Source organism: Dama dama, chromosome 9 (genome assembly GCF_033118175.1).
Source record: "Dama dama isolate Ldn47 chromosome 9, ASM3311817v1, whole genome shotgun sequence".
In the NCBI taxonomy this organism is placed as follows: domain Eukaryota; kingdom Metazoa; phylum Chordata; class Mammalia; order Artiodactyla; family Cervidae; genus Dama; species Dama dama.
This window is the reverse complement of record NC_083689.1, coordinates 37,454,308-37,598,486: the sequence shown is the minus strand read 5'-3', so window position 1 is coordinate 37,598,486 and position 144,179 is coordinate 37,454,308. Positions and strand designations below refer to the sequence as shown.

Here is a 144,179-nt window from a genome sequence, read left to right as displayed (position 1 = left end):
GGGGCATTTGATCTGAAGGAATAAAATTATCAAGTGAAGAGGAAGAGACACCAGACAGGGGAAATAGTATACACCAAAGTCCTATGGCAGGAGAAAGAAGAACTCACTCAAGGAATGAGGACAGTGTGAGAGCACATGAAGATCAAAGGGGAGAACACTGCTAGACGAAGTTGGAAAGTTGGAGTATCCATGGGGGTTCTTTGGTTGTGAGCCACAGAAATGAACTCTGCCTTTTTCATCAAAATCAGGAGGAAGTTTTCTGGAATCACTAAAGAATTCACAAAGTTAAAAGATATTCATAAGATTTCGTGCCATCAAGGACACTGGTGACCTTACTGGTGACCTTACGCCATTTTGGTGGATCCAGCGTGAAATGGCTTAATGGTTATCAGGAAGGAAGCAAGGAGCACAGACTGGGTTTTGGGAAGTTTGGCTATAAATGAGGGGGTCAGAGAGAATGAGTTGGTCCCAGATGTGGATGAAGGGTCAAAGAGGGTGTTTTCTAAGATTAAGGAGTCCAGACCATATTTCAATGACAAAGAGGTTAAGTACGCAAGAGGAAGGGATTATATTTAGCACATATTTTCAAGAAAGAAAAGAATCGATATAATAAGTGAAAGAATTGTTCTTGGCAAGAAGGAACAGCTCCACTATTGCAAGCCAAGAGAAGAGGAAGAAGTACAGATGTAGAGAGATTCCTTTGTGGTGGTAAACAGACCCAGTTCCCTGATAGCTTCCATTTCATTTTTGAAGTAGGTCACCTTCTGAGACAGGGAAAGGTGAGAGGTGAGTAAAGAGGATTAGGAATTCTGAAGAAAGTAGAGAAGGTTTAGAAAGTCACTGCAGGAGAATAAGGAACAGAGAGATGCCAGCTAGGGTTGAGGGCCCAGCTGAGAGGCATATTCATATTCCTAAATGTTGGATGCAAATGTGACACTGCACCCTAAAATCTTTTTGGCAAAGAACCACTTTTGTATTCTCTGTGAACACAAAGTGTGTTCTTACACATTTTCTACATATTCTCATTTGTCTATTTTCAGGCCTTAGTACCAAGAAAAACTATTCCTCTCTTTTTACTTTGTTCTTGTTACAGGAACTCAATAACATATAAATCAATTGTTAGAAATGAGTTGCTAAATTTTCAGCCCACTTAAGACAAAGTATGGGTACTTTGGTACTTAGGGCATTACCCTGATTTCATCTTCTTAATGTATTTGTGTTTTCTCTTTTCCTCCAGCTTCCTCCTTTATTATTATATATTACTAAGTAAATATATTTTATCCACCTCAAGTTCCCTTTGTGGAATGAGGGAAGATAAAGTAATAATAGTATAACCAAAATTTTAAAATATGATAATTAGTATAAATTTACATGTGGAAGTGCATATATAAAAATAGATATGTAGATACATAGATAAAGACATAGCAAGGTTTGCTGACAATTCCTATGGAAACAAGAAATATAAAACCTAGCTAAGGGGCTTCCCTGGTGGCTTAGGGGTAAAGAATCTGCCTGCCACTCCAGGAGACACAGGTTTGATCCCACATGGCACAGAGCAGCTAAGCCTGTGTGCCACAACTACCAAGTCTGTGCTCTAGAGCCGGGGAGCCACTACTGCTGAAGTCCGTGCACCCTAGAGCCTGTGCTGTGCAGCAAGAGAAGCGATCGCAATGGGAAGTCCCAGCACCAAAACGAAGAACCCCTACTCACTGCAAGTAGAGAAAAGCCCGTGCAGGAAGACCCAGCACAGCCTAAACAAATCAAATATAAAAAATAAGACCTAGCTAAGTTTCTACTCAGAGATAGATAGTAAATCTAACATTTTTCAGAAAAGGAAAACATATTTACCTACTTATTGGTTTAACATTTTCCATAAAACTAAAATATCTTTACTAATATCCTTTAAACATTGAGCAAGAAAAACCCTAATCCAAAGTAAATTTATAAAATGATAAATTTAGGTAAGATGAAATGGATCTTTGTCTCTTAAGAATAGTTCATTGTTCCTGTTACCAAAAAGCAAGTCTGTGTGCCCAAGGCACAGTGAGGCCAAACAATATCAAAACGTCGGAGTGTGAAACAGAGACAGGTTTATTGAGAGCCCTGCAAGGAGACGGGTGGCTCATGCCTTAAAAACCCTCAAATTCCCGAAAGCTGTCAACAAAGCCCTTTTCTAAGAAAAGTGAGGGAGGGGCATGGTTGTTGCAAACTTCTTGGTGTTGGATCCTTTGCTCACGGGGTTGGGATCAAGGTCAGGTAACGATGTTCCTGTAAATCTCTACCAAACCAACGTTATTGTCTGTGCTGACAAGAAGGATGAGGCCCCGAGGTACAACTTTCTCCCTCCGAGGTCCTGGTTCTGGCTAGGAGGAGGCAGATCTCAGTTGGAAGCTCCGTCAGGGCCAAGTCCCCAAAATCTTCCCAGCTGTCATTGCTGAGGGAGCCAGGCACCCAGGACCCAGCTGGCCCTCAGGCGCCTCAGGCTGCCAGTACAGCAGGGACCAGGTCCCGTAGGCTGCAACCCAGGCAGACGGCCACCGCCATTAGATCGCAGAGACAGGGATGAGGGGGGATTCACCACCAATTCAAGGTCTGAGCCTAGTCAGTAGGAGGCCATGGCGAGAGCTCTGGAGCCCTGCAGGACACAGCCCCCAGCCTGTTCACCAGTGAGTCTGAGGAGGAGTGAGCTGGAAGTCCCTAAGGAGAAGGGTGGGATCCGCCTCTTTCACTCTCCGCCTTAAGACTACCACTCCAGGGACCGTTCGTTGAATGGAACCACTTCAGTTCAGTTCAGTTCAGTCACTCAGTCATGTCCGACTCTCTGTGACCCCATGAATCGCAGCACGCCAGGCCTCCCTGTCCATCACAAACTCCCAGAGTTTACTCAAACTCATGCCCATCGAGTCGGTGATGCCATCCAGCCATCTCATCCTATGTCGTCCCCTTCTCCTCCTGCCCCCAATCCCTCCCAGTATCAGGGTCTTTTCCAAAGAGTCAACTCTTCGCATGAGGTAGCCAAAGTATTGGAGTTTCATCTTCAGCATCAGTCCTTCCAATGAACACCCAGGACTTATCTCCTTCAGGATGGACTGTTTGGATCTCCTTGCAGTCCAAGGGACTCTCAAGAGTCTTCTCCAACACCACAGTTCAAAAGCATCAATTTTTCGGCACTCAGCTTTCTTCACAGTCCAACTCTCACATCCATACATGACCACTGGAAAAACCATAGCCTTGACCAGACGGACTTTGTTGGCAAAGTAACGTCTCTGCTTTTTAATATGCTATCTAGGTTGGTCATAACTTTCCTTCCAAGGAGTAAGCATCTTTTAATTTCATGGCTGCAGTCACCATCTGCAGTGATTTGGGAGCCCAAAAAAATAAAGCCTGACACTGTTTCCACCGTCTCCCCATCTATTTCCCATGAGGTGATAGGACCAGATGCCATGATCTTAGTTTTCTGAATGTTAAGCTTTAAGCCAACTTTTTCAGTCTCTTCTTTCACTTTCATCAAGAGGCTTTTTCGTTCCTCTTCACTTTCTGCCATAAGGGTGGTGTCATCTGCATATCTGAGGTTATTGATATTTCTCCCAGCAATCTTGATTCCAGCTTGTGCTTCTTCCAGCCCAGCGTTTCTCATGATGTACTCTGCATATAAGTTAAATAAGCACGGTGACAATATACAGCCTTGACGTACGCCTTTTCCTATTTGGAACCAGTCTGTTGTTCCATGTCCAGTTCTAACTGTTGCTTCCTGACCTGCATACAGGTTTCTCAAGAGGCGGGTCAGGTGGTCTGGTATTCCCGTCTCCTTCAGAATTTTCTATAGTTTATTGTGATCCACACAGTTGAAGGCTTTGACATAGTCAATAAAGCAGAAATAGATGTTTTTCTGGAACTCCCTTGCTTTTTTGATGATCCAGTGGATATTGGCAATTTGATCTCTGGTTCCTCTGGCTTTTCTAAAACCAGCTTGAACATCTCCATGTTCAAGGTCAGAAGGCGCAGCTGTGAGAAGATACCCCTCATCCAAGGTAAGGAGCAGCAGCTGCTCTTTGCTGGAGCAGCCGTGAAGAGATACCCCACATCCAAAGTAAGGAAACCCAAGTAAGATGGTAGGTGTTGTGAGAGGGCATCAGAGGGCAGACACACTAAAACCATAATCACAGAAAACTAGCCAATCTGCTTACAGGACCACAGTCTTGTCTAACTCAATGAACTCAATGAAACGAAGCCATGCCATGTGGGGCCACCCAAGATGGTTGGGTCATGGTGGAGAGGTCTGACAGAATGTGGTCCACTGGAGAAGGGAATGGCAAACCACTTCAGTATTCTTGCCTTAAGAACCCCATGAACAGTATGAGAAGGCAAAATGATAGGATACTGAAAGAGGAACTCCCCAGGTTGGTAGGTGCCCAATATGCTGCTGGAGATCAATGGAGAAATAACTCCAGAAAGAATGAAGGGATGGAGCCAAAGCTAAAAAAATACCCAGTTGTGGATGTGACTGGTGATAGAAGCAAGGTCCGATGCTGTAAAGAGCAATATTGCATAGGAACCTGGAATGTTAGGTCCATGAATCAAGGCAAATTGGAAGTGGTCAAACAGGAGACGGCAAGAGTGAATATCGACATTCTAGGAATGGAACCACTAACGGTCACTTATGAACAGTTTTTTGTGGGCGAAGCTCACTGTAGCATCCTCCAATGGCTGAGCAGGATCAGCCTGACGGTGGCTCGTTGACAGTGGCTGATGATGGCTCGTTGACAGTTGACTGTTTGGGGGAGGGGCCCAGACTGAAGGCTGAGCAGGACCACTAACTGTCTGGGGTGACTGTTGCCTGGTAACAAGGTTGGGAGATAGCACACAGCTTCAGTCAAGTGTTAAGGGGGGCAGGGTTATATTACAATTACATTTAGGGAAATTAAAATGGATCTTTGTCTCTTTGTGTGTGCGTGCTAAGTCGCTTCAGTCATGTCTGACTCTTTGTGACCCCATGGACTGTAGCCTGCCAGGCTCCTCTGTCCATGGGGATTCTCCAGGCAAGAATACTGGAGTGGGTTCCTATGCCCTCCTCCAGGGGATCTTCCCCACCCAGGGATCGAACCCCAGTCTCCTGCATCTCCTACTGTTGGCAGGCAGGTTCTTTATTACTAGCACCACCTGGGAAGCCCTCTTTGTCTCTTAAAAATAGCTTATTGTTACTATTATAAAAGTTAGGTGAAATATTTAAAATCATAGTCTCAACATACTACAACCACTTTTAGGAAGACAAGTACTTTAAACTTCAGCTTCTTATACGGCAAAAGTTACTTTCAGTGTACTTCACACAGTAAACATCAGTGCTTTCTTTGACTTTGATTTTAAAATATCTAAAAGAGAATCAAGATTGCATAACTTAAGACTGTAGACTCAAATCTCCATTTGACCTTTCTCTGCCTGTGTGACCTCATAAAACCCCTAATTACGCTTTACCTCCAGATTGTTAAGAGGGTTAAATGAGTTCATACAAGAAATGCTTAGAATAGTGCCTGACATGTAGTAAGCATTTTACAAACATTAACTGTTGCTATTGTTTTTTGTCATTGTCTCCATCATCTAAACTATGTAAAGACTGTCTTTGCTGGTATTTCTCCCAAGCATCGCCAGCAGTTTAACACACTGCAGGTGTGTTTAAGTGATATTGACCTTGGTGATGAGGGTCATTTGATTTGAAGAACATCGTATTTGAATTATCATAATGAGATAAAGCATAACTTCCTTTTTATTCAAGAGGCAGTACCAGAGAACTAAACATCCCAAGTTTATGTGAAAGCAAGTTAGACTGGCCTACAAGCAGGGTGACCTTAAAAGCATCTGAGCAGGGGTGAGAAAATCCCATTCTCTAACCTGTTTCACACTCTCACTACCAGTGATACAAAAGGAAAAGCTAGGCTAGGCCTTCTGCACCTACAGTTCAGGTCTCTGAATACTTAGGTGGTTTTCAGAAAATTTTAAACCAACTTCTGGGTGCCAAAATGTTCCCCCAACAAAACTCTTTCCAGTCCTTCAGAAATAATCCACCAGGGTCTTTTCTCCTTCCAGGCCTGTTGGCAATTGAAAAGCAGACAACAAACAAAAATTGGCATCAAACTGAAGTCCTCTGCTCTTCAGTTCTGCCACTCAATAACCAATGAATTTTGCAAGTTCCTATACTTTCAGAGCCCTAGTTTCCTTAGCTGTAAAGTGGAGGTAAGGGAACACTTGTTAATATCTGTCCAGTGATAAAGCACCTGGGTGACCTTGTTCTGATGGTCTTCAGTAGAAACCACTCACTTCACACTGTCTTCTAGTACAGGATCCATCCTCCAAATCCTGACTCAGTCACATGTACCCATAAATGAACTCCCTGTATATCATACAGAATCATACAGAATATAAACATCACAGCAGTACCTATTCCCTGTATTATCTACCAACAGTCAAATGTTTCTGATACTAATTCTTTTGCTATTTCTTGCAGGAGTCTGAATTCCTAAAATCCAGCTAATAGCAGAGGGTTTTATAGGAATATAAGGATTGAGAGCAGGAGGAGAAGGGGATGACAGAGGATGAGATGGTTGGATGGCATCACCGACTCAATGGACATGGGTTTAGGTGAACTCCAGGAGTTGGTGACAGACGGGGAGGCCTGGTGTGCTGTGGTTCATGGGGTCGCAAAGATTTGGACATGACTGAGCAACTGAACTGAACTGAACTGAAGGAAGAAGGAGAGATATATGTGGGTGATAAGACTAAATGGTTCTGGTCACTTTATTATACTAATTAAAAACAAAAGCATGGAGGAGAATGGAATCTTTTACTGAGGCAAACTACAAAATTAATTGTTAAGGATTTGACCAGTTATTACTCTAGGAACAAGAGCGTATCATAAATAGTGAGGACAATGATAAACTCCAGGGCCTTTTCATTTTTACAATAAAGTACATTATGATTGTTTACAATTTACAAAGCCCGTGAAACCTACAAACACATCAATTTATAGAGAGGTGTCTTTCTAGTCTCTGTTCTTAAACATAAGTACTTTTTCACCTTGAATATACACCAGCATCAAAATGCACACTGACATATTTTACTTACACAGTTGATCCTTGAACAGCATGGCATGTAGCTCAAACTACACAGGTCCACTTATGTGCAGATTTCCTTCACTAAATACTTACCATGATATTACACCACCCATGGACATACCACAGATGTATGACCATAGGTACAGAAGCAGAACTGTAAAGTTACATGCAAATTTTCAACTGTGCATAAAGGTCAGCACTACAATCCCTGCTTTGTTCAAAGTTCAACTGTATACATTTAACTTAGGAACTTAAGAAACGTAAATTTGTCAGCTTTTTTTCCCAGAAGTTTGGTAAATAAAAAACTATCATAGTAGTTTTGGGTTAATTAAAATTTAGGGAATGCCAGACAAATTTATATTATCCTTTACTTTATAAGAAATGATAAAAAGAAAGATCCCATCTGTGTTATCTAATGGCAATTTAGACAAACAGTCCTGTTCTCCTTAAAGTTTTTCTCCTTCCACTGGGTTCATGCAAAGGACTTTGAGACCCTAGGAAATGGAAGAGCTACAAGATGGTAGGAGTCTGGCTCCCCAAATGACCACAAAGAGGAAAATCACTTGCCCATGGACCAGGAAAACTCAGTGTCATCCAAATGAAATGCTATGGCATATTTTTTTGTAGCAGCTGTTACTCCAACCAACACAAAAATTAAATGCCTCTTGTAAATAAATACATAAACATAATCACAAATCTTTTCCTAACAGAGCTACAATTTAAAACAAGATATGAGAGAATAGTGCTCAAGGGCGGATGTTAAGACATTCCTGAACAAACAGCACCATATACGATTATCACTATCTGATAACTCCAAACAAAGGCATTGTTATAGAAAAATGGTTCTCTGTTTTTCCCCCACACATCTAAGAACTAGAAAATACCCCCAGATATAATTGTGGGTCTCAAAAAATGTGACCAACAGGTAACAATGACTCCTCTTAAGAAGAGAAACACAGCCTGCTCCCGACAACAGTCAAATTGAGACTCCTATCCTAGGCCCAACTGTATTTTTCCTCATCTTTTCTAATATCCCAAAACTCGTCCAGGAAATTACATTAGAGCAATTTTGTTTCAACATACTATAGGCAGCTTTATTTTTACCTATATCTACCTGCTTAAATTTATCAGAAAGGGGTAATTTTTTGGATATACATCCATTCAGCAATCACAACTTTCCTCCCTTTACCTGCCTGCTTTGCATTTCTTCTCTTTTCATTTCAAACTATTTATCTTAAGTCAAGACTATTTCCCCCCCCTTGGCCATACCCAGTGGCATGTGTGATCTTAGTTCCCTAACCCCCTTCATCAGAAGCATGGAGTCTTAACCAATGGACCACCAGTGAAGTCCCACTGTAAGAACCCTTTAACTCTCTTCCTCTCAATAGAAAATAACTTCAGCATCTGGTCTTACTAATTTACTGGACTTTCCTCCAGCCTCTGAACTTCAAGGAATCATAAAAATATCTACTGAATTCTTGAAGCGACACTCTAAGTAGAGGACACTGATTAGACCAAGTCTTTCTTCCCTAAACTTGTATTTTAGACACATTTGACCAGTTTTCAAACAGATAAAAAATGGTTTCCTCACATTAAGCCATAAAATCTTTAGGTCAAATGGAATTCTCATTCATTTGAAAAAGGATTGGACCAATGTAAGAATTCAGGATGAGATGCAAATACAGGCTTGCTTGCTAATTATTCCCTGTACTGTTTGTTTGCTTTTTTTTCCTTCATGTAAAGATTTAAGACACAGCTTCATACATTTAGGGACATATTATCCATTTACAGGAAATTCCTGGATGTTCTATAATTAAAAGCTAGCAGGACATCATAAAGGACTTAACAGCTCATATACGAAATAATCTATTCACATTATTTCCTGGGAAGGAAAAGGGTGGCACCGATATGAGAGGCAAACACTGCTAACTGTTCTTAGGTGTCCTTTCATTTCCATGGTAGAGTGACAGTAGCTCTCCCATAAGTTTCCCTCTGCCGAATGTCAGTGCAGCTCAGTAATCATATTGAGTATCTACTACGTGAAAGGCCATGGAAATTCAAGCATGAGTAAGTCATGTTTGCAGCCTCCAAGGCGCTTGTGGTCCAGGGTAACAGGTGCAATAAAAGGAATGAGATGTGGGATGATGAAAAAGTTCCGGAAATGGATAGTGGTGGTGTCTTCATGACAGCTTGAATATAATTCTTGCCACTGAGCTGTGCACTTAAAAATAGTTAAGATGCTGAATTTCATGTCGTATATGAGCCACCAGTTCAGTTCAGTTCAGTCACTCAGTCGTGTCCGACCCTTTGCGACCCCATGAATCGCAGTACACCAGGCCTCCCTGTCCATCACCAACTCCCGGAGTTTACTCAAACTCATGCCCATCGAGTCAGTGATGCCATTCATCCATCTCATCCTCTGTCGTCCCCTTCTCCTCCTGCCCCAACCCCTCCCAGCATCAGGGTCTTTTCCAATGAGTCAACTCTTCGCATGAGGTAGCCAAAGTATTGGAGTTTCAGCTTCAACATCAGTCCTTCCAATGAACACCCAGGACTTATCTCCTTCAGGATGGACTGGCTGGATCTCCTTGCAGTCCAAGGGACTCTCAAGAGTCTTCTTCAACACCACAGTTCAAAAGCATCAATTTTTCGGCACTCAGCTTTCTTCACAGTCCAACTCTCACATCCATACATGACCACTGGAAAAACCATAGCCTTGACCAGACGGACCTTTGTTGGCAAAGTAACGTCTCTGCTTTTTAATATGCTATCTAGGTTGGTCATAACTTTCCTTCCAAGGAGTAAGCATCTTTTAATTTCATGGCTGCAGTCACCATCTGCAGTGATTTGGGAGCCCAAAAAAATAACGTCCAACACTATTTCCACTGTCTCCCCATCTATTTCCCATGAGGTGATGGGACCAGATGCCATGATCTTAGTTTTCTGAATGTTAAGCTTTAAGCCAACTTTTTCAGTCTCCTCTTTCACTTTCATCAAGAGGCTTTTTCGTTCCTCTTCACTTTCTGCCATAAGGGTGGTGTCATCTGCATATCTGAGGTTATTGATATTTCTCCCAGCAATCTGGATTCCAGCTTGTGCTTCTTCCAGCCCAGCGTTTCTCATGATGTACTCTGCATATAAGTTAAATAAGCACGGTGACAATATACAGCCTTGATGTACTCCTTTTCCTATTTGGAACCAGTCTGTTGTTCCATGTCCAGTTCTAACTGTTGCTTCCTGACCTGCATACAGGTTTCTCAAGAGGCGGGTCAGGTGGTCTGGTATTCCCATCTCCTTCAGAATTTTCCACAGTTTATTGTGGTCCCACAGTCGAAGGCTTTGGTGTAGTCAATAAAGCAGAAATAGATGTTTTTCTGGAACTCTCTTGCTTTTTCGATGATCCAGCAGATATTGGCAATTTGATCTCTGGTTCCTCTGCCTTTTCTAAAACCAGCTTGAACATCTGGAAGTTCTCGGTTCACTACTGCTGAAGCCTGGCTTGGTGAATTTTGAGCATTCCTTTACTAGCGTGTGAGATGAGTGCAATTGTGCGGTAGTTTGAGCATTCTTTGGGCTTGCCTTTCTTAGGGATTGGAATGAAAACTGACCCTTTTCTAGTCCATTAATCTACTACTGTGGGCAGGAATCCCTTAGAAGAAATGGAGTAGCCATCATAGTCAACAAAAGAGTCTGAAATGCAGTACTTGGATGCAATCTCAAAAACAATAGAAAGATCTCTGTTTGTTTCCAAGGCAAACCATTCAATATCACAGTAATCCAAGCCTATGCCCCAACCAGTAACGCTGAAGAAGCCAAAGTTGTACGGTTCTATGAAGACCTACAAGACCTTTTAGAACTAACACCCAAAAAATATGTCCTTTTCATTATAGGGGACTAGAATGCAAAAGTAGGAAGTCAAGAAACACCTGGAGTAACAGGCAAATTTGGCCTTGGACTACGGAATGAAGCAGGGCAAAGGCTAATAGAGTTTTGCCAAGAGAACGCACTGGTCATAGCAAACACCCTCTTCCAACAACACAAGAGAAGACTCTACATATGGACATCACCAGATGGTCAACACCGAAATCAGATTGATTATATTCTTTGCAGCCAAAGATAGAGAAGCTCTATACAGTCAGCAAAAACAAGGCCGGGAGCTTACTATGGCTCAGATCATGAACTCCTTATTGCCAAATTCAGACTTAAACTGAAGAGAGTAAGGATAACCACTAGACCATTAAGGTATGACCTAAATCAAATCCCTTATGACTATACAGTGGAAGTGAGAAATAGATTTAAGGGACTAGATATGACAGACAGACAGCGTGATGAGCCATCAGGGAAGCCCATATTTCACCACAAAAAAAGAAGGAATAGACATTCCCTCTTTCCCTTTTCTTCAGAGGAAGAATCAATCAGGAGAAACCAACTGGTAACACCACCTTCTTTGACCAAGAGAGGGGCAGGGAAACCAGTGTGTGTGCCCTTCCCTCTGGGTTGTTCTCAGGCCCCAGCAGATGCACTGCAGCACCATCTTGGGTCACATATTTTTCCTGGATGGCAAAGCAGAGGTCAGGACACCTGGGAAATCTGTTTCCAGGAGGTATACACAACTATGTTGTCCCTGAGGAAAATGAATTCATGGTTTTGAAAGGTGAGCTCCCCTTCAGAGGGTGACCCAGTAAAGGCAGCCGCTGGGCTCCTGCCCTCACAGCGGGCGGGGCCCAGTCCCAGGGGGCCCCGTGCTTGGGAGAGGGCCCCTGTGTTTGGCTTAGTGCTTTGTCATCACCATTTTTAAATTCTTAAGAATTTTTTTCAACCAAAGTTCCCATATTATCCTTTTACACTAGTCCTACAAAGATGGGAGGACACAGCCCCTTTTCCTTTCCTCAAGAGCCTGTGTGAAGTGCAGAGAAGAGCAAAGCTCAAGAGAAAACAGTCAGACATTTTTCACGTTGTGAGAAGCCAAGAGGAACAAAGAGAAATCCACCTGGGAGAGGAGTAAAGCTGTCCTCAGAGACCAGAAAATAGGGTTGCGTAAGAACATGCATGCATGTTTGTGTTCATCTTTCTGTGTTCACACACATGTGCAGTGGACTATGGAGCCAGTTAGAGGTGCACACAGGTACACAGGTCATAAGTTTGAAATTCCTTCCTTTGGGGAGTACATGGCAACTTCTGAGTTCAGTAGAAATTATACCTCTATAAAGTCTTAGAATATTCAACCCTTCAAAAAAGAGCTCGTATACTGACATTAGAGTGGGCCACATGGGGCTGGTGGAGACTGATGGGACAAGGGCTGAGATAGGCAAGGTGGCTGTGTTCCTTCCCTTCTGAGCACAAATGCACAATGGCATTGGTGCCGACTTCTTGGTCACCTCACACCCCAGGCTTGCCGGAGGTTTTCTGAAATGACAGCGTCTCCCACCATGCAGAAATCACCCAAGAAATTCCAAACTTCATGACACACATTTGTAGTGAAAAATGCCCTTTAAGAAGAATGAAGGACCTTTAATGTTGTGTTGAAAAATAAATTATGTCATTATTACATAATCATTATCTCTTTCTGTACTGCTTGACATTTTTATCATGGATATATATAGCTTATTGAGGAATGTCAACTCATGAGGATGTAAACCTGATTTTCTTTTTGCCAGTAACTATTCCTAAATGTCTTAAATAAGTAACGCCTTCATTTTTAATATCATTTTGACCCAATTCTGTAAGTTTTCCGACATTCTGACTTACAAAAACAGTGTCCTTTCGTTTCCCAAGACTCAGTTTGACTTATTTAAAATTTCAGTGTTACATTGATTTTAATTTTGTCTCTCTTTCCCACCCCAACACCAAGCACAGGTCACAGCTCTGACTTGACTGACCTGAAGTGGACAGGCAGGCTGGATGGTCTGACTTTCCCATCTCTCCTCTCCCCTTCTTCCACCCACCGCTGCTTCCTTCCCTGTGAGAGTGGGGCTGAGATAAGAGGAAGAGAACACGAATACCTCCCTGACTGGACCAGGTCGCGGTGCTGCCTGATGGTGGTGGTAGCTGCTGTTCTGCTCATTGTATGTGCTCACCAGGAGTACGGTGTGGACAGACGGTGGCTCCAACACGTTCCCCCAGTAAAAGCTCACCCCCCACCTCATTGTCCCTAATTCTCTGCCAAAGCAGACATCCAGAAAAGGAATAAGAAGGGCAGTCACTCTTTTCATAGGTTTCGTGCATGCATGCATGCTAAATCGCTTCCGTCATGTCCAGCTCTTTGTGGTCCCATGAACTGTTGTCCACCAGGCTCCTCTTCCACGGGATTCTCCAGGCAAGAATACTGGAGTGGGTTGCCATGCCCTCCTTATTGGCTTTCTTTAAAAGAAAAAGGCAAACAGGAATTCTTTTGGTACTTCCACTTGACCTTTGGAAAAGAAGCATGTCCTCCACAGAAATGTGAGTTGGGGGGGGGGGGGGTAACCTGTCTTCTCCTTCTGTTGGCTGTGTGGAGGAAGGGTGGGTGCTGCTGAGCTGGTTTCTGAATTTGTTTCTATCTTAACGCTGAGAGGAGGTGGCTGAGCCACCTATCAGCTTTGTTCTGAATCAAGAAAGTGAGATTTAGCCATCATTCTGGGAAGACCTGGAGTTTGTTTGTTGCAACTGTATTAGCTTTATTAAAAATGAAATAAAAACACAGTAATATATGATATGTGCAGTGACATTGCAGGAATACACAAAGAACAATTTCATAACACAGTGGAGGGGCTTCGCTGAGACTCTGAGAGGAAGGATCAAGGACAATTTTCTAGTGGAGAGAATGTCCAATTTATCCTGCTGGAAATGTAGAGGAAAAGCAAGGCTTCTCAACCCTGGCACTACTGACATTGAGGCCAGATAATTCTTCACTGTGGGAGGCTTGTATGCATCCCTGATCACTTCCCACTAGATGATAGAAGAATCCCTCCCCAAGTTATGACAACCAAAAATGTCTCCAGATGTTGCCAACTATCTCCCAGCAGAGCAAAACTGCCTCTGACTGAAAACCACTGGGGTAGATTACTACAGGCAGATGGGAAATCATGATCAAAGGCCTGAAGTGTGACACAGCATGATATTTCTGAATCCTACACATAGTTCCAGATTACTAAAGTATTAAGAGCAATGCTGGGAGTGCCTGGAGGTGGGAATGGAGGAGCATGGGAGACTGATAATAGAGGGTCTGAGAGCACTTGCAAAGGTAAAGGAATGTCATCCTTTTGGGTAAGTCTCAGAAAAGAAAATGACATATAGGCTTTGAGTTTCAGTTCGATGGTAAGAGGACATGGAGAGAATAAGACTTCAGGCAGCTGGATCACTCAGGAGCTGTGTAAAAAGTCAAGACACAAAATGAGGCAAAGCACCTGAAAAGGAGGAGTAGGGGGTTGATATGTGTGCAGGAGATGGGTGGATGGCCCTGAAGCTGATGACAAGAGCATAAAGAAGGATAAGTGATTACACTCTGTGTCTGAGAAGGAGAAAAAAGTGTGCACGTACTGACTTGTAGGTGCCTTCTTTTTCCTCTTGTTGGTAAATTTAAGACCTTAGCCTACAGAAATGTATTTCATCTTGACTGTTTTCTGGATTTTTCAAGGATGAAGTATTTTGATTTCAACCAACAAAGATGTTATATTTTGATCCCTACCACTTTACATAATTTGTTCCAACACTCGAAGCATCACAAACAACAGAGTTGTGTTTTGTCAATAGTTTAGAATCCCATATTTCAAATGCCATTGTGACATTACTCCAATATTAGCCAAACTATCAGCGAAAAGTTATCATTTTTAAATTTTTGTTTATTTATTTTATTTTTAGCTGTGCTGGGTCTTTTTTGCTGCACAAGCTTTTCTCTAGTTACAGCAAGTGAGGACTACTTTTTAGTGGCAGTGCATGGGCAGTGCATGGGCAGTAACTTCTCTTGTTGCAGAGCACAGACTCTAGGGAACGTGGGCTTCAAGAGTTGTAGCCCGTGAGCTCTAGAGCACAGGCGCAATTGTTTTGGCACACAGGACTAGTTGCTCCATGGCATTTGGGATCTTCCTGGATTAGGGACCAAACCAGTGTCTCCTGAATTGACAGGCAGATTCTTTATCACTGAGCCACCAGGGAAGACCAAGTTATCATAGTTTTGATTTTACATCTGGCAAACTTTAGAGAGGTCAAGATACTGTAAGGAGAAGAAGAGAGAGCCTAACCAAGAATTTGGTACAAATGACTTTGTCCCAGGTTGGCACTTTGTTTTAAAAGAGAACATGGATACCACTTAGCTTTAATGCAGTATGAATTAACTCCAATGGTAACATTTCTGAAAAATGATGCAGCAACAGTATATATACAAACACAAAGCAGTGTTTGTCATAGAATTGATAAGCAAACATCATCAGCATTTTTAATGTACTATACAGAGTGACTCTTTCAAAAGGAGATTCAGCTCCTAAATAAACTTTTCATGGTAAGCAACCCAGAAAGTAAATTTTATTAACCTCTTTTGCTGTCCTTATCAGTGGTCCAGATCATTTAAACTGATAAGCAGCAGCTGAACTATACAAAAAGTTCTTGATAAACAGCAGCTAAGGGAGGACAGGAATGGGGCAAAATTCAACTCTGGTGACATCAATCTTGATGCAAATCCAAAGACTGGTATATGTGGTAGCAAAAGTGCTCCCAAATGACACAGAAATGCTTTTGTCCAATCTCTTAAGTACATTTTTTGAACATTAATGTTACAAGAATGTGAAAAGGATTCCATTTCCTGCTTGATACATTCTTTCCCAGTTTCTTGCAGGTTCAAATGAAGATTTAGAGACTCTTCATATAACACATAATAATGGGAAGGGAAGAAGGAAACTAAGGAAGCGAGGTAAGGAGGGTAAAGGGAGGTTAAGAGCAATTTGCATTTCTCTTATGTTCTATGCATATGTAACAACTATAATCAATATCACTACTGATCTGGTTTCAAACAAGCCTTTGACTGTGTGTATCACACTGTGGAAAATACTGAAAGAGATGGGAATACCAGACCACCCGACCTGCCTCTTAAGAAATGGGTATGCAGGTCAGGAAGCAACAGGTAGAACTGGACATGGAACAACAGACTGGTTCCAAATAGGAAAAGGAGTACATCAAGGTTGTATATTGTCACCCTGCTTATTTAACTTCTATGCAGAGAACATCATGAGAAACACTGGGCTGGATGAAGCACAAGCTGGAATCAAGGTTGCCAGAAGAAATATCAATAACCTCAGATATGCAGATGACACCACCCTTATGGCAGAAAGTAAAGAACTAAAGACCTCTTGATGAAAGTGAAAGAGGAGACTGAAAAAGTTGGCTTAAAGCTCAACATTCACAAAACAAAGATTATGGCATCCAGTCCCATCACTCCATGGCAAATAGATGGGGAAACAGTGGAAACAGTGGCTGACTTTATTTTTTTGGGCTCCCAAATCACTGCAGATGGTGACTGCAGCCATGAAATTAAAAGATGCTTACTCCTTGGAAGGAAAGTTATGACCAACCTAAACAGCACATTAAAAAGCAGAGACGTTACCTTGTCAACAAAGGTCTGTCAAGTCAAGGCTATGGTTTTTCCAGTAGTCATATATGGGTGTGAGAGGTGGACTATAAAGAAAGCTGAGCACCAAAGAATTGGTGCTTTCGAACTGTGGTGTTGGAGAAGACTCTTGAGAGTCCCTTCGACAGCAAGGAGATCAAACCAGTCCATCCTAAAGGAAATCAGTCCTAAATATTCATTGGAAGGACTGATGTTGAAGCTGAAATTCCAATACTTTGGCCACCTGATGTGAACAGCTGACTCATTTAAAAAGACCCTGATGCTGGGAAAGATTGAGGGCAGGAGGAGAAGGGGAAGACAGAGGATGAGATGGTTGGATGGCATCACTGACTCAATGGACATCAGTTTGAGTAAACTCTGAGAGTTGGTGATAGACAGGGAGGCCTGGTGTGCTGCAGTCCATGGGGTTGCAAAGAGTCAGATATGACTGAGCGACTGAACTGAACTGAAGGCTGGTGTCAGCACTAAGAAGCTGGTTTCAAGGTTAAAATATATATGGGGTAGGATGAAGGTGTCCACATTTCTTAGGCATCCCTTGGTCAATGGCAACTGCATTTCATTCTTGGAAGTCAATACAAATTGTTTCACTCCTCTACAAAACATAGTCTTTATCAGCCAAACGGAATCAGCACCAATCTGTGAGAAGAGGCTATACTGATGTCTGATTTGACTGCTTTGGAAATACTGCTAGAGCAGAGTCACTCAAAGAATAGCCCATGAACAGCAGCATCAATATCATCCAGAAGTTTGTTAGAAATTCTGAGTAACAAGCTCTATCCTAGATTTACTGAATGAATCGGAATCTGCATTTTAATAAGATATTTAAGTGAAGTTAATGGTTGATGCACTGCCCTTAAAAACCAACCTGCTGATCTCTAAGCTGCCTGTGCCTTGTCCACTACTAGATAAGTACAGAAACTGGGTGTAAGCATTTAAAGCTTGCGTAGTCATTTGACACTAACATGTGTCCACATCCAAGGAGCAGTGGACTTGTGTCCTTCAAAATGAATGAGCCACTGTGGGGTTTCAGCACTTGTGTGGTGGGTTGCAGGTGGTGCAAGCTGCTACCAGTCATGGACAGCAGATGCCAACATCATCATCATGAATTTTAAAAAATAAAAACTAGTTCTTCATCACAAAATCTGAAAAATGCTACTCCAGAGCAAAGGTCAACAAGCTTTTTCTATAGAGGGCCATATAGTTAATACCTTAAGCCCTGTAGATTACAAAGTCTCTGTAGCAAGTACTTAACTCATTTTAAAGCAAAAACAGCAACAGAGGATGAGAAAGGAAATGAGCATGGCTGTGTTCCAATAAAACTTTAGTGGAGGGCAGATTCGGCCAACAGGCTATCCTATGCCAACTCCTGTCCTAAAGGATGACTGTCAGCCAAGTATGATGCTACCAGATGATTATGCTGAATCCACTTGGTGTAATACAACCATCATTTTTAAGAACCAAGACGATGAAACAAATGGCCATGGCCCACTACTTTTAACAGTGGTTTAGCCTACTTGCAGTAGCCACAGAAACAACCTGCTTTCTGCCTTTTGTTCTATTAGTAGTGGGAAATCCATGAGGACAAAAACAAACACATCTGGATAACCCTCAGTTGCTACCACAGCAAAACAAAAGGATCAAAAAAGAAACATTCAGGGGACAGTCCCAAGATGGTGGAGGAACAGGACAGGAGACCACTTTCTCCCCCACAAATTCATCAAAAAATCATTTGAATGCTGAGCAACTTCCACAAAACAACTTCCAAATGCTGGCAGAGGACATCAGGCACCCTGAAAGGCAGCCCATTCTCTTCAAAAGGAGGTAGGACAAAATATAGAAGACAAAAAGAGAGACAAAAGAGTTAGGGATGGGGACCTGTGCTGGGGAGGACATCACAAAGGAGAAGTTTCCAAACAGTAGGAAACCCTCTCACAGGCAGGTCTGTGGGGAGTTTTGGAATCTCATAGGGTAACATAACAAGGAGGAAAAAAACACACCACCACCACCACCTAAATGCAACTGCCAGTGGAGAAGTAGCCCAGATGCTTGCATCCGCCACCAGCGAGGGGGTCTGGACAGGGAGGCACAGGCGGCATCACTGGTCCTTAGGGTAAGGACCGGGCCTGAATGCCCTGAGGACAATCTAGCGGGGCTAATTTGAGGTAGCAACCCAAACTGTGGGATCGTCAGAAAGGAAAAAAAAAGAAAGAAAGAGAACTTTCCCATGAAAGGCTTTAACTCACAGACCAAAGGATTGAGCGAACACCAAAGAAGAGCTAGCCGGCTGTGTACCACTCCCTCCCCCAGCTCCCAGAGGCAGAGAGGCAGGCATGCGACAGCCAGATCAGGAAGGCAAGGGGCTACTCCAATCCCGGCTCCAGAGACTGGCATCCTCCAGCAAACTGTGAACAGGCTCCCAGTTGCTAACCACATCTTCCTGGGATCCTGTATGGTTGATATCTGCCAGGAGGGTCGCAGCCTGAGATCAGCTCCCCAGAGGAGACACATGATACACCTGAGACGGTGCTCTTGCAGCGCACCCAGGACTGGGGAGGTGGTTAAGATGCATAGCCCACCTGGGAGAGAGTGCTCACCAAGCACCTGGCCGCCTGAGCTGCTCTGACCTGGGAAGGGCACAAAACGCATGCCCAACTGAGTCTGTGCCCTTGCGGAGTACCCGAGAACATGAACCAGAGAGGCTTAGACCTGGGAAGTGCACGAAACCGCAGGGCCCACTTTGAACAGTGCCCTGCAGAGCACCCTGGAGCCTGAGCAGTGTAGACCTGGAAAGCACATGCCACTGTGAGCTGGGGCAAACCCAGTGTGGTCCATGCACTGCGAGCACTCCCCACACACGCCAGTGGTATTTGTTTGCAGTGTCCCTCCCTCACCACAACACAACTGAACAAGAGAGCCTAAATAGGTGACCACCTTCGCCCCTTTGTCAGGGCAGAAATTAGACACCAGAGAGACTTGCAAACAGAGGAAGCCAAAATAAACAAAGAAGAGGGAAGCGCTCTGGAAGTGACAGGTGCAAGAGATTAAAACCCTTTAGTTAACATTGACTGAGCATTGGAGGGGGCCTATATATATTGAGAACAAGTACAAGCTGGAACAAGGAACTATCTGAAACTGAACTGACCCCATGCTGCCCACAGCAGCTCCAGAGAAATTCCTAGATTTATTTTTACTATTATCACTTTTTAAATTTTTTAAGTTATTACTCCTTTAATTTTCATTTTTATAACCTACTATTACCTTGCAAAAAAAGACCCTATTTTTATTTATTTTTTTTTATTATTATTTTTTTTTTCCAGTGGGTTTTGTCATACATTGATATGAATCAGCCATGGATTTACATGTATTCCCAATTCCGATCCCCCCTCCCACCTCCCTCTCCACCCGATTCCTCTGGGTCTTCCCAGTGCACCAGGCCGGAGCACTTGTCTCGTGCATCCCACCTGGGCTGGTGATCTGTTTCACCATAGATAGTATACATGCTGTTCTTTTGAAATATCCCACCCTCACATTCTCCCACAAAGTTCAAAAGTCTGTTCTGTATTTCTGTGTCTCTTTTTCTGTTCTGCATATAGGGTTATCGTTATCACCTTTCTAAATTCCATATACATGTGTCAGTATGCTGTAATGTTCTTTATCTTTCTGGCTTACTTCACTCTGTATAAGGGGCTCCAGCTTCATCCATCTCATTAGGACTGGTTCAAATGAATTCTTTTTAATGGCTGAGTAATATTCCATGGTGTCTATGTACCACAGCTTCCTTATCCATTCATCTGCTGATGGGCATCTAGGTTGCTTCCATGTCCTGGCTATTATAAACAGTGCTGCGATGAACATTGGGGTGCACGTGTCTCTTTCAGATCTGGTTTCCTCAGTGTGTATGCCCAGAAGTGGGATTGCTGGGTCATATGGCAGTTCTATTTCCAGTTTTTTAAGAAATCTCCACACTGTTTTCCATAGCGGCTGTACTAGTTTGCATTCCCACCAACAGTGTAAGAGGGTTCCCTTTTCTCCACACCCTCTCCAGCATTTATTGCTTGTAGACTTTTGGATAGCAGCCACCCTGACTGGTGTGTAATGGTACCTCATTGTGGTTTTGATTTGCATTTCTCTAATAATGAGTGATGTTGAGCATCTTTTCATGTGTTTGTTAGCCATCTGTATGTCTTCTTTGGAGAAATGTCTGTTTAGTTCTTTGGCCCATTTTTTGATTGGGTCATTTATTTTTCTGGAATTGAGCTGCAGGAGTTGCTTGTATATTTTTGAGATTAATCCTTTGTCTGTTTCTTCATTTGCTATTATTTTCTCCCAATCTGAGGGCTGTCTTTTCACCTTACTTATAGTTTCCTTTGTAGTGCAAAAGCTTTTAAGTTTAATTATGTCCCATTTGTTTATTTTTGCTTTTATTTCCAATATTCTGGGAGGTGGGTCATAGAGGATCTTGCTTTGATTTATGTCGGAGAGTGTTTTGCCTATGTTCTCCTCTAGGAGTTTTATAGTTTCTGGTCTTACATTTAGATCTTTAATCCATTTTGAGTTTATTTTTGTGTATGGTGTTAGAAAGTGTTCTAGTTTCATTCTTTTACAAGTGGTTGACCAGTTTTCCCAGCACCACTTGTTAAAGAGGTTGTCTTTTTTCCATTGTATATCCTTGCCTCCTTTGTCAAAGATAAGGTGTCCATAGGTTCGTGGATTTATCTCTGGGCTTTCTATTCTGTTCCATTGATCTATATTTCTGTCTTTCTGCCAGTACCATACTGTCTTGATGACTGTGGCTTTGTAGTAGAGTCTGAAGTCAGGCAGGTTGATTCCTCCAGCTCCATTCTTCTTTCTCAAGATTACTTTGGCTATTCGAGGTTTTTTGTATTTCCATACAAATTGTGAAATTCTTTGGTCTAGTTCTGTGAAAAATACCGTTGGTAGCTTGATAGGGATTGCATTGAATCTATAGACTGCTTTGGGTAGAATAGCCATTTTGACAATATTAATTCTTCCAATCCATGAACACGGTATGTTTCTCCATCTGTTTGTGTCCTCTTTGATTTCTTTCATCAGTGTTTTATAGTTTTCTATGTATAGGTCCTTTGTTTCTTTAGGTAGATATACTCCTAAGTATTTTATTCTTTTTGTTGCAATGGTGAATGGTATTGTTTCCTTAATTTCTCTGTCTGTTTTTTCATTGTTAGTATATAGGAATGCAAGGGATTTCTCTGTGTTAATTTTATATCCTGCAACTTTACTATATTCATTGATTAGCTCTAGTAATTTTCTGGTAGAGTCTTTAGGGTTTTCTATGTAGAGGATCATGTCATCTGCAAACAGTGAGAGTTTTACTTCTTCTTTTCCTATCTGGATTCCTTTTACTTCTTTTTCTGCTCTGATTGCTGTGGCCAGAACTTCCAAAACTATGTTGAATAGTAGTGGTGAGAGTGGGCACCCTTGTCTTGTTCCTGATTTCAGGGGAAATGCCTTCAATTTTTCACCATTGAGGGTGATGCTTGCTGTGGGTTTGTCATATATAGCTTTTATTATGTTGAGGTATGTTCCTTCTATTCCTGCTTTTTGGAGAGTTTTAATCATAAATGAGTGTTGAATTTTGTCAAAGGCTTTCTCTGCATCTATTGAGATAATCATATGGTTTTTATCTTTCAATTTGTTAATGTGGTGTATTACATTGATTAATTTGTGGATATTAAAGAATCCTTGCATTCCTGGGATAAAGCCCACTTGGTCATGGTGTATGATTTTTTTAATATGTTGTTGGATTCTGTTTGCTAGAATTTTGTTAAGGATTTTTGCATCTATGTTCATCAGTGATATTGGCCTGTAGTTTTCTTTTTTTGTGGCATCTTTGTCTGGTTTTGGAATTAGGGTGATGGTGGCCTCATTGAATGAGTTTGGAAGCTTACCTTCTTCTGCAATTTTCTGGAAGAGTTTGAGTAAGATAGGTGTTAGCTCTTCTCTAAATTTTTGGTAGAATTCAGCTGTGAAGCCATCTGGTCCTGGGCTTTTGTTTGCTGGAAGATTTTTGATGACAGTTTCGATTTCCTTGCTTGTGATGGGTCTGTTAAGATCTTCTATTTCTTCCTGGTTCAGTTTTGGAAAGTTATACTTTTCTAAGAATTTGTCCATTTCATCCAAGTTGTCCATTTTATTGGCATAGAGCTGCTGGTAGTAGTCTCTTATGATCCTTTGTATTTCAGTGTTGTCTGTTGTGATCTCTCCATTTTCATTTCTAATTTTGTTAATTTGGTTTTTCTCTCTTTGTTTCTTAATGAGTCTTGCTAATGGTTTGTCAATTTTGTTTATTTTTTCAAAAAACCAGCTTTTAGCTTTGTTGATTTTTGCTATGGTCTCTTTAGTTTCTTTTGCATTTATTTCTGCCCTGATTTTTAAGATTTCTTTCCTTCTGCTAACTCTGGGGTTCTTCATTTCTTCCTTCTCTAATTGCTTTAGGTGTAGAGTTAGGTTATTTAATTGGTTTTTTTCCTGTTTCTTGATGTAAGCCTGTAATGCTATGAACCTTCCCCTTAGCACTGCTTTTACAGTGTCCCATAGGTTTTGGGTTGTTGTGTTTTCATTTTCATTCATTTCTATACATATTTTGATTTCTTCTATGATTTGTTGGTTATTCAGAAGCGTGTTATTTAGCCTCCATATGTTTGAAGTTTTAACAATTTTTTCCCTGTAATTGAGATCTAATCTTACTGCACTGTGGTCAGAAAAGATGACTGGAATGATTTCAATTTTTTTGAATTTTCCAAGACCAGATTTATGGCCCAGGATGTGATCTATTCTGGAGAATGTTCCGTGTGCACTTGAGAAAAAGGTGAAGTTGATTGTTTTGGGGTGAAATGTCCTATAGATATCAATTAGGTCTAGCTGGTCCATTGTGTCATTTAAGGTTTGTGTTTCCTTGTTAATTTTCTGTTTAGTTGATCTATCCATAGTTGTGAGTGGGGTATTAAAGTCTCCCACTATTATTGTGTTACTATTAATTTCCTCTTTCATACTCGTTAGCATTTGCCGTACATATTGCGGTGCTCCTATGTTGGGTGCATATATATTTATAATTGTTATATCTTCTTTTTTGATTGATCCTTTGATCATTATGTAGTGTCCTTCTTTGTCTCTTTTCACTTCCTTTATTTGAAAGTCTATTTTATCTGATATGAGTATTGCGACTCCTGCTTTCTTTTGGTCTCCGTTTGCATGAAATATTTTTTCCAGCCCTTCACTTTTAGTCTGTATGTGTCTCTTGTTTTGAGGTGGGTCTCTTGTAGACAGCATATATAGGGGTCTTGTTTTTGTATCCATTCAGCCAATCTTTGTCTTTTGGTTGGGGCATTCAACCCATTTACATTTAAGGTAATTATTGATAGGTGTGGTCCCGTTGCCATTTACTTTGTTGTTTTGGGTTCACGTTTATACAACCTTTCTGCATTTCCTGTCTAGAGAAGATCCTTTAGCATTTGTTGAAGAGCTGGTTTGGTGGTGCTGAATTCTCTCAGCTTTTGCTTATCTGTAAAGCTTTTGAATTCTCCTTCATATCTGAATGAGATCCTTGCTGGATACAGTAATCTAGGTTGTAGGTTATTCTCTTTCATTACTTTCAGTACGTCCTGCCATTCCCTTCTGGCCTGGAGGGTTTCTATTGATAGATCAGCTGTTATCCTTATGGGAATCCCTTTGTGTGTTATTTGTTGTTTTTCCCTTGCTGCTTTTAATATTTGTTCTTTGTGTTTGATCTTTGTTAATTTGATTAATATGTGTCTTGGGGTGTTTTGCCTTGGGTTTATCCTGTTTGGGACTCTCTGGGTTTCTTGGATTTGGGTGGCTATTTCCTTCCCCATTTTAGGGAAGTTTTCAGCTATTATCTCCTCGAGTATTTTCTCATGGCCTTTCTTTTTGTCTTCTTCTTCTGGAACTCCTATGATTCGAATGTTGGGGCGTTTCACAGTGTCCCAGAGGTCCCTGAGGTTGTCCTCATTTCTTTTGATCCTTTTTTCTTTTTTCCTCTCTGCTTCACTTATTTCCACCATTTTATCTTCTACCTCACTTATCCTATCTTCTGCCTCCGTTATTCTACTCTTGGTTCCCTCCAAAGTGTTTTTGATCTCATTCATTGCATTATTCATTTGTAATTGACTCTTTTTTATTTCTTCTAGGTCTTTATTAAACAGTTCTTGAATCTTTTCAATCTTTGTTTCCAGGCTATTTATCTGTAACTCCATTTTGTTTTCAAGATTTTGGATCATTTTTATTATCATTATTCTAAATTCTTTTTCAGGTAGATTCCCTATCTCCTCCTCTTTTGTTTGACTTGGTGGGCATTTTTCATGTTCCTTTACCTGTTGGGTATTTCTTTGCCTTTTCATCTTGTTTAGATTGCTGTATCTGGAGTGGGCTTTCTGTACTCTGGAGGTCTGTGGTTTCTTTTTGTTGTGGAGGATTAACCCAGTGGGTGAGGTTAGACGATTGGCTTGTCGAGATTTCCTGGTTAGGGAAGCGTGCGTCAGTGTTCTGGTGCGTGGAGCTTGATTTCTTCTCTTTGGAGAGCAATGGAGTGCCCAGTAATGAGTTTTGAGATGGGTCTATGTGTTAGGTGTGACCTTGGGCACCCTGTATGTTGATGTTCAGGGCTATGTTCCTGCGTTGCTGGAGAATTTGCGTGGTATGTCTTGCTCTAAAACTTATTGGCTCTTGTGTGGTGGTTGGTTTCAGTGTAGGTATGGAGGCTTTTGGACAGTCACTTATTACTTAAAGTTCCTTGTAGTCAGGAGTTTTCTGGTGTTCTCAGGTTTTGGGCTTAAGTCTCCTGCCTCTGGATTTCAGTTTTATTCTTCCTGTAGTCTCAGGACTTCTCCAACTGTACAGCCCTGATAAGAAAACTTCTAGGTTAATGGCTAAAAGATTCTCCCCCGTTAGGGACACCCAGAGAGGTTCACAGAGTCACATGAAGAAGAGGAGAGGGAGGAGGGAGATAGAGATGAACAGGAGGAGAAAAAGGGGGACTCAAGAGGAGAGAGACAGATCTACGCAGCTGTCTGTTCCCAGAGTGTTCTCCGTAGCCCAGTCACCTACAAAGATTCACAGAATTGGATTGGGAAGAGAAGGGGAAAGGAGGAAATAGAGGTGTTCTGAGGTAGAAAACAGAGAGTCAAGATTGGGAGAGAATAATCTTTGGTTTAAAAATAGGGCTTCTCTTCTTTTTTTTTTTTTTTTTTTTTGTAAGGTTATAGTGTATTGGAAATGAAAATTAAGGAGTAGTAGAGGAGTACTAGAGGACTTTAAAAGAAATGAAAGAAAAAGAAAAATAGAAAATAGAAGAGAAAAAGGAAAGAAAAAAAAAGAAATAAAAAGAAAAAAGAAAAAAAAAAGAAAGAAAAAAAAATTTTTTCCCCCTAATTAAAAAATCGTAAAAGTCTATGGAAATGAAAGTTAAGGAGTAATGGGGGAGTAATAGGGGATTTTAAAGGAAAATAAAAGAGAAAAAAGAAAAAAAGAAAAAAATTAAAAAAAAAAAAAAAAGAGAGAAAAAAGTAAGATTTTATCTAGGAGTTTCTCTGGAGCTGTTGCGGTCAGTGTGGGTTCGGCTCAGTTTCAGATAGCTCCTCGTTCCAGCTTACACTTCTCGATATCTACAGGCTCCTCCGGTGTAGTCAATGTTTCCTAGAGGGATTTTAATCTGTTGCACCAGTCCCTTCTGAAGCGGTTCCCTTTGTTTATTTGGCTTCTGTTTGCCGGTCTCTTCAGAGCCTCATTTCCGCCCTGACACAGGCGGGCGGAGGTGGACTCTTATTCAGGTAGCTAGTTCCGTCGCTCTGCGGGGAGGGGCTGGCGCTGCCGGGAGGGGCTGACGCTGCTTTCTCCGTCTGCACCGCTCAGGCTCCCGGCTGTTCTGTATGGAGCGCGCCCCGCGCTGCGCGAGGTTCCAGCCCTCGGGTGTTCCACAAAAGCGCGGAAGGAAAAGCTGCGCCTGCTCTCTGTGCCTTCCCCGTCAGAGCAGTCCAGGCAGCGAGGGGCTTGGTGGGCGCACTCTCCCCAGGTGTGGCGCGCCCCCTCCCTTCCGCGGACCCAGTCTCAGTTTCCGCTGGCGCCAGTCGGGTGCGCGCGCCTTCTGCCCTCCGCGTCCCCAGCCCCAGTCCCCGCCCGCGCCGGTCGGGTGCCTGCGCCCTGTGTCTCGCCGCGACCTTCCCCTCCCCCCTGCCTCCTGCCTCCGGCGGAGCTGGGCCGGTCCGCAGCCTGCAAGCTCCTCTCTGGACCCTCTCGGTCTCTTTGTTCTGCGAACGGCCAGCAGTGTGTTCCGGCCGGTTAATTTACTCTCTCTCTTTTGGTCTCCCACAGTTCATGTTGGCAACTCACAGAAGCTCCCTCCGATTGTCCTCAGGGCACTCAGGCCCGGACCCTACCCCAAACAATGCCGCCTAAGAGCTCCCGGGACGGATCTCCGTCCTTAGCTCTTTTGTCTCACTTTTTATCTTTTATATTTTGTCCTACCTCCTTTCGAAGACAATGGGCTGCTTTTCTGGGCGCCTGATACCTCAGCTAGCGATCAGAAGTTGTTTTGCGAAGTTTGCTCTGCGTTCAGTTATTCTTTTGATGAATTTGTAGGAGAGAAAGTGGTCTCCCTGTCCTACTCCTCCGCCATCTTGGCTCCTCCCCCAGACCCTATTTTTAAAGCAAATTTCATATATATATATTTTTTATAATTTTTGTGATTGATTTTGTTTTGTATTTTTAATATTGTATTTTTGAGAGTTTAATCTCTACTCTAGATTTTTAATCTTTGCTTTTTGGTATTTGTTATCAATTTTGTACCTTCAAGAATCTAATCTTCAGTATCCATTTTCACTTAGGGATATCATTACAGTGGCTTGATTGCTCTCTCCCCTTTTGACTCTCCCTTTTCTCTACCAGGTCACCTCTATCTCCTCCCTCCCCCTTCTCTTCTCTACCCAACTCTGTGAATCTCTCTGGGTGTTCCAGGCTGTGGAGAACACTTAGGGAACTGATTACTGGCTAGATTTCTCTCTCCCCTTTTGACTCTCCCTCTTCTCCTCCTGGTCACCTCTATCTCCTTCCTCCCTCTTCTCTTCTCTATGTAATTCCGTGAACCTCTCTGGGAGTTCCAGGCTGTGGAGAGCACATAGGGAATTGATTACTGGCTAGATTTCTCTCTCCCCTTTTGACTCTCCCTCTTCTCCTCCTGGTCACCTCTATCTCCCTCCTCCTCTTCTCTTCTCCATGTAACTCTCTGAAACTCTTTGGGTGTCCCTCACTGTGGAGAACTGTTTCACCATTAACCTAGATGTTTTATCATTGGTGCTGTATGGATGGAGAAGTCTTGAGGCTACTGTAAGAATAAGACTGAAAACCAGAGGCAGGAGGCTTAAGCCCAAATGCTGAGAACACCAGAGAACTCCTGACTCCAGGGAACATTAATCGATAGGAGCTCATCAAACGCCTCCATACCTACACTGAAACCAAGCACCACCCACGGGCCAACAAGTTCCAGAGCAAGACATACCACGCCAATTCTCCAGCAACACAGGAACATAGCCCTGAGATTCAATATACAGGCTGCCCAAAGTCACACCAAACCCACTGACATCTCAAAACTCACTACTGGACACTTTATTGCACTCCAGAGAGAAGAAACCCAGCTCCACCCACCAGAACACCGAAACAAGCTTCCCTAACCAGGAAACCTTGACAAGCCACCCGTCCAACCCCACCCACAGCAAGGAAACTCCACAATAAAGAGGAACCACAAACTGCCAGAATACAGAAAGGCCACCCCAAACACAGCAATATAAACAAGATGAAAAGGCAGAGAAATACTCAGCAGGTAAAGGAACATAATAAATGTCCACCAAACCAAACAAAAGAGGAGGAGATAGGGAGTCTCTCTGATAAAAAATTCCGAATAATGATAGTGAAAACGATCCAAAATCCTGAAAACAAATTGAAGTTACAGATAAATAGCCTGGAGAAGAGGATCGAGAAGATGCAAGAAATGTTTAACAAGGACCTAGAAGAAATAAAGAAGAGTCAATCAATAATGAATAATGCAATAACTGAGATCAAAAGCACTCTGGAGGGAAACAACAATAGAATAACTGAGGCAGAAGATAGGATAAGTGAGGTAGAAGATAAAATGGTGGAAATAAATGAAGTAGAGAGGAAAAAAGAATTAAAAGAAATGAGGACAGCATCAGAGACCTCTGGAACAATGTTAAATGCCCCAACATTCAAATCATAGGAGTCCCAGAAGAAGAAGACAAAAAGAAAGGCCATGAGAAAATACTTGAGGAGATAGTAGTTGAAAACTTCCCAAAAATGGAGAAGGAAAAGGCCACCCAAGTCCAAGAAACCCAGAGAGTCACAAACAGGATAAACCCAAGGTGAAACACCCCAAGATACACATTAATCAAACTATCAAAGATCAAACACAAAGAAGAAATATTAAAAGCAGCAAGGAAAAAATCAACAAATAACACACAAGGGGATCCCCATAAGGATAACAGCTGATCTTTCAATAGAAACTTTTCAGGCCAGAAGGGAATGGCAGGACATACTTAAAGTGATGAAAGAGAAAAACCTACAACCCAGATTACTGTAGCCAGCAAGGATCTCATTCAAATATGAAGGAGAAATCAAAAGATTTACAGACAAGCAAAAGCTGAGAGAATTCAGCACCACCAAACCAGCTCTTCAACAAATGCTAAAGGAGCTTCTCTAGACAGGAAACACAGAAAAGGTTTATAAACTCAAACCCAAAACAACAAAGTAAATGGCAATGGGATCATACTTATCAATAATTACCTTAAATGTAAATGGGTTGTATGCCCCAACCAAAAGACAAACACTGGCTGAATGGATACAAAAAGAAGACCTCTATATATGCTGTCTACAAGAGACCCACCTCAAACCAAGGGACACATACAGACTGAAAGTGAAGGGCTGGAAAAAGGTATTTCATGCAAATGGAGACCAAAAGAAAGCAGGAATGGCAATACTCATATCAGATAAAATAGACTTTGAAATAAAGGCCGTGAAAAGATTAAAGAAGGACACTACATAATGATCAAAGGACCAATCCTTTGGATGTAACAATTACATCCAAAGATGTAACAATTATAAATATATATGCACCCAACATAGGAGCACCACAATATGTAAGGCAAATGCTAACAAGTATGAAAGGGGAAATTAACAGTAACACAATAATAGTGGGAGACTTTTAATACCCCATTCACACCTATTAATAGATCAACCAAACAGCAAGGAAACACAAACTAAATGATACAATGGACCAGCTAGACCTAATTGATATCTATAGGACATTTCACCCCAAAACAATGAATTTCACCTTTTTCTGAAGTGCACACGGAACACTCTCCAGGATAGATCACATCCTGGGCCATAAATCAAGCCTTAGTAAGTTAAAAGACACTGAAATCATTTCAAGCATCTTTTCTGATCACAATGTGGTAAGATTAGATGTCAACTACAGGAAAAAAAACTATTAAAACTACAAACATATAGAGGCTAAATAACACATTTCTGAATAATCAAAAAGTCATGGAATAAATCAAAAAGGAAATCAAAATATGCATAGAAACAAATGAAAATGAAAACACAACAACCCAAAACCAATGGGATTCAGTAAAAGCAGTACTAAGGGGAAGGTTCATAGCATTACAAGCTTACCTAAAGAAACAAGAGAAAAATCAAATAAATAACCTAAGTTTACACCTAAAGCAACTAGAAAAAGAAGAAACGAAGAACCCCAGAGCTACTAGAAGGAAAGAAATCATAAAAATTAAGGCAGAAATAAATGAAAAAGAAAAGATGATAGCAAAAATCAACAAAACTAAAAGATAGTTCTTTGAGAAGATAAATAAAATAGACAAACTATTAGCCAGACTCACCAAGAAAAAAAGGGAGAAGAATCAAATCAACAAAATTAGAGATGAAAATAGAGAAATCACAACAGACAAGACAGAAATACAAAGGATCATAACAGACTATTATCAGCAATTAAATGCCAATAAAATGGACAACTTGGAAGAAATGGAAAAATTCTTAGAAAAGTATAACTTTCCAAAACTGAACCAGGAAGAAATAGAAAATCTTAACAGACCCATCACAAGCATGGAAATAGAAACTGTAATAAAAAATCTTCCAACAAACAAAAGCCCAGGACCAGATGACTTCACAGCTGAATTCTACCAAAAATTTAGAGAAGAGCTAACAACTATCCTACTCAAACTCTTCCAGAAAAATGCCAAGGAAGGCAAACTCTCAAACTCATTCTATGGGGCCACCATCACCCTAATAACAAAATCAGACAAAGACACCACAGGGGGAAAAAAAAAATACAGGCCAATATCACTAATGAACGTAGACACAAAAATCCTCAACAAAATTCTAGCAAACAGAATCCAGCAACATATTAAAAATATTATACATCATGACCAAGTGACCTTTATCCCAGGGATACAAGGATTATTCAATATTTGCAAAACAATCAATGCGATACACCACATTAATAAACTGAATGATAAAACCATATGATTATTTCAATAGATGCAGAGAAAGCCTTTGACAAAATTCAACATCCATTTATGATTTAAAAAAAAAAAACCCTCCAGAAAGCAGGCATAGAAGGAACATACCTCAATATAATAAAACCCATATATGATAAACCCACAGCAAACATTTTCCTCAATGGCGAAAAATTGAAGGCATTTCCCTTAAAGTCAGGAACAAGACAAGGGCGTCCAATCTCACCACTACTATTCAACATACTTTTGGAAGTTTTAGCCACAGAAATCATAGAAGAAAGAAAAATAAAAGGAATCCAGAATGGAAAAGAAGAAGTAAAACTCTCACTGCTTGCAGATGACATGATCCTCTACAGAGAAAACCCTAAAGACTCCACCAGAAAATTACTAAAGCTAGTCAAGGAATATAGTAAAATTGCAGGATATAAAATTAATACACAGAAATCCCTTGCATTCCTACACACTAACCATGAGAAAACAGAAAGAGAAATTAAGGAAACAATCCCATTAACCATTGCAATAGGAATGAATCTACCTAAAGAAACAAAAGACCTATATATAGAAAACTACAAAACACTCATGATAGAAATCAAAAATGACAGAAATAGATGGAGAAATATACCATGTTCATGAATCAGAAGAATCAATATAGTGAAAATGAGTATAATAACCAGGGCAATCTATAGATTCAATGCAATCCCTATCAAGCTACCAATGGAATTTTTCACAGAACTAGAACAAATAATTTCACAATTTTTATGGAAACACAAAAAACCCTAAATAGCCAAAGCAATCTTGAGAAAGAAGAATGGAACTGGAGGAATCAACCTGCCTGACTTCAGACTATATGACAAAGCTAAAGTCATCAAGACAGTATGGTACTGGCACAAAGACAGAAATATAGATCAATGGAACAAAATAGAAGCCCAGAAACACCTATGGACACCTCATCTTTGACAAAGGAGGCAAAAATATACAATGAAGAAAAGACAATCTCTTTAACAACTGGTACTCGGAAAACTGATCAATCACCTGTAAAAAATGAAATTAGGACACTGTCTAACACCATACACACACACAAAAAAAAAAAAAAAAAAAAAAAAAAAAAACCCTCAAAATGGATTAAAGATCTAAATGTAAGACCAGAAACTATAAAACTCCTAGAGGAAAACATAGGCAAAACACTGTCTGACATAAACCACAGCAAGATCCTCTATGACCCATCTCCCAGAGTAATGAAAATAAAAGCAAAAATAAACAAATGGGATCTAGCTAAACTTAAAAGATTTTTCACAACAAAGAAAACTATAAGCAAGGTGAAAAGACAGCCTTCAGAATGGGAGAAAATAGAAAACAAAGTAACTGACAAAAAATTAATCTAAAAAATATACAAATAGTTCATGCAGCTCAATACCAGAAAAATAAACAACCCAATCAAAAAATGGGCCAAAGAACTAAACAGACATTTCTCCAAAGAAGACATACAGATGGCTAACAAACACATGAAAAAATGCTCAACATCACTCATTATCAGAGAAATGCAAATCAAAACCACAATGAGGTACCATCTCACACAGGTCAGAATGGCTGCTATCAAAAAGTCTACAAACAAATGCTGGAGAGGGTGTGGAGAAAAGAGAACCCTCTTACACAGTTGGTGAGAATGCAAACTAATACAGCCACTATGGAGAACAGTGTGGAGATTCCTTAAAAAACTGAAAATAGAACTGCCATATTGCCCAGCAATCCCACTACTGGGCATACACACCAAGGAAACCAGAAATGAAAGAGACACAGGTACCACAATGTTTATTGCAGCACTGTTTACAATAGCTAGGACATGGAAGAAACCTAGATGTCCATAGGCAGATGAATGGGTAAGAAAGCTGTGGTACATATATACAATGGAATATTACTCAGCTAATAAAAAGAACACATTTAAACCAGTTCTAATGAGGTAGATGAAACTGGAGCCTATTATACAGAGTGAAGTAAGTCAGAAAGAAAAACACCAATACAGTATATTAATGCATATATATGAAATTTAGAAAGATGGCAACGATGACCCCATATGCAAGACAGCAAAGAGACACAGATATAAAGAACAGACTTTTGGACTCTGTGGGGGAAGGTGAGAATGGAATGATTTGAGAGAATGGCATTGAAACATGTATATTACCATATGTGAAATAGATCACCAGTCCAAGTTTGATGCATGAAACAGGGCACTCAAAGCCAGTGACCTGGGATGGACCAGAGGGATGGAATGGGGAGGGAAGAGGATGGAGGGTTCTGGATGGGGCACACATGTACACTCTGATTCATGTCATGTATGACTGAATCATGACTGATTCATGTCAATGTATGGCAAAAACCACCACAATATTGTAAAGTAATTAGCCTCCAATTAAAATAAATACTTTTTTTAAAAAAAGGAAACATTCACAACAGAGAAGGAACAATTAAATTTCCATTTCCCTGTTCAGGGGTCTACAAACTATGGCCAGTGATAAATCAGTTCAGTTCAGTTGCTCAGTCATGTCAGATTCTTTGTGACTCCATGGACTATAGCATGCCAGGCTTTCCTGTCCATCGCCAACTCCCGAAGCTTGCTCAAACTCATGTCCATTGAGTCGGTGATGCCATCCAACCATCTCGTTCTCTGCCATACACTTCTCGTCCTGCCCTCAATATTTCCCAGCATCAGGGTCTTTTCAAATGAGTCAGTTCTTCGCATCAGGTGGCCAAAGTAATGGAGCTTCAGCTTCAACATCAGTCCTTCCAATGAATATTCAGGCCTGATTTCCTCTAGGATTGACTGGTTTGATCTCCTTGCTGTCCAAGGGACTCTCAAGAGTCTTCTCCAACACCACAGTTCAAAAGCATTAATTCTTTTGCACTCAGCTTTCTTATAGTCCAACTCTCACACCCATACATGACCACTGGAAAAACCATAGCCTTGACTAGATGGACTTTGTTGGCAAAGTAATGCCTCTGCTTTTTAATATGCTGTCTAGGTTAGTCATAACTTTTCTTCCAAGGAATTAGAGTCATTTAATTTCATTGCTGCAGTCACCATCTGCAGTAATTTTGGAGCCCCCAAAAATAAAGTCTCTCACTGTTTTCAATGTTTCCCCATTTATTTGCCATAAAGTGACAGAACCAGATTGCATGATCTTAGTTTTCTGAATGTTGAGCTTTAAGCCAAATTTTCACCCTCCTCTTTCATTTTCATCAAGAGGCTCTTTAGTTCTTCTTCACTTTCTGCCATAAGGGTGGTGTTATCTGCATATCTGGGGTTATTGATATTTCTCCAGGCAATCTTGATTCCACCTTGTGTTTCATCCAGACAAGCATTTCTCACGATGTACTCTGCATATAAGTTAAATAAGCAGGGTGATGATATACAGCCTTGACATACTCCTTTCCCAATTGGAACCAGTCTGTTGTTCCAAGCCCAGTTTCTTCTCATTTATCATTTTTTATTGGAGTATAGTTGCTTTACAAGGTTGTATTACTTTCTAGTATATAGCAGTCAATTATACATATAAACACATGCCCTCTTTTTGGATTGCCTTCCCATTTAGATCACGACACAGCATTGGATAGAGTTGCCTGTGCTATACAACAGGTTCTCATTAGTTATCTCTGTATACATCATATCAATAGTATATATATATGTCAACCCCAATCTCCCAGTGCCATCTCTTTTTGTAAATAAAGTTTTATTGGGACAAATCCATGCTCACTCCGCTACATACTATCTGTGGCTGCTTTTGAACTACAGTGGCAAAGCAGAGCAGCAACAACTGATTCCTAATGATCTATAAGTCTAAAATATGCACTATTTGGATCCTTACAGGAAAATCTACAATCTCTGCTGTAGTTCCCCTCATGTCCGGCAGCTCCTTGTTTCCCAAATGCTCCAAGCAAATGGATAAGAGGATGGGTTTCTATGTTGCCATAACTAGGATGGCTGCCAACTACTTTCTCTGAAAAACCTTCTTTTGCTAAACAAAGTAGAACAGTCAGGGAGGCTTCTTGCTGAATTTCTCCCAAGTTTCTTGGTGGCTTTCAAGTTCCTTTTAAGTAAGTACTTTTCCTATTAAAAATATATAGACAGAGTTACTTATTCATGAGGCAGTCTATCAGTCATGTAAAAGCAGCATTAACTCGGTGCCTTTTTACATTAAACTCACACAAAGAATATTAAAAGCCTTGACAGCAAAGAGCTTGACAGGACAGACAATAACAACCTTGCATCTAGACCTCTGGAACACTTCCAAAGTGGGCAAACAGTTGCTAAACAAACGAGTTCTCTCATTTCCCAGAGAACTGGGGGCTGTTTTTGTCAAAGCTTCAAAGAATAGAAAGCATCATAAATACATAAAGCAAATTTCAACAAACAAAACCTTCCGGTCTTTGAATTCATTGTAAGTAACACTCCTCACACAGCAGGAAAGTAGGATGCAACGGCTTGGGTAAAAGGAGAAACCCACCAAAAAAGCTCTGTGTAACACTATGTTAACAAAACACAGTTGTGTCACTTTTAGCCAGTTGGAAGGAAGCAAGTGCTGCATCAGTTACCTAATGCGCTGCAGAGGCAAACTTATAAATACCACTAGCGCCACCTTCCGGTCATTTGCTTCTATAGCATGCCCCTTGTCACATGCTGGCCTCATTTTCTGCAAGCCAGGGAGTGAATAATATTATGTATTGTAGAATTATGGACTCCTAGTAAAAGATCCGGAGAAGGCAATGGCACCCCACTCCAGTACTCTTGCCTGGAAAATCCCATGGATGGAGGAGCCTGGTAGGCTGCAGTCCGTGGGGTCGCTAAGAGTCAGACATGACTGAGCAGCTTCACTTTCATTTTTCACTTTCATGCATTGGAGAAGGAAATGGCAACCCACTCCAGTGTTCTTGCCTGGAGAATCCCAGGGACGGGGGAGTCTGGTGGGCTGCCATCTATGGGGTCACACAGAGTTGGACACGACTGAAGTGACTTAGCAGGAGTAGTAAAAGATCTGCAGAGATCTCTAGAGCTCTTTACAGGTTCTAGAGATTCCAGACCATGTTACCTTTGAGATAACTTTTAAAACTGCAAATGCTTCTTTAGACCATATTTGTTGTTGTTCAGTCACTAAGTCATGTTGGACTCTGCAACTCCATGGATTGCAGCACACCAGGCTTCCTTGTCCTTCACTATCTCCCAGAGTTTGCTCAAACTCATGTCCATTGAGTCTATGATGTCATCCAACCATCTCATCCTCTGTTTCTCCCTTCTCCTCCTGCCCTCAATTTTCCCAGCATTGGGGTCTTTTCCAATGAGTAGGCTCTTTGCATCAGGTGGCCAAAGTACTGGTGCTTCAGCATTAGTCCTTCCAGTGAATATTCAGGGTTAATTTCCTTTTAGGATTGATTGGTTTTAGCCACCTTGGAAAGACCAGGATCAGTCTAATTCCACTTCTTGGCTTCAAAAGCTTGAGAATTCTCTGTGAGCAAGAAAGATATGACTGTGCTACTAATCCCCCATTTACCTGCAGCTCTCACCACACCCCAGAGACAGGCAGAGGGCAGTCATTGGAGGTTAAGATACACATTACTATTTGGAGCCACTTTCCCTGGATAAAGAGGAAAGGAACTCTTAGTTCTCTGAAAAGACTGCCATGCTCCCTCTGGTACATGTGTGTGTATATGTGTGCGTGAGCGCTCAGTCACTCAGCCATGTCCCACTCTTTGTAACCCTATGGACTGTAGCCCGCCAGGCTCCTCTGTCCATGGAATTTTCCAGGCAAGAACACTGGAGTGGGTTGCCATTTCCTTCTCTGGGGGTATTCCCAACCCAGGGATCAAACCTGCATCTCCTGCATTGACAGCTGGATTCTTTACCACTGTGTCACCTGGGAACCCCCTGGCATCAGGGGTCAAATACTGGTTAGAAAACTAGCCATCCTTGTGTTTTGTAACTTTTACTGCAGAAATTAAGTAAGCAGTCAGACACGACTTAGCGACTAAATCACTACCACCACCAAGTAAGTAGAGGGAATACCCAGAACCTGCTGAAAAAAACCCAACTACACAATCACAAGGATAGAAATGGTATTGTTCTTCACAGTAGGATCTCTCTGCCTTGCCTGCCTTTCATCCTCAGTTACTCTCTGGATATAGAACAGAGCAGGGCCTGGCCAAGACATCTTAAGAAGAGAAGGCTTAAAGCGTTGATAGGTAGATGAGGCCCAGTGGGAAATATCTGAGGGACTACAGTGGGGGAAATGAGAATTTCCTTGTCTCTTCCTTGACAAACATGGGGGCCTGGCCTACCTGTGTTAAATACCTTTGCTTCTGATTTGAAAAACATTTGACTTCCTGAAAAGTAAAAACTATTAGAGGACTATTCTTAATCCATCTTAAACATCCTCGGGATTGACGTCAAAAAGCCACAAAGGAGTTTCTACCAGGCCTCTCTGGACAGAGTAATGATGGCAATGATGCAGGGCCAGTGTGGCCCAGGATCCCAAGGGGAGAGAGTGGAAGGATGTTCACTGGGATCCTGGGCTTGGGCAGGAAGAAGAAACACATCCCTCTGAGGGGAGAAAAAAAAGGCATTTGTCTCAAAGAAAAATGGTTGCATTAGGGGGCAATGTCATACTTAATGAAGCCAACCGATGGTAAAAGAAGGAAGCTGTAATCTCCTCAGAATGTTAGGAAAACAGTGTTTGTGCTGGGAAAACATTGTTATGATTTACAATTATAGCTGTCACTTATTGATGAACGCTGTTTTCATTTAATCATATAGGCATTTATTACCCCTGTTGTATGGATGATGAAACTGAGGTTCAGAAACTTTTTTAGGGTCAACAGGGAGTCAGTTGGAATAAACTCAGTTCTGTCTCCAAGCTTGTGCTCTGTCCACTCTGTCCCCTGCTCCCATGACAACAAAGGTTGATTTGCTCTCACAAATAAACTTGCACATGAGCCCTTACTTTAAAATCCTCCCATTTCTGAAACTGAAGACCTGAAACACAGCTTTCCACATCAAGATCACAGATGTGCAGAAGCACTCCTCTACAACTCGCTCCCCTCCCCCAAACCCCCAGCCAAAATGGATGAGGGGATCCAAGGCTGGCTTGAGCAGGAACTTTTCCTTTGGCCTGAGCCAAGACAGCTAACCCAACTCTTGCCAAGTCAATAGTGTGGCTCATTCTTAACCCCACGTGGTCATCATTTCACTGTCATCTTTTGTGTCTCTGCACTTTTTACCTGGACCCTTCAGGGTGGGAAAATGGGCTACAACTTATAGCAGAGAGATGCTTCACAGTGAGCCTTGTTGAAGACTCCATCAGAAGATGCCAGAAGGACATCCAATGACTGAGAGATAAGGAACATCTCCACAGTGACCAGGGAAGACCCCGAAGACAGCACAAAGACCCTGACAAGGACGAACTACCTGAGGCCCCCTCACTGATGCCCATATAGCACCCTAGGGATCAGGAAGTAGTGGGCAAATCTTTGAAAGGAGAGAAATACCCTTTCTGGTAAGAAGTCTGCATCTTGGATCTGAATAGATATTTATCCATAAGATACTGAGCTCACCTAACAGAGACTACTTAAAAACAGAAGAGACTCACTTACCAAGACCAAGAATTGATAAGCTTCAGATTTATTTTTCCTGCTTCCAAATGGAATATGGGATTGAGGGCAAACTGATATCACTTATGGAAAATAAAGAATACTATTTTTTTTTTGCACATTTAAGTTATAATGTGTAAATGTCCCATGTGTGATTGTGTGTATTCTTTATATCACATAACCCAATTTCCTTTTTGACATGGTAAATCCATGCAAAGATTTCAGCAAGGCATTGTTATAAAGCCTCCCATGATATCTTCATGGACAAGATGGAGAAATATGGGCTGGATGATAAAACACTTATGTGACCTCTCGTGCTGCCTATATTTTGTTCCTTTTTGGACACCAAATTTTCAGTGAGACATTGACAAAGTGGATTTCCCTGTAAGAAAATGGTCAGAATGATGAAGAATCTGGTAATCCTATCCTAGGAGGGATGAAATGTTTTATTTTTGAAAAATGAAGACTCTGGGGGAACCGGGGAGGGGATGTGCATCTGTGATAGAATGGAATGAGTGTACCTCTGTGGGGTAACAGAAGTCCAAATCATGCATTTTCGTTTACTACAAAAGGCTTTGTGTCATCCACATGCACTTACCATGCTCTGTATTGGAACTCCACTGTTTGCAGCAATATCTACAGGGCTGAGTGGGTAGTGCAAGGCAGTGGGAGACAGAGAGCCAGAACTAGAGAGAAGGGGATAGGAAAATGAGAAAACCTGGGGGGAGAGTCAGCAGCCCCAGGGAGATGTTAATACTCACAAAGTAAGCTCATATGATAGATATGGCATCTCTGGAGCAATTCCAGATGAAAGGCAACAGGACTCTATCACAAAACAGGTGGAATGTGGCGTCAGAATGGTCAACTGAAGATGGTAGGAGGACCAGATCTGGAATAGGACTGTATCCGAGGGAGATCCTTCCAAGAATCGGTGGGAACCATGGCAAACAGGCCAAACCTGGATGTGGACCTGGCAGGAACACAGCTGGAAAGGAATTTCCTGACAGCCTGGAAATAAGGGCAGGGGAGGGGTTCTCAGAAACCCTACTGAAGGTGTGAGATGTGAAGAAAGTCTAGGAAGAAAGGGATTTGTCGGCCCCAGAGGAGTCAGAGAAAGCTGCCTCCTCTAGGCCAACTGGACCATAGATCTGCCTGAAATTCCACTTTAGGATGATCATTCCTTTGCTGTAAATCTAAATGGTCCTTAAGAGTTTCTTATCAAAATGCCAGCAACCTTGGGAGTAATAATATATTAAGCATTCCAGTGCATTAAAACTTTCATTAGGCTTAGTTCTGGAAGTGGCACTCATCTCTAGTAGTGGCATCTAGTGGGATTCAGATGCAAGATAAGGAATTTGCTCTGTCCAATTAGATTAGGAATCTGCTCTGCCTAGTTTAGATGACTGGTTGGAAGAGCAAACGAGGACATGATAAACTGCCTGAAGCTGGAAGACCTTGGTGCGCAGGGACAAACCCTGACTGCAGAGTGTCCTGAGAGCCCTGCATATCTGGAAGCAAACACAGGTGGAGAATGGGGCCCAGGAAACAGGAAAAGAGCAAAAGAGAGGATGTGAGGGTCCCTGAGGCCCTCATATCATGGTTCAGCAAAAAGCCAGCCCCACTTGTTACCGCTTTATTTCACATCTCTATGCCAGCAGCAAAACCAACATGCATTCACTCAGTGAGTTTCTTCCATAATTTGAAAATATTATTATTAACAGAATGACTGAAAGAAAACCATTTGGTCACTCAGAAAGCATGAAGTTGCTAAAATTAGTTTTAACCTAGGTCCTTCACAGTAAAAATTAGACATCTGCCATTGGCAAGATGCAAAGATCCAATTTCTGCTTGCCATTTTTCTTTCACACCCAGAACCCAGAACATACTAGAAAAGAAGAGAGAGAAGGATGACACTCAGAAAACCAAATTCAATACTCCAAAATAAGTGCATTAAATACGTGCACTTAAATTGTATGAGACATGCAAGCTGATTCAGTTCTCCTTATCTTGGAAAATAAGATGGAAGCCCAGTGGTATCCTAACATCAGTTACACTGACAGTTCTCTGAAGTGACAGCTATTAGAAATAGAGAAATACCAAAACTAAGAAAGCTCAACAGCCTGAGGTCATCTGCACAAAAAGAGCTTCAGTAGTCTAGAAATCCATGAGGGCATTGGAATGTTAAAGTTTACAATTAAAGAAAAGTTACTAAGAAAATATGGAAGAGGATTAAATTTTAAGGCTACTAGCCTTCAATTAAGCTTTACAATCTTTATAATCTGCATCCATATTGGAATTTCTTCTAATAACTGAAATTATTTCATATCTTAAACACATCTCTAGGCATAGCAGAGTTAATAAAGATTAAATAGCCACTGAATCCTCAAGTTTTAGACTGATGAAAGTGAAAGTTGCTCAGTCGGTCTGACTCTTTGCAACCCCATGGACTATATAGTCCATGGAATTCTCCAGGCCAGAATACTGGAGTGGGTAGCCTTTCCCTTCTCCAGGGTATCTTCCCAACTCAGGGATCAAATCCAGGTCTCCAGCATTGCAGGCAGATTCTTTACCAGCTGAGCTATCAGGGAAGCCTCTTGGACTAATAAGAGGCAGGTAATCACTGACAAGGTATTGTGGTAGGGGAAAAAATGTGGACTGAGTTAACATTTACATAAATTCAGACATGAATAAGACTCAAGTATCTTTCATCAAACATGAAGAAAGAAAGAGATATGTTGTAGAAGGAACATTATACAAAAAGAGTCTACAGAAAACAAATTAGAGATTCACCAAGCTAACCTACCTGTGATGGTCGCTCACTTCTAAAGTCAAGAGGTGGAGCGTGAGAGTCGGGAGGCTCCTGGCTAACTCAGGTGGCCAGGGCCACTGGATAGGGTCTTCTCATTCCAATTCACCTTCCTAGACCTGATCCTGACTTAGTTACTGTCCCACAGGTATTACTCCTGTAGAGAATAATCCACAGTCTATCTGAGAAGAGCACATTCCATCCCACCCAGGAAGTGCAATTTGTGAGAGGTTCACTGTATATTTCTATGACTAAGATGGAAGAGACAGGATATAAAAGATACAAATTCCTATTTAGTCCATGCCTTCTCAATAAACATTTTCTAAAAAGCCTATATGAGGAAGATATTAAATATGATTGCCTTCACACAAGTCAGCATAGAAATTTGAAAAACATCAATTGCTAAAAACAGTAAATTTTATTTACCTAGGTAGGGCTTTCACAAAATTTTCTTTTTTCATTTTTTAAAATTATTTTTTGTTTTTTTAATTTTTACCATGTTGTGTTGGTTTCTACCATACAACAATGCGAATCAGCCATAACTATAAACTATTGAAGAAGGTAAGAAAATAACATGTTTTAAAATAAGATTTTGATAGATATGACAGACATTTATCATTGCCTTTCCAGCTTCCATTATACTTTCTTATGCCCTTAATTTTCAGAGCTTACCCCTTGCTCTCTTTCAGTCCACTGGACAGTTCAGGGCTCCCCAGGCCCCAGAGGAAGTCAACTACCCAGACATAAGGCAATCAATGCATAGAATTTCTCTAAATCATATTCATGATTGGGAAGAGGATGGGCATGTGATCTAAACCAGTTCAATCATAGTGAAACTAAAAGGTTTTCAGGATCATGTGGAAAAGAGGCAGTGGGTAGTGAAGCGCTGAGGCTGAAATACATGCGGCAATGTTGCTGCCCAATCAGGGAAGACAATCTGAAGGAAGAAGAAACAGAGAGATGGAGAGAAGTAGAGCTCTGGTCATACTATCTGAGTCCCTTCATCAAACAGCCCTTACTACCTTTCACTTTTGACGGCTATTAAATTCTCCTTTTGCTTAAGCCCATTTGTGTTGGTTTCCTACGAACAACCACCAAAGTCACTGGCTATCATGATTTCATATAAATGAGATGCTACCCTATGGAAATGTATGTTTACAGAGCCAATACGACTATGCATCAGTTAATACTTTTCCCTCTAGATTCTATTTTCCTCTTTTGCTAAACCTCAGGAATCACAAATTCTACCTGCTCACAGGACTCTTGACTTTTGCATCTGTAATCTAACAGAATGGAATGTTTCTTCTTGCTTTCTTATAACCCTCAAATCAGGATTATTTATTTCACCAAATTTTCGTTACTTTTTTTCTCACTAAAGCTTTAATTTTTTCTTAAATTTTTCCTTATTTTTTTTTACAAAACATTTCCTCTAGAACAAAAACTTTCCCCGAAAATTGCAAAGGCTGAAAAACAATGGGCTTGAAATGGTAGATAATTCAAAAATTCCTCTTGAGGACTATTCTCAAAGATAATTATTATATAATAAGGCTCTAGGTTCATCCACCTCATTAGAACTGACTCAAATGTTTTATAGCTCAAACGTTTTTATAGCTGGGTAATATTCCATTGTGTATGTGTACCGCTACTTCCTTATCCCTTCATCTATCAATGGACACCTAGGTTGCCTCCAGGTCCTAGCTACTATAAATAATGCTGCAATGGGAGGCAGGTACAAGAGGGAGGGGACATACGTATGTATACCTATGGCTGATTCAAGTTGATGTATGGCAAAAACCATCACAATATTGTAATTATCCTACAATTTTTTTAAAAATATAATTATTATATATGGCCTATATAATGTTGTGCATAAAATACATAGAAACAGTTTAATGGAGATTTAGGGCTCCAACCCAAAACATGAAAAAAAAATAAAAAACAAACCCTACCTATGAGTAAAACAGTCAAAAGTATTTCAAACATGTCCTGTGTCCCCCAGTCAGCCTGAGAGCCAGTTCTGAGATCCCTCAGCAAGGTTAGCCTGATTCCCTTGGGCTCAACTCAAGCTGGCTCTTTCTCTCTGCACAACACTGCTCACATGCCCTGAGATGGAGAGAGAGTGAGCCTTCAAAGTGTTTCTTTTTGAATGGGCATAAAGTGCCTATTGAAACCAAGAAAGCAGCTTCATTGTAGGGCTGACCTAGCCACAGTGCCCACATTCCCCAGAGGTACAGACCATAGCTGGAGTGGAGGAAATGTCATAGAGCAGTTTTGTACAAATGAAATTTGAGAAATTTGCACGATACATGTGGAGCCCATTGTTCACATCTAACCTTGTTAGCTGTTTTCCTCCCGAGAGCACAAAAGCGTTACTCAGAGTAAAAAAGAAATCCCGTTGGATGAAGGAGAAACCTGAGGGGCCTCCTAAAGGACCCTTCTCTGCAGGCAGGCCTTATTTCATGCCACGTGAATTCAACTGAGGTCAACTGAAAGGAGATCACAAGTATTTACCTTTCTCCTCCGTCTGTTTCAATCAGTTTTATTGAAAAAGGGCCGAAAATGCCAACACTCTCCTCTTTCTTGAGCCCTCAATGCATTCATTTTACATATTTTTTTATGGAAGAGTACACTTTTAAAACAACAAAAGAAAATGTCATAGGAACAGACTTAAGGCTGATAGACTGATTTCTTACCTTAGCTACATCCACCCAGTCCTGTCATTTCTTACAAATGATACTACAACAGAACAGATACCACCGTAAACATCGCCCACCTCTAATAACTCTACAGCAATGCTCACCCAGAGAACAGTACAGGGGATGAGAAGATAGAATAATAGTTTATAAATGCATTTATTTGATTATTAGATTAACATTAAGTATAAATAACCCAAAAGAGTGAATGTTCCGAAATCTATCTATATTTTCCCTTGTACATATGGTTAAATATGTGTGGTAATTAACCTCAATTAATATATTTGGTTTTTTCCAATAAATATTAAATACATACTTTATGCCCAGTAATGTGCTACATGCTAAAAAATAAAAAAGAACTATCTGCCTTCAAAGGTTCTTCCTTCTGGTAAGAAAAACAAGAAAATAGGCAGGGTTCTATAAAGTTTAAGTAAATAATATTGAATAGTAAGGAAAATGAACACACATTCAGGTGCAAGTGTTGAGAACAGGTCACATTGCAAACTGCCAAGAAGCTTCTCAGGCTGGACTTACCTTGGTAAATTTCCACATACAAGGCCTGGCCTGCTCCCTGGAAAGTTCAAAAATCTGATTTTGTCAGCACACTGAGCATGAATCTGTCTCTGTGACATTAACTTATATTAACTGAGCTTACCAAATTTAATGCATAACCCAGAATTCTAACTAATGAGTTGATAATGAACAGAGAAGGCATCCCACTCCAGTTTTCTTGCCTGGAAAATCCCATGGACAGAGAAGCCTGGCAGGCTATACAGTCCATGGGGCTGCAAAGAGTCAGACATGACTGAAACGACTCAGCATGTACCCAGTTTATAATGAAACATGCATTGTCATGAGGATTAGGGACAGAGGGCTTGTGATGACACAATGTGCTCACCTGCTTCTGAAAACAGATCTTCCTACACGTTCTCAACCTTGCTTATACTCAAAAAATATATATAGATAACTATAGAGTCAAAACTAGGGCAATGACTTAAATGCAACACACATTTGATGACTTCAGGCTATGACACCATGAAGAATCCATCTCCACACTAGTGAGAGCTGCTGAGAATATCTGAGTCATTAAGGTGACAGTCACCCTACTCCTGGTCAAGACAACGTCATGCTTTCCCTGCTGACCAACCTACTCCCTCATTAACTCATTTTTTAAGTACATCTAATTTTAATGTATGTACATACTTTTTATAACTGCAAAAAAAATTAAGAACATTTAAATTACCTGTAATCACCTCCTAGATACTGGAATGCATTTCCCCCCAACATTTATTACATTTGCATGTGTGCATGCTAAATCGCTTAGTCGTGTCCAACTCTCTGTGATCCTATGGACTGTAGCCCGCCAGGATCCTCTGTCCATAGGATTCTCCAAGCAAGAATACTAGAGTGGGTTGCCATGCCCTCTGCCAGGGGTCCTCTCCAAGGAGTAAACACACATCTCTTTACATCTCCTGTGCTGGCAACTGGGTTCTCTACCACTAGCACCACCCAGGAAGCCAACATGTATATGTATCCCATGGTAAGCAGGGGGCTCTGGAATGTTCCTTGTCAGTGTGGTGTCATTATCTAAAGATATTTCAGTTCAGTATCTAAAATAACTGAAAAGTAACTTAAATGTTTGCAAAAGTCCTTATTTAAAAAAAAGGAAAAGAAAAGGCAGGAATATATTTAGTAGAAATTCTTTAAAATCTTTTTACCTCATTTGATTTATTCCCTCTTAATATTTCACACCTACAATTCTCTCCCACCCCCAAAATACACTTAACCCCTTCAAAACTCACTCAGTCTTTTCAAACCAACAAGCCCTCTGGCTTGCTCCTTTTTCTTCTCAAGTCTTTCCATTTTCCAGTGTAAATATAGCTATTACCCCATCAGCATCAAAGCCATTCAGCATCTATTTTTCCCACAAATCTGTAAGCAGAGTGAGGGAAGTGACTATGTCTTTCCTCTTTACAAAAAAGCCCTAGTGCCAAACAAAGTGTGTTAATACATTTGTGATCACTAAACATACACACATACTCAGGGTTTTACAGAACTGAATTAATCCTCTATATACCTTTGAATCACTTACATTTTACATTGTGAGTAATTTCCAAAGTCATAGCAATTTCTTCCTATAGAGCGCTTCTTATTGATGGCATAATATTCCATTACATAACTGTTCCATGGAACAATCATCATTCATTGTTGAAAAAAATCATCATTTCCCAATTTGGATTTTTTTCCCTTTTCTCTGCATAAATAATGCATCAATAAACATCTTTGAACAAAACTGTCTCAATTATTCCCTTAGAATCATTGGGTCTGACACAAAATGAGCTTTTTAAGGTTTCAATACAGACTACCAAATGGCTTTACAGAACAATTCCAATTCCAATCCCACAAGCACCCAGGAGTGCCCTTCTCCCTGAGTCCTTATCAACACAGAGTATCAGGGGTTTTGCTTTTATCTTTTCAAAATTGAAATTTGAAAAACAACATATTTCTTTTATATCTATTGATACCTTTGGTAAAGACTGACTTGAATTTTGAATCAATGTGTACTAAATCTTATAGTACATATAGTATTAAATCTTATATGCTATACAATTAAAGTTTCCAAGGTGACTCTACACCCTCTATTTCCAAATTGCTGCCTTAAATTTTTCTGGCGTAAGCTGAAGTAAAAATGAATATATTCTCCAAGTTCTGGATGAACACCTCACTGCTGCTTCCAGGTGAGATAATTGAGGACTATGAGCAATAGAAACACATTAAAAAATCTTTAGGGGGAACATGGAAGGCTTTTTAGAAGAGAAAAAGGGAGTTTTGAACAAAGTTCTTTAAAAGCTAGACCATGGAGATAAGTAAACATTCTGAATTATTACATTAGTGGCCCCCAGTGAACCATGTGTTCTGGCATCCAGTACAGTCCTTTCCCACATTGACTCTGAGCTTGACCACATGACCTGATCTGGTCAAGGGAATACCAGCAAATATGACATCATGGAGGCTTTAGAAGCACCCAATCATTAGGACTAGCCCACCATCATGTGAAGGAGCGCAGATGAAAGATCTCAAAGAGAGAGAGGATAGGTCACTCCAACTGTTCCAACTGAGGCACAAGACACATGAAAAAGGCTATATAAGACCCTCTGATCCCCAGTCAAAATGCCAGCAGACCACAGTCACATGAGTGAGATCAAGTGAGGCCAACAAAAAATCTGTGCAGACAAATCAGAGTTGCTTTCACCCATAAATCTAGGGATTTATACAGCAATTGACAACTGATGCAACACATTCTAGACATAATAAATAGCATTCATTCAACATTTATTGAGCACTTGGAGTGCAGAGTCTTAAGAGAGACTTGCATGTTAATAATATAACTACACAGTGTAACAAAGGTTGTAGTACTTGATAGGGAGTGGCATAAAGGAAGGAGTTATCTACCCTATTTTGGCTCATCAGAAGTTTCAAAGCAAACAAATATATCAAAGTACATCAACTTTGTCTTGAAAAATTGCCATGTCAACTAAAAAGATAATAATGGATAGAGGAAATAGTGATGGTGAAGAAATGAGAAATAAAACAGGATGTTCAGGAACCTTAATATGACTTCATTCAATAAGACTACAGCTATGTGTCAGAGAGAAGCAAAGGATAAAGTTCTTCAGGCTCAGATGAGAACTAAATTCTTAGTAGTTCCATTTTCCACATATTATGTGGGACAGTCAAAATAGAATCAAATTTGTACTCTTAAGCCTACACTGCCCGGCTTTCTAGAATGTCCAACTTCTTTGGATCTAAATGCATCACAGTTTATAAATGTCACATTTCAGTTTGACTTAAGGTGAAAAGGGAAGAAGTTTTTCATTATTTTCATTTTTCAGCGTAATGAATCGTATGCCACTCTGGAGAGATAGCTCAGTCAGAAAGAAGTCTGTCCCAGTGAATTCCTCATTCTGTGTCTAAGAGCTAACATATAATTCAGCTAGACTTCAGAAATTTTGTCTTAAAATTACAGAAATCTGATATGACTCAACCCAACAAACAAATTTTAGACAAAATTTTAGGGAACAGATATAGAGGTTCAAATAATATCCAACAAATAACACGAAAACAGCAGCACTAGACTGTGAGTGTTCTAATTATTTATTCTAATTAAATAATTAGGTCAAGTTTGTTGTTTTAAACAAGCCACTACATTTTTCTGATACAAAGGAACAGAGTAAAATGAAATAGCACCAGCTAATCTTTAGCTAGGAAGAAATAATTTATTGAGTCTCTAAACTCCATTTCCACATAAAGGCAGGATTTTACATTAGTAAGAATATAACCAATTAATTAACTAATATATTAATAATACATTAGTTATTAATGTAACTAATAATATAAAAATAAAAGAATGAAGTAACAACAAAGTCAAATTCTAGTTTGTAAATATCTATACTGATGATGGTTGTCCAACAACTGCTTTATGTATAAAACAGAGAGCAGGAGCTTTAAACTTGGTATTAGAAAATGTGTTATAGGCAGAAGCTCAAGAACAGCCCTCCACACAGCCACACACTATGAAGATCCATCCCAGAACAGACGGTGCCTCCCTTAACCTCAACAGTTGTTGATATTTACAGAGGAGCCTCCCTCTCACTCCAGATAAGGAATGACAGACCAGGCAACAAAATTAGTGAGGGTCAAGAGAACAAGAGTCAGCAGTTAATCAATTGCAGAAGGAAAGCTTCACTGAAAGGAGCCAGACCCCTGTTTTCTCAGGATAATCAAACACCTGACTCATGTAGACAGACTCATAAAATTGACTTTTTTTTTCCCTCTCAGTCTAATTGACTGATGCCTGGGTATCACATAAACCTTGGGTGTCCTCAAGATAAGACTTAATACTCTACTACTAAAGCCAGACATCTAATTACTTTCATTCCGCATGAAAGATAGCCCAGAGGAATGGATGGATGTCTTTCCCATCAAGACAAGCCATTTCTTTCAAACTGTCAAGGAGCTGTGCAGAAGCCCTGTTGAGGAACACCTTCTGTAAGTGATACCAATCAGATAAATCTTCAGCCACAAGTATTAATAGCAAAGATGAAGTTATAACTACAAAACACACTATACACGTTAAGTAGTACTCTGCATTCTGTTTTGCTTATTTAAACTGACCCTAATATAGTGTTTTACAACTTTACATCTGATTTTTATAAATAATAGATCAGACTTAGGAGGAACTTTAAAACTTTTCTAGCCTAGTAAATCACCAAAAAGCAAAACCTCTTGTACAATAGCTCTGGAAACTTCACATAAATGTGCATGATGAAAGAAAAGAGGGGGAAAACACAGATTATTAAGGTAAAAATAAAATCTTAAAGTAGCAAATTTCATTTTTGAATAGTTCTAATTATAAGAAAATTCTCTTATAAACTGAGGCTAAATGTTTCTTAAAATTTCCACCCAATGATACCTTCTAAAAAGCTGTGTAATTAATCTAGTATACTTGCTTTTATGTGCATACAAAGCAATACAACCAAACTTTCTTATGTTTTTCTCTTGCAATTTTTTTAGTATTTCTGACTTAAGAAATCCTCAGTTCAACTTCCATCTTAATATTCAAATATTTTTCAAAAATTTAACTATATATCTTTAAAATTAGTAGTTTCTAATGTGTTTCTTATCCAACACCTTCCATCAGTTAACATTTTGAGCACACCTTTGAATATGTGTGTATAAATTACATGCATGTGTTTCTTTACTACTAAATTATTAAAATACATACATCAATATGAATTTTTAATTAGATAATTTAGAAAAATAAAGAATTCTACATGACTCATTAAACACAGTATATTACATACACACATTTATCACTACTTTGTCCCAACCCACAAAAGTGACAGTATTATTAGAGATAACAGAAAATTGCAATTTTGCAAGTAATGGGGTCAGGGGCAGGGGTCTGAGAGAAGCAAAGTGACTAGAAAGCTCAACTCACAATACAGATTTCTCCTAGAAGGACTTAGAAACTAGAGGCACTGTCTAGAAGTTTTGAGGATTGGTTGGAAGATCCCATCTCTGTTCTATGCAGCTGAATGAATCCTCTTACCCCTCACCCCAACCTACACATTCTGGCAAAAGACAGTAAGTTTACTTTCTAGAAAGCTTTGCATGGTTGAGTGAGGCATTGTACTGAGAATGATCAAGTTAAATTCTGCATATAGAAAGATGAGACCTCCAGCCCGCCTTGCGTTACTCAGCTACCAGCATGCTAGAAGTCACATTTATTTCATCCATGCATGAAACTAAAGATTCCTCTGAGGAAATGGAACTGCTAAGTGAATAGCTACATTATTTGGCTATACCAAAGTGAAAAAACCTGCTCATTGCCTGTCTATCCTATTATGAAGCTCCCCAATAGATAAGCCTCAATTGTACATACAGAAATTTCATCATTAAGCATTTTATGTCTCATTTGTTAATATGAACAAAGGGCCAAAGATTATCAGAAACTTGAGGAAGGTCTCTGACATGAAAAACAGATCAAAACTAACAGAGGAGAAAAAAAAGGCACTCAGAAGAAATAGAGCACAGATTAAAACAACAGCAAACTGTAACTAGAGCTCTACTAGAAGATACTATAACTGTGAAACAAGAATAATGTGTTATTAATATAATCAAAGAATAACACAGAGAAAGAAAGACCTCTTGGAAATAAAAATATTAGCCAAAAAAATAGTTTAATATATGGATTGGGAGATAAGGGTGATAAAATATACCAGAAAGTAGGACTAAAAAGCAGCAATTCTTCAGCACTCAGCCTTCTTTATGGTCCAACCCTCACATCCGTATGTGACTACTGGAGAAACCATAGCTTTGATTACAGGGATTTTTGTCAGCAAAGTGATGTCTCTGCTTTTTAATACACTTTCTAGGTTTGTCATAGCTTTTCTTCCAAGTAGCAAGTGTCTTTTAATTTTGTGGCTGCAGTCACCATCTGCAGTGATTCTGGAGCCCAAAAAATAAAACCTGTCACTGTTTCTACTTTTTCCCCATCTATTTGTCATAAAGTAATGGAATGGGGTGCCATCATCTTAGTTTTTTGAATGTTGAATTGACACTTTTGAACTGTGGTGTTGCAGAAGACTCTTGAGAGTCCTTTGGACTGCAAGGAAATCAGACCAGTCAATCATAAAGGAAATTAACCCTGACTATTCATTGCAAGGACTGATGCTTAAGCTGAAGCTCCAATACTTTGGTCACCTGATGCAAAGAGCTGACTCACTGGAAAAGATCCTGATTCTGGGAAAGACTGAGGGCAAGAGAAGAAGGGGACGACAGAGGATGAGATGTTGGATGGCATCACTGACTCAATGGATATGAGTTCGAGCAAACTGTGGGAGATAGTGAAGGACAGGGAAGCCTGGCATGCTGCAGTTCATGAAGTCACAAAGAATCAGACATGACTGAACAAGAGGACTGCAAAATAGATGGAAAACAAGACAGAAATGAGAAAATTAAAATAAATATGGAAGTTCCCATATCTAATTAATAAGAATTCTAGAAAGAGAGAGTAGAGAAAAAAGAGGGAACTAAAATAAAAATAATACAAGAAAAAGATTCTCAGAACTGAAGGATATGAGTGCCTAGATTGAAAGGAACCAAGTACTCCACACAATAAAAGAACAAAGATCTACAATAAGACATATAATTGTGAAATTTCACATCACTGGATGAAAAAGAGACCTTTATTTATTTATTTTTTCATTTATTTTTATTAGTTGGAGGCTAATTACTTTACAACATTGTAGTGGTTTTTGCCATACATTGACATGAATCAGCCATGGATTTACATGTGTTCCCCATCCTGAACATCCCCACTCCCACCTCCTTCCCCATCCCATCCCTCTGGGTCATCCCAGTGCACCAGCCTGAGCACTTGTCTCATGCATTCAACCTGGACTGGCGATCTGTTTCACACTTGATAATATACATGTTTCAATACTATTCTCTCAGATCATCCCACCCTCGCCTTCTCCCATTGAGTCCAGAAGTCTGTTCTGTACATCTATGTCTTTTCTTCTGTCTTGCATATAGGGTTATCATTACCATCTTTCTAAATTCCATATATATGCATTAGTATACTGTATTTGTGTTTATCTTTCTGGCTTACTTCACTCTGTATAATACATATACACAATGGAATATTACTCAGCCATTAAAAAGAATACATTTGAAAAAGAAACCTTTAAAAAGCTCCCAGAAAACAATAAAGCATCAGGACTCAACATGACATTGAATTTATTGATGGCAATCTTGGAAATTGGAAGTAGAGGAAATAATGTCTTATGAAGAAAAAAAAATTCTAAACTCCAATACTATCTTCATCAAAATTATCAATCAAGGCATTTCAGACAAGCAAATTCTTGAAAAGTTTATCTCCCACATACCTTCTATCAGGAAGCCACTGGAGAATGGGATCCACCAAAATGAGGAGGAAAAGCAATAAAAAAACATGAGAATAAAGTAAGAAATCGACAAAGAAAAGAGACAAAGGAATTCCAAGACGGTGAAGAAAAGTCAAAGGACAATAGCTATGCAGTAGATCTTGGAAACAATCAATCCATTACCATAATAATGTAACCACTGATTGTTAAACAAAAATTTTACATAAACATACTGAGGCAATGGCAGTAAGGCAGGAGTATGAATAAGCAGAATACAGAACAAAATCCTCATCTTTCATAACAGGAAACAACAGGTAATGTCTACAATAGAAGAATCAAGAAATAGTAATACGGGTATACTACTTAGAAATATAAACATAAGTGGCAAAGAAAATAGCCTCTGGGGAAAAGGAATGAGGGTAGCAATGAGTGTAACTGGGAAACACCATTTTCTGTTATAAACTTTCAAATGGTTAAGTTTCATACACTATTCCATTCACAAAGAAAATAAGTTACAAAGGAAAATTAACAATTTTAGTATTTCATTCCTGGAAGTGAGAGGATTACAGACATTGAGTACACATTCCACTCTGTAGACTATCACTTTATACAGTAAGACAAATAAGACCATATTTCAATAACAAGGCTTCCTAGGAGCTCTGCAAATGAGAAGAGGTCACAGAAAAAAAAGTAGAATTCCAAGAGAATGCTCCAGCCTATCTTAGATAATCTATGAACATGTCATGTAAAACCAGGCAGCCTATATAGCCTGTGTCAGTTCTAGGCAACCAGAAGCTCAGTTCCCTTTACCTATACAATGCAAAGATTCTGGCTCCATACTGGTTGGAAAAACTACCTGAAGAAGCACTAGTTAAAAATGCAAACTCCACAGGCTACTTGGCTCCATGAGTTTCTATTTAATAGAAAGTGTCATTGGAACCCAGGAACCTGCATTTTTACAATTGTCACAGGTGATTTCATGTCACTGATGCCCAAATCTTGAGAAGAACATCATGATGTTCTTCCTGAATTCCATGCTTTAAGTCAGGGATTGGCCAACTTCAGTAACGGACCAGATAGTTAATATTTTAGGCTTAACCAACCATTCAGTCTCTACAGCAAGTATTCATTCCCACTAATGTGTGATAGCAGCTACAGTTAATATGTAAATAAATGAATGCAGCTATGTGCCAATAAAAATGCAGCTATGGACACTGAAATTTAGACTTTACACAATTTTGACCTGTTACTAAAAATTACTCTTCCTTTGATTTTTTTTTCAACCATTTAAAATATAAAAGCCATTCTCAATTTCAGAGCCTTTCAAAAACAAGTGGGAGACCTGATTTGGGCCCTCAGAGTAGTCACCTGACCCCAGCTCCAGGGCACTCCATTAAATGAGCAGTAACACCAAGATGAGTCCATGGAAAGAAGGAAGCTCCAGAAACCAGAGTTAGAAAAGGTCTGCTATTTCACATAAACCCTCTACAAATCAAACAGTGAAATTGGTGCTTCCTCCCTTCCACACATATCCTACTAGAGAGAATGATTTATGACTTCCTCTCACTCCCTGTAGTCTTATCCCATTCTTCCAGAAGTTTCCTTTAAGACTATATTAATCTGATTTCACACAAATAAAAATACTGGGTGGGAAAAATGAGCACACAGAGCGATTTCCCCAAAGTCCTTTTTTCCTTCTATGATTAGGAATCCCTCCAGAAATCAGGCTTTCAGAAAGACTTCACACTGTCTTCTTACTTTAACCATATGAATTTTTAGGTTATCTAATAAGCAAGTCAAAGTCATGGGTATCCAATAATATGCTTACATTTTAAACTTCTCTGAATTACAAGCTACTGTAACACCAAACCAGAATCTTAGCATCTAAATAAATCATTCATCTTCTTGTCACTAACTTAGTATTTACCATGTGACAACATAGGATGCACTAATAAGATTATATCATTACATTAGAAGGTAGCTTACAGAAACTGGCCCCTAAAATTGATTATTGGTTCATAACCCTAATGAGTTCTGCATCAGCTTATAGGGTTTTAGAAGCATTATTTTTTTTACCAGAATGTTAGATAATTCTTTTCTCAGATTTCAAGCTTCCATTAAGATGATCTGGTACCTATGAGGTTCTCTGTGTCTTTTTCCCTTTCAAGCACCCAAATTTAGATTAACAACCATGTCAATTAAAGACTACCTTTTAAACATTTGAATTAAGGTTCTCCCTTTTACTACTAAAATATACAGACCAGGTGGACATATACTGTATTACACTGTTTGCCATTAACGTGTTGTTATTTTATATTGTTTTTTAACTAACTGAATAAGCTTACATTATATTTTTATATCTTCAAGTTATAAATTGAGTGTTTTGCAGAAATATAATCATTTAAATTTTTCATAAATAAAATCTTCACATTAAGATATCAACTGATATATCTTTGATTTCATCATGAAAGGCAACTGATGATTCAAAAGGTAGTACAATTTTTTTGGTTTGTTGTGAGCTGAAAGAAAAAGGAAATGGATACTTCCACACAGTGTTTGCAGACTTGGGTCAATACTGAAATAACTGCATGGCCTTGGAAATGAACCATCTACAATCTGCTAACAGCTCTCCCCCACTGGCCTCTTAGATGTCACTTCACATTCAGATCAACAGTTTTCCAAAAGTCAATGCAATTGTGATTTTGCCTCATCTTTCAAGTAATACTTACAGACCTCATCAGTTACTTCACCTTAAAATTTCTTAAAAGACTCAAAAAGTGCAAATGTCAGTAGCAGCCAAGAGAACAGATGTGTAGAAAAGCAAGCAAAAGAAGGCTTTGGCATTTCAACTCTATAGTCAGTTGCATCTCACAGATGCCCAGAATTGTTCCCAATTCAGTGTTAACTCTTCCCTAAAATCCTTCAATAGTACATACTACACGCACACATGGGCATTCTCTCCGTATCTCTCTTTCCCTCCCTGCACCCAATTTTTTCTCTGCCTCATTTACTGCTCCACACACACCCTACTCTTGATGCTCTCCAGAAAAGCTAGCCACTTTGACAGTTTTACATTCATTTACCAAATTTAGAACACTTCCTCAGATGCTCATTCTATACCATATGCTTTTAGCACCTTGTCTCAACTTAGGAGGAAAAGAAAGAATGAAATAAAGTGTCAAGATCTCACACAAAAACTCTTCAGATTTACCAGAAAGCAACAGAAACATAACCACTTTTGTTTTAGTCTCAGGCATGCATCTTCAATATGCCCTACTCCCCCCAGATATAAACATTCTAGGAAGGTATGAAGAACAGTGGAAGGTGAGCAGTCTCTGAATCTGGGATCAAGTTATATGCAGTACTTTAGGAAGTGAGTGAGTAAAATCGCTGTCGTGTCCAACTCTTTGCAACCCCATGGACTGTAACCCACCAGGCTGTTCTGTCCATGGAATTCTCCACACAAGAATACTGGAGTGGGTTACAGTGCTCTTCTCCACGGGATCTTCCCAATCCAGCAGTCGAACCCAGGGTTCCCACATTGCAGGCATATTCTTTACCACTGGAGTTACCCAGGAAGCCCAGTGCTTCATAAGGCTCCACTAACCTGCTGTCTTGTGCTATTTTCACTTATGTTCAAGACAAACACTCTTCATTCAAAACAATTTGTGCATTACTTCTATACAATAAAATTTTTACTCAAGTACTCCAGTTGGAATCAAAATTGTGTAAAAGGTTTTAAGCGCAGACAGCAGCAGCAGGAAATGTCCTCCCTAACCTTGCCTCCACCCCCAAGGAACAAAGATTCTGAACGAGCAATTCAGTTTATATAGAAATACGACTGTTCTTTGCTAAAACCTTACACTTCCAGTTTCGGGAAATTGCCAAATCCAAAGTAAAAACTGAAAACATGTTAGAAACAATATTTTTATGACTGTTAATCTGGCCCATTTTTGTACCTTTAGATTAGACAGACATGAAAGCAGCAATACATCAGCAGTCACACATTCAGTGAGATTCTAAAACAAAAGGTTCAGACTCAAATGAACACAGGAGCCAGGCAATAATACAAGTGACTGTGCTCTGGGCCAGGGAATAATGGACACAGAAGAATGCACGTCCAAAGGGGACAGGCAACACTGACCTCCATCTGTCGCCATGAAGGAATATAGGATCAAGGAGGCAAAATATTTCAATTTTTTAAAAGAAAAGAGAAATCTTAAATTTTAAGTGAGATTCCCAATGTGAAATGCTAGCAACTGGCATTTAATTAAACCATATGCAGGTTGTTTAAAAAAAAAAGTTAGTGCACAGGCCACCAATGTCATATCCACATATCTAAAACAAATTGTTTCATCACAGCCTCTCTACCACGAGGGAGCAACTCTCTTGAGTGAGCCTGTGATAAAACTGAGGCGAGAAGTACCCCAGATTGATGTCCCACTCACCACCTTCCCTAGGACTAATGACTGGATGCTTTGGTAAGAGGAACATAGGGTCATGATGAGAAGTGGATTAAGGCAACATTTGCTCTCATCTATCAATGGCCACCTTACTGTGTGGGAGAAAATGGTGAACAAGGTTGAGAATGCAGAGAGGCTCCACAGAAAGGCTAGGCTAGTCTCTGTAGAGAGATGATTTAGCAAATACCAAGGGGATAGAACGAGTGTAGATTCTACTGTGTTATACAGCTGTAGCCCTAAGGCTTGAATAGCAGCTCCTGATCATGGCAGGGTACATGGATGATACATCCTCCAATAATTAATCTTCAAAACTCTACATCCCAAGGGCCAAGGCCTCCACTCAGCACTGTTAAAAATATTTCTGTGCTCTGCTTCAGCAGGTGAACATCAGTGAGAAACCCAATTCTCTATTGCTTCTACCCACTCTATGTTTTCTTCAATAGATGCTATTACAGCCCTGAGTGTACTTACTGACCAATCACTCTTTTGAGGCCTTATTTAAACCAACCTTGATGAGGCTTTGAGATTACTGGGTGGCACAGTGGAAAAGAATCTGCCTGTCAATGTAGGAGATGCAAGAGACATGAGTTCAGTCTCAGAGTAGGGAAGATCTCCTGGAGTAGGAAATGGCAACCCACCCCAGTACTCTTGCCTGGAAAACCCCATGGTCAGAGGAGCCTGGTGGGTTATGGTCCATGGGGTTGCCAAGAGTAGGATACAGCTGAGCACACAGGCACACATGGCAAGATGAGGTTTTAGGGGAATAGGAAGACCAAGGCTTTAAAGTGAGAAAAGATGAAAAGAGAGTCACTGAGGTTTAAATATGATCAAGCTCAACCCCCCGGGGTTGAAAGTAAAATGGGGGTTTAGGCAGGATGGAAATCTAGCCACAAATGCATTTACTAGCAACTTCTCTTCATCAGAACTCTCAGTAATCAGTAATAAAACAGGGTCCAGTGAAAGCAAGTAAGCTGCAATTCACAACCAGAAGCTCCTTTTTTGTTGTTATAAAAAAATACTGTAAGTACTGTACTGTGCTCAGTCATTATAAAAAAAGAAGACTGACTAAAACAGAAAACACTGCAACATTACAACTTGCAGTTACCCGTTCAAGAACAACCAAAATCAGCTAGTGAAGTCTTGATATCATTCTTGCACATTCTTGTTGCTTCATGTCAGGTGACTGGTTATGATACTGATCAAAAAATTGGTTTTTTGAAAGGTATTCTGACCTGCTAAAAGCTCATACAGTTGAAGTTATATTAAGGTAGAGCAGTTGGGCTCTTTGGAAGTTTTAATAATTCACAATTATATAAGGAATGGTAGTTATCTAATTATCTATAAGATCTATGAAAATTTCAACATGAGAATGTTGAAAAGCTAAGACTTAGTTCATTTAGATTTAATTATTAAGGAGTCAAATATAGATGAAAGAAAGGATGATTGTAAAATAAAATTAACATGAACAAACTTTAGCAATTATTTTGTCACAAACTGAGCAAACAAGATGATTTTGGATGGACAAAATTTAATATAATAAATATTAATCAGTAATTAAGCACATCAGAAGAAATCCATAATACTTAGAAGCCTTAAATGACTAAATATCTGATGCAAAAGTAATGCAAATATGGACTTTTTCTTTCACATCAACAGACTCCTTTATGAAGAATTTATACTACATGAGAAATCAGGCTTGGTGTACAGAAATGGTGAAGTACTTGGGTCTCCTTTTTAACTCAAAACAAACAATAATTTCTTCACCATATTTTTGCAATAAAACTAGGTTGATTTCCACTCTCCTATTTTGAGCTAAAGTATTTGAATAATAAATCAACAATCAAGATATAACTTTCTTACCTTGAAGAATATGAAAAAATTGACCTGTATTCTGGATGCAATTCAGGAAGATTCCTAAAATATTGTGGAGAATGTGTCTAACATCTTGACCTGACTATTCTGATGGGGACAGTGCCCCTCAGGATGTATATAGGCAGGCATATTTTTAAGAAATCACTTTAATGATTTTATAAAAAAATTATCTATGGTGAAACAGATCACCAGCCCAGGTTGGATGCATGAGACAAGTGCTCGGGCCTGGTACACTAGGAAGACCCAGAGGGATCAGGTAGAGAGGGAGGTGGGAGGGGGGGATCGGGATGGGGAATACATGTGACTCCATGGCTGATTCATGTCAATGTATGACAAAACCCACTACAATACTGTAAAGTAATTAGCCTCCAACTAATAAAAAATAAATGAAAAAAAATAAAAAAAATTCTCTACCATGAGTATTTCATAAAGGAATCTTTGTCATCTGGGGAGGGGCTTAATATTCTCAAGACTGATAGCTGTAGGTACAGCATTTTGGGGGCTTGAACTCCCCGCTTCTCTGAATGACCTTCATGCTCCTCTTCTCTTTCTGCTATCTCTAGTTTATGAGGGTCTTTGTAGATCAGCAAACATTTATTTTTTCTTAATCACATGTGTCTGGCGCTTTTGAGAGAACACATCTGTTCTTCATCAGGAGCTCGAGATACAGTAATGAAAACCCCACATCTAGAAAGGCAACCCTGAAAGAGATCACAGGATGTTAAGGATCCTGAGCAGCAGCGTCTCTACAAACCAGAGCACTCTCTGCACAGGGAGGATCAGCATGCGTCAGCCTAGTCCAGGCTCCACAAGGTTTTCTCTTTTTGGGCATAACTGCTAATGGAACTGCCAAAGTGCCCTTAAGGGCTCTTCTTCTGCTTGGCCTGAGAGTTTCACTTTCTTAACAGTTCACCTCAGGTACAGCCGACTCCCTGCACTCTAATGCAGTGACCCATAGCTGGCCCGTCTCCAGCACTCAGCTGGAGATAACCACAATATGAGGCCAAGGGAGGGTTACTAGGGAGTAGATAGTAAAGCTTTTAGCCAAAAACCTTTAAACAACAATTTAGCTTTTCCTTCAAAAGGTAACATACACATTTTAAAATTTCACATACTGCAGGGACCAATGTTTCTCTTTGCTCTTCCTAACTTTTGAGCAAGTCAGGCAGTTTGAGAGCAGAACACTTGATATTACAGTACAGATTTTATCATTCATTTTCTACTTAAAAGGAGTGGGGAGATTCAGCCCTGACATTATATTGAGATGCTGCTACAGAATTTGTCACAAAATTTCTATCAGAATTTTAAAATCTGACAATCAGGAACTTGGCTTACAATAACATCAGGTTAAGTCACTATAAGAATGCAGAGAGGGGAGGGAGAGAAAGGGAGAGAATTTTTCTAAACTGTTTTAAATATATGGGCAAATAAGGTGAAAGAGGAGCAAAAAGTTGATGCAAAAACTGTATCTATATCCAATCTAAATGCAAGAATTATATCTATATCTAAATTATGCAATTCTGTATGGCTGATTGCTGGATTCTTAGCAATGCAGAATGAGAATTTTATTTGTGAATTAGGAAACATTTTGGATTTTGATCATTTAAAAATATGTTTTTCAAAAGAAAAGACTAGGAATTGATGAGCTATTTATTATCTTACTTCACTTACTCTATGCAGTCCTAAGATAATAAATTAAAAGCAGTTCTGTCAGATGTATGATGTCCTTTATGAATAACTATTTTAGGATTCTCCATATATCACCCTATTTTCTTTTCCATATTATAACAACATATTTGAGGCTCTTTGTTCCATAAGCAAATTTCAGAAATGTTTACCTACAAGTTTCTTCATGAATTTTTTTGGCTATGCCTGCTTTTTCATACATATATCTAAATAATTAAAAGACCTCACCACAGAAATGAAAAATACACTGCTTCCTTTGATGCATGTTATCGGTAGCGCTGTACTTAGAGCCAGAAAGTGTTTTTTAGGCTCACCTTTTGTGGAAATCCTGTATTCACATCAAGTAATGTTAGTACAACTTCAGACAACAAGCACTCAATCTCTTTCTGGTTCTATTTTAAAAAGACTGTTTTGACAGCTCTAATTGTGGCATGCAAAAATATCAGTCAGGTAGCTGAACTTGCATTTCAAAGACTATCCTTCAGGGCTGGATTTATTAAATATTAAATAAAAACATTAAGAAAATCATACATTTTACATGAAATATTTTGGTTTCAACATGATTTCCTCACTGAAATCATTGGTCAGTGCAGTCCCTTGCTACTATCATACCTAAATTATGCACTAGGCAAGGAATTTTCCTGTAGAAATCAGCAAGTCGACTGGAACAACCTCTCTGCAGGAAAGCCCTGTCAACATATATTAGAATCCTTTTTCTGATTATATTTTGATAATAAAGTGAAGTAGGTTAAGAAAAGAAAATTAATTTTCTTTATAAGAAACATCTAATGAAGCTTTTATTCATTTCTGACAGGGATTCACCACACGTTGAGAATAACATCCTGCACTCAAGAGGAAAAATCAGATTCCATTCCCCATTCAGAAAGGAAGTAAATGTGACATGGTTTCTAAAGTAATACATTAAAGAATTAATGACCAGATCACAAGGATTGAAACAACTATTTTAATCAAACAAATACATATAAAATACTACTGTTGTTATATCCTTCCTTATAAAGATCCCGACAGGATTAAAGGATTTACTAAAGACTGCTGATGCCTACCACTATGACTAAAAGTATTCTATTTTCTTCTGGTAGACATTTATAACCACAAAAAATAATTAATTGGACAGTCAGGCTGTGCAAATTGGCTTTTTTCCTTTAAGAATAAGACTTTTTTAGGAACAAACATTTATGTGAAAATCTCCTACCACTTTCAACTTTTCCTAACTTCAAAATAAAGGAAAATCCAAATAACTAGATTTTTTTAAACATACAATATTGTACTTAAGACAGTACCTGATAGCTACTATAGGTGTTAAATATATATATGCTGGATGAAGGATAAAATAACATGGATTAGAAAATTTAAAAAGTCAAAATCTGCACGGTGTTATCTCTTTCCAACCTTTTACCTTTAACCTTGTCTTGACTTTTAAAGTATCTGGAGCACCTTATGGAATGTATACAGTTGGGTCTTATTCCACTAATCATCAGAGAAATGAAAATCAAAACCATAATTAGGCAGCCACTATGGAGAACAGTATGGAAGTTCCTTAAAAAAGTAAAAACAGAGTTAACATATGATCCTGCAATCCCACCCGTGGGCATATTATCCAGAGAAAACTATAATTCAAAAAGATACATGCACCCCAATGTTCACTGCATCACTACTTACAATAGACAAGACATGGAGGCAATTTAAATGTCCACTGACAGATGAATGGATATAGAAGAAGTGGGGTGGGTGTGTGGGTGTGTGTGTGGGTGTGTGAGGGAATATTACTCAGGCATTAAAAAAGAACAAAATAACACCATTTGTAGCAACATGGATGGACTTAGAGTTTATCATGCTAAGTGAAGTCAGAGAAAAGTATTGTGATATCACTTATATGTGGAATAAAAAAATACAAATGAACTTATTTACAAAGCAGAAACCAACTCACAGACACAGAAAAAAAACTTCTGGTTACCAAAGTGGAAAGAGGAGGAGGGGCAATTTATCCCTTCTAATTTAGAAGGCTGGAATTAACATATGCACACTACTATATATAAAATAGATCACCAACAAAGACCTACTGTATAGCACAGAGAAATATATTCAATATTCTGTAGTAACCTATAATGGAAAAGAATCTAAAGAAGAATATATATATACATATACACACACAGATACATATATATACACACAGATACATACATATAATTGAATCACTGTGTGGTACACCTGAAATTAATATGATAGTGTCAGTCGCTCAGTCGTATCCGACTCTTTGCAACCCCATGTAGCCTGCCACGCTCCTCTGACCACGGAATTTTCCAGGCAAGAATGCTGCAGAATATGATAACTGGAAACCAACTATACTTCAATAAAGAAATAAAACAGTTTAAAACTACAATGAGTTATCATCTCATATCTGTTAGAAGAGCTAGCATCAAGAACACAAGAGAGAACAAAAATGTTGAGAAAAGGGAACCCCTAAACACTGCAGGCAGAAATGTAAAAACAGTACAGCCACTAAAATGACAGTTCCTCAAAAAATGAAAAAATAGAGCCACCATATGGTTCAGCAATCCCACTTCTGGGTATATATAAGAAGGAATTAAAATCAGAGTCTTTAAGACAAACCTGCATCCTCATGTTACAGCATTTTTCACAATAGCCAAAACATGAATACAATCAAAATGTACTTCAATGGGTCAACAGATTAAGAGAAAATATTACACACACACACACACACACACACACACACACACACAGAGGAACATTATTCAGCCATAAAAAAGAAGTAATCTTGCCATGTGCAACAACATGGATGTACAGTGGAGGGCACTATGCGAACTAAAATAAAGACAGACAAATACTAAATGGTACCACTTATATGTGAAATCTTTAAAAAAATGCTAATTTCATTGGAAAAGAAAATAGAATGGTAGATACCAGGGACTGGGGTAGGAGGGAAGAGGGGGATACAGGGCAACAGGCACAAATTTTCAGTTACAAGAAGAATAAGTTCTGAGGATCTAATATATAGCATGGGGACTATACTTAATAATATTTGTATATTTGAAAGTTGCTATGAAAGTAAATCTTAAAAGTTCTCATAGCAAGCAAAAAAAATTGCAATTCTGTATGGTTATGGATATTAACTAGACTTACTAAGATGATCATTTTGCAGTACACACAAATATCAAGTTACTTGTGCATTAGATCCTAAGCATTCTCACCAGATACACAAGAGTTGCCAGTGTCAACTCTGTGAGGTGATGGATATGTTAATTATCTTGATCTTGTTAATCATTTTATAATGCATATGTATATCAAATCATCACATTATATAAATATATACAATCATATTTGCCAATTATTCCTTTGTAACAATAAAAAAACATTCTTGGGATTTAAAGATTTACTGAGTGTTCTGACCTCAGGATTAGTCCCATCATACTTTACATGTCCAGTCATTTCAATAAGAAACACAAACTTGCAAGATTATCTGTCATCCTATAGACTCACCACTAGACTTCTCTAAAAATCCATTTCCTACTCTTCCTAGCCTTACAAACTGTGACACTGTGATTTTATAACAAGAAATATGTATTTCATCTTCTTTCTCATTTCCGACAGAGCTCCTAAAATCTTTGGAATTTCCTAAGTGATAAAAGCAACAAGGGGGTCCTAACGTTTATAACAAACCCCTTTCTACCAACCCTGAGTTTATGTTAACAAGGTGACTTTTAAGCACTTAATGATGGGGGCCTGCTGCCAGGAGTACCAGCCACAGGATTGGAGGGTTGAAACTTTCAGTACCCCCATGTTACTACAGGATTATCCACAACAGCCAAAATATGGAAGTAAACTAAGTGTCCTTCAATGGATAAATAAAACGTGGTGTGTGTGTGTGTTTAATGATTTTAAAAACGGAAATTCTGCCATTTTCAACAACATGGACAATTCTGGAGGTTATAACTCTAGTAAAATAAGCCATAATTAGAAAGACCATGAAGAGGAGAGCAGCTGGAGGTTGAATTAACCTCCAATGGTCGTTGATTTAATCAATCATACTTATATAACAAAGCTTCTGTAAAAATCCAAAAAGGAAAGTGTTCAGAGAGCTTCCAGGTTAGTGAAAATATGGAGATTCAGGGAGAGTGATGAGCCTAGAGAGGGCACGGAAGCTCCAAGCCCCATCCCATATACCTTGTCCTATGTAATTCTTCCATCTGGCTCTTCTTGAGTTACATCCTCCAATAGTAAACTGCCAATCTCGTAAGTAAAATGTTTCTCAAAGTTCTGTGAGCCACTCCAGCAAGCTAATTCAACCCAAAGCAAGGATTGTTTTACCTTTGGTCTACAGCCAGCTGGTCAGAAGGCACAGGTGACAACCTGGACCTGAGGCAGGGGAGTGACTTGAGGGGTTGAGCCTATAGTCTGTGAGATCCGCCGCTGTCTCTCAGGAGTATCAGAACTGAGTTAAATTTGTGGAACACTAGGTCAGTGTTCTCAGAAACTGGTTTAATTCCTTGGTAGTATGGGAAAAATACACACAATGAACAAATCTTTCCACTGCACCTTTTAGAATTCATGGTCAGTGATCAGTAGGGTGACTATGTATTACCATTTGAACATTCCTGTATCACTTTACTGTTTGTATGCTGTCACACCCAATAGACAAAATTTCCCTCATTGATATAATAAATTAGATGTTTAACCTAATTACCAGTAAGCTCTCCTATCCTTGAACATTTCCCTCACCATAAGTGCAACTGGCTATTCCCTTAGGACGTTGCTTCTCCCGTGGTCCTCTCAAGTGGAAGCTGGTTTTCCTCTCACATCCCTCGTACCTCAAAGCCTGGAGACAGAGTAGTTCTCCTTAATGGCCCTTGTCACTTTCCATCAAACCGTTCTTTCCTCTTTCTTCATTAAAAACTTATAGCACCTTTGAAAGGCATTACCAGACTATTACCCCTTTCCCTCCTTGTTGACATTACCTATTAACGTCCAGTCACTTCCCCTCACTCATTGATGAATTCAGTACCTACTTTCCACCACTACTCCTGTTATTCTTGGAGAATTTCAGACCCCAAAACTTGGCCATCCAATTCCACAGCCTCTTGATTCTTTACTTGATGGCTTCCCAGGTGGTGCTAGTGGTAAAGAACCCACCTGCCAATGCAGGAGACATAAGAGACATGGGTTCGATCCCTGGGTCAGGAAGATCCCCTGGAGAAGGAAATGGCAACCCATTCCAGTACCCTTGCATGGAGAATCTCATGGATAGAGGAGCCTGGTGGGCTATAGCCCATAGGGTCACAGAGTCAGATACAACTGAAAAGGCTTTGCACACACACAGTCTAGATGTCCTTCTCTCCTCATCCATCCTAGATTCTGTGGTCTAGTTTATAACACAGTACCCCCGACTCCCTTATTCTCTTCCCTTCTCTTGTGCTCATCTAACACCACCACAATCCAATCATCTGCTTCCTCTAGGACTAGGCGCCACAGCAGAACATAGAACACACACATACACAACTCACATAAGCATGCTAACCAGATCTACTTCAAATGTATACTCATGTATCTGAAAGGGGAACACAACAATGCCAAACAATCCTACTCCTTGCCCCAGTAAACCCACTCTCCAGATAAATACCTCATTCTCTCTCTCCATAAACATATCTCAATATCCTTCTTCATGCTTGTTTAATAACTTTACCACTTTCTTCACTGAAAAAATACAATCAGATTAAAAAATGTCATTTTTTTTCTTCAGCAAGTCTACTGATCTACCCAGATAGCTATCCTTAATATCGCATATCTCTAAAAAAAGATTCCTGTCCTTTGATTCTCTGCATGATTATTTCCCTGAAAAATTCCTGAAGATTACTTATGTGCTGCATCCTTCTCATCATTTAGCAAAAAAACAGAAAAGTCACCTCGTCCAACAAGGCCTTTACCAACTGCTCTGGCTGAACACTGATACTCTACTACTGAACTCCCTTCTGTAACGGCTATCAGTACCTGAAATCATTTTATTACACCTGTTTCCAACTACCAAACTTCAGCTTCTTGGACACAGGGATTCTGTCTTCAACATCACTATATTCTTCAGTACTTAAAAGAGTCCCTGATACATACTAAGTGCTACATAAAAATACTTAATAAATGGTTTATTGTACTGATTACTGAGAAACACTAAGTAGACTGAGATCTATCTACTAACAGACATAAAAGACGGACCTTAAGACACTTTTACTATATACTGACCTTGAACTTTTATAAATACTAAAGCCTATTTCACGACTAAAGCATCACGTCCAATTATCCAAAATAATGGTAGATGCATGGAGAGATATATTGCCTAACATTTTCTTCTTTGATGCAAAATACTAGGAACGATTCATATACTAATATTTCAAATTAATCATTCAAGATATTTTAATAATAATGCTATTGATAATCACCATAAAAATAAAACATAATAACAATTTTAATTTTAAAAATAATTCAAATAACTTACCAACAAAAATTAATAGAAGCATTAAGTCATTAGTAATTTAATGATTTCTTTTAAAATGGAAATTAATGTTACTATCTTAATCTACTGAATATTAGATATTACAAATTACAAATGTTAAGTTCCAAATAAAAACTATTATTATACCCTGTAAAAATAAACATTAATAAACGTTAAGCTAAAATGAAGACCAATACTCTGAAAAGTAATGAAATCAATTAGCACAAATTAAAAAATCAAAAAGCAACATCACAATCCATTTTTCCCATTTTAACTTACTGAATGAACCCTTTATAAATTAAAGGAATAGCCAATTTATTAATATATTTTGCCTGAAAGATACTGTTTCCACTCATTTTTATTTTTACTTTATTCACTAAACGGATATTTTTCTTTTATAAAAGACTACCCATCATGGGTGGAAGTATCTGTCATTGCCCCATAGAATTTGAATTTGCAAAAGTTCTAAGAGTTAGTAAACAATACTATTAAATGTATGCTAAAATACTAGTTTCATTTCTATAATTGCAGAAAACCCAGAGATGTGAAAAGGCAAGCTTACATTTTAGAAACAAAATCACGGTTTTTCATGTATATTTTTAACTGTTTCTTCATTGACTATATTAAGAAAGATGCAATTTTAGAAATAAAATTATTTAATAAAGCTTTAAAATATGCAATTATATTTATAAAATCTGATATTTTTCACATGGTAAGTTATTGCCTTTTTCACATCAATTATGTTTCCCATAAAATTAAATATACGCAAAAAATGTAATAAGAGATTTTTCACCTTGCAAATAACATATCTGGAGACAGAAATGGATAAATACTTTTAGCATACAAAATTAATGAAGAGTTCATCTGTGATGAAAATAATCCTGAGGCAGATGTACTTTTAAAAATGTCTGAATTCCTCAGCATATTCCTGCTGCTAAGTTGCTTCAGTCGTGTCCGACTCTGTGCAACCCCACAGACCGCAGCCCACCAGGCTCCTCCGTCCCTGCAATTCTCCAGGCAAGAAGACTGGAGTGGGTTGCCATTTCCTTCTCCAACAGTATATTCTTAAGTAACAGTAAATTATAATCTCTTATTCAAAGAATATCTTTTTCAGTGTTTTTAATCCCTTACACTATAAAATTTCTTTAAAAAATAATTCTTATGTTGTTAGTTCAAGTGAACAATTATTAAAGACTAATAAACAATTATTTGTTTCTCTAGTATGCTTTTTTAATAAACTAAGGGAGCCAAGTCATCAGCATAGAGTAAGTCAGGGAGCACTGATTTCCTGCACAAATTTTAATCTATTATAATCTACCAAAACCACTACAGGAATTAAAAGGCAGTGGTTTATTCTATGCTATAAGCAATCAGATTCAAAGTTTCACTACATCTAAAACACATTATTATTTTAAAAGAAATGCACAGTATTACTAATCTATAAAAACATCCAATTATCTATAAAAATTTATCTATTAAAAACTCATATCTATTTTTAAGGAATAACTCTACATAGTAAAAATCCAGTTATATAAAACTTTTAAGTTTACTAAGTCAAAATTAATGTTTTACTTACAGAATCAATAACGTTTACTTCTACACCAATGAAGTTGTATCCATGATCAACAATTTACCTTCCTGAAATTCAATATCATTCAATGGAAAAGATTCTCTATTAATATGATCACATTTTTAAACAGCCAATTTAGGGCACTAAATGGGGATATGTGATGAAGAAGGGGATATGTGATGAAGAAAGCCATATGGAAGTGTTCTTCTACATATTTCACTAACAATGGTGTCAGTGAAGAGCTTCCTCCTTCCAAAATCTTAGGGAAAAGACCCTAAAATTGTAATGGTTATAGCTAAGGAAAGTTGGTTTGGAGTCTTAAAGTGGGGGGAAATAATTTTTCTTAATAAAACTCTCATGTTTCATATAATAAATTTTATAACCTAAGCTACAGGAAGCTGCTAAGAGCTATGACTTCTTTTGTATACTAGTCCTCAACACTTTATGTACATAAAATTCTCAAAATACACAGCGATTTTTTAACCCACCACAAACAGGCTGACGAAACACACAGTCACCTTTATATAAATAAATACTCTCTGAGTTAACTACATGGCTTAAATAACAATTCACAAAATAATCTACCCTACATCAAAGTGTAAAGTCTACATGTAAAGTCTTCTATCAGCTACAAATCCACAAAATCTGGAACTAGTCCAGGCAATTCAACCAAGTACAAAGCATCTGAAGTTAAAAGTCAACTAATATAATAAAAAAAGCAATAACTTTTAAAAGTCAGATTGTTAAATCCTCATATAATACTACACATTTTGAAAAATTTTAGTTACTAAAAATATTAATAATGATAGTTTTTAAAATGTATTTAAAACTGCTTAATGAGAATAAGTGACTTAAAAAAGCTCTGTATGCTAGAAAAATTAAGTGTGTGTGTGTGCGTGTGTGCACATATAAAGCTTACTTTTAAATCTAATGTTTAGTTTTTCTTTACAACTCCAAAGTATATACAGGAAACTCTAGAAGTAATAAAGAATAAAACCAGAGCTCCCTCTTCTTGCCTAAATGTGTACATAACTGGAGTAAATGTGAGTTAGACATACATATATACTATACATACATCTCTTATTCTATACAAAAATCCCCATAAATATTTTCCCAAGCGGACAGGAAAGTTTATTTTCTCAAAATGAAAGTTTTTGCCCACTAAAAATATTTAAATTTGTTCTCAAAATTATAGTAGTCTTATATTCTACAGTTATTTCCATGTGAAAACTTCAATATCAGTAAGGGTATCACAGTCAACAAATCTGTTCAATGAATACTGAGAGAAATCTAAAATTATCCAGATTGCATAAAAATGAAAATGTTTGCTATTTCAAAATGACACGCACCTGGTTAAAAATTGGGGCTCTATCCAAGACAACCTACAGATTTTGTGCTTTAGCTATCAAAATTCCAGTGGCATTTTTACAGAAATAGAACAAATAATCCTAAAATGTGTATAAAACCCCAAAAAAGCTCTAAATAGTCAAAACAATCTTGAGAAAGAAAACAAAGCTAGAGGTATCATGCTCCCTGATTTCAAAATATATTATAAAGCTATAGTAATCAAAAAAGTATGATACAGGCACAAAATAAATGAAACAAAATAGAGAACCCAGAAATAAATCCACACTTATATGGCCAATTAGTCTACCATAAGGATGGAAATTTTCTTCAATAAATGCTGTTGGGAAAACTAAGCAGCCACATACAGTCACATGCAAAAGAAAGGAAACTGAACCACTATCTCACACTATACACAAAGATCAACTCAAAATGTATTATGACTTAAAATGTAAGACCAGAAATCATAAACCTCCTAGAAAAGAACATAAGCAATAAGCTCTATGACATAGGTATTGGCAATGATTTTTTTAAATATGATACCAAAAGCAAAGGCAGTCAATAAAAGCAAAAAATAAACAAGTGGGACTACATTAAACTGAATAACTTTTACACAGCAAAGGAAATCATCAACAAAATGAAAAAGCATCCTACTTAAACAGGGAAAAATATCTGCAAGTCACGAATCTAATAATGGATTGATATCTAAAATATATAAATAATAAAATTAAATATTAAAAAATCCAATTTAAAAATGGGCATATTATCTGAACAGACATTTTCTTCAAAGAAAACATATAGATGGTCAACAGTACATGAGATGCTCAACATCACTAACAATTAGGGAAATGTGAATAAAAACCACAAAGAGCTACCACTTCACACCTGTTAGAATGGCCATATCACCAAAAAGACAATAAATAAGAAATGCTAGTAAGGATGTAGAGAAAAGGGAACCCTTGTGCTCTGTTGGTGGGAATATAAATTGATGCAGCCACTATGGAAAACAGCATGGAGGCTCCTCAAAAATTGAAAACAGAATTACCATATGATCCAGTGACTCCACTTCTGGGTATTTATCTGAAGAAAACACTAACTTGAAAAGATACATGCACCTCCATGTTCATTACAGCATTATTTACAATAGCCGAGATAAGGAAACGATCTAAGCATCCATCAGTGGATGAAGAAAATGTGATACATACATATGTGCGTGTGTGTTTGTCTATGTGTGTGTGTGTATCTATATATGTATGTCGACATACATATGTCTATATATGTATGTCGACATATATATATATATATATGAATATGTGTAGCTATAAAGGAATAGTATTTAGCCATAAAAAATTATGAAATTTTGCCATCTCCAACAACATGGATGGACTTCTGGGCATTATGCAAAGTGAAGTAAGAAAAAGAAATGATATCACTTATATGTGGAATCTGAGGAGGGGGGAAGCTTATATAAAGACAAGCTCTAAGATAAATAGAACATGATTGGTGTTTTCCAGAAGCAGAAGTGGAAGTGAGGGTGGAATGAAATGAGTGAAGAAGGTCAAAAAGGTCCATTTTTTAAGTCATGGGGATATAATATATAGCATGGTGACTATACTTAGTAATACTACACTATAGTTTAAAGTTGCTAATGGAGTAAATCTTAAAACTTCTCATCACAAGAAAAAAATTTGTTATAACTATGTATGGTGACAGATGTTAACCAGACTTACTGTAGTGATCATTTTGCAATGTATATAAATACCAAATCATTATGTTACACACCTGAAAAATAATATAATGTTATATGTCAAATGTACTTTTTCTAATTATACTTTAATTTTTAAAATTAGGGCAACTAAAATAGCACACTTAAATCACATTAGCTGAATTCAAGTTTAGTTCCTAAATACTTATTTATGAAATAAAAATTCAACCTAAATTACTTGATTATTATTTTCTTTTGCTACTTATTTCAAGCTATAAAGCTCATGTAAAAGACTGTGACTTGATATAGGTATCCTCTATTATAGGTCTCTACGTAATTATCTATAAACACCCATAGAAACAATACTGAACCAATCAGGCATACCATTTTCTTTTCATTCCATTTTATAAGAACTTCTAACCCAGCTCAATAATTAATCACATTTCAAATTACTGATCTGAAAAAAAAATTAGAGGTACATTTTTAAAACAGTATAGTATGAAATAAATCTTGCTTTTCATTGAGTAAGTGAAACTTGTTTTTATGGCTATTTGGATTACTTCTTCTAGGTAAGTTCAGTATGTAACTCTTATTCTTTAGACAAAAACGCACAGACTTAAAATGTATAAAAAAGTTAACCTGGTATTGTCAGCTGCAGATATCATAACTAGCACCATAAGAACAATTGTACTAAATTTTAACACTGTTCATTAATAGTTCCATTTTCCTGAGTTTGCGTTTGTTCTTTGGCATTGGCTTAGGATATAATCCATTTTTCAGAAGATGTTCCTTGCTGAGGCGAATTTGAGCACCATGCTGAAGCTGGAAAGAGCATAAAGCCTGAAGAGGGCGAAGCAAAGTCTGTTAAGACAAAAAAAAAAAAAAACATACCCAAGTGTGACAAATCATGAATTTTTTCTCTGGAAACAGAGATTATTATATTTTTATTATCAGCTGTTAACTATGAAAAGCAATAGATACTCTAATAAATACATGATAATTTCTAAATGAATAATTCATATAAATTCATACCTTACATACCACTAAGGAATTCCAGTAAGAAGATACAAATGCTAATTTTCTATATAGGTGATAAAGTCTAAACTTAGTTTTATACTTGAATATATTCAAACAGGACAAAAATTGGTGCCATTATAATAACTGATTTGGAACAAGCAGACTAAAAGAGACATTTCAGTACAAATTAGTTAATTCAGTTTCAGTCACAGACTAACACAAGCTTCCTGATACTTGATAACAATTAGATGATGGCAGCAATGGATAAGTTTACTAATTCTCTCACAATACTCCATGGCCTACGTGCATGCTCAGCTGTTTCAGTCATGTCCAACTCTTTGCAACCCATGGACCCTTCCAGGCTCCGCTGTCCATGGGATTCTGCAGGCAAGTATACTGGAATGGGTTGCCATTTCCTCCTCCAGGGGATCTTCCCGACCCAGGGCTCAAACCTGCATTTCTGTGTCTCCTGCATTGCAGGCAGATTCTTTACCGCTGAGCCACAGGGGAAGCCCACCCAAGGCCCACATACCAGCTAGATATTCAGGTTTGGGTGCATCTGAAATAACTGTAACTGTATATACAGCTGTCTAAACTCAAATACCTATAGAGCTGAACATAAAACACAAACATGTGACCTAGATGGACCCATAAGATAACACAAGAATAGTGAAGGTTGTAAAACAACTGGAGCATACGGTCCTTGAAGTTATTCAAATTCAAAAGTTAGGAAAAAATAAAAAGATTAAGCCAACATTTTAAACATATTTGAGTCAGATTCTTTCCTTGGGCCTAAGATACCTGATCTAATGCTTTTAAATAACAAACCTGATTGTGCAGATTGTTTTGAAAAAATAAAAAGATACATAGGTCTTTTTAGTTAGATAGTTAAATCTAAAGATAGATTTAACTACAAAAATTTCACAATGTCTAAGTAAAAATGTATTCCCTCACAGGTACAACATAAGTGGTAGCAAAGGGCTTTTAAGTTTTAATTTACAATGAATTCTTACAAATATGTGGCACTCACTGATAGTTGCTCTTCCATATCCATTCTTTTCTTATTTCAAAAAAATCCAAAACTTCATTCAAGGTGGCAATGTGTTCCAACTAGCAATACTACACTAACTAGTGACAGTGTTTCCAACAAGATAAGTGGAAGGCCTTGGATTAGGACAGACTTAGCAGGCATCATAGGCTTTTGCCTTTTCTTCATATCTGGAACATGATTATTAGATGTGAGATAACCATTGTGTGACTACAGGGCAATAAAAATGAAGATTAAAGCAAAAACATACAATGATGAACAGAAAGAGAAGAAATCTGGGTCTCTGATGTCCTTTTCAGCTGCATCCCCAGCCCTGGACTACTCACTTCAGCATTTCTGATTCACAGGAAAAAATAAGCCCATATATGGTTCAACCACAGCAGTAAGGCCCCTGTTATATGCAACCAAATGAAACTCCTAACTGACACCAATAAGAAAAAGACAAACATATTGGAAAAAGCTCTGACACTGCTGTAGAAAATCTCTGGTATGTTCTTATAATTTTAGTATCTTCAATTCTTCAAACAAGAGAAGAAATACAGAAATGACTATATATTACTTTAAGGGCCAACGTAGGAAGTGACTGGATCCTGAAACATCATATCAGAGACACACATCCAGGACCATATACAGACTAAGACAACTGAAGTTTCTATTGCTACGCTATGACATTTACTAGATTCTTCATGATAGAAGAGTAATGCTCCTATAATACTCCTCTAACTCCTATAAGGGCTTCCAACTTTTACTTCCTGAAGATAAGATTCTATCAATTCTCTGAAGTAATTAAGAGAACGAATTTTGGAGATAGACAGATTTGTGATAGTCACTAGAGCTGCTTACAAATACACCAGTCCTCTTTCAGGATACATGATCAGACTGCATTTTTCTAGTCCCCTCTGAAGCTAGGTATGGCCATATAACTTGACATGGTTAACAAAATATGAGCATGAATAGTGTGCATCATCTCTGGACAGATGCTTTAAAAGTGGTTAATAATTCCCCACGTCCTCTCACTCCTTCCTTGATAAAAGTAGAATGATATGTCTAGATGATGCATCCATTAGCCTGCATCCCTAACTATTATTAGTAGAGGTCCCACTGGCAACCCCACTGTACACAGAGTGTATTATGCCATTCTGATTTTGGAGTTTTAAGTACTGATGCAATCACCAGCTATGTGTTTCCAGATAAATTAGGTAATCTCTATTTGCCTCACTTTCTTAATCTGTAAAGTGAGGAATATGTAAGATGTAAAGTCCATCTTACATGGTTATTATTATGGTGGGCTATAATGATACATTTGAAGTGCTTAGCAAACAACTTGATATAAAGGATCATTTTTCTCTATACATTCATAGTATTATATCTGAGGCAATGCAAAGCTATATGAGAGGTTTACTTGTTCAGAAGAACAAAGAAAATCCTCTAGTTACAAAATTAGCTAATTTCTAAAAGTTTATTTGGGGGAAAATCAGGGTTTTGTAAATTCCTTGTCTACAGATGCAAAGTGACAGTTTCAAATGACCATTATTACCAACATCTGGTGATGGAGTAGAACTAAGGCATTTCAGCTACAGCACAAAGCCTTGCCCCATCTAGTTATAAAACTTCATAAGGATTCCAAGGTATGAAAAATCCTCGTACATATTACAAGAGCAGAATGAAAGTCACCAACTTCCCATTCAATTTTTCTGTCAATCTACAGACAAGAACATGAGAGACAAGAAAAGGCAAAACAATGAAATCTTGAAGGGTCTGTTGTCAGGCATTTAACATGAAGTATTCCTACGTTATGCTTCTGATAAAAATGAGGGAACTATTTCTTGTATATTACACATAAGAAAGCAGCCACAAAGAGATTACATGAATTGCTTTCTGGTAAAAACTGATGATGACAAGTGATGAAGTTCTAATTCAAACTTGCTTCAAAACTCATATCATGCTATTTCCCAGTGTTTGAAAACTGCTCAAGAATAAAGGAAAAGAATGGGTCAACAGACTAAGAAAGCCATTCTATGCCAAGTGCTTTATTTTAAGAAGCCCCACTTCTACAGAATGAAGCCAGCTGAAAAATAGTAATTTTTCTCCCCTCATCATCTTAAGGTTATATTAGGATATATCTAATAAAAGATTACTGGGGGAGAAAGGCATGTTATAGCTTTCCTTCCCAGGAAAGAAAGAAAACACCTATTTCCGAGCAGATGTTAATTGTGTTTCTCAGAAGAATGCACCGATTTTTTTTTACTGCAGCTAGATCTAAACAGGCTGACTTGGCGTTATCCCACTAAGAAAGCTAATTGTCAGTCAGATGCAATAATAAGCAACTTGGGATGTCTCATTATGCTTTTTTTCTGCTCATGCTCCTGCTGTTCATCTTATCAGAACCTCCCAAATAACATACCTGACTATCAAACATCCTTTTTCTACTCCTGGTCACTATCCACTATCCCAAGTGACCAAAGCAAAAAGAATGAGAACTTAATGACTTCACTATTGCTTTGGGACCTTATGTTCAGCTTGACCCATTCTGTAAGGTGGGGCTTCTTAAGGAGATGAGAATACCAGACCACCTTATCTGCCTCCTGAGAAATCTGTATACAGGTCAAGAAGTAACAGTTAGAACTGGACATGGAACAACACACTGGTTCCAAACTGGGAAAGGAGTACAGCAAGGCTGTATATTATCACTCTGCTTATTTAAAACTTATATGCAAATAAATAAATAAATAAAACTTATATGCAGAATACGTCATGTGAAATGGTGGACTGGATGAAGCACAAGCTGGAATCAAGACTGCCAGGAGACATATCAATAATCTCAGATGTGCAGATGACACCACCCTTATGGCAGAAAGTGAAGAAGAATTAAAGAGCCTCTTGATGAAAGTGAAAGAGAAGAGTGAAAAAATTGGCTTAAAACTCAACATTCAGAAAACTAAGATTATGGCATCTGGTCCCACCACTTCACGGGAAATAGACGGGGAAACAGTGACAGACTTTATTTTGGGGGGCTCCAAAATCATTGCAGATGGTGACTGCAGCCATGAAATTAAAAGATGCTTACTCTTTGGAAGGAAAGTTATGATGAACCTAGACAGCATATTAAAAAGCAGAGACATTACTTTGCCAACAAAGTTCGTCTAGCCAAAGCTATGGTTTTTCCAGTAGTCATGTATGGATGTGAGAGTTGGATTATAAAGAAAGCTGAGCATCGAAGAATTGATGCTTTTGAACTGTGGAGTTGGAGAAGACTCTTGAGAGTCCCTTGGACTGCAAGGAGATCCAACCAGTCCACGTTAAAGGAGATCAGTCCTGGGTGTTCACTGGAAGGACTGATGTTGAAGCTGAAACTCCAATACTTTGGCCACCTGATACGGACAGCTGACTCATTTGAAAAGACCCTGATGCTGGGGAAGATTGAGGGCAGGAGGAGAAGGAGACGACAGAGGATGAGATGGTTGAATGGCATCACTGACTCAATGGACATGAGTTTGGGTGAACTCCGGGAGTTGGTGATGGACAGGGAGGCCTGGCATGCTGTTGTTCGTGGGGTCACAAAGAGTCAGACTTGACTGAGTGACTGAAGTGATGTCTGCTGTTGGCTGATCCTAGGGTTTTACATCAACAAAAAGGAAAATACAGAGACTTTACAAAAAGCAAGCTTAAACAACAGTTTTGAGTTTCATCTCTCCTTTAAGATACCTAAGTATAGTGTTATTTTCTTAAGAACATACAGAGATTATGGTTAATAAACAAAGATAAGTATAATAATAAACAGATAAGTATAGGGGACTATTAAGTGTGTTTTGCTGATGCAAGGTACATTGGAGTAGGTGATAAAGTTAAGGGAGAGGGAAAAAAGTCTAAGGATACTCCCTGGTCAATTGGAGGAAGGATTTAGGATCCCTCATGAATTTTTTTCCTCAAAGGAAAGAAAGAGAAATTGTCAAGACCCCAAAGTAACTCTACTCACACAGATTCACACAAAAACAGTCTATTCACGATAGCCTACTTCTTCCAAAAGAAGAAAGTCTCCAATCCTGACACAGGACATGGCTTAGGTGGCGGAGAGGAAAAGGGCAATTCAATGCTGCTTCTAGCATTCTTTAACTCTCCTCGCCAGAAGGTCTTTCATCCAGTAATTCTGACCTGAGCTTTTATCCATTATTGGTATTTCCTTCATGGTTAAGGCACACTTTTATAATAGAAATCATGAGGTATGAGAGAGAGAGGAAAAAGGCAGAAAAGAGTATTCTGTATGTATGTGTTGTATGTGTGTGTGTTTGTGTGTGTGTGTGTGTGTGAGAAGAGGGAGTTACAAAACTCCATTTAGTTATGCTCATTATCCTCTGATTTTTCTTCTTGAGTTGAATTTATCAAAAATGTTCACTAATTTAAAAAATCTAACAATTCAGTTTTATTTTGGTTTTTTTTTTCTTGTCATAAGTGGAAAGTTTCTTACATGTTCTAAAAGAATGAGACAGTGAGCTTACTAAAATGTTATTATTTACTAAAGATTATGAATTATATATGAAATCATCAGGCTTTCATGGAAATTAAATAAAATGCTGATTGCAGGTTATAACCTTTTCATATTCAGTAGGCTTTTTTCTCAAAAAAAATTGTATCTCTTTATACTTTAAGCAACGTTAATAAGATAAACAGAAAGTTGATATTTCTCCTCAAATAAAAGTACCAATGGAAAAGACGCTGCTGTAAAATGTTCTTTTAATTAAAAAGAAAAAAGTCGAGTACAAGAGAACACAAATACTAAGAAATACAGAATGCTGAAATATCTAGCCAAGAAAAAACTGTATTTAAAGTTATGCTACTTAAAAACAATTTAGCATACTACAAATGCTGTTTGCACAGCCTAGAATGAATATTTAAATAATGCAATCTGGAATGCTAAACTAACAGAAAAACATCAGCGGAGAAAGGAAGGTTTTAAAAGTACACACATTTCTATCACAGATATAGTCTACTTGTCACTTGAGCTACAAATTTAACAACTTATGCATTTTTTAATTTTCCAGACAAAAATCTAACCGAACACCTACTTTCAAAAACTATGTAACTTTCCAAAGACATACCTCTTGTATGTAGTTATTTTTCTCCAAGATAGAAAGAGCAACAGCTGCACACTCCAGTGTAGAAAGGCACCTATTAGTTGGTTGCGCCCGAATTACGTACTGACTAGAAATGCTAGTTTTTAATTGCACCTGAAACCAAAAACAGAATAAAATGCAATTTTCGTTCTAGGTTTAAAACGTAAGGTCTGTATTTTAAATACTAATTACTCTAATTTCCTTCAAAAATCACCAGTTTATAAATATTAAATGTATCAATATCTTCTGTATATAAATCTTTTCATTATTTTGTTAAAAAGAAGCAAGAAGATAGTTACGCTTCTAACAAAGAAGATAGATTCAAAATATACCCAAATTCCTACAAATCAAAAATAATAAGACTAATAACTCCCTCCCAGTGGGCAAAAGAGTAAACAGACACATCACAGGAGAATATATACAAACAGGTACACATAAAGGGCTCAACATGATTTAATATAAATTAAAATCACAATAAGATGACATCTCATACTCATTACTCCAACTCTTTTGCGACCACATGAACTGTAGCCCACCAGCATCCTCTGTCCACGGGATTTCCAAGGCAAGAATACTGGGGTGTGTTGCCATTTCCTCCTCCAGGGCATCTTCCCAACCCAGGGACTGAATCTGTGTCTGCTGCATTAGCAGGCAGATTCTCTTCCACTGAACCACCAGAGAGGCCCCTTTCACACCCATTAGAACAGTTAAAATAAAAAAGACTAACACCACCAATGCAGCAAATGAAACTCTCATACATTGAATTAGGAATGAAATGGTTTAATCACTTTGGAGAATTAATATTTGGGATTTTTTTATTTTACAGTTTATTCTTCCATTAGTTTTTTAAATGTCTTTGAGGTCTCCTGTTGAATCTTTTTTTTTTTTTAATCTTTTTTAAACAATTTTTTTTTTTTTATTGTGCTGGGTCTGTTGTTACATACAGGCTTTCTCTAGCTGCAGAGAGTGGGGCCTAATCACTAATTTCACTGCAAAGGCTTCTCACTGTGCGGGCTTCTCTTGTTCCAGAGCACATGCTCGAGGCGCACAGGCTTCAGCAGTTGTGCGCACAGGCTTCAGCAGTTGTGGCACGTGGGCTCAGTAGTTGTGGCTCAAGCACGGCTTGGTTGAGCCACAGCACGTGGAATCTTCCCAGACAAGGAGCTGAACCCATGTTCTCTGCATTGGCAGGCAAATTCCCAGCCACTATACCACCAGGGAAGTCCCTTCCATTATTTTTTAAACTAGTAAGTGTGTGTCTGTGTGGATGTGAATGCATATAAACACAGAGACATATATATATCCTCTTTTTAGATAAAAGTAGTAGCATACTACAAATACTTTTCTCCATCAAGATAATATTCTAACTGAGACAGAGTCACACATGAGAAAAGCAATAGAAAAATGAATATCAGAATTTTGGCTCTTTGATTCCAACTTTAATTACATGAAACTCAAGCATTATCCTATACTCATAAGCTATATCCCAAGTCCATACTCTGACCAAAATCATATTTAAGAAAACGTGATGACAAATATGGTTCTTTCACTCTTCTTTTTGGCAAAATTCACAGTGAATTTTGTTTATTGGAATTAATTTTATCTTTGAAAGAAAATGGTGGGGGGAGAGAGAGTTTTATTTCTTACTATGGCTCAGGTGGCTGTATGAAAACAGAATTTGAAATGTCATTTGTTAAAAGATTTCAGAATATCCTTCTCTCTGGGGATTATCCAGTAACTGGATATTAAAAGAGTATATATAACTACTATCTGTTATATTAGTAGCATATATGTTTATTAAAATGCTAATATGATCTCACAGCTCTTCTTTTTATACTTATGTGCTACATCACCTTCAACACATGCTAAATTCAATGAGTAAATGAGCAAAACCAAAAAGAAAACCTGTTGACCCATCTTCTTGAGAAATCACAAGCATCATAATAATTTTTAGAAACTCCCTCATCCACATGAATAAGAGGTCAAGAAAACCCATGGCAAAATTCGCTACTGTAAGAAAGAAAAAAACTAACATATAATAAAAGTATGTTATGTAGAAAGAGGAAATACTAAAAGGATCAAGATGACTATATCAAAGTTGACAATAATTAATTAATTTCAGTCAAGTCATTTAGTTTTTCAGTTCCCGCTCACCTGATAAAAAAATCAGATAGCCAGACATGATGGTATTAAAACCTATGTTTAGTGATGAATCCCAAGATCATATAATATATATGCAATTATAATTCTATATTAATTATATATCATTATGATTAATGTGTATATTATATATCATATATTATGTGTAATTATTATATATAATCTTCATTTTCAATATTTGGAAGCTATGTTGATGCAAAGAATGTTTCACTAATTTTGATCTTGGAAGTTGGTTGTCCGAGGGTAGAAGCTATCTAAGGACTCTTAATATGACTTCTTTAGGAACAGGAGTATCACCGGCTGGTTTAGAATTCTACTGGCACAGGTTGTAAGCCTATCACTTCCACTTTAAAAATAGCCAACTTATCCAAACCTTGCTCCTAAGATGTAGCTTCAATCTTTTCCACTGATTTTCTGGATTAGCTACAATTTTAATTCCTTAAAATTTCTTAAAATCCTTTCGTTCATGTGTTTGTTAGCCATCTGTATGTCTTCTTTGGAGAACAAACACATGAAAAGATGCTCAACATAACTCATTATTAGAGAAATGCAAATCAAAACCACAATGAGGTACCATTACACGCCAGTCAGGATGGCTGCTATCCAAAAGTCTACAAGCAATAAATGCTGGAGAGGGTGTGGAGAAAAGGGAACCCTCTTACACTGTTGGTGGGAATGCAAACTAGTACAGCCGCTATGGAGAACAGTGTGGAGATTTCTTAAAAAACTGGAAATAGAACTGCCATATGACCCAGCAATCCCACTTCTGGGCATACACACTGAGGAAACCAGATCTGAAAAAGACACGTGCACCCCAATGTTCATCACAGCACTGTTTATAATAGCCAGGACATGGAAGCAACCTAGATGCCCATCAGCAGATGAATGGATAAGGAAGCTGTGGGACATATACACCATGGAATATTACTCAGCCATTAAAAAGAATTCATTTGAACCAGTCCTAATGAGATGGATGAAGCTGGAGCCCATTATACAGAGTGAAGTAAGCCAGAAAGATAAAGAACATTACAGCATACTGACACATGTATATGGAATTTAGAAAGGTGGTAACGATAACCCTATATGCAAAACAGAAAAAGAGACACAGAAACACAGAACAGACTTTTGAACTCTGTGGGAGAAGGCGAGGGTGGGATGTTTCAAAAGAACAGCATGTATACTATCTATGGTGAAACAGATCACCAGCCCAGGTGGGATGCATGAGACTCAGTGTTCTTTGCCAACAAAGGTCCGTCTAGTCAAGGCTATGGTTTTTCCAGTAGTCATGTACGGATGTGAGAGTTGGATTATAAAGAAAGCTGAGTGCTTAAGAATTGATGCTTTTGAACTGTGGTGTTGGAGAAGACTCTTCAGAGTCCCTAGGACTGCAAGGAGATCCAACCAGTCCATCCTAAAGGAGATCAGTTCTGGGTGTTCACTGGAAGGACTGATGTTGAAGCTGAAACTCCAATACTTTGGCCACTTCATGTGAAGAGCTGATTCAATTGAAAAGACCCTGATGCTGGGAAAGATTGAGGGCAGGAGGAGAAGGGGACAACAGAGGATGAGATGGTTGGATGGCATCACGACTCAATGGACATGAGTTTGGGTAAACTCCGGGAGTTGGTGATGGACAGGGAGGCCTGGCATGCTGTGGGTCATGGGGTCGCAAAGAGTCGGACACAACTGAGCGACTGAACTGAACTGAACAGCTTTCTTAAAATCATAGCCTTGACTAGACGGACCTTTGTTGGCAAAGTAATGTCCCTGCTTTTCAATATGCTGGCTAGGTTGTTCATGACTTTCCTTCCAAGGAGTAAGCATCTTTTAATTTCATGGGTGCAGTCACCATCTGCAGTGATTTTGGAACCCAAAACAATAAAGTCTGCCACTGTTTCCCCATCTATTTCCATGACATTATGGGATCAGATGCCATGATCTGTTTTCTGGATGTTGAGCTTTAAGCCAACTTTTGCACTTTCCTCTTACACTTGCATCAAGAGGTTTTTTAGTTCCTCTTCACTTGCTGCCATAAGGGTGGTGTCATCTGCATATCTGAAGTTATTGATATTTCTCCCAACAATCTTGATTCCAGCTTGCACTTCATCCAGCTCAGCGTTTCTCATGATGTACTCTGCATATGTTTTAAATAAGTAGGGTGACAATATACAGTGCCTTGACATACTCCTTTTCCTATTTGGAACCAGTCTGTTGTTCCATGTCCAGTTCTAACTGTTGCTTCCTGACCTGCATACAAATTTCTCAAGAAGCATGTCAGGTGGTCTGGTATTCCCATCTCTTTAAGAATTTTCCACAATTTATTGTGATCCACACAGTCAAAGGCTTTGGCATAGTCAATAAGGCAGAAATAGATGTTTTTCTGGAACACTCTTTCTTTTTTGATGATCCAGCGGATGTTGGCAATTTGATCTCTGGTTCCTCTGCCTTTTCTAAAACCAGCTTGAACATCTGGAAGTTCATGGTTCACGTATTGCTAAAGCCTGGCTTGGAGAGTTTTGAGTATTACTTTTCTAGCATGTGAGATGAGTGCAATTGTGTGGTAGCTGAGTGTTCTTTGGCATTGCCTTTCTTTGGGATTGGAATGAAAACTGACCTTTTCCAGTCCTGTGGCCACTGCTGAGTTTTCCAAATTTGCTGGTATACTGAGTGCAGCACTTTCATAGCAGCACTCTAAAGCTGCGCTTCTAAAGGTTTCTAAAAAAAATCAATCTATTTTGTAGGCTTTATGAAACAACCCTAGTCTAGAACAAGCTGAAATAAACTTTTTAGTGACATTCTGAATTCCTTACCAGTGGAAGACACCCATTAAAAACCCTCCTTTCTGAAGCAACCTTTCTTATATGATCTTTCATAAACAGAATTCATTATCTGAGCTTAGGACCTGCCCTTTGAAGGCAAGGTACTAAATGTTTTCTTCTGCTTCCAATCCTTCAACCCACTTCATTCCTTTCATTTCCTCAATTTAGTTCAACACTATGATCTAATAGTGATAAGGGTCCAGCTTTGACATCAGAGAGTTGCCAGTCTGAACACAGACTTAGCCACGTACATGCACAGTGTCATGCACTTGGACAATAATTGCTTTTCTAGAAAATATACTTATATTGTCTCATTCAATTCTCACAAAGACCTTATGAAGTAAGTACTATTATTATCTCAATTTTACAGATGAGGAAAATAAAGTACACTGAGGTGAAGTAACTTACCTGAGGTTCCAAAATCAATCATGGTAAAACAGATAAATGAATTTATAAAGTCTTATTCAAGACCCTCAGCTCTTTATAACTAGGTTAATAATTAAATGGATGAATTCTTCAGCAAATCCCAATCAACAAAACAAAGCTATTCTGATGGAAAGCAAGACTGAGGAACTCCTGAAGAATTTTAGGGTTCTTATGAACAGTTTAAAAAAACAATAGCACAGGGAGGAGTCTTCTCAACAATGAAAGTTTCTCAATAAATATCAATATCTATTGTCTTGCTCCAACCTCATCACACTATGAAGTCTGTACACTTTTTCTAAAACTTAAGATTCCAAGCATATTAAAAAGACATATATATTAAAAACACATATATAAAAGACAGAATATTAAAAAGCAGAGACATTACTTTGCAACAAACGTCCATCTAGTCAAAGCTATGGTTTTTCCACTACTCATGTATGGATGTGAGAATTGGACTATACAGAAAGCTGAGCAAAAAAGAATTGATGCTTTTGAACTGTGGTGTTGGAGAAGACTCTTGAGAGTCCCTTGGACTCCAAGGAGATCCCACCAGTCCACCATAAAGGAGATCAGTCCTGAATATTCATTGGAAGGACTGATGCTGAAGCTGAAACTTCAATACTTTAGCAACCTGATGCACAGAACTGAACCATGTGAAAAGACCCTGATGCTGGGAAAGATCGAGGGCAGGAGGAGAAGGGGATGAGAGAGGATGAGATGGTTAGATCGCATCACTGACTCAATGGATATGAGTTTGAGTAAACTCCGGGAGTTGGTGATGGACAGGGAGGCCTGGCATGCTGCAGTCCATGGGGAAACAAAAAGTAGGACACGACGGAGTGACTGAACTGAACTGAACTGAAAGATTCCAAGGTTAATGTCGAAATTCAGAAAATTTGATAAAAATAAATTGAAAGGGAGCATTAGTTATAGATAAAATGATAATATTAGTGCTACTTCTAAAACACATTATTATTTAATTTTTTTTTCTGAGTTGACCAAAGAAAATTCACTTCTTAAGTGAATGGTAAAGCACAATTCCAAAATTACTAAAACAACTTGTAGAACACATCGGGTTTAAAATTTAGTGCTTTCTTATATTTTAAAGTGATAATAAAGTTACACCACACTTCTTCAACATACAAAAACTTTGATGTTAAAATGCAAACATACAATTCAGAAGTCTAAAAATTAAGCTCTTACAAATTCCAAATTTAAGCAAATCCAAATAATGATACAAATTTCAAATTTTATTCAGTGATAGTCATATATATATTATTTATATATTTCATTTATATATTTAATTATATTTATATATAAATATACTATATATATTTTATTATATATTTAGTCATTTAGACATATCTTGACTAGTGCTTTTTCCTAATAATACCAATATTTAATCTACCATTGTTTTTCACATAACTCCAAGTAATGCATATCTGAAGTCACTGAGAACTATGGGTATGGAAACATCTAGAGAAAGAAAGTAAAAACACATAGATTCACAAGATCACAGAATAGGAAGTTATCATTATAAGTCAAACAGTCTATCTCCTTATTCTAAGATATAATTATTCTTTTAAAACATTATATTGACAGAATTAATATAAACTTTAAAATAATACTGAAATATAATTTATCTTAAATAAAAAAGTTTTATCTGAGTTTCAAAGCCTCCTCTTTAAAAAAAAAAAAAAAAGAATTAATAGAGGCACAAAAACACTTTTCTACAACCTTGAATTAAAATTGATGGTTACAGTCTAGGATACGAAAGCAACCTAGATGTCCATCAACAGATGAATGGATAAGAAATCTGTTGTACACATATACAATGGAACATTACTCAGCCATAAAAAGGAACAAATGTGAATCAGCTGAACTGAGGTAGATGAACCTAAAGCCTGTTACACAGAGTGAAATAAGTCAGAAAGAGAAAAACAAATTTTGCAGATTAATGCATATATACTGAATCTAGTAAAACAGTACTGATGAACTTATCTGCAGGCAAGAACAGATACGCAGACGTAGAGAATGGACTTGGGGACCCGGTGGGGGAAGGAGAGGGTGGGATGAGCTGAGAAAGCAGCACTGACATGCATACACCACCACATGTACAACAGACAGCTAGTGGGAAGCCGCTGGACAGCACGGGGGGCCCGCCTGGCACTCTGCGACCACGTAGGGGGTGGGAGGGGAGGGCGAGGAAGAGCCAAGATGGGGGGGCGTAGACATACAGTCATGACTAATTCATGCTGTTGCACAGCAGAAACCAACGCAACATTGGAAAGAACTATCCACCAATTAAAAATAAACTTTTAAAAACTATAAAAAGAAATGACTGGTTACAATAACTCTTTAGAAGACTACAGTAAATTAACAAAATATGATACCATTAAACAGGTCAGAGAGAAGAATGTCACTACAGATTACAAGCTTTAGCATTACTTTCTGCTAGCCAAATACCTATTTTTTGCAGTAATACTTAATGGAGACAAGTCTCTGTTGAGTAATGCTATAGAAACTAACTTTTGGAACATCTCCTAAAAATGAAATTGTCCAACCTAAGCATATCTACATGTATGCATTTATTCATACTGGGCTTACATCAATTTATATCATTTATTAGGAAACAGAACAGAAACTGATTTAGGATATTAGAAATTGATTTCCTAGTCTCACCTAAGTAATAACCAATTTTATAATGTCTTGCGAGTGAAACATTTTTTCATCAAAGATAAATTTCATTTAACAAAGCTGTCATGGCTTCATAAACAGCTACTGGAAAGTGAATCATAAATTAGCCTAGGTGTGAAATAAAGCACATATTATGCAATTACCTCATAAGTTCAATCTGTCACATAAAACTTTTATTTTAAAATTTACTGAGTTAAACTGTACACTTTTTCATTTTATTAAAAACACTTTTCTATAACCTTGAATTAAAATAATGTGCATGAATGGAGAGGTAGAAAAACACCACACTAAAAGCATAAGACAGGAAATTAGACTTATATAATTTAACTCTACATAATAGTATGACCTCAAACAAGATTTAAACTCTGAGTCTAAAACTTAACAATCTTAAAGAATAACTGTGCTTTATGGTAGTAATGCATGTGAAATGTTCAGCAATGCCTGCCATATAGTAAGCACTTGATTACAAAGATGTTAGGAGGGTGGTACTAACACTACTGATGTTAACAACAGTAGTGCTAATGATGATTCACAATGCTTCTTCACAGTTTAATGAGTAAGTGTGAAGCAACTCAGCTTTACTGAAATAAAGCCAGATGAGTGGTTTGATCACCAGGGTAGGATAAGATAAAACTTACTAGCAGAATGTCAACTTTTACAAGATGGAAGAAGAAAAGGTATTGAAGAGGCAGAGAAAAAGCAGTCTTAGAAGCAAAGGAAAGAACCAGAAGAGAGCTTCACTGAAATACAGAGAACAAGTTACTGACAAAGAATTATCAAAAGATAACCCAATCAAAAAGTGGGTACAAGCACTGAATAGATGGTTTTCTAAATAAGACGTACAGATGGCCAAAGGTACATGAAAAGATGTTCAACACTGCTAATTATTAGAGAAACGCAAATAAAAACCACAATGAGATTTCACCTCACACTTGTCAGGGTGGCTATCTTTAAAAAGTCTACAAATAACAAATGTTGGCCAGGATGGGAAGAAAACGAAACACTTGTGCATTGTCAGTGAGAATGTAAATTGGTGCAGTCACTGTGCAAAACAGTATGGAAAATCCTCAGTAAACTAAAAAAAAGAACTATCATGTGATCCAGCAATTCCATTCCTGCGTATATATATCCAAAGAAAATAAAAACAGTAATTTGAAAAGATACATGCACTGCACCTCAATATTCACAGCAGCATTATTTACAATAGCCAAGATATGTAAACAATCTAAGTAACCAGTATCCAACAACATATGAATGGATAAAGAAGATGCTATAGACAGATAGATGGAGATATATATATATACACACACACACACACACACATATATACATATAAGCACACACACAATAGAATAGTACTCAGCCATAAAAAAGAATTCTGCTACTTACAACAATGTGGACCTACAAAGTATTATTCTTTAAAAAAAAAAAATCTTTTTTAAATTAATTTATTTTAATTAGAGGCTAATTACTTTAAATATTGTGGTGGTTTTCACCATACATTCACATGAATCATCCAAGGGTGTACATGTGTCCCCCCCAACCCTGAAATCCCTCCCACCTTCCCCCCATCGCATCCCTCTGGGTTATCCCAGTGCACCGGCTTTAAGTGCCCTGTTTCATGCACAGAACTTAGACTGGTCATCTATTTCATATATGGCAATATACATGTTTCAGTGCTATTCTCTTAAATCATCCCACCCTTGCCTTCTCCCACAGAGTCCAAAAGTCTGTTCTTTATAACTGTGTCTCTTTTGCTGTCTTACATATAGAGTTGTCATAACCATCTTTCTAAATGCCATATATATGCATTAATATACCGTATTGTTTTTTTTCTTTCTGACTTACTTCACTCTGTGTAACAGGCTCCAGTTTCATCTACCTCATTAGAATTTATTCAAACGTGTTCTTTTGAATAGGTGAGTAATATTCCATTGTGTATATGTACCACAGCTTTCTTATCCATTCATCTGCCGATGGACATCTAGATTGCTTCCATGTCCTGGCTATTATAAATACTGCTGCGATGAACACTGGGGTACACATGTCTCTTTCAATTCTGGTTTCCTCAGTGCATATGCCCAGAGGTGGGATTGCTGGGTCCTATGGCAGTTCTATTTCTAGTTTTTTAAGGAATCTTCACACTGTTCTCCGTAGTGGCTGTACTAGTTGACATTCCCACCAACAGTGTAAGAGGGTTCCCTTTTCTCCACACTCTCTCCAGCATTTATTGTTCCTAGACATTTTGATGGCAGCCATTCTGACCAGCGTGAGATGGTACCTCCTTGTGGTTTTGATTTGCATTTCTCTGAAAATGAGTGATGTTGAGCATTTTTTTCATGTGTTTGTTAGCCATCTGTATGTCTTCTTTGGAGAAATGTCTGTTTAGTTCTTTGGCCCATTTTTTTACTGGGTTGTTTGTTTTTCTGGTATTGAGCTGCATGTATATTTTTTAGATTAATTCTTTGTCAGTTGCTTTGTTTGCTATTATTTTCTCCCATTCTGAAGGCTGTCTTTTCACCTTGCTTATGGCTTCCTGCATTGTGCAAAAGCTTTTAAGTTTAATTAGGTCCCATTTGTTTATTTTTGCTTTTATTTCCATTATTCTGGGAGGTGGGTCATAGAGGATCCTGTTGTGATTTATGTCAGAGAGTGTTTGCCTATGTTTTCCTCTAGGAGTTTTATAGTTTCTGGTCTTACATTTAGATCTTTAATCCATTTTGAGTTTATTTTTGTGTATGGTGTTAGAAAGTGTTCTAGTTTCATTCTTTTACAAGTGGTTGACCAGTTTTCCCAGCACCACTTGTTAAAGAGATTGTCTTTTCTCCATTGTATATTCTTGCCAGCTTTGTCAAAGATGAGGTGTCCACAGGTGTGTGGATTTATCTCTGGGCTTTCTACTTTGTTCCATTGATCTATATTTCTGTCTTTGTGCCAGTACCATACTGTCTTGATGACTGTAGCTTTGTAGGATAGTCTGAAGTCAGGCAGGTTGATTTCTCCAGTTTCATTCTTCTTTCTCAAGATTGCTTTGGCTATTTGAGGTTTTTTTGTATTTCCATACAAACTGTGAATAATAGTAATATAATATATACGTTTTTAAAAATACATTCTGCCTATTCCTTCATTTGGCATACGAATTAAGGAAGGTAATTCATGTAATTAAGGCTCAAAATTTGTGAAATTGGGATTTTGCATTTTGATAACTTGCTATAATTTATATCCTAAGGATTACATTCTACCTAAAAAGTGAGGTCCACCAGTTTTCAAAGACACATAGAAATTTAAAAGAATTAATTCAAAATCTAACAACTTTAGAGTTTATAAAATATGAATTACTGAAGAGTAGATACAAGGCTGTCTTCTTAGAAATTTACAGTACCTTGCTTAATGGAATGGTTGGCACAGGCCTCATTGCATATATCAGCCCAGACTCTTGACATCAGACTGCCTGGCTTTATACTTGGCTCCACAACTTACTTACCATTTGACATGACAGGTTACCTCTGCTCTTAGAGTCTTCATTTGGAAAATAGAAATAATAATATCATTTACATAATAGATTGTTGTGACATTCAAATGAGATAACACACACAAAGCATTTAGCATAGCTCCTGGCTTATAGTGTGTACCTACTAAGTATTATTTACTGATAATATATATAATGTCGTTGGCTAACTAGGCCTTGCCCAAGTCATTTACTTTTTTCTTAGCTAATAACTTTGCTTCATATTACCAGATAGTAACAGAATGTAGAATATATTTCTGAAGCTACAGGATCTTGAGTTTCAGTAGACAACTGAGTTAAGTTCTTAATACTTTCTGGAAAAATTGTATTTTTTAAGGGATACATTTTAGTCTTAGCAATGATTTAATCACTTTCTTGCATCACAGTAATTAAATAATTGTTGAAAAGACTATAATTCATGTTTAGGAATTTAATTTTTTCTAAAAGTAATGTATTCACACAGCTGAAAATTTAAAAGATATGAAAGAGTTTAGAGTCAAAAGTCTTCCTCCTGCCTCTATACCCCATATACCCTTTTACCATTCCCAGAGGTAACCAATATGTCAAGTTCTTGTGTATTTTCCCAGATCATTTTATTTATATACAACTAAATCCTCCCTTTCCTCAATATGTAGTAGATACCTGCTGCTCTGATCCTTACTTTTTTCATTTAACAAGTTATTTTAGTACTTACTTGTATCTGTGGGTAAATAGCTTCTGTATTTATTTTAACAGCCACACTTCTTAGGTATGGATATATGTAGTTTATTAACGATGTTAAACTATGCTTCCTTTGTCATTTGTTTTTCTTATTCAGTTTTTTTCCTTAATTTTCTGGCAATAGCTTTGTATGGGTGCTATGCTAGTTTCTGTTCTTTTTTTTTTTTTTTTTTTTTTTGCTTACTCATTTTTATTTGAGGCCTGTTAATGCAGGGAGGTAACTGTGAGAGAAGGGCCATAGCCCTGGGAGGAATTTTCTTTATCATCTTAGGTGTGCTCAGGATTTCACCCAAAGCACTATCTGTAAAAGAACAGATGACTGTCTTGTCCTTTCCTCAGAATAAAAGCTTCTGCTTTTCAAAAGTCACTGTTAAGAGAATGAAAAGAAAAACCACAGACTGAAAGAAAGTATTTGCAAAGAATAGGTTGGAAAAAAGACTTATTTTCATAATATGTAAAGAACTTTTACAATTCAGTAATAAGAGAACAAACATCTCAGTTAAAGAATGGATTGGCTAAAGTTTTAAATACTTCTACCAGAAGAAAGTGGAAGTGAAAGTCCCTCAGTCTTGTTCACCTTTTTGTGACCCCATGGACTGTAGCTCCACAGGCTCCTCTGTCTATGGAATTCTCCACGGCAGAAGACTGGAGGGCTAGCCATTCTGGGAGCTTTCCTCAGTGATCAATGCTAAGAAATAGAGGAAAACAATAAAATGGGAAAGAGTAGAGATCTCTTCAAGAAAACCAGAGATAACAAGGAAACATTTCATCCAAAGACGGGTACAATAAAGAACAGATGGTATGGACCTAATAGAAGCAGAAGATGTTAAGAAGAGGTGGCAACAAAGTATTTTTTAACCATCTGTTTCAACTACACCATCCACATCACTTTATAAACAGAGGAAGTGTTACCACCCATGCCCTGTAATTGAGGCACATAGTCATACCAGCTGCCAAACTATGCCAAGCACGCCTGCTATGGAAACGGCTCTTCTTTCTCTGAATTAATTGTATCCACTGGGCCAATTTAATGCAGTGCTTCTCCAGCATTACCTTTGCCAACCATGACAGCTGTTGCAAGGAAGTCTACAATGCATCCACTGCCACTCACATTCCACCCTAAATTGTGGAACTGGGACTATGCAAAGCATCTCTGAATAATGTACTCGCCTGAAAGAGTGCAGGCAATTAGAGGCTTAAATGTCATCAGTATCATAATAGGGCTCACTAGAAGTTAAAGAAATTAATATATATAAACACAAATTCGTTTCACATTATTAGATACTTTTACATATCACAACTGAGTAAAATCCACTGGATCATTGCATTATAATATATATATTTATCTTTCCTGATATCTAGGTTGGTAAAGAAGCTGCCTGCAACGCAGGAGACCCTGGTTCAATAGCTGGGTCAGGAAGATTCACTGGAGAAGGGATAGGCTACCCACTCCAGTATTGTTGGTCTTCCCTGGTGGCTCAGCTGGTAAAGAATCTACCTGCAATGCAGGAGACCTGGGTTCGATTCCTGGATTGGGAAGATCCCCTGGAGAAGGGAAAGGCTTCTCACTCCAGTATTCTGGCCTGGAAAATTCCATGGACTGTCTAGCCCATGGGGTCACAAAGAGTCGGACATGACTGAGTGACTTTCATTTTCACGTTCTTTCAGTCACTGAAGTGACCTGCATGACCAAGGAATTACTAGTGATTGAATTAAGACCAAAAAGCCCTTATCTCAAGCTTCTCTTAACTTCAACCATCCAGAAGACACCCACAAACTGTTATGCAAAACAAAACAGTAATAATAATCTAGCTCCATGCTGTCTAATAAAAATGTATTTCAAGTTATATATGTAATGTTAAATTTTCAAATAGCTGCATTTTTAAAGGAAAAGGAAAGAGATAAATTTAATTTTAATGATATATTTTACTCAACCAACAAGATCTGAAATAAACTAATATTTTAACATGTAGTCACTATGCAAGTTGAGATTTTATATTCTTTTCCTAAAAACAAGTCCTTAAAATACATTGTATACATAACACTTAATTAGGAGGCTAAATTTAAATTATACATTGTTAATCTGTATTTCCATTTAATGAAGTAGAGTCTAAAAAGTAGTTCACATATCTAAGCTGTTCCAAACATACTTCAGTTTTCCAATAACACATTCATGTACCATATAAACACATTCCTTTAGTATTCTGATGCATGTTGACAGAATGATATTGTTTAAATGAATTTTTGCTTAATGCAAAAGCATGTAAGTTTAAAAGCTATGACTGCCTAGTGAGTAAGTTCACTAAGCCTTGGGTCAACTCAGTTTTTAAAAGCCAAATTCAAAGAAATTGAATTGAAAACTACAAAGCATTCTTCAATTTTTCCTGTAGTATTCCATTCCTAATACTGGTGAAAAAATTTAAATTTAAATCGCAGTGCCATTGTTGTTTGTTTTTGATTGTTGAACCATGACATACATTTTGACTTGGAGTTCACAGTACAGAAAATTCCTTATAAAACTCTTCTGCAACCAATAAGCACTGGCAAATTAAAAGAAGATTAAATCCATTGTCTTGTATTTCTTTCCATAAACCACTGATAATTTATAACATATGCATCAGCTCAGTTCGGTTCAGTCATTCAGATGTGTCTGACGCCTTGTGATCCCATGAACCACAGCACGCCAGGCCTCCCTGTCTATCACCAACTCCTGGAGTTTACCCAAACTCATGTCCATTGAGTCGGTGATGCCAACCAACCATCTCATCCTCTGTCATCCCCTTCTCCTCCTGCCCTCAATCTTTCCTGGGGGTCTTTTCCAATGAGTCAATCTTCGCATCAGGTGGCCAAAGTACTGGAGTTTCAGCTTCAACATCAGTCCTTCCAATGAACACCCAGGACTGATCTCCTTTAGGATGGACTGGTTGGATCTCCTTGCAGTCCAAGGGACTCTCAAGAGTCTTCTCTAACACCACACTTCAAAAGCATCAATTCTTCAGCGCTCAGCTTTCTTTATAGTCCAACTCTCACATCCATATATGACCACTGGAAAAACCATAGCCTTGACTAGAACTTTGTTGACAGACCTTTGTTGGCAAAGTAATGTCTCTGCTTTTTAATATGCTATCTAGGTTGGTCACAAATTTTCTTCCAAGGAGTAAGCATCTTTTAATTTCATTGCTGCAGTCACCATCTGCAGTGATTTTGGAGCCCAAAACAATAAAGTCAGCCACTGTTTCCACTGTTTCCCCATCTATTTGCCATGAAGTGATGGGACCAGATGCCATGATCTTAAGTTATCTGAACGTTGAGCTTTAAGCCAACTTTTTCACTCTCCTCTTTCACTTTCATCAAGAAGTTCCTTAGTTCTTCTTCACTTTCTGCCATTCCAGCTGTGCTTCTTCCACCCCAGCGTTTCTCATGATGTACTCTGCATATAAGTTAAATAAGCACGGTGACAATATACAGTCTTGATGTACTCCTTTTCCTATCTGGAACCAGTCTGTTGTTCCATGTCCAGTTCTAACTGTTGCTTCCTGACCTGCATATAGGTTTCTCAAGAGGCAGGTCAGGTGGTCTGGTATTCCCACCTCTTTCAGAATTTACCACAGTTTATTGTGATCCACACAGTCAAAGGCTTTGGCATAGTCAATAAAGCAGAAATATATGTTTTTCTGGAACTCTCTTTCTTTTTCAATGATCCAGCGGATGTTGGCAATTTGATCTCTGGTTCCTCTGCCTTTTCTAAAACCAGCTTGAACATCTGGAAGTCCACGGTTCACGCACTGCTGAAGCCTGGCTTGGAGAATTTTGAGCATTACTTTACTAGCATGTGAGATGAGTGCCATTGTGCAGTAGTTTGAGCATTCTTTGGCATTGCCTATCTTTGGGATTGGAATGAAAACTGACCTTTTCCAGTCCTGTGGCTACGGCTGAGTTTTCCAAATTTGCTGACATATTGAGTGCAGCACTTTCACAGCATCATCTTTTAGGATTTGAAGTAGCTCAACTGGAATTCCATCACCTCCACTAGCTTTGTTCGTAGTGATGCTTCCTAAGGTCCACTTGACTTCACATTCCAGGATGTCTGGCTCTAGGTGAGTGATCACACCCTTGTAATTATCTGGGTCATGAAGATCTTTTTTGTATAGTTCTTCTGTGTATTCTTGCCACCTCTTCTTAATATCTTCTGTTTCTGTTAGGTCCATACCATTTCTGTCCTTTATTAAACCCATCTTTGCATGAAATGTTCCCTTGGTACCTCTAATTTTCTTGAAGAGATCTCTAGTCTTTCCCATTCTGTTGTTTTCCTCTATTTCTTTGCACTGATCATTGAAGAAGGTTTTCTTATCTCTCCTTGCTATTCTTTGGAACTCTGCATTCAGATGTTTATATCTTTCCTTTTCTCTTTGCTTTTCATTTCTCTTCTTTTCACAACTATTTGTAAGGCCTCCTCAGACAGCCACTTTGCCTTTTTGCATTTCTTTTTCTTGGGGATCCTCTTGATCCCTGTCTCCTGTACTATGTCATGAACCTCCATCCATAGTTCTTCAGGCACTCTGTCTATCAGATCTAGTCCCTTAAATCTATTTCTCACTTCCACTATATAATCATAAGGGATTTGATTTAGGTCATACCTGAATGATCTAGTGGTTTTCCCCACTTTCATTTGCATAAATATATACAATTTGCATAAATGTACACAATTATTTTTTATAATTGTATCCATGTCACTTTTTAGAGAGACTGTTTCAGAAAACCAAGGTACAAATAATTTCAATGCATATAATATGATGAAATGAAGCAATAAAGAAAGCAATACTTTTACTCGAAAAATCAGTAAGCCTGAATTTTTGACCTACCATAGATGGTGCACTATCTACATGATGTAAACTAAATTTTTCATATTTAGATGAAATTCTTTGACAGATTTGAAAGATTCAAACAGCATCTAAGCCTTGAGTTCAATTTTTTTAGATTACAAATTGACAACCTTTCTTCCTACATTTGAGCTTACCCAAAGTATTTTTCATCCAAAGTATTAACTGGACTGTGTCTCTTTTATCACATGACTCATCTAAGGCTAAATAAAAGTTCCTTCAAATTTTCAAATTTTAAATCAAATGATCTTTGACACTGCAGGAAAGATCCATCTAGGTGAAAACATACATACTCCTGGTAAAAGCAAGAGAAAAGAAAGCATACATCCAAACAAAGATTAGTAATTAATGCTTATTGCACTTTGTTTATAATTGTCAAGACCTGAAAACAACAAGCAAAGTAATGTCTCTTTTTTAATATGCTGTCTAGGTTGGTCACAGCGTTTCTTCCAAGGAGCAAGCATCTTTTAATTTCATGGCTGCAGTCACCATCTGCAGTATTTTTGGAGCCCCAAAAAATAAAGTCTTCCACTGTTTGCACTGTTTCCCCATCTACTTGCCATGAAGTAATGGAACCAGATGCCATGATCTTAGTTTTCTGAATGTTGAGTTTTAAGCCAACTCTTTCACTTTCATCAAGAGGCTCTTCAATTCTTCTATGATTTCTGCCATAAAGGTGGTATCATCTGCACATCTGAAGTTTATGATATTCCTCCCGGCAATCTTGATTCCAGCTTGTGCTCCATCCAGCCTGGCATTTCACATAATGTACTCTACATATAAGTTAAATAAGCAGGATTCGGGTAACGCCCGGCAATGATGTTTTTGCAAAATGAAATAAAACTATAAACATAATCTTCAATTAAGCATTTTAAATAAAAAGTTTTCTAAACTACATGCACTTTTAAAGGGTATTTGTTTCTTCTAATGCCTTTTTATCCTATATTAAATACCATACCTTATGTGCTAAGATATCCAAACTATGAGGTAAATTATCTTCAATGTAACAGTATTTTATACAGAAAGGGAATAACCCTGCATCCTCTTTCTACCTAATTCCCAAAGCTATAAGCCAAGTTATAAGACAATGCTCCCAGGTAAACTGAGGTTCTGTTATCACCATGTTTGTTTAAAGAATAGGCCCTGATAGGATGCCCATATCCTAAGCAAAGTTAGCTTTAAAAAAAAGTAGCCCAAAACCAATGCAGTAAACCCTACAGCCAAAATTTTTAAAAAAGAGAGGCTGTACAGGTGCAAGGGGCCCCAGAAAGACAACTGCCATTAATTGTTTGTGACTTTCTAATAAATTATCATCACTATCTCTAAACTGTAAGTTCCATAAAGATGGAGATCAGGTCTGCTCTAGTTCACTAGTAAAACAGAGCTCAATCAGAGTAGATGATCAAATACAGCAAGCATCCAATAGATTTTTGTTGTAAGAATGATTTATTGAGAAAATTAATAAGTATACAAATGAACAAACATATAAACAACTGATTAATCAGCACACGAGACAATTTAACCCACAATAGAAATTTTAGACCACAACTAAGCTCTTGTCAAGACTAAACATTAAATTTAGGAAACAATATATAAGAGAAAAGGAAAAACACAAGATAGGAGGAATAATACTAAAAATAAAACATAAGACAGAAGTAAAAATACTAAAACTATTACAGAAAAAGGAACAAATACACCACCATACTCTAAGAAGCGGAACAGATACTAAAGAAAAAAATACAAAAAAAAAAAAAAAAAAAGACTTGAGAAGAATTATTTAAATATAAGAAGACAATGAGACAAAGGTGATTAGGAAAATCAAGAATAGATAGTTCTTCAATAAATGGTGTTGGAAAAACTGAATGTCCACATGCAAAAGAATAAAATTAGATGTTATGTTACAAAATACACAAAAATTAGATCAAAATGTATTAAAGACCTAAACATAAGATCTGAAATTTAAAACCTCTTAGAAGAAAATATGGAGAAATTTAAAACCTCATAGAAGAAAATACGGAGAAAAGCTTAATGACATTAGATTTGGCAATTGTTTCTCGGGAATGACACCAAAAGCAAAGAATACAAAAGAGAAATAAATAGGACCACAATGAACTTCTAAATTTCTGTGCATCAAAGGACACAATCAACAAAGTGAACAGGCAACCTACAGTTCCTCTTCCTGTTTCAAGTTCTCAATATAAGGAGCCTGGAAGTTACCACTCCATCATAACAATGAATAAGAAACTGAAATAGCTTTATTGGATGACAATGTAAGATACATTACATTCTCATTTTTTCCTTTCATGTGGGAATTTCTCCAAGTTACTTCACTGACATCTGTCTTGGTCAGTTCAGGCTGCTACAACAAAATGCCACAGGCTGCCTGACTATCATTTCTTCTGGGAATACCCTTGTTATAAGCCTTATATATGAAACTTAAAGCTCAGAATTTAAATCTTCAGGATTGGGAGACAATGTCCTGTGAATATATTCATGTTTCTGCACACTCAGGGCTTTTTCAGCACAGAGCCCTGGCACCAAGGTTAAAGGATGTTTGAACAATGCACACGTCATGGAAGTAATGACATGCTGTTGTATTATATACAAGCACAGGAAAAAAAAAAAATGGGAAGCAAATACAACATACTCTCCATTCTAAATACCTGAGGATGTGAGGAGGGAACTGCAGTTACAGAGTGACCTAGAAGGAAGGCAAAGAATATCAACTCTGGCTTTAAACACTGATTTGTTTCAGCAGCTAATAGGCCCCATGCTTACCACACAAATAAGCAACCATCAGTTTCCCTCTCCTCCTTCAAATACATAGTTTATGAAATATCTTTTCACAGATTTAAAGAGTTGTCCAAGAGATACAAACAACGTGTAGGCCATAATAAAACTTCTCAATATCTCACTGACAAATGACACCATGTTAGCTGACAATTACCAACAAGATATGGGAAACTGTGTAACTCTCATAAGAAGGGTATATAAAATATATGTAAGAAGTATATAGACAAGTCTAATTTAAAGCAACAAAAATGAAGACTATTTACTGAATCCCCAGAGATAAAATACCTCAAAAACACACTAGTATGGTATTAGATGCTTACCCAAATTGCTCCGTAATTTTCCAAACCAGCCCTAACCCATTCTAACATGTTCTCACACAATCTTCTCTATCCTTCTCTGTGATTAAGATTAGGAATTAGTCTTTCAACCTCTTAATAACAGCATATTTTTTTATATGAACTTGAAAAATGTTAGAACTCTTTACTAGTTCCACCACTTACTAGCTATGTGACATTACTAAGCATCTTTGTGTCTCAGTTTCTACTTTTACAAAATAGAAATCCTAATAACATCTTCCTTATGAAATCATTATGAAAATCAAATGAGTTAATATTTGTATTTAGAAAAGTGAGACATAATAATCAAGATAAGAATGTCTGGAAAGTAAAATCATATTAGTAAAGAAGAGAGTAACAGCTTTTTGACTTCAGAAAATATTTCTAGCATTTGGTACCCAGGGAAACTTAAGTACTTATTCCAAATTTGAACTTTCCTTTTATTTTATACTCATAACCTCCAATATTTGATTCTTTACATTTTTCCCTCTGAGTGTTAAAATATTTAGTAGTCAATAAACCTAGATAGATAGCTAGGCAGATAAACTGAACTTCAACAAAATTAAAAGTTTTTTTTTTCTTTTTTTTGCAAAGAACACAATCAAGAAAGTAAAAAGACAATCCAAAAAATGAAAGAAAATATTTGCAAGTCACAAATCCGGTAAGGTGTTATCCTACAGAATATATACAGAACACTTACAACACAATAATAAAGAGAACTAGATTTAAAAATCAGCAAAGGATTTGAGAGTTATTTCTCAAAAAAAAAAAAAAGATATACAAACAAATGACAGATAAGCACATAAAAAGATGCTCAACATATAAGTCACTAGGGAACACAAACCAAAGCCATACTGAGGGACTTCCCTGGTGATTCAGTGGTTAAGAATCCACCATGCAATGCAGGGAACACAGGTCAGTCCCTGTCAGGACACTAAGACCCCACATGCCACAGAACAATTAAGCTGATGAACCACAACTAGAAAGGGCACCACAACAAATGATCCCGCATGTCACAACTAAGGCTTGATGCAATCAAACAAATAAGTAAATATTTCAAAAACAAAGAAACAAAAAACTCCACAGTGAGATACCAACCATGGTGGCCAAAACTTAAAAAGGGAGGGAGGGCATAACTAGTGGCCGCCAGGAGATGGAGAAATTGAATTGGGTAGAGGAAATGTAAAACAGTGTAGCTGTTTGGAAAACAGTATGGCAGTTCCTCAAAAAAATAAAAACAGAGTTACTAAATGACTCAACAATGTCACTTTTAGGTATATACCCAAAAGAACACAGAACAGGTATTCACACACAAAACTTGCACATAACAGCATTATTCACAACAGCCAAAAAGTAGAAATAAAAGTCCTTCAATGGATGAATGATAAACAAAATGTATATGCATACAGTGGTATATTATTTAGCCATAAAAAAGAATGAAGGGCTGACACATGCTACAACATAGATAAACTTTGAAGGATCCATGCCTAAGTCAAAGAAATTAGACACAAAAGACTACATATTACATAACTCCATTTATAGGGTGTGTCCAGAATAAGCAAAACTACAAACAGAGAAAAAGAAGATTACTCTTTACCTGAACTTGGAAATGGAGGAAAGGGTAAAATGACTGCTAATGGGTACAGATGTTTTCAGGGGCATGAAACTCCAGAATGTGGAAAATACTATGGAAAAAGGATAGCTGCACAAGATATATATATATGTATATACATATACATATATATACACACACACACACACACACTAAAATCCGCTGAGATATATATATACACACTAAAATCCACTGAATTGTACACTTTAAAGGGGTAAATATTAAAATTATGAGTTATATCTCAATTTAAAAATATCTAGTGCTGCATTTTCCAAATTTGCTGGCATATTGAGTGCAGCACTTTCACAGCATCATCTTTTAGGAGTTGAAATAGCTCAACTGGAGTTTCATCACCTCCACTAGCTTTGTTCATAGTTTTGCTTTCTAAGGCCCACTTGACTTCACATTCCAGGATGTCTGGCTCTAGGTGAGTGATCACACCATCATGATTATCTGGGTTGTGAAGATCTTTTTTGTACAGTTCTTCTGCGTATTCTTGCCACCTCTTCTTAATATCTTCTGCTTCTGTTAGGTCCATACCATTTCTGTCCTTTATCGAGCCCATCTTGCATGAAATGTTCCCTTGGTATCTCTAATTTTCTTGAAGAGATCTCTAGTCTCTCCCATTCTGTTGTTTTCTTCTATTTCTCTGCATTGATCATGAGGAAGGCTTTCTTATCTCTCCTTGCTCTTCTTTGGAACTCTGCATTCAAGTGGGAATATCTTTCCTTTTCACTTTTCTTTTCACAGCTATTTGTAAGGCCTCTTCAGAAAGCCATTTTGCTTTTTTGCATTTCTTTTCGCTGGGCTGGAAGAAGCACAAGCTAGAATCAAGATTGCTGGGAGAAATATCAATAACCTCAGATATGCAGATGATACCACCCTTATGGCAGAAAGTGAAGAGGAACTAAAAAGCCTCTTGATGAAAGTGAAGGAAGGGAGTGAAAAAGTTGGCTTAAAGCTCAACATTCAGAAAACTAAGATCATGGCATCTGGTCCCATCACTTCATGGGAAATAAATGGGGAGACAGTGGAAACAGTGTCAGACTTTATTTTTCTGGGCTCCAAAACCACTGCAGATGGTGATTGCAGCCATGAAATTAAAAGATGCTTACTCCTTGGAAGGAAAGTTATGACCAACCTAGTTCAGTTCAGTTCAGTCGCTCAGTCGTGTCCGACTCTGCAACCCCATGAATCGCAGCACGCCAGGCCTCCCTGTCCATCACAAACTCCTGGAGTTTACTCAAACTCATACCCATCGAGTCGGTGATGCCATCCAGCCATCTCATCCTCTGTCATCCCCTTCTCCTCCTGCCCCCAATCTCTCCCAGCATCAGACAAACCTAGATAGCATATTAAAAAGCAGAGACATTACTTGGCCACCAAAGGTCCATCTAGTCAAGGTTATGGTTTTTCCAGTGGTCATGTATGGATGTGAGAGTTGGACTGTCAAGAAAGCTGAGTGCCGAAGAATTGATGCTTTTGAACTGTGGTGTTGGAGAATTCTCTTGAGAGTCCCCTGGACTGGAAGGAGATCCATCCAGTCCATCCTAAAGGAGGTCAGTCCTGGGTGTTCACTGGAAGGATTGATGCTGAAGCTGAAACTCCAATACTTTGGCCACCTCATGTGAAGAGTTGACTCATTGGAAAAGACCCTGATGCTGGGAGGGATTGGGGGAAGGAGGAGAAGGGGACGACAGAGGATGAGATGGCTGGATGGCATCACCGACTCGATGGACATGAGTCTGGGTAAACTCTGGGAGTTGGTGATGGACAGGGAGGCCTGGTGTGCTGTGATTCATGGGGTCGCAAAGAGTCGGACACAACTGAGCGACTGAACTGAACTGAACTTAGTGTTGCATTGCTTCTCAAACTTTAATCTGCAAAACAATTACTTGAGTATCTTAGTAAAATGAAGACTCTAAGTAGTTCTAAGGTGGAACCTGATATTCTGCATTTCTAACAAGCTATGAAGTGATGTCAGTGCTGTTAACTGGTCCATGAACCACACTAGGAAGGAAGGCAGAGCACAGCCAACTCCCAAAGCTGTTGACAGAAGTAAAGAGAAATGAAATTGTTCATGAAACTAAAAAGACAATCTCAGGAAAATGAAAACACTAACTTAAAGAACTTTCTGTACTCCCATACTCACTGCTACAGTATTTATTACTACCAAGATAAGGAAACAACCTAAACACCCATCAACAGATGAGTGGATGAGAAAATGTGATATATGTGTATACACTGGAATATTATTAGGCCATAAAAAAGGACATCCTACAATTTGTGACAACTTGGCTGGACCTTGAAGGCATTATGCTAAGTGAAATAAGTTAGAGAAAAAGGAGAAACAAATAGTATGATCTCACTTACATGTGAAATTAAAAAAAAAGAACTTGTAGGTATAGAAAATAGATTGATTGCTGCTGGGGGTGGGGGGGCGCGGTAAGGGCACCAAAAATGCAAACTTCAGTTACAAAGTAAGTCACAGCAATGTAATGTACAGCATGATGACTAAAATTAAGAATACTGTATTATATATTTTAAAGTTGCTAAGAGAGTAGATCATAAGAATTCTAATCACAAGAAAAAAATTCTGTACCTATGTACAGGAATGGATATTAACTAGACTTACTATGGACAGCACTTTGCAATATATACAAATATTGAATCATTATGCTATACACCTGAAACTAATATAACATGTCAGTGAAAGTAAAGTGAAAGTTGCTCAGTCGTGTCCGACTCTTTGCAACCCCATGGACTATACAGCCCATGGAAATCTCCAGGCCAGGATACTGGAGTGGATTGCCTTTTCCTTCTCCAGGGGATCTTCCCAACCCAGAGATCGAACCCAGGTCTCCCGTATTGCAGGCAGAGTCTTTACCAGCTGAGCCACAAGGAAAGCACCCCATATAATTACACCTCAATAAAAAACATTTTAAGGATAACAATGAATTTTAATTAGGCAACAGATTAGATGTAACATAAGCCAGTCCTTAACAGCTCTATATAGACACAAGACAAAGTTTTTACGAAAATGTCTTAGCCAGTGAGTGCTCCCAACAGTGCTCTAATTATCAAGTGAGAAATCAAGCTTTAGTGAAAGTTTTAAAGGCAATAAAGCAAGAATATGCAAACACTCCCTGAAAATAAGTTTATGAAGAAAGCCAGAAGCCTCTACAAACATTTCCATATTCACCTTAGATTTATTCCTAGCAAATGACAAGAGTCTCCTGTGTAAAATTCTTCTGAGGGAACAGATATTCATTCATTGCCAAATGGCCTGGATATATTAGAAATTCAGATTAAAAGGAGGCCAAGTTAATGTTTGCATTGGGCTTCCCAGGTGGCTCAATGGTAAAGAATCTGCCTGCAAACACAGGAGATGCAGGAGACACAAGATCAATCTCTGGGTGGGGAAGAGCCCCTGGAGGAGGAAGTAGTGACCCACTACAGTATTCTCGTCTGTAAAATCCCAAGGCAGAGGAACCTGGCACGCTACAGTCCATGGGGTCACAAAAGAACCAGACACGACTGAGCACAGCAAGTTAGTGCCTGATTTACAATTCTTTCATTCCTCAATTAGGTAAGTATGAAGTCCACCTGTGTATTTGGGAAAAGACCAATACTTTGGATGTTAATTTTGATTTCTGTTTTCTTTTTGTCATTTTTTTGTTTCTTGTGTTTAAAGCAAAAAATTTATACTACTACAGAAACTAAGCAGATGAACTAAACTAAGAATAACAGCTAAGACAAACTGATGCAAAAAGCAGGTATGTGGGTGTACGTATATTGAGGTGGTGGTAAAAGAAATGACAAATAAATTACATTTAGAAATAAAACCTAACTAACTTAAGCTACATTATTTAGAGATTATTTTAAACTATACCTCTTACTGACAAGAGATGACGTACGTTTTTTTTCCTTTTTCATTTTTACTTTTCACTTGGTGAACTAGACTGTAAGAAAGAATTATTAAACTATTTATATAGAGCAGTAGCTTTGAATGAACCAAGAAATATATAAATAAGCATGCTTTTACAAGTAAACAACTGGTGTATAGTAGACTGTAGTTATCTTAAGGCCTTCTGGTCTGCCCATTCGTGATTTTAAATCATCCTGCTGATAGCAACACCCCATGGTCCCTAAGGAAGTTATTCCTAATTCCTGTGGTACTTCTGTCAATAATGGTACCACCATCCACAACAACTCCAATGAAAGAACAACCCAGGATTCTACTCTGGGGAAGATAAATTATCTTTCTATTATGATAAATAAAACCAGGGGAGACCGCTTCCCACAGACATCTTCCAGTAGCAGGGAGGAAGCTCATTCATAACAAGAGAAAAATCAGAACACAAAGGGAAGCAAACTCTCAAAAGATGCTTGAGAACCAGATTCAGCCAAGTCAGAAGCCATCCCCATCTATTTGGAGTTTCCCAGTAACATGACTTATATACTTTCTTTTGTTTAGCTTGAGTTGGATTTCTGTCATCCATGAGAAAGACATATTACATACAATTTACTTGTGCCATATATTAAAGCAAGGCCCCTAAGAAAGTCTACTATGTAATAAAATAAATTTTCTTTCAGAAAAGCTGAGGAACAAAGTTAATAATTAAGTAAAAATCATCACATATACAGGAAATGTTTTCAAGAAATAGGAGAAATACTAAAAACAAGCGAATTTTTTAGTGTTACAGAAGACAGTTCAGACCTTACTATATAATCACTGTAATTATCAATATCATTTTATAACTAGATATCTGTCTAAGGATATGTATATAGTAACATTTAAAAATCAATCCACTTTTCAAAAAAATAAAAATCAATCCACTTTTCAATTCATCTCACCTATTTCTGTTTGTATATATTTATGCCTATATACATACATCACTTCATGGCAAATAGATGGGAAAACAGTGGAAACAGCGTCAGACTATTTTTCTGGGCTCCAAAATCACTGCAGATGGTGACTGCAGGCATGAAATTAAAAGACGCTTACTCCTTGGAAGGGAGTTGGTGATGGCCAGGGAGGCCTGGCGTGCTGCAGTTCATGGGGTTGCAAAGAGTCGGACACGACTGAGTGACTGAACTGAACTGAACATATACGAAGTATATACTTATATATTGTATATATACCATATATAATTTATGTACAAAATATATTTATATGCTTTTTTAGAAAGAGTAAATTATGCAGACTTCATTGATTTTTTTAGCAACAACTTCTAGAAACGTATCTTTTCTAAGTCATACTCATATATTGGGGCTGAATACTGTATACTCTATAAAGCAATGCATATTATTGTTTTTACAATGATTCATATTTCCAAAATACATTAAGATGAAACTGTCTCAAGATATATAAAATGAGTTTTTACAAATTGTTTCATGTTTTAAATTACTATTTTTTATTTCAAGTAAAAATATTTAGGAAAAAATCATCTTTCTGGTCTAGAGCTAGCAAAATTTCAATTCCAAAAAGTAAAACTTGAATATCTATTCCTTACTCTCAAAAGGTTTAGAAAAACATAATTATATAGAGACAGAGTGATATATGGCATAAAGTTAACAGCTGAGGGTATTTGAGAGAACTCTGTACTATTTGTGAAATTTTTCTGTAAGTTTGAAGTTATTTCAGCATCAAAGTTCACAACTTTGTATCTTGTCTATCATATGATTATTAGAGTGATGATGTCATTAAAAGTACATTCTATTTTGTGAACTTTGTTTTTATACTGATGACCCGTTTTTGAGATTTCTGTCTTTATCTTTTTAAGAACTCCAAGTTTATGAAGCCTTTTTCTGATTCATACTCTTCTCAAGAAACATTTGCCTTTTCACTTTAGTTTATGGTGATGTTTTCCCCCATGTTAAACCTATCTGATGTTCCTTTTAGGCATTTTCTTCTATGTTCTGGTTGTGAGGTACCCATTTAAAGGTTTAATATACAATCTACCTACATTTGCTTCTAGTTTGGAAAAACAAGAAGAGAAAAAGATAGAAAAGTATGGCATAATAGGACTAGGAAAATTAATTTACCTGTTTCCTTATCTGCTACTAAATTTAAAAGAGAAAAATAGTTTTGGTAAATTTTCATTTTTAAAATAACTTTTAATTTTTTTAATGTGACTATGTACTTCATTTCTGTGGTAGTCATGTAGTTATCACAAAATGAAAGCTTAGTGTTGCAGACATGACATACCCATGCAAAAAAGAAAAAAAAAAAAATTTGCACAAATGTTTTACAAATGTAACACTTTCATCAAACTTTTTTCTTTATACTGAGAAATATCTAAATGTAATGCAAACACACAGTTCCCTGGTGGCTGAACAGTAAAGAATCTGCCTGCAATGCCAGAGACCTAGGTTTGATCCCTGAGTTGGGAAGATCCCCTGGCAAAGGGAATGTAAACATAAAATTTTACCTGAAATGTGCCACATTCTAACAGTATCTATGTCTTCAATGAGTTGGTTCTTGTGAACACAGGGACTACTTAAGAAGTTAAATAAACCTACAGAAGCTAATATATATATATAAATATTCCAGATGAAAGTTTTCCATTTCAGAAGTGGTACAGTACTTTAAGACCATAGGCTGTGGCTCTAAACTAGATGGATTCAAATCACAGTTCTGTTATGAGTAGTTATATGATCTAAAGTGAAGTTAACTAACACAATTAACAATACTTACATCATGGAATCTGGGGAAAGATTAAACAGATTAATATATGTAAAGTACTTGGAAATAGTACTGGCCCATTCAAAGCATTCAACATGTTAGCTGAGTTTCATCTAAAAACCACACCCACATTTTAGTTAAAAGGAATGAAAACTATAAAGAATCTAAGATCAAAAATCTCGGAATCAGGGCTTCACAGCTATTTTTCACTAAGTGCATGGCTTGTATAAACCCAAAAAGAGCATAGAAAAGTATGTAACATAAAAACTATTGAAAATATAGGAATAATTTCATTAAAAATATACAAATAGAAGTTTTTCATATACCTGTTTCAATATAAAATAGCCTAAGTACGCCAAAAATAGAAGCTTAAAGAAAAAACTGCAAATAACAAACTTTAAAAAGATGTAAACACTTTCATTGGTAAATAGAGAACATAAATTTTTTATACTCATAGAACATGTGTAAAAATTTTTCATGTACTTGCCCTCATAAATATCATAAAATTATTCAAAATATTGTTGGCAATGTTTCATGATCTAACAGAATGAGAAATAAAATAGTGACACAAAATGTTAGCGCACTTGAGAATTAAGAACTCCTTGTAGTTCATGAATAGAAAGAAATCAAAACAAATAACAAATCATATCAATGCTATAGATACAAAAAACACATCAATCCAAAGCCACAGGAAACAATGATAATTATACCAAGAAGAAATATTACAGTCTTCCTTTATTATTAAAGAAGAAACTGACTAATCTTGGTAAAGAAACATAGCACTAGTAAGCACAAATCTTACAAAATCAAAAGGAAAAAAAATCTGAATATGTGAAATAAACAGATCCAGGGAAAAGTTCAAATTAATGAAGAAAGAATAAAGTTTAATAGTCACTAAAACAATCTAAAGGCTAATACTTCTGAAAGCTCAATAAATAGGGAAACTCTTTTTGAGTCTGTTCATGAGAAAAAGTGTGAGTGTGTGTGAGAGTGAGAGATTAGGAAAAAAGTAAACATTCAGAAGAAATTCAAATAAATACTTAAGAATATATAGGTATAGACGATCAATTTGTTAACCCAAGAGGAAGGAACAGTTCCCTTAAAAAGATAAGCTATTAAAAACCAAATCGAATAGAAGTAGAAAGCTTAAATAATTTTGATAAAAGAGTTTGAAAGAAGTATTTTCAAGTTATTTTAAAGTGACCAGGATCAGGTGGTTTTACCAGTGAGTTCCATGTAACTTTTAAGGAGCAAAACTATTATTTAAACTATTCTAAGCCATAGGAAAATAGTAAAATTTCTATTTGGTGAAGTGAACATTAGGTCCCAAATATTGTAATAAAAGTACAAAAAATATATAAATTATAATTTAATGCCATTAACTAAAACATAAACTTTGGCAATATATCAAAAGAATACTGTAAGTGCTCATTCTAGTAACACAAGAACAGTTCAACAGTTAGGAAATTTATCATCATCAATTACATCAACAAACTAAACTTTGATTTCATTATATGATTGTATGATTATAATCATGAATGACCAAAAAAGCCCTTCATAAAAACTCAGCCATTTCCAATAAGAAAAAAGCAATTTAGTATCCCAAAAATATTTAAACATAACATTTCTTAACAAAAATATTAATACACATAAAATAAATAATCTTTAGACTGTCCTGATTAAATGTTTCAGAGACTTTCAATATATCTAAATACCTAAACTATGGTGAAATCTGATGGTAGTAATTAAGAAATAAGGACAAATCTGAAATTTTCTACATATATATATAAAACATACATAAGAGCATATTCATACCTATGTACAGACATGCTTATATATAAATACCATCAAATTCATATATAACAACATACGTGTGTCCTCTCAGAAAATACATACTACACATAGAACTATACATTTGTATTTTCTCTAGTTCAAAATACTAGTGTACCTGTTTAGGCAGTCGGAACAAGGAATTCTTGTAGAAAATATCCTTAGCCTGGCTCCACGTGCCATCGATGATGATTATTGTGGAAGGATAAACAGGAGAATCTAATATAAATTCTTCCAAATCAGCAGCTTCAGCCCCTGGATATAATATTAATGTATCAGACTTCTGACAAATAGTTGAAAGTTCAGGATCTCTAAAAGTTTAAAATAAAAAGTCTTTATTAGTCTGTGAGGAGGACAGAAGCTTTATTATTCTTGCTGAACTTCTCTCAAAAATGCATGTTAGTAATATTCCATGGTGTATATGTATCACAGCTTCCTTATCCATTCGTCTGCTGATGGGCATCTAGGTTGCTTCCGTGTCCTGGCTATTATAAACTGGGTGGGATGTTTCGAGAGAACAGCATCGAAACATGTATATTATCTATGGTGAAACAGATCACCAGCCCAGGTTGGATGCATGAGACAAGTGCTCAGGCCTGGTGCACTGGGAAGACCCAGAGGGATCGGGTAGAGAGGGAGGTGGGAGGGGGGATCGAGATGTGGAATACATGTAAATCCATGACTGATTCATGTCAATGTATGACAAAAACCACTACAATATTGTAAAGTAATTAGCCTCCAACTAATAAAAATAAATGAATAAAAAAAAAAGGTAGTAAAAAAAAATGCATGTTAAAGCATTATAGCACAAGAGATATAATAATGAATAAGACAGCCTGTCTGCAAGCAAAGAAACAAACTTCAGGGGGAAGGAGACAAGTTAAAGAATGAATTAAAGATAATATACGGTATCATCTCTGAACTACAGAAATATACAGTTAATATCAGCTTTAACAATGTCCCTTGAGATTAGGATCAGGGTAAAGATGGGCTTTTGTCACTCATAATACACATTGTACATACTGAAAGTCCCAGTTACTGCAACTTAAGGCAAGATAAAGAAATAAAAGGCATAAGCAACAGTAAGGAAGATATATAATGACATAAAACGCTACTTACATATAAAGTTCTAGGGAATCTACAAAACCATTTCCATGACTAACAAACAAACTTAGAAAATCATAGTATACAGGGCTAATATACAAAGCCCAACTCTTTTCTTATATACCAGTGGCTAAAAACTGATAATAAGTACTTTTAAATTCTATTTACAAAGCATACCGAAAGTAATATGCCTCTTATCCCCCCACGGTAATATCACAAACTCTATAACAGAAAACTAAATCAATCATTTAATTACTAGACTAATATTAAAACAATATTTTTAATCAGCTTTAGTTTAAAATCCAAGAGTGACTAATAATTTACTGGATAAGCAGTATATTAGGCACCATCAAAAAAGCTGAACTTAAATAACATGGGCTCAAAATGAGCTCGACTATTTAGAAAAGTATTAAGTTTCTCATCCCCAAGCACATTTGTGGAAGGGTGAGAGAGCCAAATGTCAGGGATGACCCAGAGAGTCTCCACTTCTACCACCACAGTTACCATTTCTGCAATTAAAAAAAACAGGGGCCAAGTGGGCAGATTATATATCCACACCTATCCAAGAATTATAGAGAAACTATCATCATAAAGAGCCCCTGTGTGTGAAAGAAGTGTCACAGTGTAAACTATCTGGTTGCTCCCCTGTGAAGAGCTCTGGATCGTGCTTTCATTCCCAACAAAATGGGAAAATTCACAGCAACAGCACCAAGCCCAGACCAAAGCTCACTTCTGCAGGGCAAAACAACGCAAACTGTAAAAATATATAAGAAAAGAATGCCTACACAATAATTTCAGAAAAAGGAAAAAAGTTCTTTTATAAACTTCTAGCATGATGTTATTTTCATAACACAATGCTAAAATAATAAAGGAAGAAAAGCGTTTGGTCAATCCTTAGCCTTGGCGCTGGCACTAATCTTACTTAGCATTTTCATAAGTGAACTGAAAAAGAAGTCTCCATGTTTTCAAGAGAAATTAAAATTTTCATCTAAGAATATATTTAGTGTAGATAGGATCAAAGTAATTGTGAAGACTGTGAATAGGTAGAAAAGCAACAAATATGCTTCAAAGGTAAGAAACAACTTGTAGAAAAATTTAAATATATATTTATATTAATGGGTTCTATAATACAGAGCAAAATAAGATCCAAGAGTATTGTAGAATTGTCTGTGAAGATATCAACTAACAAACTCCTACACATACTGGACCAAATATTTTACAACACAAGAGAAGGCATTCTATCATTTTTTTAAAATATGACATGCCTATAACTAGAATACTAAATAATAGTTCTCATCACTGTACCTTAGGAAGGTCTTAATGGACTAGAAATGGAATATGTGTTTTTACATAAATGGATATCATATATAATTAAAAGAAAAAGAAAGAAAAACAGGAACTGCATCTAATACAACTACTAACATCTTGAAATAAACCATCTTAACAAAAATGAAATAAATAGTAAATATACACGCCTTTTGAGGGAGAAGGCAGAAATTATATTTTTTAATCACTTTCAATGTACTATGTTCTAGGTCTGATAGATAACCTGAAGGAAATCATTTTTAAAGTAAAAAAAGAATTTGATTAAATTGCCCTAAAAATTAATTTACCTTTCCTCACTGAAGCGACGACCAATCTTGATTTTACACTTATCTTTGGGGAGACATGCTGCTAGAAGAGGAACTGTCCGCAACACCTTGTTTTCCTATAATTAAAAAATTAATTAAAATGCAGATTTTACTTAGATAAACACACTTTTAAGACTTTTTTCTTTTGGCCACACTGCACAACATGCCAGATCTTAGTTCCCCACCCAGAGATCATTGAACACAGGCCCTCAGCAGTGAAAGTGCCGAGTCCTAACCACTGGACTGCCAGGGAACTCCCCACTTTTAAAATTTTCTGATGAACATTTGATTCACAACATTACATACAACTTTCACAAGTTGTTTACTACAGACCACAATTTAATAAAACAGAGCTACAGTTTCTTCAACTTATCAGTACTAAACATAAGTGTATATTTTTATTCTATTTGGGTGTGTTTACATGTTTACTGATCAAAAAAGATAACATTAATCTAACTATTAGCTAAGATTATAAAAAAATGTAAAAGTGTTTAAATTGAATCAAACTTTTTGATTCAGTTTTAAAAAAAACTTTTTTTTCACTACTACATTTTGTAGTATGTCAACTTGAAGCTAATTATCTACATATTGATGCCTCAAAAGCAAACATGTGTTCAAAAAACAAAAGAATTGGGCATATCGTTTTGGAACAATAAAGAAACACAGAAGCCAATCTTAAAAGCACCCAATGGAACAACTTGAGCAATAAAATAATAAACATAGTATTTGGATTATAACCCAAAGTACAAAATAGAGTCCAGACTGATATAAATGAATGATTAAATAAATAGGAGAGAAGAGACAAATCTTCCTCATAGAAGAATTTCGAGTAATGAACATAAACTCTCCCTACTCCAGGAGGTGATGTTTAATCTCTCCTTCCTACGTGAGTGTGGGCTGCATTTATGACCTTCCATCCAAAGAATAAAGTATGGAAACAGAAATAAAATATAATTTTCACATGGAAAAAGTTGGTGACAATTTCTGTAAATTGTATTAACTATCATCATAGTTAATGTTCACCATAAATTTTTTCTCCCAACGTCCTAACTTCTAACACAAAAAACCACCTTTCTGGTTGTCACAAGAATTCCATTTTTAAGCCTAGTAGAGTCAGATGATTAGCTATTCTGTCTTAGCCTCATACTTATCTTGGTTATTCTGGCCGACAGTGCTCAGTCACTGCCTGGCCTCTTCTGTTCCACTGGCCCAACTGGGAATGTCATGCTTAATCCAATAAAGGACAGAGGCCTGGAGCATCCCATGGACTGGCAGGCTACAGTCCATGGGATCGCAAACGAGTCAGACATGACTAAAGCAACCGAGCACACACGCACATAAACTCCAATGTATTCTTTACCAATTTACTTAATCCTGTGTGTATATCTTCACAGTGAATAATTTGACTACTTTTCTGTCTGTAAAAAAGCAACAATGTACTAAAGGTGCTAAAGGTACTAAAGGTACTAAAGGATCAAATATTACTTACTTTTCTTTAGGAGTATCAGTTATTCAGCCAATTAATACATAAAACAATAAAATTATACATGAATTTATTAAAGTAATTAAAAATAAATTTATAATTACATTATTTATTTTTGCACAGAAACAAAAAGTATTGTAGTAATGGTATTCAACAAAAACACACACACAGTTACTCTCTCAGGAACATTCTGTGTTTACTTCTTTAACCTCTCAATCTAGGAAGTATTAATTAAAATAATATGTAAAAGGTAAATTTAAAGATGCTGAGAGTAGTTAAACTGATCGACCTAATAAAAAATTCAAAAAGAAACAGAAGAGTCAGAATTTGCTGTGATTTTAACTAAAAAGTACATGCAGCAGTCTGGAGCTCTGAAGAGGCCTGAAAACAGCAATTTGGAGCAGCTCCTATGGTGAATGGGACTAGCAGGAGGCAGGTAAGAGGGGAGTTTCAGGACATTCTCCAGTGTCTCACACTGTTTTCTTCCCTCCTTAACATCACTTTTGAAACTCTGATACATAATTAAATCACCTTCCAAATTTTTGTCAAAGTAACACATGTATAAAACTCAAAACAGTGCCAAAAGATTTAAAATGTTCCCAGATACAATCCCCAATACTACTTCCTAGAGGCAATTGCTTTAACTCTTCCAGCTATTTCTTCCAGTAGTTATGTCCATATTTCTATACATGCCTTGCTATTTCTTATCAATTTTAGATATTACATACAAACTATCAATTATTACCATCATATTAGGTAACCGTAATGTGTGCAATTCTAAGTGCATTTTATGTATTATTCATTTCCTATTCACCATAAGACTCTTCCATCATACCTTCCCTCTATCCTCATACTTCCCTCATACCCTCAGTTGATAAAGAATCTGCCTGCAATGCAGGAGACCCTGACTTGATTCCTGAGTCAGGAAGATCCACTGGAGAAGGGATAGGCTACTCTCTCCAGTATTCTTGGGCTTCCCTGGTGGCTCAGCTGGTAAAGAATCTTCTTGCAATGCAGGAGACCTGGGTTCTATCCCTGGGCTGGGAAGATCCCCTGGAGAAGGGAAAGGCTTTCCACTCCAGTATTGTTGCCTGCAGAATCTCCATGGACAGTGGAGCCTGGCGGGCTGCAGTCCATGTGGTTGCAAAGAGTCAGACACAACTGAGTGACTAAGCACCACCCCATTCACCATAAACCAATAACACAGTATATTTTTATTACTTCCATTTCATTAATGACAAAACTGAGGCACAGAGAGGTTATCTTTCCCAGAGTTACAGAGTTTACAGAGCTGTGAAGAATTTAAACTCCTGAGCCTTACTCATTCTATAATTATAGATTCTCTTAATAAATGAAGATTTAGCTTTCTTACATCACTCCTTACCCTAACATCATCTACTATTTTTAGTGAAATAAATAAACAGTATTTACATCATTAATGGCTATATGTGTATATATATTGTTCACAAAAAGCCAAGCTATTTAACATAACATTTCTTTTCTGTAAAGTTTTTTTTTGTTATTTTTGAGGTAACTCTTTTCTTTCTATCCTCAAGTAATTTTCTATATGCATGTCCATACTCTTTGAAATGCTCCATCATAATAAACACCATTTCATCCATTCCATCAAGTCTTCTTTTCTCAAAGCCCCTTCCTAGAGCCTATACAACTGATTTTCAATTAGTTTCTAGGGGAAGTCATCAAACTGACCTGTTCTGTGACTGAAAACTGTATGCTGAGATTAAGCACAAGGCAGCCCAGTATGACTGAGTTAGATTAAGATTATAAAGTTCCTTGGGTGATAGAGAAAATCAATACAGATGGACTTGTACACACGTGAAAGACATTTGCAGCATATACAATTATGGATGGATCATCTAAACTGTGGATTAACCATGAAAGAAGGAAGGAAGTGAAGAATAGAGAGAGGGAAGAAGAAAAGGAAGTAGGGGGAAAGGCAGGAATGAAGAAAATAAGGAATAAGACATGAAAACATTAAAATTGCCACAAATCAATGATAAACCTCCAGTTTAAAATCCATCTTATGTCTGGAACCAAATAACAATGAAAATGCCCCATATTATGTATATTATGAAATGAAAACAACACTTGTCATCAAAAGTCAAGCTTTAGTCAAAACTGTTATGGCCAATAAGCTATCATTTTATGCAAATCTGAGCTACACTGGGTTGTAAGTTTAAATGCAGCAATATAATGCTAGTGATAAAAGTGTCACAATCCTGACAAAGCATGCTGTTAACACTGGGGGGAAAAAAAGGTTGCCCAGCAAATGAAACATCTAACAATTCACAATAAAAGTAATTATTTTATCATTTGCAAAAGGAAAGTGACAGATTAATATCCTTTAATGTCTTTGTTAAAGTCTTCAAGTGCTGTATATTAATACTTCAGAAATACAAGAAAAAAATTATTCCTCCTTCAAAGCCTGGAATAATTTTAACTTCAGTGTACACTAAACTCATTTTTGTACCTGTATCACACATCAAAGAGTTTGGTACTGATATCAATTTCTGATTATCTATGATCTCCTTCCTTCCTCTCTTCATTATTGCATTTGAGTTACTAACACACATACACATTACCACATGCATAATCCTCCCCAATATATGAAACCATTAACTAAAAAGTTTTTATATACAACATATATAATATTTTATATATTTTTATTTTCATATATACATGTAAAATATACACATTTGTTCTATTCACTTAAAGAAGTAAAAAACTTAACATTCATTTCATAACACTAAAATGCTGAGAGTAACTTCTACCTTAACAAGGAAAGACATCAAAGAACAAAAGCTAAGATCAAATTTAAAAAGCAATAATTTCTTGACTCAACTCACAAAATTTCATTTTTTTCTCCATATAAAATCATTGGAATTCTAAATTTCTCTCTTACCATTCAGTAACACAGTTTTTATGAAATAACACCATTTTATGAAATACATTTTATCTGTCTATAGAGCATATCAATTTATTTTTTAAAATGCTGAAAAGCTGAAAGGGATGAGTATGTTCACCTGCATGCATCTTCTTGTGTACTAATATCCTACCTGACATTGTGTATTTCACAACACCTTACTCACCTCTGCTGGATGCTGAATTATATACAAGTAGGTAGAGATATGTACAGGATGCGCTGGTAGAAATGGACACAAACACACTTTCTGAGGCCGGCTAAAGGACAAAATAAAAAAGAAAAACTATAGTATGTTTAAAATAAAATTATATAACAGTAACATAAAATTTGAACATAATCTCAATTATATAGATTTGCTAAAGCTTCATTCTTTTAAAGTGATATTAAGAAAGAATTTAATCAAACATATTTTCAATATGAGAATTTGAAAAATAAGACTCAGGTAAATTTTTTACCATCCATAGTAGATCAAAGTATCTCAAAAAATCTTGCCTTAGTTATCTTCAGTGGAAGAAGAATCGTAAGTCACCACCATGGTCTTTTTATTCATGAAGGACTACTTCTACTATCTTGCATTCCAAATCAAAAACAGATCTCATGTCAAATAGAAACCTGGCAACTAATCTGAATCTGAAGTTGGAAGGAACAAAGTGGTAATAAAATACTGGAATATAATCACCACCTAGAAGACAGTGCTAATCGAACTTAGCCATCAGTCAACATGGAGAACTTACCAATTGTGAGAAGAAACCCAAACAGGGGCCACCAAAGAATATTTGGCTAGAATTATATCCTCAGAGCATGTACCATACCCATCCATGTTCCCTTTTGTTATTGTTTACTCTGTTGCTTTCATTTTCCTTCAGTAGCACTTACAAAATCCGGATGGAATAAAAGAGTACACTTCCCATCTCAGTTCTACAGCCTAGTGCATTCTGTTCTCTAACGGCAGACAGTGATTAGTTTCTTGTGTGTCCTTCCAAAGGTACTGAAGGAATATACATGGGTAGTTTATCATTACATCCTATATTAAATATGTGTGTTTATAACATGAAATTAATCAAGCAGCCAGATACAATATGATGGAAGCAAATGTTCACAACAAATCACTATTACAGGCAGATGTCACATGACATTATAACAATATACAAGTGACTGCTATATTTTAAAGAGAATTCCCAACAGCATACTTACTACTAGAAAATTGATTGCTACCTACAGTTTCCTCAGTTTTACTTATGCTGAGTTATAGCCTGAGGTAAAAAATATGTATATTAATAAAACACACAGTGTGAGTAAATTGGTTCAATTGTATCTACCACCTCACTTTGCAAGAAACTGTTAAACCTTTGTTCCTGCTGAAGAAATTACCTAAATAATATCTGAGGCAGAGGTATAAACATATTGTACAACGTGACCCCACTTCCCATCTTCACTACTGAACCAAGAGTGAATGATTAACCCGAGGAAATCAATACACTTGTTTTCCAATGACATCTGAAATGATTCGATGTGACTACTCAGTCCTACCAAGGATTCCCTCTTAGGAATGTGAGCAAATAGGAACAGAGAGTCTTTCAGTGGTCACAAGAAGAGTAAACATAAGTACACACCAGAGAAGTGACTTATGGGACTATACAGTGACAAACAAGGGATTCCCTGGTGGCTCAGATGGTAAAGAGTCTGCCTGCAAAGCGGGAGACCAGAGTTCGATCCCTGAGTCAGGAAGATCCCTTGGAGAAGAAAATGGCAACCCACTCCTGAATTCTTGTCTGGAAAATCCCATAGATGGAAGAGCCTGGCGGGCTACAGTCCATAGAGTCACAAAGAGTTGGACACAACTGAGCAACTTCATTTTCACTTTCAGTGACAAACAAATCAAGGGCTACAATTAGAAAGGATTTCCCATTCAATGGAAGGAGACAGGATGAGATATATTCGAGTTTTAAAAGTTTACGTTTCTGGAGTCCATCCCATCAGGATGTTTGCATAAGTCTCAGCCTCATCCAAAGGGATCAGGCAGAAGAAGCAAGAACTACAATCCCATAGTCTCCAGAACAAAAGACACAATCACAGAAAGCTAATCAAAATAAAAATGCATAGGATTATGACCCAGATGAAGGAACAAGATAAATTCCCAGAAAATCAACAAATTATATAGAGACAGGCAACCTTCCAGAAAAAGAATTCAGAATAATGACAGTGAAGTTGATCCAAGATGTTGGAAAAAGAATGGAGAAGATGCAAATAATGTTTACCAAAGACCAAAAACTAAAGAACAAACAAGCAGAGATGAGCAATACACTAGAAGGAATCAATAACAGAATACCTGAGGCAGAAGAACAGATAAGTGATCTGGAAGAAAAATGGTGGAAATCACTGCCGCAAAACAGAACATAGGAAAAAGAAGGAAAAGAAGTGAAGACAGCATAAGAGACCTCCGGGACAACATTAAACACACCAATATTCATATTATGGGGTCCCAGAAGGAGAAGAGAGAGAAAGGACCTAAGAAAATATATGAAAAGATAAAAGTTTAAGTTTCTGAATTTTTTTTTTTGCATGAAACTGCATACGACTGCAATGCATAACCAAATGTCAATAACATTATTTTATAAAATTTAATTTAAGATCAGATGAAACGACTTCCGCAGTGGTATGGTGGACAGGACTCTGCCTGCCAATGTGGGGGACATGGGTTCAATCTCTAGTTTGTGAATATTCCACATGCTGAGGAGCAACTAAAGCCCACATGCTACAACTACTGAGCCTGCACACTCTAGGGTCCGCCATCCGCAACTACTGAAGCCCGTGCACCCTAGAGCCTATGCTCTAGGAACAAAAGAAGCCACGAAAATGAAAAGCCCATGCACCACAACAAAGAGTAGCCTTCACTCTCTGTAAATAAAGAAAGTCCAAGCACAGCAACAAAGACTCAGTACAGCCAAAAATAAGAAAAAGATCAGATGAAGCCATTTTTTAAAAATCAGAATTTCACTGCAAATCAACTGACATATTTATAAACTATATGGTTCTAAGAATATGAAAGAATGCAAAAAAAACTGTCATATATCCTATGTAGGAAAATCCACATATCAGTAGAGCCAAAGAACTGAAAAATCCAATCATGAAAACAAGCTGAGTGAAAGCCATAGACTTCTGTGGGTAGCAGAAAATTGGCAAAATAAACTCTTGTTGAATCACAAGCTGGAATCAGGATTGCCAAGAGAAGTATCAATAACCTCAGATATGCACATGATACCACCCAAACTGCAGAAAGTGAAGAAAAATTAAACAGCCTCTTGATGAAGGTGAAAGAGGAAAGTGAAAAGGCTGGCTTAAAACTCAACATTCAAAAAACTAAGATAATGGCATCTGCTCCCATCACTTCATGGCAAATTGATGGGGGGGGGGGTGGGGGGGGGGAAGGAAACAGTGACAGACTTTATTTTCTTGGACTCCAAAAACACTGCAGATGGTGACTGCACACATTAAATTAAAAGACGCTTGCTCCTTGGAAGAAAAGCTATGACCAACTTAGACAGCATATTAAAAAGGAAAGACATTACCTCGCTCACAAAGGTCCGTCTAGTCAAAGCTATGGTTTTTCCAATAGTTAGATATGGATGTGAGAATTGGAAAATAAAGCCGAGTGTTGAAGAATTGATGCTTTTGAACTGTGGTGTTGGAGAAGACTCTTGAGAGTCCCTTGAACTGCAAGGAGATCCAACCAGTCAATCCTAAAGGAAATCAGCCCTGAATATTCACTGGAAGAGTCGACTGATGCTGAAGCTGAAACTCCAATACTCTGGACACCTGATGCAAAGAACTGATTCACTGGAAAAGACCCTGATGCTGGGAAAGACTGAAGGCAGAAGGAGAAGGGGACACAGCTTGATTCCAACTTGAGCTTCACCCAGCCCAGCATTTCGCATGATGTACTCTGCATATAAGTTAAATAAGCAGGGTGACAATATATAGCCTTGACGTACTGCTTTCCCAATTTGGAACCAGTCCATCGTTCCATGTCCAGTTCTAACTTGTTGCTTCTTGACCTGCATACAGATTTCTCAGGAGGCAGGTAAAGTGGTCTGGTATTTCCATCTCTTTAAAAATTTTTCATAGTTTGTTGTGATCCACACAGTCAAAGGCTTTGACATAGTCAAAAACGCAGAAGTAGATGTTTTCCTGGAACTCTCTTGCTTTTTCGATGATCCAACCAATGTTGGCAATTTGATATCTGGTTCTTCTGCCTTTTCTAAGTCCAGCTTGAACATCTGGAAGTTCTTGGTTCATGTACTATTGAAGCCTGGCTTGTAGAATTTTGAGCATAACTTTGCTAGCGTGTGAGATGAGTGCAATTGTATGGCAGTTTGACAAACCTAGACACAGTATTAAAAAGTAGAGACATCACTTTGCCAATAAAGGTCCATATAGTCAAACCTATGGTTTTTTCAGTAGTCATGTACAGATGTTAGAGCTGGACAATAACATAAGACTGACTGAGCACCAAAGAACTGATGCTTTCAAATTGTGGTGTTGGAGAAGACTCTTGATAGTCCCTTGGGCTGCAAGGAGATCAAACCAGTCAATCCTAAAGGCAATCAACCCTGAATATTCACTAGAAGGATGGATGCTTAAGCTGAAGCTCCAATACTTTGGCCACCTGATGAGAAGAGTTGGCCCATTAGAAAAGACCCTCATGCTACCAAAGACTGAGGGCAGGAGAAGAAGGGGACGACAGAGGATGTGGTGGTTGGATGGCATCATTGACTCAGTGGACATGAGTTTGAGCAAACCCAGGAAATAGTGAAGGACTGGGAAGCCTGGCGTGCTGCAGAACCCCAGTCCTGGTGTGCTGGGGTCACAAAGAGTCTGATTCGACTAAACAACACCATCTTTAACTCATGACGTACATACATACATATATACATACATGTGTATACACATGTGTATATATATACATATATACAAACATACATATATACATATATATATATATATATATACACACACACGTATATATATATATAATTATAAAAGTCCTTAGTATGACAGGATAGTGCAAAGAACTGCTCTGGTTATTGATAGCTCTGGATTTCATGTCTGACCAAAACCTCTGTTCATGGGGGCAGCAGCAAACTTCTTTACTAGGAAGATATGCTTGATCTTTAGGAAGATTTAGAATTAAGCAGTTTGGAGAGTTACACTCCCAGGATAACAAGGAAAGTTGCATCAGGCACCCACTCTCCAGGAAAACAGGCAAAACTACCTAATACTATTTTTAAAAACAACCACTTAAAGACTCTAGTAATTATCCTAAGGGTATATTTGGATAAAAAAAATTACTCAAGAAAATTTACAGGAAAACTTGGTATTGGGATAGTTTGTGGCATTTGGGTTATAACCCATTTACTGCCTTGCCCTGGTTCAGGTTGATAGAAAGTCCTCTCCAGGGAAGTGCGGCCAAGAAAGCAGAGCTTCCTCTCAGTTTTCAGTCAAGACTTACCATATGTCATCCCCTCCAACTCCAAATTAAAGAAAATAAGTTCCTGGTGAGTGTGGCCAAGAAGAGCAGAGGCTCCCTTCCTCCACCCAGCCTTCATTTTAAAACACTTTACTTTTACTTTACTTTACTTTTTTGCTTTACTTTTTGCTTCTGCTTCTGCTTCTGCTTCTGCTTCGCTTTGCTTCGCTTTGCTTTGCTTTACATTACTACAGTGCAGGAGGCTGAAAATGTTGGGAAGCCAACTGCTCTCACCCCAAATCGCTTGTAGGTACAAGAAGCTGCTACACCAGAAGCAGCAAGTCAATGGCTACTGCCCAGCCCTGTGCCCAGGAAATGCCCTGGAGGAGAGTCAGGCTATATATGAAAAAAGAGCTCTAAAGCTCTCCCAAAAGTAAATGACTTTATTTGAAATGGAGTATGAGAAATTCAAGCCCAAGAGTGCTCTCAAAACAAAAACTCTTCTTAGTTAAGAGCAACAAGATAAATAATAGGCCAGCGAGTCATCAGAAAGAACCAGAGAAACAGCTCAGAAGAGCACATCTGCACTCAAAACCTCAAAAACTATCCCTCCTCAAACTTAACTGGACTGCTGAGCAATTCTCCAGAATGATCAGCTGATAATTAATGGAGGCTAATGGGAAGGATGCAATACAAAAAGAAGGCAGCTTAACAGAAAGATGCTGAAGAGACATTCAACAAAAACCTGCTAAAATCACTGTAATACTGGTGGTGTCTACACAACTTTGCTAATATACAACAATAAAAACAAAAACAACTCTAAAGTATACACTTTAATATGATAAATTCCATGGTCTGTGAATAATGTCTAAATAAAGTTGTTACTTTAAAAAATACAAAAATGCAATGAAAAAAGAATGTTCGATGTAATTAGTAAGAAAGAGGCTGGGCCATGTGCTCAGTCGCTCAGTCGTGTCCGATTCTTTGCGACCCCACGGACTACAGCCCACCAGGCTCTTCTGTCCATGGGGATTCTCCAGGCAAGAATACTGGAGTGGGTTGCCATACCCTCCTCCAAGGGATCTTCCCAACCCAGGGATTGAACCCAGGTCTCCCACATTGCAGGCAGATTCTTTATCGTCTGAGCCACCAGGGAAGCCCAAGAAAGAGGCATTTTACCACTATCTGACATCATGTTCTGTTAAGGTGGGTTTCCTTCTCTACAAAGTAAGCTACCTAAGGGCAAGGACTTGACTTGACCTACTTTTTTCACTTTTATATCTTAGCACCTAGCATAATAAGCTTTCAATAAATACTGTTGCATACATAAGCGAATACCTTTGCATTCCCTCTTACCTCATCCTTGGAATGCCCTTCTCCTCCTACACAATTTCTTATCCTATCCCTTCATTTTCTTACATATCAAATACTAATCTCTCCTTCACTTCCTCTCTAGTACTAAGACAATTAGTTTGCATTATGAATGAAGTTCAGAGTCTCAGATCTTCCTTTGATGTTTTTGTTGTTTTATTTTGGGCACAACGTGCAACTTGTGGGATCTTAGCTCCCCTGGGCGTTGACAGTGAAAGCACCAAGTTCTAGCCACGGGATAGCCAAGAATTTCCTCAGATCTTCCTTTGTTATCATTTGTGATGTTTCTTGTAAGCAATAGCATATAGGAGGCAAAAATATTTACTGAAGAAAATATTTACTAAACAACAGCAACAAAAAAAGATCAGTTAAGCACTTTATATATAAACCCTGTAACTGTGATTTAAGTTAAACCTAATTGTTCCAGCTTATGCTTTAATATGCTCATAAAATATCATTACCTATTTATTGTAAAGCATGCCCCCTTTATTAACCTAATTCTAATTACCTCAAGCTAATACAACTATAGTTCTTTAAAACATTTTGTATTTCAGTTGATTAAGTTTATATTTAGCAAGTTACTTTACAATAAGAAGGTGTGCTTATTTATTATTAACAGCAGTTTTTCTCACACTTTCCTACTCTACAATCGTCTGCATGTACTACGTTGGTGACTAGCCATCCAAATGTTAAACCATTTCTTACCAAACGAGTGTTAAGTGCAGAGTAACTGCTCTCCTAATTTTAAAATCCTTTTCCAAAAGAATAAAATGCCTAGGAATAAATTTAACCAGGGAGCTGAAAGACCTGTATGTTGAAAGCTACTGAAAGAAAATGAAGAACACACAAATAAATGGAAAGATATTCCATACTCATGGACTAGAACAATTAATATTTTTTAAACATCTGTACTACAGATCACTGCCTTGTCATGATGAAGGGACCTGCGTAATTCAATGAAGCTATGAGCCATACACCGAAAAACTGATGTTTTTGAACTGTAGTGTTGGAGAAAACTCTTGAGAGTCCCTTGGACAGCAAGGAGATCAAACCAGTCAATTCTAAAGAAAATCAACCCTGAATATTCATTGGAAGGACTGATGCTGAAACTGAAGCTCCAACACTTCGGCCAGCTTATGAGAACAGTCAACTCATTAGAAAAGACCCTGATGCTGGGAAGGACTGAAGGCAGAAGAGGGACAGAGGATAAGATGGTTGGATGGCATCACTGACTCAATGGACATGAGCTTTAGTAAGCTCCAGGAGATGGTGAAGGACAGGGAACCCTGGTGTGCTACAGTCCATGGGGCCGCAAAGAGCTGGACACAACAGAGCAACTGAACAATAACGTAGAGCCACCCAAGACAGACGGGTTATAGTAGAGAGTTCTGACAAAACCTGATCCACTGGAGGAAGGAATGGCAAACCACCCCAGTATACTTGCCATGAGAATCTATGAACTATATAAAAAAACAAAAAGATATGACACTGAAAGGTGAGTCCCCCAGGTTGGGAGGTGTCCAACATGCTACTGGGGAAGAATGGATGACAACAACTAATAGCCCCAGAAAGAATGAAGCGGCTGGGCCAAAGAGGAAGTGAAGCTCAGCTGTGGATGTGTCTGGTGATAAAAGCAAAATCTGATGCTGCAAAGAACAGTATTGCATAGGGACCTGGAATGTTAGGTCCAAGAATCAAGGTAAACTGGACTTGGTCAAGCAGGAGATGCTAAGAGCAAACATCGACATCTTAGGAATCAGTGAACTAAAATGGACAGGAATGGGGAATTTAATTTAGATGACCATTATAACTACCACTGTAGGCAAGAATCCCATACAAGAAATGGAGTAGCCCTCATAATCAACAAAAGAGTCTGAAATGCAGTACTTGAATACAATCTCAAAAATGACAGAATGATCTCAGTTCACTTCCAAGGTAAGCAATTCAACATTACAGTAACTCAAGTCTATGCCCCTACCACCAATTCCAAAGAAGCTGAAGTTTATCAATTCTATGAAGACCTATAAGACCTCCTAGAACTAACACCAAAAAAAACAATGTTTTACTCATCACTGGGGGTTGGAATGCAAAAGTGGAAAGTCAAGAGATACCTGGAGTAACAGACAAGTTTGGTCTTGGAGTATAAAATAAAGCAGGGCAAAGGCTAAAGGCTAACTGAATTCTGCTAAAAGAATGCACTAGTCATAGCAAACACCCTTTTTTCAACAACACAAGAGACAACTTTACACATGGACATCACCAAGAGGTCAATACTGAAATCATATTGATTCCATTCTTTGTAGCCAAAGATGGAGAAGCTGTATACAGTCAGCAAAAACAAGACTTGGAGCTGACTGTGGCTCAGTTCATCAGCTTCGCATAGCAAAATTCAGACTTAAAACTAAAGAAACTGGGGAAAACCACTAGGCCAGCCAGGTACAACTTAAATCAAATCCCTTATGAATATGCAGTGGAGGTGACAAATAGATTCAAGAGATTAGATACAATAAACAGTATGCCTGAAGAACAATGGACAGAGGTCCATAATATTGCATAAGAGGCAGCAAACAAAATCGTCCCAAAGAAAAAGAAAAGCAAGAAGGCAAAGTGGTTATCTTAGGGGTCTTTACAAACAGCTGAAGAATGAAGAGAAGTGAAAAGCAAGGGAGAAAGGGAAAGGTACACCCAACTAAATGCAGAGTTGCAAAGAATAGCAAGGAGAGACAAGAAGGTCTTCTTCAATGAACAATGCATAAAAACAGAGGAAAACAACAGAAGGAGAAATACTGGAGCTTGCTTTAGGAAAATATGAAATATCAAGGAAACATTTCACCCAAAGATGGCCACAATAAAGAACAGAACGGTAGAGACCTAGTAGAAGGACAAGAGATCAAGAAGAGATGGAAAGAATACATGGAAGAACTGTACAAAAAAAAGATCTTAATGAACAGGATAAGAATGATGGTATGGTCAGCCACCCAGACCCAGACATTCTGGAGTGTGAGGTCAAGTGAACCTTAGGAAGTACTGCTGTCAATAAAGCTAGTAGATGTGATGGAATTCCAGTAGAGCTATTCAAAACTCTAAAAGATGATGCTATCAAAGGGTTGCACTCAAAATGTCAGCAAATCTGAAAGGCCCAGCAGTGGCACAGGACTGGAAAAGATCAATCCTCATCCCAATTCCCAAGAAGAGCAGCACTAAAGAATGTTCAAAACATCAGACAACTACACTCCTCTCCTATGCTAGTAAGGTCATGCTTAAAATCTTGCATGCTAGGCTTTAGCATTATGCAAACCAAGAACTTCCAGACATCCAAGCTGGATTTAGAGAATGCAGAGGAACAAGAGGTCAATTGTCAACATTCACTGGATCACAGAGAAAGCAAGGGAATTACAGAAAAACATCTACTTCTGTTTCATCAACTACGCTAAAGTCTTTGACTGTGTGGATCATAACAAATTGTGGAAAGCTCTTAGAGATAGACCATCTTACCTGTCTCCTAAGAAACCTGTACGTGGGTCAAGAAGCAACAGTTAGAACACTGCACGGAACAAAGGGATTGAGAAAGGCGTACAACAGGGCTGTCTGTTGTCATCCTGTTTATTTAACCTATACGCTCAGCACATCATGAGAAATGCCAGGCTGGGTGAGTTACAAGCTGGAATCAAGACAGATGGGAGAAACATCAACAATCTCAGATATACAGATACCATTCTAATGGTACAAAGAGAAGAGGAACTAAAGAACCTCTTGATGAGGGTGAAGGAGAAGAGTGAAAAAGCAGACTTAAACTAAATATTGAAAAAACAAAGATTATGGCATCTTGCCCCATTACTTCATGGCAATCAAAAGAGGAAAAGGTGGAAGTAGTGACAGATTTTCTCTTCTTGAGTTTGAAAATCACTGAGGATTGTGACTGCAGCCATGAAATCAGAAGACAACTGCTTCTCAGCAGGAAAGCTATGACAAACCTAGACAGTGTTGAAAAGCAGAGACATCACTCTGCCAACAAAGGTCCATATACAAGGTTACCATCTTCCCAGTGGTCACATACAATTGTGAGAGCTGGCCCATAAAGAAGGTAGCATGCCGAAGAATTGATGCCTATGAACTGTGGTGCTGGAGAAGACTCCTGAGAATTCCTTGCACAGAAAGGAGATCAAATCAGTCAATCTTAATGGAAATCAACCCTGAATATTCACTGAAAGGACTGATGCTGAAGCTCCAGTACTTTGGTTACCTGATGCAAACAGCTGATTCACTGGAGAAGAAAGATTGAGGGCAGAAGGAGAAGAGGGTGTCAGAGGATGAGATGGCTGGATGGCATCACCAGTGCAATGGACATGAACTTGGGCAAACCAGGAGATGGTGAGGGGTAGGGAGGCCTGGCGTGCTGCAGTCCATGGGATCACAAAAAGTCTGACATGAGTGAGCGACTGAATATCAACAACTACAGATTCAATGCAACCCTATCAAACTTCCAATGACATTTTTTACAAGAATAGAACAAAAATTCCTAAAATTTGTGGAACCATTAAACCAAATAGCCAAAGAATCCTGAGAATGATGAATAAAGCTTGAGGCATCATGATCCCTGAATTCAAACTATACTAACAAAGCACTAGTTTTCAAACAGTACTGTAACTGGCATAAAACCACACGTAGATCAACAAAACAGAACAGAACCTAGAAACAAACCCATGCATATATGGTGAATTAATTTACAACAAAAATGACAAGAATATACACTGGGGAAATGACAGACTGTTCTAAATGGTGTTAGGAAAGTTGGACATAAAAATAAATGAAACTGAACCATACACAGAAATCAATTCAAAATGAACTAAAGATCTGAATGTAAGGCTGGAAACCATAAAACCACTAGAAGAAAAATATAGACAGTAAGCTCTTTGACTTACACCTTGGTAATGATTTTTTTAACCTGACACCAAAAGCAAAAACAAAAATAAACAAGTGGGACTATATTAAACAAAAAGTTTCTGCCCAGCAACAGAAACTATCAATAAAATGAAATGACAACCAACACACTAGAAGAAAATATTTGCAAACCATATATCTCATAGGGGACTAATATGCAAAATACATAAAGCACTCATACAACTCAAGAACAGAAACAAACAATCCAACTGAAAAATGGACATAAGATCTGAATAGACATTTTTCTAAAGAAGACATACAGATGGTACATGAAAAGATGCTTTACATCATTAGTCATCAGTGAAATGCAAGCCACAATGAGATATCACCTCACACCTGTTAGAATGGCTACCGTCAAAAAGAAGAGAAAAAAATGCTGGAGAAGGTGTGGAGAAATAAAAAATCAAGCATACTTCTAGAATTTACATAGAGCCCAGAAGAAAAATTAATATCTGATAAATATACTGTTAGATTGGGTACTAGTTTGGAAAACAGCTATGAAGATATGTCACTGACAATATCATTGTATTGCTACCTGATCTTGTCTGTGTCAGAGGTTTTCAATTTCCTTTTTCATAGAACTGGCAATGAACCACCAAGAAAGTTCTGGGAAATAACCACTGAATCACAGGCAAATGTAATAAAATGTAGTCATTTATGACTATTTTAAACTAACTTATAACAGAATGACCAAAGTAATAGCTGAGATTTTTAACTCTTCTACATTTACAATGCATTGCAAATGTATTATAAATACTGTTTTCTGTCACTGGGTGTTATCTACACAACCCAATAGACATTTATTGGATATCTATACAACGCAATAAGTGTTATTCTTAATACATAAATTCTTAATACATAAATGGGGTTTTCAAATAATTTCCATAAAGAAATTTTATGAAATATGCTTTTTCTTCTTTTCTCATTAAGGTTGTATGAATAAATACACACGCTTCCTGTCAGACTCGGACTGACTAGCTTCTGAAGTGAATGAGGTAACACAGGGTAAGCTGTCACTCTCGTATGCTATCTTTGACAGCCTGTAGGCAAATAAATATGACTACAGATGCTAAAACCTACACACAAAAAAAAGTTTCAAAATTAATTAATATTTAAAAGTTTAATTAAATCTCTAACAATATTTACCAAAAGCTGTTTTTCTCATAGTACTAATTTTAATCAAGAAAATCTCACAGAGGCAAAGTTTAAAGATTAGTGAACAGATTTATAAAAATCATTAATTTAAAAAGAATTTCTTTTACCCACTAAAGTAAAGCAAATGCAGAGCCAGGAAGGATACCACACCTCAAATTTCCCAATACTCAACAAAAATTTTATAGTTCCACAGAGTGAAAAAGCAAAGAACAGAGAGTTTTATCACTCTTCAACAGATCAGTTGAACAGATACACTGCATCATACATTAAAAATAGCAACAACTTTCTAATTTCAAAACCGACTGTGAAAAAACTAAATGCCACAGTGCCCTCTATTGTCATTTTAAAGAAACAAATAATTTGTAAAATAAACTCTAGGTTTTACATTTCTGAAACTATACTTAATATAACCAGTGAAAAGAAGGAATAACTTTTCATTATTAATATCACAATAAAATTTCATCTTATAAAGAGAAGCAATCTCAACCATGCCTAACAGCTTCAAGTGTAGTAAACCATGATATTTTCATAACCCCCCAAAACCATTTCTATCACTACATTATTTTATTTTATAAATACCTTCTGAAGTAGAGGAACAACAGGCTCAGAAAAATAAACCACTGTTTCAGGAAAGGAAGTAACTCTCCAAAGAGAATAAGTATCTTTAGATGAGACATATTGACCTAAGCGTGCCTAGAGCAGTGATTTCCAAAGTGAGTTAAGTAAATTATCCCAATCAGGTGCAAAAAGGTATTATCACGTCTATTTATAATTAAGCATTACTAATATTCAGTGTATAGAATAACACTCCCTCTGTGGGATGATATATCACATGGTAATGTGTCAGGATATGCAGTATCCTAATAGAAAAGGAGTTTCATAACATGAAGTGCTAATAATAGCATCCACAAGGAAACGACATATATTACAAAGAGTCTATACTGAAGAAATTCTAACTACATAATCACAAACAAACAATAAGTATATGGCAGAGACGTTTCTTCCTTACTGCTACTTCAAACTCTTCATTAGAATTAATAAATCTCAGATATGACAATAACTTTAGAAAGGAGAAATTAAAAAAGACACTTGAAATGTGAAATCACATCTTACCATCAGTAACTTATTATCACAAACCTTACTATAAGTATATATTATGTCTCAAAAATACTAAATAGTAAGAGAGGAGGGCTCTATCACAATCAGCAAGACATTTTTAAACAGTTTATTTCATCATAATTTCTTCCTTTTATCTATGTTTTTCTATGTTTTGTGATGCAAGTCATACATTAGTATATGATCAACGTGTATTACCACAGATAAGTATGTATACCTATTAGAATTACTTCCTAAGTGTTTTAATCAACTGTGGTTATGTATTCAAAATAATTTAGGGATCATTGGCCTAGAGATAAGTTTGTTCCTACTACAGGATCTATAAGAAAAATGTTAGTGTTATTATAATTAAAGAAGCCTTCAAATGAGCCAGATACTTGGAAAACAAAAGCCTGTGTCCAGAGATATAATCATATTTGCTGCTGCTGCTGCTAAGTCGCTTCAGTCGTGTCCGACCCTGTGGGACCCCATAGACGGTAGCCTACCAGGCTCCCAAAGCCTGTATCAGAGCTTCAATGACAAAATGACAGATTGACTAACACTGAGAATCTTATCATAAAGTAATCATCTATAGTCAGTTATCTTATTATTTACTGTCTTCTTATACAGAAATAAAACAAATTAAAAAATCTTAATAAGTAAATCACTCTTTGCAAATTCTTTATACTTTCATAATTTGTCTTAAATATTAATTACATAGACATGTTTTCTCATACTCAATTCACAATGAATTCTAGAGGAAACAGTTTCTTACTCATTTTTCTATGTCCCTTTACTGGATACTATCTTAATAATAACTGAACGAACAAAGACTACTCCCATGATTAATCAAAGCAAGCCTCCAGGTCCATGAGTAGCGTAATTCTATGCTCCTTAGCCACTGGCCAACAAAAAGGAACAGCATGAATGACCATCCTGACAAGCAAGGAGTCAAAGCTGATCTGTGAAGCTATTCAGGAGCCAACTATAAATGAAATAAAAAATTTTAAGAAAAAAGAAAAGATGAATGAAACTAAGACAAATGAAACAAAGGCTGGTTCTTAGGAAAGATAAACAAAACTGGGGCTTCCCTGGTGGCTCAGTAAAGAATCCACCTGTCAATGCAGGAGACACAGGTCCAATCCCTGACCCAGGAAGATACCACACGCCACAGAGCAGCAAAGATCATGCACCACAACTATTGAGCCTGTGCTCGAGAGACCGGAAAACACAACTACTGAGTCCACAGGCCCCAGAGCCTGTGCTCTGGGAGAAACCACCACAACTAGAGTAGTCTCCACTCGCTTCAACTAGAGAAAGCCCGTGCGAAGCAATGAAGATCCAGCACAGTCATAAATAAATTAAAAAATCTTTAAAAAGCTCAGCAGAGAAAAACAGAAGAAGTGAAAGTGTCAGTCACTCAGTCATGTCCGACTCTTTGCAACCCCATGGACTGTAGCCTCCCAGACTCCTCTGTCCGTGGGATTTCCCAGGCAAGAACACTGGAGTAAGTCACCATTCCCTTCTCCAGGGGATCTTCCCAAGCCAGAGGCTGAACTCAGGTCTCCTGCATTGCAGACAGATTCTTTACCATCTGAGCTACCAGGGAAGAGAAAAAAATCAATCAATAGTACCTTCAAATTTGCCTTTCTGATTGATGAATAGTCACCAAGAGAGAAGCTGACCACAAACAGATAAAGGATTCAGGAGGTAAAGGAGGACATTTAAAAAAGACAATAAAACTGGCCCTCTCAAAATAATTAAAAAGTCACCATGGACAAAGGAAAAAAATCTATGGGTTAGAAGAAGGAAAAGGAACACCTCACTGGAAGTATTTATTACATGCAATAGGAAAACAAAGACTGTAATATTGCTCATTTCAGTATAATTCATTATTATGTGATGTGGAAATATAAATATGAACAGTAAGGGAGCTCACTGCAGATGGTGATTGCAGCCATGAAATTAAAAGACACTTACTCCTTGGAAGGAAAGTTATGACCAACCTAGACAGCATATTAAAAAGCAGAGACATTACTTTGTCAACAAAGGTCTGTCCAGTCAAGGCTATGGTTTTTCCATTGGTCATGTATGGATGGGAGAATTGGACTATAAAGAAAGCTGAGTGCTGAAGAACTGATGCTTCTGAACTGTGGTGTTGGAGAAGACTCTTGAGAGTCCCTTGGACTGCAAGGTGATCCAACCAGTCCATCCTAAAGGAGATCAGTCCTGGGTGTCCACTGGAGGGACTGATGTTGAAGCTGAAACTCCAATCCTTTGGCCACCTGATACGAAGAGCTGACTCATTGGAAAAGACCCTGATGCTGGGAAAGATTGAGGGCAGGAGAAGAAGGGGATGACAGAGGATGAGATGGTTGGATGGCATCACCAACTCAATGGACATGGGTTTGGGTGGACTCCGGCAGTTTGTGATGGACAGGGAGGCCTGGCGTGCTGTGGTTCATGGGATCGCAAAGAATCGGACATGACTGAGCGACTGAACTGAACTGAACTGAATGGAGCTCTACCCTATTACTCGCCTGACCTTAAAAATACATAAAAGAGAATAAATATTTAAATCACAAAGTTGTTTTATGTGGTAAATAAAAACATATATGAAAAAAGCACTGTGTAACCTGTGAACTCTTTTAAAATAATGCCAAATTTACTCAAAGAGAATAAACAAGTGGTTGCCAGAGGGGAAGAGAGGGGTGGGAAGATAAGCGGAAAAGGTGAAGGAAATAAAGAGGTAAAAATTTCCAGTTACAAAATAAATGTGTTACCTGTATGAAATGTACAGTGTGAGGAATATAGTCAATAATTATGTAATATCTTTGTCTAGTGACACCTGATGCAAAGACCTGACTTATTGGAAAAGACCCTGATGCTCGGAAAAATTGAGGACAAGAGAAGGGGGCAACACAGCATGAGATGGTTGGATGGCATCACCAACTCAAATGGACATGAGTTTGGGCAAACTCTGGGAGATGGCGAAGGACAGGGAAGCCTGAACTGCTGCAGTCCACGCGGTCACAAAGAGTCAGACATGACTGCGACTAAACAACAACAATAGTAACTGGTAACACTGGTAACTAGACTTACTGTGGTGATTATTTTCTAATGTATAGAAGTATCAAATCATTATTTGGACACCAGGAACTAACACAGTGTTGAAGGTCAATTATGGTTCAACCAACAAAGAAAAACATAAGGTTTTTGGTTACCAGAGGTGAGGAGTGGTGAGAGGGGGCACCGGATGAAGGTAGTCAAAAGGCACAAACTTCCAGTTATAAGATAAATTCAAGTACCAGGGATGTAATGTACAATATACTGTAATTAGCACTGCTGTATATTACAGATGAAAGTTGTTAACAACGTAAATCCTGGCAGTTTCCTGCTGGCCTGGTAGTTAGTAGGATCCCAAGCTTTCACTGCCATGGCCCATATTCAATTGCTAGTCGTGGAACCGAGACTCCATAAGCCTCAGCACAGCATAAATAAATTAATAAATAAATAAAATAAAACTTAAAAGAGTTCTCATCAAAAGGAAAAAAAAATTTTCTTTTTTTTAATCTATATGAGATGACATATGTTCTACAAATTTATCGGGATAATCATTTCATGGTATATGTAAATCAAATCATTATGTTGTACTTAAAACTTATACAGTGCTGTATGTCAATTATATCTCAATAAAACTGGAAAAAACTAAAGTACATTACATATTTTAAAAAATAAATGAAAAAACAAATGTTATACTAGACTATCTCAGAATATATTCTCTCAGTACATAAGCACTAACCGAACTATAAATTTTTAATGTGGGACAAATGTAAACATAGTTAAAAAATTAATGTGCTTTGATGTTCTTTGAAGAAAACATCTATCAGAGGGTAATGATAACATTCTTGTTTTTCTAGTGGAAAATAAATCAAACATTTAGATAGCTCTGATGTGGTTTTTTTTAATTGGTCACTCCTCTTTGGAGACTTAATTAAGATTAAGAAAAAAACTCCCTCTTGAGATATATCATTTTTGCTCAACTTTGAACATATGATTAGCTTGCACAGTAATTTGTAAATCAGTTAGCGTCCCACATATCTTAGGAATGAACTACTTCAAAGAATAAACAGATTTTCTAGATTAACAAGAAAGAACAAATTAACTCAGTGTCTTAAGAATATGATACTTTTGATATGCACAAGGAATTAAATTTGAAGACTATCTAAATTTTTATCCTAAAAATTATCATCAATAATCTAGCTTATTTTAAATTTACCAAAACAGTTTCCTAAGTGTCAATACCAACTCAAAAATCTCAATTATTATAAAGTAATAGGAACTACCATTTTTCACTTTTACCTAAAAAACCTGTAGGCTGATTTACCCTGCTGCTGAGGCAGACCAGACCACAGTGACGTACATGAGACCCAGATTAAAAAGCAAGTATCTATGAGGCGCAGGCAGTTAATCAGAGATGAATGAAGCAGGATAGACTGGGAGCAATGATGACCTGGACAGATCATACCCAATCTAAAGGCACAACCAATACTCAGGATGGTAGCCCCAAAGCTGCTAGATCTCCCCATTCTTACAGAAACCAGAAATCTGGATTCTGATATAACACATCTTCATTTTTAACTATTAACAACTAATTTCAAACTGGTAAAAATGCAGTTTTAAACAAAACATCTGTGGGCTGCCAGCTTGTGGCTCCTGTGTTCTTCTTAAACACCTACAGTCTTCTCTGCTTCACTTTCTCCTGTTTTCATTCCCATCACCTTTTTCTCCTGAATATTCAAGCCTAAAGAATACAGAAAAGGTTAAGACATGGAATAAGGAAACAAGATGTTACTAAAGGGTACAAACTTGGAAGCAGAAGATGAATAAATGCTGGAGATCTAATGCACAGCACTGTGATATAGTCAATAATACTATATTACATACTTCAAACTTACTAACAGACTACATCTTAAAACTTCTCAGCACAAAAAAGGAAATGACAATTAGGTGACAATAGCTAACCACTACCAGGGATAATCATACTGAATATATAAATGTATCAAATCAACAGGCTGTATACCTTAAACTTATATAGTATTGTACACCAGCCAAATGTATCTCAATTTATATAAAAAAGGAGCTGTGTGCATGCTAAGTCACTTCAGTTGTGCATGACTGACTCTTTGAGACCCTATGGACTGTAGCCTACCAGTCTCCTCTGTCCCTGAGATTCTCCAGGCAAGAATACTAGAATGGGTTGCCATGCCCTTCTCCAAAGGATCATCCCAACCCAGAGATCGAACCTGTGTCTCTTATGTCTCCTGCATTGGCAGGTGGGCTCTTTACCACTAGTGCCACCTGGGAATCCCAAAAGAGGAGCTAGAGAACACTAACGCTCAGGCATCCTGTTACTAAGCTTGACGTAAACATACTTCATGGTCCAACTCTCATGTCCGTACGTGACTACTGGAAAAACCACAGCTTTGACTAGATGGACGTTTATCAGCCAAGTAATGTCTCTGCTTTTTAATACGGTGCCTAGGTTGGTCATAGCTTTTCTTCCAAGGGGCAAGCGTCTTTTAATTTCATGGCCGTAGTCACAATCTGCAGTGATTTTGGAGCCCAAGAAAGGAAAGTTTGTCACTGTTTCCCCATCTATTTGCCATGAAGTGATGGCACCAGATGCCATGACCTTAGTTTTTTTGAGTGTTCCATTTTACGCCAGCTTTTTCACTCTCCTCTTTCACTTTCATCAAGTGGCTCTTAAGTTCCTCTTCTCTTTCTGCCATAAGGGTGGTGTCATCTGTATATCTGAGGTTATTGTTATTTGTCCCAGCATTATGATTCCAGCTTGTACTTCATCCAAGCCCAGCATTTCGCAGGATGTACTCTGCATACATAAGTTAAAAAAGCAGGGTGACAATATACAACCTTGACACACTCCTTTCCCAATTTGGAACCAGTCCGTTATTCCATGTCCAGTTCCAATTGCTGCTTCTTGACCTGCATACAGATTTCCCAGGAGGCAGGGCAGGTGGTCTGGTATTCCCATCTCTTTCAGAATTTTCCAGTTTATTGTGATCCACACAGTCAAAGGCTTTGGTATAGTCAATAAAGCAGAAGTAGATGTTTTTCTGGAATTCTCTTGCTTTTTTGATGATCCACCGGATGTTGGCAATTTGATCTGTGGTTCCTCTGCCTTTTCTAAAATCAGCTTGAACATCTAGAAGTTCTCAGTTCACGTACTGTTGAATCCAGATTTGGAGAATTTTGAGCATAATTTTGCTAGCCTGTGAGATAAGTGCAATTGTGTGGTAGTCTGAACACTCTTTGGCATTGCCTTTCTTAGGGACTGGAATGAAAACTGACATTTTCCAGTCCTGTGGCCACTGCTGAGTTTTCCAAATTTGCTGGCATATTGAGTGCAGCACTTTCACAGCATCATCTTTCAGGATTTGAAATAGCTCAACTGGAATTCCATCACATTCACCAGCTTTGTTCGTAGTGATGCTTTCTAAGGCCCACTTGACTTCACATTCCAGGATGCCTGGCTCTAGGTGAGTGATCACACCATCATGATTATCTGGGTCATGAAGATCTTTTTTGTATAGTTCTGTGCATTCTTGCCACCTCTTCATATCTTCTGCTTCTGTTAGGTCCATACCATATCTGTCCTTTATTGTGCCCATCTTTGCATGAAATGTTCCCTTGGTATCTCTAATTCACTTGGTATCTAATTTTCTTTTCTGTGAGAGTTGGACCATAAAGAAAGCTGAGCGCCAAAGAATTGATGCTTTTGAACTGTGGTGTTGAAGAAGACTCTTGAGAGTCCCTTGGACTGCAAGATCAAGCCAGTCAATCCTAAAGGAGATCAGTCCTGAATATTCATTGGAAGGACTGATGCTAAAGCTGAAACTCTAATACTTTGGCCACCTGATGCAAAGAACTGACTCACTGGAAAAGACCCTGATGCTGGGAAAGATTGAAGGCAGGAGAAGGGGATGATAGGGAATGAGATGGTTGGATGGCATCATCATAGACATGAGTTTGAGCAAGCTTCGGGAATTGGTGATGTTGACAGGGAAGCCTGGGATGCTGCAGTCCATGGGGTCACAAAGGGTCAGACATGACTAAGCGACTGAACTGAACTGAAACATACTTCAGCTTAAAAAGTATGAAAACAGAGCTACTCCTGCAGCTTTAATAGCTCCGCTTCAACTAGTGACTACATCCACTCTGCAATCAAAATAATAAGGCTTCTTCAGCAAGCGTGGAGTGTAGAGCAAAGAGTCAAGCCCTGCAGGAGCTTGGGAGCCAAGCGGACTGGAGCCAGAGACCCAGCTCTGCTACCTGATTGTTACCTCCACCTTTTCATCCTTCAAAAGCTAATGTCATCAACTCCAGAAGGCTGTTATGGGACAAAAATAAAATAACAAATATAAAACACCTCATCTCGGTGGATAACCTGCTGATGACCAGTATCTAATAAATGGGTGCTATTTATATTGATGTGGTTTCACATAATCCTTACAACTTTGTACTTCTGAAAGAAGAAAGCACTGGAGAAAGAAAAATTATGTCTCAGGGCCTGTCTGTGTCAGTTTATGTATATGTTGTCCCTGCTGTCTTCCTCCCTCAGACACATTAAAAAATTCTCTGTACTTATTTTTATAACCAATGATTTGCAAGTGGTTTCCAAGTCTTGTCCTCAGGCAGGAATATCCACAGAAGACATAAAAATATAATTAAGATGTTTGGCATCTTTACTATAATGAGGCTCTAACTCTTCCCAGTCAAGCCTTTACCACTGTATCATTATTCGGTTTGCATTTTTCTTAATAAAACAGAGTATAAATTATGATAGCTAAAAGCCACCCACAGAAGTCAAATTGACACCTCCATTCAAAAAAAAAAAAAAAAAAACACTTCAGTGGCTACTTTGTCGGGCTCTAGTGCTTTCGGATTAAACTTCCTGCTGATGCTTAGTCCCTTGGTCATGTCCGACTCTTTTCAACCCCATAGACTATAGTCCACCAGGTTCCTCTGTCCATGTGATTTTTCAGGCAAGAATACTGAAATGGGCTGCCATTTCCTTCTCCAGCAGATCCTCCCGACCCAGGGATCCAACTCATATCTCCTGCATTGCAGGCAGATTCTTTATCCGCTAAGCCAAAGAGGAAGATTAGAAAAGTGAAAGTGGTTAGTCACTCAATCATGTCCGATTCTCTGCAACCCCATGGACTGTAGTCCGCCAGGCTCCACTGTGCATGGAATTCTAACTTCTAACAGCTTATTTGGCCCTTCCCAAGAGAACCACCATCAACCTCTGCAGCCTCACTTCTCCTTCCTTTCTGCCAAGCTCTCCAAATACACTGTGCTGATACAGTATACTCCTGTACATGCTGCTCCTTTTAACAGGGACATACTTTTCATAAAATCTGTAACCTGCAATACCAAACTAGTATGGATCTTTTAAAGGATATTTCATTCATATTTTGTTGTGGAATCCAGAGTCGCAAAACACACCTCGGAAGACATTCAAGACAGTGGAGTACAGCTTATTACGCCAGCGGGTCCAAGAGGAATCAGTTCCCAACAAGGACCCTGATGTTTCTGAGAGGCCCAGTTTTATATCCCACTCCCACGTGACTGGTTACACGTTAGCAACCTCTTTGTTATATAAGACTGAGTTTTACAGTAAGTAGGTGCTAGAAGAACAAAGTTAAGGGGGAGAGGGGGACAATGGTTATATATCAAGGGGGGATGTCTCCATAATTAATCTAACAGGGGCAGCCTGGCCTCAACTACAATCTCCATTTGCCATCTGTAGGGAGGGAATTCTCCAGGAGACCTGGTTTCCATTAGCAACGGTTTCCTCACTCTTGGGCAGGGTTCAGGCCCAGTTTACATCCTATCTTTAAGACAGGTGACAGGCCTCAAGAGGGAGTCTCTCCTACTTTCCTCACACCGGCCCCAACATTTAAGATATGCTGTATTTCTAACGAGCAAGATTCTGCTGAGAATTTAAATTGAGTTTACACTTCCTGAACAAAACCAATCTCTAGAACTCTTTAGGCAGTGACAATTATAGTAGTGTATTTAGAGAAATGAATAGCATTTTAAGTATTAAAAAAGGGCCAAATAATTGTGACGTACTGATCACTCAAAACTAAAAATGCATTTCAATTTTAAAAACTATTATAAGCATAACAGTAAAAAAAGTTCACTCAGGCAACTAGCTGAGACCCTAACAGCCTAATGAAATAAAATATAAACAGCTATAAATTAGTTTATATTTTATTGGTAACACCTAAATATTCTCCTATTTCTAGAACTGTATCCTAACCAATTAAAACAAATAAAATGCATAATGTGCCAAGGGAAAGAAGAGTCTTTAATAGGTAGAAAATTTCACCAGAAAATGCAAAACACAGAAATGTCAGAGTGGATTATAATTCTAAAGTATTAACTAAATAAAACTGAAAACAAGCTAAAATACAGTGACAGTAGATCAGGTTAGAGGGTAGAAAGGAATGAAAAGGCAGAGCCAAGAGGATTTTTAAGGCAGTTAAAACATTCTGCATGAAACTATAATAGCAGATAAAGGTTATTACAAATTTGTCCAAACTTAAAATATGCACAACACCAAGAGTGAACCCTAATGTAAACTATGGACTTTTAAGTGATAATGATGTGTCACCCGAGCCCATCAATTGTAACAAATGTACCACTCTGGTAGGGGATGTTGATACCTGAGAAGCTATGCACGTGGTGGGGGGATGGAGGGGGCAGAGGCCACATGGGAAATCTTTGTACCTTCCTCTCAATTTTGATACCAATCTAAAAGTGCTCTAAAACACAAAGTCTATAATGGGGCAAGGAGAAGCAGATCAGAAACATTATAAATTTTTGCTAACTACAGAAGACTAATTTTTAAACTATTTCAACTAGCAGTTCTGAGTAGACTAAAAGCTATATGATAAAGCTAGCATAATTTATCTCTGGATTTATATTGGAAACATTTTTCTTTCAGCATTCTAGTAGACCTCTTTGCCGCATTTTTAAGTGTTATCATCTAACAACTTTTAGACAACTTATTTAAATAAATTGTATTCACATATCCCTCTCTTCTAAAACACAGTCTCTTCTACACACAAACTACTCACCTTTGTCAAAGATCTACTGAATATCTACTAGACATAGTACAGTCAGAAAATATAAAAAGATCCCTACACTCAAGATTCTGACTCTGAGGTCTTTTGATTCAGCCCTGGGAAAAGGTCAAATGGTAAAGAATAGCAACCAGTCTGTCCTGCTCCCCTTCTCGAAATGCTTTTCTCTTGGTCTGAATCATTTTTATCGTTTAAGTATCAAAATAAGTGCTATCTCTTCAGAAATCTTTCCTGACACCATTCTGCTATTTTCTATTACAGCATCCCACTTCTCGCCTTCATTGCTGTTCCTTTGTGTTTTTTTCAATCTGTAACCACATATTTGGTTGCTTTTTTACTGTCTGATCATCTGTAACCAACAACAAACTAAACAATCTATGTGGACAAAGCCTCCAACTGTATTAATAATTAGCAAAGTACTCCATACACAATAATTAAATGAAGACATACATCTCTTGCTCCAGAGAAGAGTCTGATGTAGAGAGACCAATGTAGAGGTGATAACTTAACCATGAAAACTGGTAAGATCATCTGTGGGAAGTGTATGGGATTAGAACAAGAGAATCTAGAACAAAGACCTTGAGATGGCCCAACACTGACAGTTTGAATGGAACAGGCAAAGAAGACTAGGACAGAAAAGTCAGATAAATCACAGAGAAACCAAAGAAAGAATGTTTCAAGGAATATTTCAATTGCAGAATTCTCCCAAGAGGCCCAGTAAAAATTGAAAGGCTCCATTAGCTTTCATTCCATTAAGGTTAATGGTAGGACTTCCCTGGTGGTCCAGTGGCAAAGATTACATGCTCACAATGCAGGGAGCCCAGGTTGATCCCTGGTCAGGGAACTAGATTCCACATGTCACAACTAGGAGCTTGCATGCCACAACTAAGGATCCCATATGCCACAACAAAGATCAAAGATTCCTCGTGCTGCAACTAACACCCGGAAGAGCCAAATATAATAAAAATAAATACAAACTTTTTAAAGCCTATATTAATATTACACCAGAAAAGGAAGTTATTTTTAAAAATAGTACATCTGTATTACATTCTAACAAGCAGGGAGAACAGTCCTCACAATCGTGAAAGTACATTAAGCATAACTCAATTAGGCAGACAATGCTAATTGCTGGTTATTAGTTTAGCAAACGGAGAAAGCAATGGCACCCCACTCCAGTACTCTCGCCTGGAAAATCCCATGGACGGAGGAGCCTGGTAGGCTGCAGTCCATGGGGTCGCTAATAGTCGGACACGATGGAGCGACTTCACTTTCACTTTTCACTTTCATGCATTGGAGAAGGAAATGGCAACCCACTCCAGTGTTCTTGCCTGGAGAATCCCAGGGACAGCGGAGTCTGGTGGGCTGCCGTCTATGGGATCGCACAGACTCGGACACGACTGAAGTGACTTAGCAGCAGCAGCAGTTTAACAAAGTCTCCTCATTAGACAATAAGTAGCCCAGTGAGCTCAGAGACATGTTCTATCCATGTCTAGGTTCCCAGAAACCTAGCACGGTGCCTGGCACACAGTAGGCGCTCAATAAATATTTCTAAGTGAATTCATAATTCTGAATCCAATCTCAACTACCTTAATAGCCACCTTGATTGTCTCTCTCCTCTAATCCATTTTATGTTTTTGTTTTGACCGTGAGATGGCTGTGTTACATAAGCAAAAAAGTGTTTTTACAAATATTACTGTTATGACGCCTTTCTTCCTCCACCAGACACTTGCTTCCTGACAGCGAAACTTCTGTCTGCTCATCCCATGACCCGCTAGTGTCTTGCATGAATTAAGGGTAAGCAATCCTGAACCTGGAGAAAAGCCTTCTTATTAAAAGAGCCGTGGCTACTTCACAGTGATTTGAACGTCAACCAGTGGACCCTGCAGCTCCAAGCGCGGAGATGAGAGAGACAACGCTCCCCTGTCCGCAGTCGCAGCAGCCGCCTCCCCGGCAGGGGGCGCTGCAGCGCGCCCCACCCCGCCCCCCGCCCCCCAAGTCCGCCGCCGGCCTCAGTCCCCGCCCCCGCCCCCGCCCCCGCCCGGCGGTCACCTGCAGTGGCTGCACTCGGGCCTCCGCTCCGCCGGCTCCACTGGCAGGTCCCACAGCCCGTCCGCACAGGCCCCGCACGCCTCCGCGTCCAAAACAGACGCCGCTGGCGCTGACCCGCCCACCCGCGGCTCCTCCTCCTCGGGCGTCTGAGTCCTCAAGGTCCCAGGCAGACACGCGACAGGGTCCCCGGGTGTTCGCGCCTCTTTGTGCGGCTCCATGGCGGGCGCTCAGGGCCGGCCCTCACATCGCTTCACTGCTGCCGCCGGGGGGCGCCACAAGCTGAAGAAACCGTCCCGCGCCGCACGTCGCCACGCACGCACGCCACGTACGGAGGGCGGGTCTCCGAAGCCCCGGCGGGAGACCCCGCCCCGCTGCGGGGAAGGAATGAGCCCATTGGTTTGTGCCCAGTGGAACAGTTCACCTAGAACCCGGAAGGAAAGTGTGGTTGTCCTGGAGCTACTGAGGTTAGGGAAGTGTCTCTGGGGCAAGTAAAGGAATCTCTTCTGAAAACATCTCAGGTGGCAAAGTTGAACTTTCCTTATTTTTAACCCCTTCAAAAGTGAAAGTAAAGTGGAAGTCTGCATATTCCGCCTTAGGATGGCAGTTTAAGAATTAATAGCTGGGTGAGTGCGCACAGTCGCAGCCGCTTATGTACTTGATAGTTTCAGGCCAGCATGGGAAAGTTTGCACCGACTGTAAATTTGATTCACTGCTGGTCTCAGCGGATTTCCTACTCTGGAAGGTCAGGAACCTGTGCCCTGTGACTTGTACTTGGTATTTTCCATAGCAAACATGCATTTTACGCTAAACACTAAATATTTCTTTAAATGAGGTTTTTTGTGTGTTTTGTTTTGTTTTCATTGTCCGAGGACCCTACGCTCAAGAGGCAATAAGAGAGCTGAGATTTCATGGAGAGGAAGGAAAAGCCACAGAAAGATAACTACTTCGCCTAAGGTTTTACAGCTCTGAAAAACAGCAATATAGCCCGCAGTTTTTTAAAAACTAACATTAACTTCACTTAAGAAAGAGACTACTTCTTGCCTTATATGGGTGCTGATTGTTCTCACTTATTAATACTTTGTTA

At 37.9% G+C, this 144,179-nt stretch overlaps 1 protein-coding gene across 1 annotated transcript; it reads right to left on the bottom strand.

Annotated features, from left to right (window-relative positions):
- Positions 1-62,642: 62,642 nt before the first annotated feature.
- On the bottom strand, positions 62,643-143,404 carry DTWD2 (DTW domain containing 2). The gene is made up of 6 exons (XM_061150942.1): positions 143,096-143,404; positions 117,009-117,099; positions 112,398-112,492; positions 109,799-109,991; positions 79,198-79,326; positions 62,643-72,897 (listed from the first exon to the last, which is right to left on the bottom strand). Exons 1-6 carry the CDS (start codon positions 143,311-143,313, stop codon positions 72,727-72,729), a joined length of 897 nt encoding a protein of 298 aa, XP_061006925.1. The 5' UTR covers positions 143,314-143,404; the 3' UTR covers positions 62,643-72,726.
- Between the last annotated feature and the right edge of the window lie 775 nt (positions 143,405-144,179).

Excerpts from the sequence above, each read along its gene's own strand:
- DTWD2 (XM_061150942.1), bottom strand. The coding sequence starts at position 143,313 with ATGGAGCCGCACAAAGAGGCGCGAACACCCGGGGACCCTGTCGCGTGT. Across the intron at positions 112,493-117,008 it reads TAATTCAGCATCCAGCAGAG|GAAAACAAGGTGTTGCGGAC; the intron begins GTGAGTAAGGTG and ends TTTTAATTATAG. Across the intron at positions 79,327-109,798 it reads TGTTCCGACTGCCTAAACAG|GTGCAATTAAAAACTAGCAT; the intron begins GTACACTAGTAT and ends TTTTGGTTTCAG.